This window comes from Phyllostomus discolor, chromosome 5 (assembly GCF_004126475.2).
Source record: "Phyllostomus discolor isolate MPI-MPIP mPhyDis1 chromosome 5, mPhyDis1.pri.v3, whole genome shotgun sequence".
Lineage (NCBI taxonomy): Eukaryota > Metazoa > Chordata > Mammalia > Chiroptera > Phyllostomidae > Phyllostomus > Phyllostomus discolor.
Window position 1 is genome coordinate 16,456,523 of NC_040907.2, and position 137,461 is coordinate 16,593,983.

Below are 137,461 nucleotides of genomic sequence, written 5' to 3' on the forward strand. Positions count from 1 at the left end.
CCTGGAGGAGAGAACCACGCGGTCTGGCAGAGTGGGGACCCCCACAGCTTTAGAAGGGGGAACCACCACCTGGTTTTAGCAGAGATCTCGGTGACTCAGCCGAGGGTGCCGGGAACCCAGGGAGGTCTCCCAGTCGAGATCGAGTTCTAACTGGGAAGAACCAGAGGACTACCTGAGCCATGGACTTCTATTTCCTTTCTTGAGATACGGTACTCTGGACTGGGCAAAGGGGGAAGGAAGGAAGGACTGTGTCTGTTTGTGGGTGTTTTAAGGGACTTTGGGATTTTGGTGAAGACATTAGGTCACTACTTTAAGTTTGTATAGCATTAAATAAACATTTCCATTTCTTTTCACGAATCTCTGGCATTGAGAGATGTCTTTCCTCTGGTGGCGGACATAACGGACCCGGGGCCTTCTTTCAATAATAGTATATCATCCCAGGCCCCCCTTGTTGTGTTCTGTAACATGTTGGCCCCTCGGGGTGGGGCATGGGTTCTGACATTTGCTAGCTGCCCTTAAGCCTCTGGGTTGAAGCCAGCCAGTAACCCCCATCCTCCAGGACACAGACCTTGGTCAGGGAAGGACCCACAACCCTAGACAAGCCAATCAGATCCAAAAAGACTCAATTCCAGGACTGTAGTTTGGGGAATGGAGAAGCTGGCTTTCTCATTCCTGTGGGATGTGGGAACAGATGAGGCTAAATCCCCAGGAGCACTGCCGACCACATGGGCCCGTGAGAGGAGCTGGCACAAAGATGAAGCCAGCATTGTGGAAGGCACAATGCAGGAAGCAGAGTCTTTGGCGATAACGTGAGCTGCTAAATCAACCTGTCCTGCAATCAGCCTTCCCATCTCCATTCTTCTCAGGCACATGTGCCAATCATTCCCTTTAAGTTAGTTTGAGTTGGGTTTCTGCCCTTGTAACAGGCATCATCCAGAAGGGTCAGAGGCAGCCAAGCTTCAATAGCTCAGTACCTTCTGGGGAGCTAAGTGATCCTCACTTTGTGATGCCCTTGGGACCCTGTAGTGCTGGCCTCAACTCCTCATCCACTGTGGCTCCCGGATACGGACACCCCCAGCAACGGCTTTTGGTGCCACAGGCAGGGGGTGTGGAGCTAGGTCTAAACTACCAACTGGTCCAACTATTCTCAATTCTCACCAAGGAGACAATTAGGACCCATACAAAGACAAAGCAAGAAGAGAAAGAAAGCAAAACAAGAAAGCAAGCAAAGAAAGAAGAGAAAATCAACAGAGGGATGGTCAGGCCAGGTCACCCTACCAGGAGTCAGTGACCTTATGCTTTGCAGGGGGATACCCAACCACCTGAGCCACACTGGTCAGGACTCCACCTTCCCTTGCTTGGTCACTTTCTTCTTGTTCATTACTCCCATTCCTACTTAGAAAACAATTAATCAATTTTCCAGGAAAAATTAATATACACATTCATGCTAAAGTGAGACAAGCAGTATGCAATAGTTACTAGAGGTTAAAACACAAGCATTATGTGAGTGCTTACTTCACCGTATGAAAACTATATCTCAAAATATTAATTGAAGAACATAGGCATCATAGTCAGACCTGGGTTCAAGTTCCAATTCAGATATTTTCTTGCTATGAAATGTTGGACAAATCTCCTCACCTCTTAAAACCTCCATTTCCTCAGTTGTAAAGGGTGTGTACCTCACAGAAAACTAGAGTAAATGAGATCATGCTTAAATAGCACTTGCGTAGTGCCTGACACGGTAGGTAATAGGAATATTACCTATTTTTATTTCTATTACTTTTTTACACTTATTTATCCATTGTTCATAATTGAAATTGCTCTCCGATGATCTGCTTCCTGGGGATCCATTCTAATTAGGGGCATCTCCACTTGGCTTTTTCCCATGTGATCCTTTGTTTACACAGGAAAAGGTCCAGAAGCACCAATCTATAGGGCTTAAAACATGGAATCTTGGCTCCACCATTGACTTATCAGAAACTTAAATTACTGGGTCCTCCTGAGTTTGTTTCCTCAGCTATAAAATGGTATACCAGTACTAACTACTCCGTGCATTTAGTGAGATTCCTTGATGGCATTACTCTTTTTAAAATATATTTTATTGATTATGCTATTACAGTTGTTCCATTTTCCCACTTCACTTCCCTCCATCCTGCCCACCCCCTCCCACCCACATTCCGCCCCTTTAGTTCATGTCCATGTGTCATAAGTTCTTTAGCTTCTACATTTCCCATACTATTCTTGCCCTCCCCCTGTCTATTTTCTACCTATTGTCTATGCTACTTATTCTCTGTACCTTGTCCCCCCTCTCTTCATCCCACTCCTGTTGCTAACCCTCCATGTGATCTCCATTTCTGTGGTTCTGTTCCTTTTCTATTTGTTTGCTTTTTTTTTTTTTTTTTTTTTTTAAAGATTTTATTTATTTATTTTTAGAGAGGAAGGGGAGAGAGAGAGAGAGAGAGAGAGAGAGAGAGAGAGAGAGAGAGAGAGAGAGAGAGAAACATCAGTGTGCGGTTGCTAGGGGTTATGGCCTGCAACCCAGGCATGTACCCTGGCTGGGAATCGAACCTGGGACACTTTGGTTCCCAGCCCGCGCTCAATCCACTGAGCTACGCCAGCCAGGGTTGTTTGCTTTTGTTTTAAGTGTTGGTTGTTATTAACTGTGAGTTTGATGTCTTTTTTTACTGTTTATATTTTTATCTTTTTTTTAACATCAAGGATTTTATTTATTTATTTTTAGAGAGGGAAGGGAGGGAGAGAGAGAGAGAAACATCAATGTGTGGTTGCTGGGGGCCGTGGCCTGCAACCCAGGTAGTGCCCTGACTGGGAATCGAACCTGAGATGCTTTGGTTCACAGCCTGCACTCAATCCACTGAGCTACACTAGCCAGGGTTCTATCTTCTTTTTCTTAGATAAACCCCTTTAACATTTCATATAATAAGGGTTTGGTGATGATGAACTCCTTTAACTTGGCCTTATCTGAGAAGCATTGCTCTTCTAGACAGGTCTGGGAATTCAGAGCTGAGTGGGCTGGGGCAGCAGCTGCACTAATAGAACACGCCACCAGAGGGCAGGCTTGCTACATCCAAGTTCCCACCTAGTTCAGACATTCATTTTTTGAGCATGGTTGTCTAACCTATTATGAAAACAATTCAAACATACACAAAAGTTGAGTAGTATAACAAGCCCCATGTTGCCAGCACCAGGTTTCAACAACTACCAATATTCTTCTCTCTTTTTGTTTGCTATGCTGCCTGTATTTTAAAAGCATATCCCAGAACTCTCACTTTTATTTTATCCATAATACATCACTGTGCAGTTCTCATTTTTTTTTATTGATTCTAGAGAGAAGGTAAGAGAGGGAGAAAGAAAGGGAGAGAGACATCAGTGTGAGAGAGAGATATCAATCAGTTGCCTCCTGCACATGCCCGGACTGGGGACTGAACCTGCAACCTAGATATGTGCCCTGACTAGGAATGGAACCAGCGATCTTTCGGTTTACAGGATGTCACCCAGTTGAGCCACACCAGCCAGTGCTCTAATTTTTTTTAAAGGTTTTTATGTCTATAAGCACTGTGTAATCATCACACCTAACAAAGAACTATAATTCCTTGGCTTAATCTATTGGTTCATGTTTTAAATGTCATGATTGTATCAAAGATGTCTTTTGACAGTTGGCTCACTTAAATCAGGATTCAAATGTTTTTGCATTTGCTACAGTTTTGACTTTCATGCTTTAATATTCCACCCTCCTTTTTATTTTCATGCCATTAGTTTGTTGCAGAAACCAGATTACTTGTCCTGTAGAATGTCCACATTTTAAGTTTGGCAGATTGTGGTGACAGTCTGTCCCCCATGTTTCTGGTAACCTATTAATTAGACTGTGGTTTGATTAGGTGTGGATTCTTTTTCTTTTTTTACATGCAAGAATTTTTCATGGAGAGCACTTAGTGATTTGAAGATTGGTTAGTGGATTCACTGTGTCAGCATAAGCTCTCTATCACCAAGTTCCCCAACAGTATTTCACCCAAATGTTTTAGCATCATTTCATGATCGTTGCCTACGATTTGCAAAATCGTGTTTTTCTAATGTTATCATCTCTTCTGAGTTTACTTGTGGGGAAGCTTTGTCCATCAGAGCTCTCCCGGCCATCGCAGATGAGAGTAAGTCTACCAAGGTATGACCTGCTTGGGGAGGAAAGGTGGCCAGTATCTCAGAGAACGGCCTTGAGCCTGTTCCTCAACGGGCTTTTATTGGGTTTAGTTGGCAGAGGAATACAGGGCATGTAAAGCTCACCAATCACTGTCAGGCAGTAATGATCAAACAATAGATAACATTCAAAGAACTAGGAGGGCTTATTCTGAGGCAGGGTTATTTGGGAAACAAACTCATCTTATGCCTGGACCCTTATCATTTAAATGGAGGGTATTCTTAGCAAAGTAGGTTTCACAGGATTTTATGCATTCTTAGGCCTGATTGCCCTAGGGAACTGTCCATTCCAGCACAGGGCCACACCTGCCTCTGGCATTGTTTTTTTTTTTTTTTTTAAAGACAGAGTTCTTTTTTTTTTTTTTTAAGATTTTATTTATTTATTTTAGAGAGGGAAGGGAGGGAGAAAGAGAGAGAGAGAGAGAGAAACATCAATGTGGGGTTGCTGGAGGCCGTGGCCTGCAACCCAGGCATGTGCCCTGACTGGGAATGGAACCTGCGACACTTTGATTCACAGTCCGCGCTCAATCCACTGAGCTACTCCTGCCTGGGCGCCTCTGGCATTGTTTTAGGCTTAAGTCAGGTGGGGGATGCAAGCAGCCAAGAGATTAGACTTTTTACAGATAAAATGAGGACTCAGGCTACGACAAAGCAGAAGAATGAGAGTCCATCACCCCTTTTCTATAATCCCCTAAGTCTTTCCCTGATACTCCCTTCAAGTCCATGCCTGCCTTAGGTCATCCCTGCCTTGAGGAATCTTACCTGTCATTGGCTAACCAGTCACCCGCCCGGGCCAAGCAGGGTGAAGTAAAGGGGGCAGAGGCTGCACTCCTGCTGGGAAGATAAGCTTTGTCTCCTTATTGGCTTGTGGTCCCAAGGTCTTTTTACTCAGCCTTAGCTGTGGGGTGTTATAGTTTGTGGAACCAGACAAGGTGGTTCCCAACATTTATTAGTTGGAATTCTTCTATAAAAATAACTTTTCTTGTGATGGATGTTAACTAGACTTATTGTGATTATTACTTGGTTACCTGGAATATAATCCATTAAGGAAAGACCAGGAAAATATTTAATTATTTCCCTTTATTTATCAATGCTCAGAGTAAACTAGTTGATTCCCTACAAAATTCCAATGGCAACAAATGTATTTTCTTTAAGCATCATTGTTAATGGATTTTTAGACTTTTTAATGTATTGTAATCTACTAGTCATTTTTCTTTTAACGTTCAAATTGGTCCATCTTTGGCCAGCAGGGTCCCCTACACAGTCCTCAATAGTCTGATAGTTTCCTGGCTTCCAGGCACAAGATGCCCAAGCTCATCTTTCCTGCTCCAGATCTGGAATGACCCATTTATCAAATTAGTCTTGAATTTAATTTTTAATTTGTTTAAATTAGGAAATGGTATTTAGAGACCAAATCTGTCCACTAGTGATGCTCATTACTACTAAGTTGGTCATTGCATCTAGGCAGAATTGAAAAATACATTTTTTTTTTGTCCAGGCCAGAGGTAGCTCAATTGGTTAGAACATCGCCCCAATGCAAGTGTTTCGGATTTGATCCCCAGTCAAAGCACATACAAGAATCAACCAATGAATGCATCAGTTAAGTGGAACAACAAATTGATGTTTCTCTCTCTCCTTTTCTAAAAATCAACTAGTTTTTTTAAAACAAAAATACAATTTTAAGAGAAAAATACATACTTCATTCTGCTTATTCAGATCTAAAATTATGTCTTTAATACTTGTAACTCTTTCTGATACATTGAAAATATTCCTAATGCCATTAATGTAATTATTTATTTGTTGTATACTAAAATATGCCTATCAGTTTCAAAATAGAAATGTTAATATTACTATTAACAATAAAACTCCTGGCTGGCATAGTTCAGTGGATTGAGCATGGGCTGCAAACCAAGGCATCACAGGTTCAATTTCCAGTCAGGGCACATGCCTGGGTTGCAGGCCACGGCCCCCAGCAACCACACATTGATGTTTCTCTCTCTCTCTTTCTCCCTCCCTTCCCTCTCTAAAAATAAATAAATAAAATTTTAAAAAATTAAAAAAAAAACAAAACCGCCCTGGCTGGCGTAGCTCAGTGGATTGAGCGCGGGCTGCGAACCAAAGTGTCGCAGGTTTGATTCCCAGTCAGGGCACATGCCTGGGTTGCAGGCCATGGCCCCCAGCAACCACACATTAAAGTTTCTCTCTCTCTCTTTCTCTCTCCCTCTCTCCCTTCCCTCTCTAAAAAAAATAATAAATAAAATCTTAAAAAAAAAAATTAAAAAAAAACAATGAAACTAATAAATGCAATTTAATATTTCTATGCAGTTCTAGTTACGGTAAGTCTATATCCCATTAGGGAGGTACAGTCAAAATACTTATAAAGCCAGTTGAAATTGTTTTCTCTGTGTAGTTATGCCACCAATATGACATATAAATGATTCATTTCCTTCCATTTGTTTTTAATTTTTATGGAATATTTTATTCTTTTTATTAAACTTTGTCATATAAATATGCAAAATATTTACAAAAGTCCAAAATAGGAACTATATAACAATGTACATTCAGAGAAGTCTCATTTCCATCCCCACCTGCTCCAACCCATATAGTAAACCATTTTTTGATTTGGGGTTGGTTTTTAAAAAGTTCTGAGCCCTGGCTGGCGTAGCTCAGTGGATTGAGCGCGGGCTGGGAACCAAAGTGTCCCAGGTTCGATTCCCAGCCAGGGTACATTCCTGGGTTGCAGGCCATAACCCCCAGCAACGGCACATTGATGTTTCTCTCTCTCTCTCTCTACCTCCCTCCCTTCCCTCTCTAAAAATAAATAAATAAAATATTTTAAAAAGTTCTGGTACATGTACCCAATGGAATATTACTTGGCCATAAAAAAGAACAAAATCTTAGCATTTGCAACAGCACGGATGGACCTAGAGGGTATTATGCTAAGTAAAATTAGTCAGAGGGAGACAAATACCATATGATTTCATTGATATGTGGAATCTAAAAAACAATATAAACAAACAAAACAGAAACAGACTCATATACAAAAAACAGACTGTTGGTTGCCAGAAGGGAGGGGGACTGGGTAAAAAAAGTGAAGGGGTTAAGAAGTACAGATGTATAGTTACAAATGTCATCGGGATATAAAGTACAGCATGGGAAATACAGTCGATAATATTGTAATAAACTTGTATAGTGCCAGTTGGTGCTGGAAATATCAGAGGAACACTTTGTAAAGTATGATTGTCTAATCACTATGTTGTACATCTGAAACTAATACAAAATAATAGTCAATGTGAAGTATAATTGAAAAAATTGTTTTAAAGACTGGGGTTTATTCTTCCATTGTTTAACTTTTAAGTATAAGCAATTAATGTATATTTACATATCCTGATTATGTACGCAGAAGAAATCATCCTATAAACACTATTATGCACTGTATTTCACTTAATACATATGGACATCACTTCATACTAGTACATTTATTAGTATATAAGAAACCTTCTATGTATCTTTTTATCTTTTATTAGAAATTAAACCTAATTTATTTTTAATATATTTTATTGATTATGCTATTACAGTTGTCCCATTGTCCCCCCTTTATTCCCCTTCACCCTGCACACCCCCTCCCACCTGCATCCCCACCTTTAGTTCATGTCCATGGGTCCTACATATAAGTTCTTTGGCTTCTACATCACCTATATTATTCTTACCCTCCCCCTGTCTATTTTCTACCTACCATTTATGCTACTTATTCTCTGTACCTTTTCCCCCTCTCCCCCTCCCACTCCCCTGTTGATAACCTCCATGTGATCTCCATTTAAACCTTATTTATTTTTTTAAAACCAGACCACTAGAATATATATCACAGTCCTGAAACAGAATAGTAAACAGACAGACTATATTATCATTTCAAGTAATACGTTGGTAGAAAGACAAAGTCCTTATCAAAACAGTAAGGTGCCAGAGCTGGGACAGGAACACTGCATGTTGCAAGAGCCGCATAGCACTCCATTCTATGTCCTACAATTTATCCAGCCAGTTATTGACATGTGAGTAGTTGGCAATCTTTTGTTATAAAAAAAATGCCACGGTGAACAGTCCTGTGATACAGCTTTTTGTATTTTTGCCAATATACCAAGAGGATAGATTCCTAGAAGTTAAGGATCTAACCTGGAATTTCTTACTGGGTGCAAGAGTGAAAACATGTAATATGGCTGCATATTGCCAAATTTCCTTAATTAGAGTTAGTCATTTTGCCTTCCCACTAATGACACATTACTACACCCAAGAATGCTATCCTCAGGTATATTTTGGTATCATATCAGATAGAAAAGGCTGCAGAGATGAATCACAGACAAGGTTCCTGTCTCAAGAGTCCCAGGAACTCTCACTCCAGTAGACCTAAGGGCAAACAAACAATGATATAATGTAATAATAGATTTACCCTGAAGCAAATGAAGCTTAAGCTTCAAAGTACCTCCCTTAGAAAGCCTTTCCAAGGCCCCAGCAATGTGTTTACAGAGCCATTTTGTAATCTTTTTCCTCAAGAGGACACCCTGAATTTTTTAAGTTCCAGGCTCTATAAGTCCTGAATCCACCTCACAGACTTCAGCTTCAGCCTATCTTTGGGGCTGGGGCTGGTGGATTCCAAGTCTCAGTTCTGCTGCCAGCTGGAAAGGAGGGACTCCTACATTTAATGAGTGAGGCAAGCAGAAGGAGAAGCCTCCTCTGGCCCAAAGTGATACCCCACCCGATTCTGACCATCACCCACACGGGTAGCTAGCTGTCTGCACAGAGCCTTCCATATTTCCCCTCTACTTTCAACAGCAGAAACCAAGCCTCGGCCGACCTCAGTAGTCCAAGTAGAAAGATGAAGACTGGTACACGGCACTCGGGACAAAAGTCTGGAACAGATTACAGAGCAGTTTTGGGTGGCAGAGAGGTAATACACCAGGGAAGTGAGTATTCAAAGCAGCCACCCTCCCGCCCCCCAAAACACCTTTAGGTCAAATAAGTCTGTTTCCTCACTTGTAAAAATAGGGTTAAATAATAAAGTCTGCCCGTGTGTGGTTTGGTTATGATTAGGTGACATAATTTAAAGACCTAACCCAGTTTCCAATTCTAGAGGGAAGGTCAATAAAGGGAGAATAGAAAACAAAATGGGTAATTGGTTGATCCTTGAAGGCAGTGATGGATTCTTTGCATTTCGCGTTATACAGCAATGGGAGGAGGAACCACCACCTTATTGACAAATAGTAGGTGCATTAATAAGTTAAGAGGGAATAGATTTTTCTGGCGGATGCTTACTGATCTGTGTAACTAACTGAAAGGCGGACTGGTCCTGGTCTGAGTAACTGACAGTCCTGGGCTGGCTTAGGAGAATGAACGCTGGGAACTGACTGACGGCTGCCGGGTGGCCCAAAGACTGGGACTGACCGTAGGGCCCCAAGAGAGTGGCAGTGTTCTCTGTCAATCCGAGCCCCTACGGGCTCAGACCGCAGCCTTTAGCCACGCACCAGCTGGACGCCGACTCTCCAGGAGCGGGCGGATGTGGCCTCAGGGCAGGATGTACGCCAGTGGCTACTCTCAGGTGCGGGCGTCGCCGCCCCTTCCTCCCAGCTCGGGGCAGGGAGGCCTCGGCCCAGGAACAATGAGATGCCGGCTTCTTTAAGGGAGATACCACCGCGCCGGCGGGGCAGGGGACAGCGTCTTCCCAGATGATCATACCCAGCCCCGCGCCACCGCCGTCTCGGCAACTGCACCGCCCGCAAACATGGCTCAGTGACTCCGACAAAAGGTGCAGCCTCCCTCCCGGCGGGGCGGACGCCAGGCCTCCCAGGTCCCGCCGCGTCTCCCAGCGTGCCTGCCAAAGCGTCCTGCATCCTGCACGCACTCCGGGTCCGCGCCAAAGAAGATGCACCAGGCATCCCACCCCAGCGACTCTCGCACACCTGGCCGCCCAACGGTAGGTCGGCAGGGGGGCGGAAGGGGAGCAGTCGCCGCGCAGATCGTGAGCACCACCCGGCCCGGATCTGCTGCTGAGGGCCAGCCCCGGGGCCGCACGCGCCTGCTGAGGCTGGAGTATGAGCGTGTCCCGAGCGTGCAGTGGCCTCCTGGCTCCCGGGCCTGGCCTCCCCTGTGTGGAGGGACCGGGGTGGTGCGTGCCGACGCGCGCACACCTTCCGCGACTCCAGGCTCTTGAAAGCCAGGGAAGAGGGGAGGTGGCCAGCGGAGCCTGGGGCGCGCGCCCAATAGGGACAGCGCGCGGTATCCCGGTTCACGCTACGGAAAGCCGGAGGGGGGCGGGGCCGCGAGGCGTAAGGGTGTGTGTCCGCGCACCACGGGGGCGCGCGCCGGCCTCTGACTGGAGGCCGCGGCGACGGAGGCGCGAGCTGCCCGATAATGGCGGCCTGCAGAGCCCGTGAGAGGGAGAAGCGGCAGTGGCTACCCTGAGGTAAATCCGGCCCTCCGGCCTGGCAGAGAGGCCCTGCTGCACAGCCGAGGGTCCTGCACGTGCCCCCCTCTGCGGGGGGCCTGTCACAGACCTGTCAGCGGAGTCAACCTGGAGAAGGCCTCGCGCTCCTCCGGCCTCCGACTGGCACGCCTCAGGCCACCGGCCCCATCTGCGGTCTCCTCTTATGACCCTGGCCTCGGCCTCCAGCCCCGAAAGGTGGGGGCAGCCGCAGGACTGGCCCCCCGCGGGTGAAGGGCCTCGGGAGGATCCCCTCCGGGTTCCGCCTGGACTCAGCTGAGGAGGGGGTGGGTCTGACACTTGGCCAATGAGCTGGGCCCTGCGCCGCCGCGCCGGGCCGCACCTCTGCCCAGGACTGGCCCTTCGCGGGCACCTGCAGGTGTGCGGCCCGGCGGCCCGCGCCCGAGCGCCGAACTAGCCCAGTGGGCGTGGGGGCCCGGGCAACGCCGGCCCCGGTGGCGGAGGTCCGCGCAGGATGCATCACCGTGCCGTGTTCTGATCCGGATCGCCAGGATTTCATAAACACCCTCCCTCCCCCATATGGGACAGCTTCAAAGACACGGCCACTTTGAGATGGACAATAACTGGAGATCCACGGAGAGCAGAAAAGAAAGTCCACTGTGTAATCGGGACACAAGATTCTGGGCCAGGAAATCAGACACTAGGAAATGCACTAGGAATGTGCAGGGTGGGTGTCCAATCAGAAGAAGTGGGACTGAGAAGCACTCTCGGACGCTTTTGTTTTCTTTATTAAATCGATACTTGGACTTAAAAGTAGCTGTTCCGAATTTTTCAGGCTCGAGGGTCAGGAGGTTTTTTGTTCCCCCAAAGAGAGCCCCTTGATTTGTAGGACAGTTTTTGTTGGCAAAAACGAAGTAGACCTAAATAACTATTGTTCAACCACAGAATGGTATCATTTGAAGTAGCTTCCTTTATTTTTAAAGGAACGTTATTCTCCACATTTATTTTCATTTAGTTTGCAAGAAATAAGGAAGTTACAATTAAAATGGAAGCATATATGTATTTTGACTTTTTACTTTCTAATAATAAAAACGACACATTTTCAGTTCTATAGGTGATCTGGTTCACTTTCGGTCCCTAAACATAAACCAGGTGTTTGTATTTCTAACTGACAGGTTTTTGCTTTTTGTTTTTATTTTTGCTATTTCATGACCTTTTTATGTGTGCATCAGCTTTAAGGAGACGTTGGAACTTCGTTTTTCGTGATCAATAAGTAAGAATGCTGATTTTTTTGGTTTATCTTTAACAGGGATATATTGAAGCAGTTCAGGTACAAAGCAATATAGTGCAGTGGTTAAAACTGCAGGTGTCAGAGCCAGGTGGCCCGGTTTCAGATCTCAGGTCCTGGGTGACCTTGGGCATGTTGCTTAAACTCTCCATGCTTTAATTTTCTCATCTATAAAATGACCATAATAGTATCTACTTCATAACATTATTATGAGTACTAAGTGGATTAATAGTATATCTGACAAAGGGTGGGTCAAAAGTAGGTTTACAGTATGGAAAAATACAATAATTAGTAAATAATACAGGAATAAACTTTTTGTGTACTCACAACTGTAAACCTACTTTTGCCCTACTCAATATTATAAAGTGCTTGGTTCCTGATACATGGTAAGTACTACATAAATGTTAGCTGCTTTACTATTATTAAAATATTTAGATTTGCCCAAGGTATAGCAGATACTTTTCCAGCAAAGTAAACAGTGAGGTAAATGAGAACTAACTCATACTTAAGAAATACAAGCCAGTATGCATGCTTAATTTCATTAGAGCACTTTGTTTATTTTTCCAGAAACCTTGACCTTGAAGATGGTGAGTAGCCAGCCAAAGTACGATCTAATACGGGAGGTAGGCCGAGGTAGTTACGGTGTTGTGTATGAAGCAGTTATCAGGAAGACCTCTGCACGGGTGGCAGTGAAGAAAATTCGATGCCATGCTCCTGAGAATGTTGAACTAGCCCTGCGTGAGTTCTGGGCACTAAGCAGTATCAAGAGCCAACATCCAAATGTGATTCACTTGGAGGAATGCATCCTGCAAAAAGATGGAATGGTGCAAAAGATGTCCCATGGCTCTAATTCTTCTCTTTATTTACAGGTATGTGTATTTGAATGGGAAATAGAAATGATTTGAACGTAGCATTGGTGAGCAAGAAGAGAAATGAAAGTCAGATGAACTACTTTTGAATGCAGGTGTTTATATAGCTAGGAGTAGATAGGGGTCTGCCAATAATTGAGTAGATGTTTGCTTTAAAACACAGTTTTATTTAAACCTGTGATGCAAATACCTAAAAATAACATAAGCCACCTGTTATGCCATGATACTTGCCAATTTGCATAGGAATAGGGCAACACAGGAGCTAGAGCAGTGATCAAGACTAGAATTTAATAAGTTGACTTATTTAAAATCAATTTTTTTAAAACTGAGGACTGAAGAAAAGGAAAAACTCCACAACCAATAGCAGCACCCATAGATAATCGGGCACTGGTTTGAACATAAGCCTCTGCTGTTTTACAAGGTTATGTGGTTTCTCAACCATTCCGTTCCACTTAATATTCATGAAGTATGTGGCTTAACACCTGAATGTTACTAACAATGATAAAGCTAACATTTGGGTTCCTACTTAGTTCCATGCTGTGTGCTAAGTGCTTTAAAGGCAGTTGTTCAGAACAGTACTATGAGGAAAATGCTATTATTATCTACATTACGAATGAAGAAACTGAGGCTTAGAATACATAATGAATTTATCCAAAGTCACACAGCTAACAGGTAACAGAATCGGGAGCTGAACATAGGACTATCTGTCAGCTAAAAACTTGTGCTCTTTTAACCTCCATATTACTCTTTCACCTCCAAGGTACTATTTTGTAGGCCTGGGAAAAGCATTAACATAGGAAAACAGAAAAGGTTAGGGGTTTGTTTTGTTTTTTAGGTTGGCTTCTACCATAGATTAAAATCTCTACTAGCTCTATACTAGTTAAAGAGAAAAGGTAATTAAGACATAGCTAGGAAAAGGCCAGGGCAAAATTTGTTAAGTCCACTCGTTCCTGGAAAAGGAAACAATTTTCCATGAGTGTGTCTAAATTCAGGATTTACAATCAGGATACAAAAGTCTGTTTTTAAAACAACAAAGGCTTGCTCTGCCGGTTTGGCTCAGTTGGAGTGTTGTCCCATAGACCAAAGGGTCGAGAGTTCAATTCCTTGTCAGGGCACATGCCTAGGTTTCAGGTTCAGTCCCCTGTCGGGCGCATTCAGTAGACAAATGATGGGTGTTTCTCTCTCTCTCTCTCCCCCTCCCTCTCTCCCTCTTCCTCCCTCCCCCACCCCGCCCCCGCCCCCTCCCTTACTGTAAGGAATCAATGGGTATACCCTTAGTTGAAGATTAAAAGTAATAATTTTAAAAAAGGCTTATAGGCTAGAGACAACACGAAAACAAACACAACGTGTGTGTAATTAGAAAGTCCCAAGTTTCATTTTATGGTGAACAAATATCAATCTTGAGAATCTAATTTATATTGCAGTTTAACATGCTATGCCCTGAAGTTTCCTCTCCTAAGACTGAATAAAAAACAAAACTATTTTGCTTCTGTTTTTTTAAAAGTACTTATTTTAGCCCTGGCTCAGTGGATTGAGTGCCCGCCTGCAAGCCAGAAGGTTGCTGGTTCAATTCCTAGTCAGGGCATTTGCCTGGGTGGTGTGCCAGGTCCCCGGTTGGGGGCTTGCAAGAGGCAACTGATCCATGTATCTCTCACACATCAATATTTCCCTCTCTTTCTTCCTTCCTTCCCCTCTTTCTAAAACTAAATAAAATCTTTAAAAAATAAAAATAAAAGTGCTTATTTTATAAGTTGCACTCAGAAGATATCAGAAGCATTCTTACCACCACATTTCCTCTAAAAGGTGTATAGAACCTTACTGAACTTTGCATTGAAGTTTGGAGATCAAGATGCATAATCTTTTTCCAAAAGACATGTAAAAATATGACTTAGTGCTAGCGGTATTCTTGAGTCCAGATCAAGCAATCTTTGTAGTAACTAGGGATTAGCTGACCTTTCAAGGCTTTAAAATGTTCGTACTTCCAGACTTCATTCAGTGATTTTTTTTCATCAAAAGCACCTTTTTGTTCAGTGATATCTTCCCTTTTTTAAAGTTTGATAGACCTCTGACTTGTGGCAGTTTTTGCTAGGTATACGACCTTGAATAAATAACCTAACTTTTTCCAGCATCTGTATCTTTGTATGTAAAATAGGAATAATAATTTCTACCTTCCATGGGAGTTGTCAAAATTAGAGGTGATACAGATACAATATTTGGCACATAGGAAGTATTCAGTGCTATGTAGCTTTATTAAAATTGTTATTTCTAGCCATGGCCTGTATGGCTCAGTTTTTTGGAATGTAGTCCTATAAACCAAAAGGTCTTGGGTTTAGGCAGCCGATTGATATTTCTCTCTCACATTGATGTTTCTCTCCCTCTCTCTCCCCCTCCATTCTCCTCTCTCTGAGATCAATGGGCATGTCCTCAGGTGAGGATGAAAAGAAAAATATATTTTAAAAAATTCCAAAAGTTGTGGAAGTTCAAAAGGAACATCTGAAGAGGCTATGGAAACTCTTTGGCTTCCTTACTAAGTTTTTATTAAACCCATGGTCCTGAAGAGGATGCCGTAGGACACATGCTTTCAGAGCAGTAAACGCTGCCTCTATTTTAGAATGGTAGTTTTTATTCAGTGAAGTAACTAGTATTCTTGAATCTCAAGTAATAGATCTATAATTAGATAATAACAAAACTGATTTATTCTAGATTTTAGCTTCACAGAAATATGCAAACTCAGATTTGAATTTTCATATCAAAATGCAGATGTGACTGTTAGAAATTGGTTTTCGAAGCCATCCAGTCAGAGATAGCCAACATGTTTGCATTATGCCTGTGGAAGTGTATGAAGTAGTGATGTCAGGCTTCCTTTATCAGTGACTACAGGGGCACTTTGTTGCTATAATAATTAGTTGTTCCTTGATTGTTTTTTCTCTTGATTTCTCAGATGATGTTGATAGTGTATGTGCAATAAGTAAGTAAAATATTTTAGGCAGTTTCATTTAATAGAATTTCCTAATTGGTGTTTATATCCCAGCTGGCAGTCTCCCAATATCTAGCTACTGAAACATGCATCTTTTCATGAAGCTATTAGCTAAATGAGTAGAGTTCAACTCCATTGACACATGCAGAAAGTGTACAGTCATTTGGACACTTTTCACAATAAAGCTATTTTTAAGTAAGTTTTTACCTCTTGACTTAGAGATTTGGTATGTACTCATTAGGGACGAAGTGACAGTTTGAAGTACTGAAGTTTAAAATAAAATGAACATATGAAAACACTGACCAAATTAAATATGTATGGAATATCCACGTAAAATTGGAGACTAACTTAACCAGCTACTTTTTTTATATACCATATTTTGCTGTTTATGATGCACACTTTTTTGCCCAAATTTTTGAGGAAAAAATAAGGATGAGCATTATACATGGGTCATACTAGTTCCTTATCTATATACATGTTTTTAATTCTTTTACTTATGCTTATGCGTTAAAAGTATAAGTCTAGAAAGCAATAACAGTATTTGTATGTTCAAAAATAAATGCTAAAATTCCTTTGTAATACAGAAAACAAGTAATAACATAAATAGATAAAAAATGGAATTATAAAATTAAAATGAAAAAAATTTTTTTCATGAAAGTTTCAGCCAAAAACATGGGTATGCATTATACACAGCAAAATACAGTAGCTGAATTGCATAAACTGTACAAATGATTGTATTCTGTCTTTTTTTTTCCTTCTTATAGCTTGTAGAGACTTCATTAAAAGGAGAAATTGCCTTTGATCCCAGAAGCGCCTATTACTTGTGGTTTGTGATGGATTTTTGTGACGGAGGAGATATGAACGAGTACCTGTTATCCAGGAAACCCAATCGCAAAACGAACACCAGCTTCATGCTTCAGCTGAGCAGTGCCCTGGCTTTCTTGCATAAAAACCAGATCATCCACCGAGATCTTAAACCTGATAACATCTTGATTTCTCAAAGCAGGTTGGATACCAATGACTTGGAACCCACACTGAAAGTGGCTGATTTTGGCCTAAGTAAAGTGTGTTCGGCCTCTGGACAGAACCCAGAAGAACCTGTCAGTGTAAACAAGTGTTTCCTCTCCACAGCCTGTGGAACAGATTTCTACATGGCTCCTGAAGTGTGGGAGGGACATTACACAGCAAAAGCTGACATCTTTGCTCTGGGGATTATCATCTGGGCAATGCTGGAAAGGATCACATTTATAGACACAGAGACAAAGAAGGAACTCTTGGGGAGTTACGTGAAACAAGGAACTGAGATTGTGCCTGTTGGGGAAGCACTTCTGGAAAATCCCAAAATGGAACTTCTCATTCCTGTGAAGAAAAAGTCTATGAATGGGCGAATGAAACAACTGATTAAGGAAATGCTGGCTGCAAATCCTCAGGATCGTCCAGACGCTTTTGAACTAGAACTCAGATTAGTACAAATTGCATTTAAAGATAGCAGCTGGGAAACGTGACACATATATTATTTGCAAATATATTGGATGATATGCTGCTTCTGTTTTTTAACAGTGATGCAACATAATATGGCTGAAAAAGGATATAAAAAGATGAACTCCACCTTCTATGGGGTTAGATTTTATTGTGGGGTGTTTTTTTCCTCATTTTTCTTAAGTCCAAGATGGCCATTTTGTTAGTATGTTTTAAATGTATTACCAATGTGGGTGTAAATTTTTTTTAGTGATCATTGGTAGAAGTTTGACAGGAAAATTCTCTAAGAGCCAAGAAGAAAAGAGAGTCCAGTTTTCTGGAAATATGTCTCTAAGTATTTTAGACATTCCTTGTCAGTATTAGGAATTTCCATGGAAGAAGAGGTTTGCATGCTGGTAATGCAACCTTTGAAGATTTGTAAAGGAAACATATATGTATATATTTATGTATATGTAAGTATGTGAATGTGTGCATTTTGCATTCCATATGAAGAAAATGCCACTTCTGTTTAAATTATTTGATGTAGGTTTGGGTTTTTTGAGATTTGCTGGTGAAATCAGTGATGAGAAATAAAAGAACCTTCCTTCATCATCCTACCCTGTCCCTCCCTCTAATGAAATCATACTAAGTTTTTTATTTTTGTAATATACAATTTTTAAGGGATCATTTTGGAGGGCCTAAAATAATCTAATTAAACCTAAACGAAATTAAGTGATCCAAAGCTGCTGAAGTATGTTTGAACTCTCCAGTGCCCTATAGCTGCAGGAATAGAATTAGCCACACAGTCACGTGGTAGCAGGTTGGCAAGGATATTTATGATTCAGTCTTACCTTCTTTAGGTAGCAAAGCATTCGATTAACCAGTTAAACCACTGCACTGGGACATGTCTGCACTTGAGCATCTGCAATCCGAATACAGGATTTTTCTGTTTCTGAAGACATTGCTATATATATGTACTACAGTACTTGATATATTAACTTTTATTTTAAGACTTTTTGTCTGAGCCTCAGCATAAAATTGAAGAAACCAAATGAGCTCTATCCTCACATTACCTGCCCTAATAGGGTCTCTTGTTTCATCACTGGAATTCCTTTCATTTTGGCACTAATGCTGTCTTCTCTTGTCTAATTTGACACAGTAATGGTAGTGATGTAGTTGTATTAAATGTTGATCACCTTTTGTTAATGTGGGAGATGATACCTTTATAGTTTGGCAAATGGATAATATATTGTGGCATCAACTATATCTTTCAAGTAGAAAAGTTAGAGACTTTATACAATCACTTGGTATGGTCTATGTCAAAACCAATGGACCATTATTCTTCTGGAAGTCAGTTTGACTTTTGCCTTCCATGGTTGTCTCCAGTTTGTTTTTCTGTAAATGCAGGTAGTTAATATCTAAGGAAAGAAGTTTTTCCTAAAACAGAACATTAGCCTTTAAGGTTAGAGAGAACTTAAAATCATGTATCTAGGTTAACCTTTATTAAAGCACTAGAATCTTTGGTCAAAAGTATTTTAAAAGATTAGAATATTGAAATCATTGATAGTTTGCATAGTCTCTTCAGATGTTCTTTTTGAATTCCACAACTTTTGGAATATTGCTATCATAAATTTTTCCTTATTTAAAATTTGTTCAGGGGACTATAGGAGGTGAAAAAGCACAAAGAAATTAGAGTACATAAAATTTCTGAACTATGTGTTACTTGATCCAGATGTTCAAAACTTGGGCTAAAAGGTTTTATTGAAATAAAGCCTTTTAAAATAAAAACAAAAGAAATCATTTTAACATCACTTTCAAGATAACAAGAGGTGGAAAACTGGCACTTCATGATAACTGACCCTCTGGGTCACCAAGTTAGTATAACAGATCTGGCCAAGGGGATCGAGTTATTGGAAATAAAAAGCACCGTTACAGTGTCTGTCAGTAATGTGGCAGAGGTTCACGATTCAGGTGATAGCATTCCAGCACTTCATTTGCTCTTCGAATATCTATGTGCTTGGAGCCATGGTTTCCTAAGTACATAGTTTTTGGTCCTGCTTTATTTAAAAGTTAATGATTATAATTTATTTTGAAAGATTTTACCTGTGAAGCAGAATTCTTCCATTGGTGGTAAGGGTGTGAGGTGATCAGGTAGTTTCTTCTGGAATTTTTTTAAGTCCTTGTATTCTAAAATAGACTATGACACCAAGCAAAATGATAGTAAATTCTTTGTCTTTATTCTTTCAGTCAGGAGGTATCTATTAAGTACCTACTGTGTGCTCAGCACTAAAGGTCAGTTGATAAAATGACAATTTAGCAACAGTTTATAGCCACAGGTCTTTTCCAACCAGGAGTAAAAAATACAAGATGATTAGTGGTACTTGAAAATTCCTGAATATTCGCTAGAGGAAAAATGAAAGCAAGAATTTGTATAGTGCCTTGCCCATAATAGGTACTCAGTAAACAATTATTCTTCATAGAGTCTCTTGCCATGGTTTATAGTGTTTTATGAAATTTGTCTTAATTGAAAAAAGACCAAATATTTCAAATAAGCTTATAGGCAGCTGTGGCCGGTTAAAATATGGGGTTGTACAGTTAGTTCCTAGAATGTTATTTTGCACTAGTTGTCACTTAGAACGATGGGGTTCCTGTAGATTTTTTGGTGCTAAGGGATACTTTGTCATTATGATAAAGTAAGTGTTAAGTGTCAGATAAATAGCACACTGAATTGTTTTTTCTGCTGGTCTGTTTTTTCCTCTTTGTTGGCGTTTTTAATTGTAAAATGTTTATCAAACTATTGTAGCAGCTACAAAATAATTCACCAGCATGACAAAATGGTCAAAAAATAAGTCATCAGCACTTCAAAAATGAAAGCAACTTTTGAAATTTTCTTTTAAAATTGTCGAATATATTTTATGAAGAATTTATAAAAGGGGGGAAATGATTGTAATTTATTGTTCATGACTTTTTTTTTAAATAAAGTGAGTTTCAACAAAAAAAAACCCACTGAGAATTCTACATTACTGCTGTGGTAGCTCTCTGAATAGCCCTGTAGTACTTCATGAATGTAATAGAGGATATAAAATTTGAAACAGTATCATTTTCAGCCTTATCTATTAAATTAAACTTTCTGTAATAGAAGCTAAGGAAAATACTTTTCCTTTACTAAGGAAAATGATTGAATTATAGGAGTTCCTTTCAGCATTTTAAGTTGTCTAAAATTTCAGTGCTTACTATCTTTCAGTATTTGTCAGAAGAACTTGTATTGCCTGATTTTTTTTTTAATCTTTCTATCTCATTAAGCTAGGGATACATTCCAGACCCAGAATGAAGAAGATGCAGTTTTTCAATCTGTAACTTGAGACTATGATTTCTTTTCCATAAAATCATCTGGCCCACTTTTTTCTTTGCTCCGTAGGTTCTGTTATGTATGCCTTGTCCAGAATAAACAAAGTACTGAGCATACAGTGCACCTGATGATCCAATGGAACAGCACAGGGAAAATGGGAGCCAGAAAACCTTTGCTAGAGGTAGTGATGAGTAGAAAAGGAGGCATCAGTAACTATGGCTGCTTCTGACTCTGCCATCCTTTCCTGGGATAGCCTTTGTAGACAGGCAAATTTTGCTTTGTATTTAAAGATTATTGTTTTAAATTACATCTTAAGCTATAAATATTTGTATTTACTAGCCTTTTGGTAACCTTTTGTAGTTTACAAAGTGCCTTCACATGCTTTTGCATATCTTTTCAATAGGTTTCACGTAAAATATGAGCTGATTTCTTGATGAGGAATTTTTAGTAATAACACCAGTTAGTGAGGTAATGGTTTTATCTTAACGCAGGGTTTTGGTGCCTAAATCTCTGACCCCAGTTTTCTCTAACAACAAAGCTCTATCTTTCTCACTGAAGTAATGGCCCTTCATTATTTTGGTCCTTTCTTTAAATTCAAATATCGCTCCCTGTCGCCCAATCACAGAGTCTGCCGAAGTGCAGGGTGATGACAGACGGTTGGTTTGTGGTTAGATAATAACTCCTGCTTGAGAAGCCTACCGACCACACCTCTCGAGGGCAAAGTGCGTCTTTTAAAGGCAGTACTTTCCCTTTTACAATGATTTTTCATTGGTTACGGGTTGTTGTTGTTTTTTTTTAAGAGATGCCCGGGCTTTTGTTTGACTTCACACTTTCATTTCCTGTTCAGCCCCAGTATTTCAGGCTTAGCTTTTCCTCAACAGAAGTTAGGCAATTTGCTGTTGCCAAAGGCATCGTGGCTTTGTAGCAGAAGTACATGCTTTGGTGTAGCAGATCTGTTGAATACTAGCTTTGCAAACACATAATTAATGTGCGGCATTGGGCAAGTCACTTCATTCTGAGCCTTAGTTCCTCTATCTGTAAAGTGGAGATGATATTTACATTTCAGAGGTTTTGTAAGGGTCAAAGATAATACACATATCAACATGAGAAATGTCCAAGCCTGTAAAGATTTTTTTTTTAAGAGAGAGAGAATGAAAGCAACATCAATTTGCTGTTCCACTTACTCATGCATTCATTGGTTGATTCTTGCATGTGTCCTGACTAGGGAGATCAAACCTACATCCTTGGTGTATCAGAGCAGTGTTCCAACCGACTGAGCTACCAGGTATCTCACTCTAGGGCAGGGCTTCTTCAGCCAGAATTCAACAAAGGAATCCAGGATCATCAGCAAACCCATAAGAATTATAAGCACAACTTTATGTGTATATGCATTTTTCCATGGAGAGAGTTCATAACTTTTCACAGATTCTTGAAAAGGCCCAAAAGATCCTTGAACCACTATTTCCACTATTATAAGAACCACTATTCTAGTCACAAAGAACCACTGCATGAAAACTCTGGGTATAGGGTAAGTCGGGTGGATGTTGAAAGGAAAAGAATGAACACCAAAATGGTTGGAAAGCTAAGTCACAAATTAGCCAAAGAAAGGCTGGAGTTGACTGGTTGTCAACTGGGTGGTACCCATTCTTATCTAGGTTTACATGTCAAAACACAACTATCTGCGACTGCAGGAGCTCTGGTCCTTCTCCAGCTGACTCGCAAACTAACCAGTCTGCTCCAGAGATTTTACTTGGCCCTGGGTCTTCCAGTTTAACAGGATTTCCTGAAGCTAGTGAGAGATCTAGTGGGCCCTCAACCCCTCTGATCATATCAGTACTGGCAGATGGAAGAAGACACTTGGTTCTTACAGTCTTCTCCAAAGGAATATCAGTACATGTGGGCTACAATGAGCTGTGGAGAACAAACGAATTCTTTGGGGTTACATTACATGTTTATCTTTGGCCCAGTCCTTAGAAGAGAAATTTCTTTTCATCTCCAGTTGGCCTGGTGGGGCTGGGGTCACAACCTGATCAAATAAGATCAATGTGTTGGTGGGAGGAGAACCACAGGGGGTACACACTTGTCTTGCACACCCCCTGCATGATCACCCCTCTTGTGTCCACTCACACACTCGGCTCACATGCACCATCCACGCGACACCCTGTCACAGTACACAACCATCCTGCCCCAGGCCATCCTCCCTGTGGGGAGAGGAGAAATTTCTGACTTCTGCATTTCTTTCAAGGACATAGTACTTAAATAGGGTGATATCTTGGGTCTTCATATAATTAATCTAGGTACAATTTCCAAGAGTCCTTCCAGCTCTAAAATTCAGTTATTCTACCCATCATGGAAAATTACTAATGAAAGAACTGCAAGAGTCACAAAGGAGTGTTATACAGCCCCTGCACTTGGTTGAGAAAACAAAGTACATAATGTAACATTAAAAATTTGCTCTAGACTTTTGGTCAAGATGGAGGCATAGGTAGACATGTTTGACCTCCTCGTGCAACCACAGAGAGAATTACAACTATTTCTCAAAACAAATAACAACTGGAACCATCAGAAAATCAAGCTGTATGGAAGTCTGACAACCAAGGACTTAAAGAAGCCACATTCATCCAGATGGATTCCTTTTATAGAGAGTCAAAGGAGTTCTACCTAGTTCACAGAAACAAACAGAGGGAGGCTGACAAATTGAGGAGACAAAGAAATATGGCCAAAATGAAAGAACAGAACACATCCCCAGAAACAACTAAACGAAATGGAGATAACCAACCTATCAGATGCAGAGTTCAAAACACTGGTGATGAGGATGCTCAAAGAACTCACTGAGTATGGTAAAAACATAAGCGAAGAAATGAAGGTTACACTAAGTGAAATAAAGAAAAATCTACATGGAACCAACAGTGGAGAGGATGAAGCCGAGAATCAAATCAACAATTTGGAACACAAGGCAGGAAGAAGCATTCAATCAGAACAGCAGGAAGAAAAAAAGAATTTTAAAAAATGAGGATAAGCTTAGGAACCTCTAAGACAACTTTAGACGTACGAACATCCGAATCATAGGAGTGCCAGAAGGAGAAGAGAAAGAGAAAGAAATCGAAAACTTATTTGAAAAAATGATAAATGAGATCCTAATTTGGTGAAGGAAATAGACATTCAAGTCCAGGAGGCACAGAGAGTCCCAAACAAGTTGGACCCAAAGAGAACCATACCAAGACACATCATAATTAAAATGCCAAAGGTTAAAGATAGAGAATCTTAAAAGCAGCAAGAGAAAAGCAGACACTGTGCCTCCTTGTGCAACCAAAAAAAAGGACAACAACAAATTTAAAAACAAAAAACAACCAGAACTGATAGAATAATAAACTGTATGGAAGTCCAACAATCAATGAGTTAAAGAAGAAACATTCAACCAGACCGGTAGGAGGGGCAGAGACCAGCAGCCAGGTGGAGGGAACTCACAGCAAGGTGGCAGCTAGAGGACCAGGATGGGTGAGGCAGTGTCTGGTGGAGCGGGCAGTCCCATATTTGCGTGTGGTTAAACTGGGAGGAACAACTGGGGAGTGAGTCAGACCACGCATCCCAGGTTTCCAGTGCAGGGATTAAAGCCTCAAAGCCTCTGACTGAAAACACCTGTGGGGGTTGAGTCAGTGGGAGAAACTCCCAGCCTCACAGGAGAGTCTGTTGGAGAGACCCATAGAGTCCTAGAATGTATACAAGCCCACCCACCCAGGAGTCAGCACTAGAAGGGCCCAGTTTGCTTGTGGGTAGTGGGGGAAGTGACTGAAATCTGGCAGAGAGCGGAGCAAGTGACATTGTTCCCTCTTGGACCCCTCCCCCACATACAGGCCACAACACAGCAACGTGGGTTGCCCTGCCCTGGTGAACACCTAAGGCTCCACCCCTCACTGCATAACAGGTGCACTGAGACCAAAAAAAATAAAATGACCCAAATGAAAGAACAAATTAAAGCTCCAGAAAAAATACAACTAAGTGACAAAGAGATAGCCAACCTACCAGATGCACAGTTGAAAACACTGGTAATCAGGTTGCTCACAGAATTGGTTGAATGTGGTTGCAAATTAGAGGAAAAAATGAAGGCTACGCTAAATGAAATAAAGAAAAATGTACAGGGAACCAATAGTGACAGGAAGGAAACCAGGATTCAAATTAACAGTTTGGAGCAGAAGGAAGAAAGAAACATTTGACTAGAACAGAATGAAGAAACAAGAATTCAAAAAAATGAGGAGAGGCTTAAGAACCTCCAGGACATCTTTAAACATTCCAACATGGAATCATAGGGGTGCCAGAAGGAGAAGCAACAAACTGAAAACTTATTTGAAAAAATAATGAAGGAGAACTTCCTCAATCTGGCAAAGGAAATAGAGTTTCAGTAAGTCCAGGAAGCTCAGAGAATCCTAAAAAAGTTGGACCCAAGGAGGAACACACCAAGGCACATCATAATTACATTAGCCCAGCTTAAATATAAAGAGAGAATCCTAAAAGAATCAAGAGAAAAGGAGACAGTTACCTACAGGGGAGTTCCCATAAGACTATCGGCTGATTTCTCAAAAGAAACCTTGAGGCAAGAAGGGGCTGGAAAGAAGTACTCAAAGTCATGAAAGGCAAGGACCTACATCCAAGATTACTTTATCCAGCAAAGCTGTCATTTAGAATGGAATGGCAGATAAAGTGCTTCCCAGACAAGGTAAAACTAAAGGAGTCCATCAACACCAAGCCATTATTACATGAAATGTTAAAGGAATTTATCTAAGAAAAAGAATATAAAAAATATGAACAGTAAAATGACAACAAACCCACAGCTATTAACAACTGAACCTAAAACAAAAACAAAAACAAACTAAGCAAACAACTAGAACAGGAACAAAATCACAGAAATGGAGATCTGTGATTATCTCCATTGGAGGGTTATCAGCGGAGGAGTGGGAGGGGGAAAGAGGAGTAAAAGTTACGGAGAATAAGTAGCACAAATAGTAGGTAGAAAATAGACAGAGGGAGGTTAAGAATAGTATAGGGAATGTAGAATCCAAATAACTTATATGTGTGTGATACAGACTCCGACCAGCGGTGTCCGTGGTGGTGTGGATGCAACAAACAAATTCACATGGACTGCAGAAGTCCTGAGGAGAAGAGGGACAGCATGAGTGAGAGAGCACCCCAATCCCTGCCTGGACAAGCTTTTATTGCTTTTCTGGGAGCATTACCTCAAGGAAAGTCCTCATTCATTATGCACAGGTTTGCTTTAGGTGATTACCTTTTACAGATAACAAAGAAAAGGATGTTGCAAATACAAGGGGAAAAGTGGTTGAACTGGTTACACTCCATTCTTGGGAGGTTTAGCACAGACTTTAGGAAGTAGCTTCAAAGATATGCATTAAACATCTGCTGCCTTAACTCAGGGTGAGGGAGTTTTAGCAAAAGCAAGCCTCAAAGCAGCCTGGATATAATGCAGGCCTGGTTTCCCATAAGAAAGCCGCTCTGTGGGCCTGGCTCCTGTGTGCCACCTCGAGCTCCCATTTGTTTTCCGAACCAGGGTAGAGCTACATTCACCATGGCCACGTGAACCAGCTCCCTATATGTACGACCCATGGACGTGAACTAAAGTGGGGGAATGCAGGTGGGAGGGTGTGTGCAGGGTGGAGGGGGATAAAAGCAGGGGGATGGGACAACTATAATAGCATAATCAATAAAATACATTTTTTAAAAAGGAGGAAAGCAGAGAGTCCCCTATAAAGGAGTTCCCATAAGACTATCAGCTGATTTCTCAAAAGAAATTTTGCAGGCAATAAGTATTTGAAGTGATGAAAAGCAGAGACCTACAACCTGGATTACTCTATCCAGCAAAACTATTATTTAGAATGGAAGGGCAGATAAAGTGCTTCCCAGACAAAGTATAGCTAAAGGAGTTCGTCAATACCAAGCCATTATCACATAAAATGTTAAAGGGACTTATTTAAGAAAAAGAAGAAGATCAAATCTACGAACATTAAAAGGGCAACAAATTATCAACTATCAAGAGCTGAATCTAAAAAAACAAACTAAGCGAACAAGCAGAACAGGAATAGAATCATGGATATGGAGACCATTTGGACGGTTAACAGCTGGGAGTGGGAAGGGGGAAAATGAGGGGAAAGGTACAGGGATTAAGAAGCATAATTGGTAGGTACAAAATAGAGGGAGGTTAAGAATAGTACAGGAAATGGAGAAGCCAAAGAACTTATATATACGACCCACGGACATGAACTAAGGGGGAGGATTACTGGAGGGAAGGGGATACTGGGAGGAAGGGGGAAGAATTGGGGCAACTATAATAGCATGATCAATAACATATATATATATAATTTTTTTTTAAGAAAGAATGAACCAGAATGAGCTGGGAAAAAAAAATTGCTCTAAGCCCTGGCCTGTGTGACTCAGTTGGTTGGAATGTCATCCAGTAACTGAAAAGTTGCATATTTGATTCCCACTCAGGGCACATACCTGGGCTGCAGGTCTGATCTGTGGTCTGGGCACATATGATCCTCAATCCAGGTGCATACAGGAGGCAACCAATCAATGCTTCTCCTTCACATCGATGTTTCTTTCACTTATTCTCTCTCTAAAAAGCAATGTCCTAGAGTCAGCATTTAAAAATAATTGCTCTAAGATATACAAAATGTCACATTTCTTTATTCCCAAACAGCCAAGATTACAAGGAATTTCTCCAGGATAAGACTTGGAAAAGGGCTTCAGTCTGTCCACTGACATGCTTATTGGCCAAGTCCAAATGGTCCAGCAACTCCTATTCATGGAGTTCTCTTCATGCCCTGTTCAAACACTGGGACTTCAGTCACATTCCTTCTCACCAGAAGCCTTGTTGCCAGGAGTTGCTGCTTCAGCTTAGTTCTCACAGAACCAGCCACCTGTGCATTTCCTCCAGTCTCAGGAGACCACCCTTGTTGAGGTGGTGGGGTTGCTCATTCCCCTGAATTTCAACTTTTTGAGCCATTTCATTGCCTTTGAGATTGAAAAGCAAAGTATTTGTTTCTCTACTGGGACAAGTGAAGCCATAGACTTCCAGTACAGAGAGCTCTATTTCCCCCTTAAAACAGCAAAAGAAAAATTGCTTCTTAAGAAAATGAGCCCTACTATGTGCCGGATACTTTGTTAGAGACTTTTTAGAACTATGTGCCAGATGCTTTGTTTAGAGACTTTATTGTATTTACGAGAGTCCTCTCCCAGCTTACAGATGAGATACAGGAAACTAATAATGACAAACTATACAGGAACGAGCAGTATTCACAACTAAGTGTCTCAAGCAGTTATTATGAGCCAGGCATTGCTTTAAGTGCTTCAAATGCACTGACTCATATCCTCCAGAACCGTGCAAGGTAAGTACTGTTCTTCGCCGTTTCACAGGTACAGAAACAGAGGCAAAGAGAGGGTAGATAACCTGCCCAGGCCCACAGCTAGTTGGGGATCTAAACCCAGGCTCTCTTGGCCTGAGAACCTATGATCTCAGTGACTACTCTACATCACACAAATAGAAGCCAGTACAGAATTGAGGAGAGATCCTGGAGATGCCTGGATGGACTATCGCTGAGAATGTGCGTCAGGAAAAAAACGGTGAGATGAATACAGTGAGATTAGATTATGAATGGTCTTTGAAGACAAGCAGAGAAATATGAACTTGAAATAAAAGCTAAAAATGGCCCTGGCTGGTGTGGCTCAGTGGACTGAGTCCTGGCCTGTGGGCCAAAAGGTCTCAGGTTCGATTCCCAGTCAGGGCACATACCGGGGTCAAAGACTGGATCCCTAATTGGGGGCACATGGGATGCAGCAGATTGATGTTTCTCGCCACCCTTTCTCCCTCCCTTCCCCTCTCTCTAAAAATAAGTAAATAAAATATTTAGAAAACAAAAAAGCTAAAAAAAGAGTGTGTCTTTTTGTTCCACCTCTCAGCACTATAACATTCATGGGTTCTTAACACAGGATCCATGAATGGACCTCAGAGAATCTTGAACCCCCTGAAATGTTAGTGGATCTGTAACAATATACATGTTTCTAGGAGAAGAAATCAATAAAAAAAAAAGTCAGCTCTGGCCAGGTAGTTCAGTTGGTTAGAGCATCTTCCCAATGCACCAAGGTTGCAGCTTCAAAACCTGGTCAGAGCACGTACAAGGATCAACTGATGAATGCATAAATAAGTGGAACAACAAATCGATGCTTGTCTCTTCCTCTCTCTCTCGCTTTCAAAAATCGGTAAATAAAAAAAGTATTTAAAACGGAGGATAGGAAAGCATGACTAACCATGCACATTATAAGATGACAGGAATAAAAACTATATTGATCTCAATTCAAAGATAAAGGACGTCAGAACAAATAAAAGAATAAAATCCAGTGATGTTTTGTTCACAAAAGATAAATCTAAAACATAAAAACACAGATTAACAAAGTTTGGAAAAAGAAACACTAGAGAGGAAAAAGGATGAAATTATGCTTAAGCAAAAAGCATCAATGAAGAGGGTCACTATATAATGGTAAGGTCAAATAACCAGAGAGAGAACATGTCTAAATTGGTATGCATCAAACAGCATAGCTTCAAAATGCTAGAAAGAAATGGACAAATCTGCCATTCCATTGTGGGGTATTTTAATACACCTCTCCTAGTAACTGATAGAACAAGTAAATAAAAATTCAGTGAGGACATGGGAGCTTTGAACCTTACAATTAATAAGCTCTGTAAGTTCAGTCATCTATATGTCTATCCCTATGTCAACACTTCATTGTCTTAATTACCATAGCATTAAATAAATTAACCCTTATCATCCTTGGCACATAGCAAGTGCTTGGTAAATGTCTGTGACAGCAGCGGTGGCAGCAGCAGCAGAGCTTACTCTGTGAATTTGGTGGAGCAACTTCACCTTTGTGAGCCTCAGTTACCTCTTCTAAAAAATGGCCATAATAATAAATTAATTGTCTAACTTCCTTTGCAAACCAAATGAAAATAGTATGAAGATATTTCATAAACTGCAGGAAAAAATATAAATAAAAGAGATTGCTGCTCTTATGAGTTAGGTTAACTGGTATTACCAAGCACCTAGTATCAAGGTAAATAACCAGCGGATTGGTCACCAGGTGGAAGAGCAGAGCTGGGGTGTGCACCCCTGGGCCACCGGGAGCTGGGAAAGACAGCCTGTAGGTGAAAACGAATCAAGAAGGCTTCTTGAAGGGTAAAGCCTGCCCTCTGGAGGATGGGCCTGGAACACCTTGCTCGAGCATGATCGGACTGGCGCTTTCTGGGTGTCCTTGGGTAAACCACTCCCTGATCTGAACCTCTGCCTCCCCTCAGTTCCATAGACTTACTTCCTGTAGATGTGATAGGATAGGGTGTGACCATTTGGGAAACAAAATTATCACTGTTGCCTGTGCCTCACAGTGCCAAGTTTGCCTAATCTCACAGTCTTGTTGGGGGCAGCCTCTGAAGGGAAAGTGATTACGGCAGATGCCCAGTGTGTCACTAAACAAGAGCTGGCCTAGCCTCCAACCTCCTGACAACCGATCTCTTGGAGATCCCTAGGGTTAGCAAGGATGGCCTCTCTGACTACAGCTGGAACCTCAGGAGGCCAAAGGGTGTGCACGACTCAGGGTCTTGGCCCTTTACGGCTCAAAGATTTATTCTCATCTCTTTCCTAAAGTTATTTAAAAATTATGAAGGCTCTGGAACTGGTGGGTGCTTAATACTTGTGTGTAGAGCGAATGTTGAAGGGAGGAAGTGGGAATGGGTGTCTGAATTCCAAATAGAGTAGAAACAGATGTGTTGGAGGAACTGCAAAGAAAGTCCCCCTTCAGGTGACCTTGGGATCTCTGAAGGGGATCTCAGGAGAAAAGCTGGAGAAGCCAAATTGTTTCTGGGGGCTGAGGATGCCGTCCAGACAAGAGACGGTGAAGGTCTGGACCAGGGTGGTGGGAGTGGAGTGGGACAGAAGCGATCTAAATCTGGATGTATTCTTTTCCCTAAAAAAATTGTAAGAGAAAGTTTGTTTAGAAAGTTACAGATGTGGTAGAAGTGAGCCAGCTGGGCTGTGGGGGCTCAGGAAACAAGTTACAGAGGCCGGGGAAGGGCCCTCGAGCTCAGGAGAGAGAAAGGCTGAGGTGGGCGTGCTCTGGGAGGGACAGCAGGCCAATCTGGACGTAGTCTGAAGCTAGAGCCAGAGGGTGTTGCTGACCGATTAGATGCGGAATGTGAAAGGAGATGCGTCCAGGATCACTCCACACTTTTGACCTGAGCAGTTGGAAAGGTGCTGAGATGAAGGATCAGCCGAGATGAGGAAAGTAGCGGTGGACGAGATTCGGAGGGACGGGAGATATAAAACATGGGACATGTTGAATCTTGGGCTCCCACACATTAGCATCAGTTCAAACTCGATGTCTCAAAATTCCTAAAATGTCTGCACCTTCCCCTCTCCCTTTCTTGGAGAAGACTTCCTTACTGCGCATAGTCATGGCAGTGCTGCAGGGTTCTCCTCTCAGGGACCTGGCCTCCTATTCAATCAGGATTTCGGGTCTGTGAACTGCCTGAGATCTGGAAATTAGCCCAGAAGGTTGAGATGCTCCATTGCGGCAACAATTCAAGTTAGGCTTCTGACCATAAGACACTAAGGTTTTTCTGTAATATACCTCAATAATATTTAATAAGCGGCTAATCTGTTTCATTCTTAGAGACACTCTGATGAAAGGTCCCTACAAGTGTTGCCCTGGCTGGTGTGGCTCAGTGGACTGAGCCCCAGCCTGGGACCAAAGAGTTGCCGGTTCGATTCCCAGTCAGGGCACATGCCTGGGTTGCAGGCCAGGTCCCCAGTAGGGGGCGCATGAGAGGCAACCACAGATTGATGTTTCTCTCCCTCTTTCCCTCTCAAAATATAGAAATAAAATCTTTTAAAAAATTCCTGCAAGTCAAAACATTTTGATAATCACTTCATCCTACTGCACATTCGCCACCTTGACTCTGGCAGTTCAGTTCAGCTCTGCCGCTTGGCCCCTGCTCCTCTGAGACTCCATCATCCCCAGGGATAGCAGGGAGCCCATCTCAGTGGCGCCTCTTCCAGTATGCCCCTGCTACGGAGGGCACCCACCATGAAATTTTTCAAAGATACCGATGCTGCTTTCACGAATACTTATCTCGGCACCTAGGTGAAGAACTGCCCTCTGAGCCCTCGTGGGGAATGTACTCAGTAGGATTACGGAGAGTATGCAATTTCACGCGATAAATCTTCTCCAACACTCCTGTATTCTTGGGCATCAGACAGATTATCCAAGGAAGTGCTGGCACCTCAATCTCATCAGCAATGCACAGGTCACGCTGAGCACTAGTTCCAGCTGACTGAATGAGCAAACTATTAGAGCTACTTTTGGCTGCAAGAGGTAACACATTAAATCTGGAATCTCTAGTAAGGGCACACTCATTAATAAAATCAGTACAATCTAGGGTTTTGTTTTCTCCTCGACTCCACCCCAGATACACTAAATTAGGTTCTCGGAGGGTGGAGTCCTGACGTCTGCCTTGTTAACAAACTCCCCAGGTAGATTTTATGTAGCCAGCTGGAATCCACCCAAGGAGTGGCATCTGGGAATCACCTGTCTAATAATCAGGGACTTGCTCCAGACCGAGAGTGAGATCCTAGTAAAGTCAGGACCAGAACTTGGGTCTCCTGACTTCATGGTAACTTCCACTGCTCTTCCAGGTCACTTTATAACAAACCTGGAGGGACCTGGGGAGCATCCCTGAGAAATTAGTGTGGAGATGGGATAGGATGGTGAGCAAACGAGGCTGCACAGGTTCAATGCTACAGGCACTGCGAGGAAGGTGACCCTAGTTTGGGAGAAAACAGTGTGTTTCCTTCTCATGTGCCTGAAAAACCAACCCAACACAGTTAAGCCAAGAGGAAATGTGTTTACCCAGCTGTGAGGACCACAGGCGGGCTTGCTTCAGGCATGACTAGGTGCGGAGGTTCCACTCAGCGAAGCTGGTTCTCACTGTCTCCACTCCTGGCTGACTCAGTCCTGGGGGCAGGCTGTCCTCTCAGGGCTCTGTCTGCCCAGGTTCTCACTCAGCGAGGATGACGGGAAAAGCTTTTTCTCGGAGGCTACAAGTCTCATTGGTTATGATTCCAGTTACAGGTCCATTTTTAAATGAAGTAGTGGGGCCAGAGAAATGAGATAGGCTTTTGACCCAGGTCTAGGTCAAGTGCCCCACCCTGCCTCAAGTTACCCCACTCTGGGAGCACAAGGACTGAGAGTGGGAGGGAGGCGGCCAAGGTCAGGGTAAGGCTGCCAGAAGACAATGAGTCACTGTGGAATGGCAAAACTGCAGGTGCTTGGTGTGGAACGATGAGGAAGCTGACAATGACTGAAGAAGGTGACAGTTAGAATGCAGGGGTAGGATTAAGGTGTTAGTTATAATGCTGTAATGATGATAGGAATGGTGATTATAATGCCACCATCGCCCCGCCCTCCACCTCCACATTCTGTGGGAACTGCCCTCCTCACCTAGAAAAGTGTACGTCTCCGTATTTGGGTACGTTCAGTGTGACGCAACACTTCCATGGCCATAGCTCAGTGCCACCCTGAGAATTCACTAGGAGGTCCCCTGCCTTTAAAGAAACCCTGATACAAAAAACACCACAGACGTCATTTATTGAAGAACACGTGGGCGTCTGTCCCTGGGGACCCAGGGTAAGCCGTGCCCCTCAACCTCGGTCTCAGCCAGACAAATGCTTCTCCACATCCCTTGTCCTGTCTCCTCAAAATAAAAGACTGCTACACGCCACAAAATTTTGCGCTGCTGCTGACACTGCAGACAGCCACTGCATGGGGCGCAGGGAAGGCTCCGTGGTGAAAGCACTTCGGTAAGAGAAATGACAAATTAATTAACTTGTCCCATCCTTCCTCTCGGAGAGCATGAATGCCATAGATTCATGCGCAAGAAACTACTGTTTCCCATTGAGTGTGGAGTGTCTGTTTTCTTGCTTCACTGTGTTCCAGCGCGCAGCACGGTATGTACGTGCGATGACGCCCGTGATGGCTGAGGAACATTCTGCAGTATTGAACAGTGTATTTTACTTTTAAATTGTAAATGAAGACTAGGCATGACATGCAGGAAGCCCGGTGCCAACTGCTCTAGGAGATGGTGAGAACTGTGATGTAAGAAGTAGGGGTGTACATGATGCCATTAAAATATGTTGTAATATTTTCTGTGTTCATAATTTATTACATATAACCATTTAAATGCTTGGCCATGTTATATAACATAGTTCATCTCTAAATGTAAATACTGCTTTAAGAATTTTTTCTTTAAATTTTTTATTTATTGGTTTTTAGAGAAACAGAGGAAGAGAGAAACTGCGATCTGTTGTTCTGCTTAGTTACGTATTCATTGGTTAATTCTTTTTCTTTTCTTTTTATTGAGTCTATAGAAAAGGGAAGGGAGAGAGAAAAAGAGGGAGAGAAACACCCATGTGAGAGAGAAACATCGATCGGTTGCCACTTGCCCCAACTGGGGACCGAACCTGCTACCCAGGCACGTGCCCTCGCAGGGAATCACACCAGCGACCTTTTGGTTTGCAGGACAAAGCCCAGCCAACTGAGCCACACCAGTCAAGACTCGTTGTTGATTCTCGTACAGGTCCTGACAGGGGAAGGAAACCACAACTGTGGCATAGGGGAACGACACTCTAACCCATTCCGGTACCCAGCCAGGGCAAGAACTTGATTTTCAACTCTAGTTGCTACTACCTCAGCAATCAAAAACTATTAAAAAAAAAGACTGAAGAGAGGTTATCTAATTACAGCCACATAATCAGTAATTTTGCTGAAATCAAGGGAAGAAAAGTAGGTTTTATGAACTAAAGATGTAATTATTTATAAATTAATCACATCTTTCTTTTCTTGCTCATTCAGCATTGCTGGCCCTTTAACACACACTCATACATGCTTAATAATAATTAAATTGAATCACCTCTAATATTTTGATGACTTTCTCTGTGTAAAAAGAAATCTAACATTTTAAAATTGATTTTAGAGAGAGAGGAAGGGAGAAAGAAAATTTAAAACATTGATTTGCTGTTCCACTTATTTATGTATTCATCGGTTGATTCTTGTATGTGCCTTTCCCGGGGATTGAACTGCAGCCTTGTTGTATTAGGACGACGCTCTAACCAGCTGACCTACCTGGCCGGGCTGAACATCTTTCCACACATCGTTATGAAGGCGTATTTGTCACAGAGATAGGAAGACAGAAGTCTTGTCCCTGCATTTCATGAGACATCCCTGTTTCTTTTCCATGTGTTCCCCTATCTGACGAAGTCTAGGTTGAGTGTTTTTTGTTCCTTGTCCTGAATGCGGAGGCATGTTGATGAAGACGGTGGCGGTGGAAAGCGGAGATGATGGAGACGCTGATGAGGATGTGGTGACAGAGATATAGGTGACAAGGACTGGAGCGAGGACTGCCATTAGGCTGCCCCCATTCCAGTCCTTGCTTCAGTCCCCCGTGCCCAGCCAACAGAGCAAGCAAAGCGGGAAGGCCGGGGGCAGTGAGAGTGGACTCGCTGCAGCCCTGCCTGTGCACGGTCAAGGCGGCGGGCTACCCAGGGGCTATGAGCCAGCCCTGGAGTCCCAGCTCTTCCATCTGCAAGCTGTGTGACCCTCGGTGGGTCACATCATCTCTCTCTGCCTGTCTCCTTGGGCTTTGTCAGAAGTAAATGAGGCCCTGAGCGGAAAGCACTTAGCGCAGTACCACGCATATAGTAAACAGAAGAGGTGGCTGGTTTTGTTGCTGGAACACTAGGTTGTAAGCTCTAAGAGAGCAGAAGTCCTATTTTATTTACTGTTCATTAGGTGCTTAGGGGGGAAAATGCTTAATGAATCCCTCGTCACCACCCACTGCCCCCTCCTCTCTCTGGCCACCTCTGTACCTCCCCCCGCCCACCGCCCCGTTACTACGGGACAGTGGGTGCTGGGCACCCCGCTCTGCCCAGAGGTCACTGTCTCAGAGGGAGGGCGGGAGCCAGACTATTGTTGTGGCAGAAATTCTTTCCGAAACGGAAAGCCCTGAATGGGAGGATGGCTGCTGTAATCCCTCTGGGGACTTACACACGGCCGAGAGGAGCTCCTCCTGTGGAGCCAGCACATTGCAGAAGCCCGGGGCCTCACCCTTCCCTCTCTCTGCATCCCATGGTCCCCTTTGAGCCCCCTCCTCGAATTCTAAGCCTGCCTCTTCTCAGGGTCCCCATTACCTCACTGAATCCATCTCCTCACAAAACCCCTCCCTTCTCTGCACCCTGTCTTCTCTCCAAGCCCTCCTGAGCCGCACCCCCCCACAAATCCCTTTCCTAGCCTTTTGCCGATGCAGGAGGTCTCCCCATCCCTCCCACAATTCCCCCACCCTGTGCACTCCAACCTCCCACATCCCCACCTCCCACCCCTTCCAGGCCCAGATACCCTCTCCTCTTTGAAAGCTTCCCACCTCCCCAGACAGAACAAACATGTCCTCTGCTTTGTTCCTCTCCGTCACAGCAGCACCGCCCTCACTTTGTGATGGGTCCTTCACACCTCTGCCCCGCCCCCACCTCCACCCCGCAGCAGGCTGAGCTTCCCTGGGAGCAAAAACCTTGTCTGCCGACCCATCTGCTGACCCCATGGCACAGAGCAGTGTTCAGAATGATTTGTTGACAGCAGCTGAGAGTGAGACTGTGGGAATAGGGGGAAAAAAAAGATGTAGGCCAGAGTTGTCAGGAAGGTGTTGGACAAGGGCAGAGCTAAGAGGCAGATTCACTGAACATTTTGGGCACCTTGAGGCACCAGGTGCTTTCCCTTCTCGCCCTCACTTCTCCGTGCCACACAGGAACTGGGTCTGGCCCTGGCTGGTGTGGCTCCATGGACTGGGCACCAGCCTGCGCGCTGGAAGGTTGCTGGTTCAGGGCACATGCCTGGGTTGGGGGCCAGGTCCCCAGTTGGGAGTGTGTGAGAGGCAACCCATCCACGTATCTATCACACATGGATGTTTCTCTCTCTCTCTTTCTCCCTCCCTTCCCTTCATTCTAAAAATAAATAAAATCTTTAAAAAGAGGAACTGTGTCTTATCATTTCCATTTTACACGGAAGGGAATTCAGAGAGGTTACGTTCTTGCTCAAGGCCACACAGCCAGTGAGTGGTTGGCCAGGATTAGACTCGAAGGTGCACAGAGGTGTGGGTGGCTATGGCAAGGGCAGCTGGATGGCGAGGGAGCTGACACATTTCTCCTCTGTGACAGTGTGGGTTGGAGTCTGAGCTTAGACCTGAAGGGCCTCTCTGGGCCGTCTCATTATTCCCAGCACGGATGAGAGTGGCTTCCCCATCGTCCCACCACCCTCTTCTAGAAGGAGCCAGTTCTGACTCAGACCCATTCCCATCGATCCTCAGGGCGAGTCGGGAATGAGCTCGGAAATAGGAAGGAAATTTCTCTCGGATTTGGCTTCCCCCCTTTGCCCACGGTCCTGGCTCTAGGGCTGGAAGGAACCACTTTAAGGATCTCTCCCTGGGGACCCATGACCAGAAAGACACATGATCCAGTTCACAGCAAGTATGGCCAAGAGATAGGCAGGGCAGGCCCCTGCAGCTCCACCCCATTGTCCCCCATCTTCCACTGACCCTTTTAGGGCTCTGTCTCGCAGGAAGCCGATCCAATTTGACCTCTCCCCCATGACCCTGCTCTACCAGTATGGTAGAGGGTCTGTGTCCCCTGGCATCTCGGACAGGGTCCTGTCACCCCTCAGAGTGGGAGCTCCTGGGAGCAAGGTTCCTTCACCACCTTCCTCCTCAGGCTCCTGAGGGCAGAGCCAAATCTACCCCCTCGGACTGGAGACTCTCAGGGTAGACTCAGTGTCTACCCTGCTCTGACAGAGGCTCTGGCAGGCAAGTGGGGTCACTTCCAATTGCCTCCTCAGACCTGAGGCTGCCTCCCCTCACCCCACAGCACCTGCATTTCCTCCTGAAGCCCCTTCCTGTAGCCCAGCATCTGTCTTTGGCCCCTGGAAAAAAGCCAAGAAAGGGGCCAACCCGGATACTCCTTTAAGGGGTGGGGGTGGTATCAGGAATCAGACACAACAGCCCCATCCTCCCCCTCCTCCACAGGCCAGGTTTCCTGCCATTGACAGCATCCCAGCTGGGCCCTGCCCAGCCTCCATGCTTAACCCCATAGTGACCAGCTCTCAGGGCTACCGGCCCACACCCCCCACCCTCATCTATAAAATTAGGAGAATGAAAGTGCCCATTTGGTTTGGTTGTTTTGGGGATTAAATGTGTTCATCATTTGGATGAGATACTCAGAACAGCACCTCACATACGGAAATCTCTCAGTAAATGTTAGCTGTGATTCCTAATCGCGTGAGCTGACATCAGCCATTTCGCCTCTCTGAGCCTCCCTCAGTCTCTTCTGCTGTCAAATGGGAAACATAATAAAACCCACCCCAAAGATTGTCCTGGGCATGAATTGTGATAATGCACGTGAACACATTTGTACAGTGGTGGAACAACACACCATGGAACTATCATGGACAAAATAATAATAACCCCAAATAGGTGATAAAAATCTCTCGCAGGAGATGGACTCGTTGCCTCACTTGATAGGCGGAGGATGCAGCGGAAAGAGTGGATTTAGGGTTGGGCTTGGGCAAGCCTCTCCGCTGTCTGATCCAGTTTCCTTCACCTGCTGGACCCCTGTCTAGGGTCCTTGGGCAGGACAGAGGTGATCAGAGAGCACAGGTGTGAATGTGCTTTGTCACTACCAAAGACTGCTAGAAGAGAGGAAGAGGGATTTGTGGAAAGTGGCCAGCTAGAGCGGGACAGGGACCCCTTGGCAGGACATTGGTCTTTGAGCTCTGGGCAACACAGAGTTTATTTGCTGGGAAGAGGAGAGGAGCCTCCTGTCACCAGCAGGGTAGGGACAGGACCCCTCTTGAGACATGAAGTGCCAGATAAAAAACTGTGCTGGCTCTAGAGGTCCCCAAGATGGGGCAGAGGAGGAAGGAGGCCAAAGGACCCAGGCTTGGCCCCAGAATAATCCCTTTATTATCCTCTTCCCAGCCAATCCCCTTTGCCATCATTGGACTTTGGGGAAGAACACCTCCAATGGGCTTGCAGGTGACCTTCAAGCCAAGACTTGCAGGGACAGGCTCACCCTGAACATCTGCAGCACCACTGTCCCCACCCTTAGGCTGCAGATTCCTGGCCTCACCCCTGTGGAGAGCAGGCTTGCCGTCACCCACACACCCAGACCAGGACAGGTCTAAGCCTGCTGCAGAGGGGAAAAGGCACAATCAGTTAGAACCCTGCTTTGTCTTCCCAATTCCAACCAAGAGGATTTGCCAAGGCCCAACAGAGGGGGCTGACCCCACGGGAATAGCACGTCTGGCCCCAAGACTCTGAAGGAAGCCTGGGAATCAGGAGACCTTGTTTGGGGTCCTAGCTGTGCCCCAAGCTCACTGTGCCTCTGTGCAAATCACTTAACCTGCCGGGGCCTGTGTGACCATCTATAAAATAAAGGAGCTGGACCTGGTCCATAAGTCCTCTCCAACACTAAGCCTGATCAGGAAGGAGTTAACAGGCCAGGCTCTGGGTCAGGAAGGCAAGAGTTAATCTGGGGGGGTGGAGGCTCTTTCAGCTTTTCCTGTGGAGAGTGAGGTTTGGCTGCCACCAAAGTTACTTCTAGTCCCTGCTGTCCCTCCAGCCCTCAGTCTGGCCCTGCCCCGGGTCCCCTGCATTCAGCCTCCCCACGCAGAGGTGAGTGTATCTAGAGCCCAGCGCTGGGGTGGGAGGGCACCCAGGGACCACAAGGCAGGGAGGCTGGCTTCCAGCCAATGAGCACAGTCCCCCAGCCCTCCTCTAGAGCAGGAGCCTTAAGCAAAGTTTGGACCACTAAGCACAGGACTGGGAGAAAGTGGGCGAAGGGATGGAGGGCACAGGGATGTCTGCCAGGCATCTAGGGTGGAACATGTGGTTGGGCATCAAGGCCAGCCCAGAAGGCAGGGAAGGGACAGTGGATGGCAGGCTATTTTGGTCCCTGTGTTTAGAGACTTTTTATAGCCTCTGCACTTGGGACTGGGAAGAGGAGGAGATGACAGGGGATGTGAGGGTGTCCATGAGGTCAGATAAGAACAGTGCCCTCCCGGGACCTTGGAAACTCATCCATTGCCTGGTGTAGCCCTTGGGAGCCAGGAAGGAGGACACTGTCCGGCTCTCCTCGCTGTCTGGGTTCCCAGTTACCGATGGGCTGATTTACTGGGCACTAGCTGGGTGTGTGTGAGTGAGTGTGTGTGTGCACACATGCACGCACAAATCTCAACAGGTTGTGCTGGAGGGGCGGTGGGGGGTGGGGAGTTGGCAGGGTCTCTGCCCTGTGGCCCCTCACCGGGGCTCCCCTCCCCCATCCCTGACAAGGTCTATTCCTTTGTTGCCTCCAGACTTGAGGTCTCCTGAGCACCCAGCACTGACGGACTCTCTCATCTGAATGGAGGGTGGGGGGAGTGAAAGGGCAGGGGTGGGGTGGGGTGTGCTGAGCCATGTGGGTGGCCCCTTCTGTTACTGCCAAGGAAACTGTCAGCTTTTGATTTACAACCCCTCCTGGCCCCCTTCCCCTGCAGAAGGGAGGTGGAGGGGAAGGGTCATAGGGTCTCAGGATGAGAAGAGGGCAGCAACCTCCAGGGCAGATTTCTGGGAGCACAGATTTCGGAGTTAGTGGAAGGAAAATTTTTAGTGAGGCAAGAGGTCCATCTCTAGCAGAACTTGCTTGCTTTTGCAGCAGCGGAGACACAAGAAAGGAAAAAGAGGGATGTTCTGACGGGCAAGTGTGAGATCCAATCTGAACCAGTGTGACCCAGGTTCTAGACTGGGCCTCTAACTCTCAGTAAGCCCCGAGCAAGCCCCCTCCTCTGGGCCAGGGTCATCTTCTATGAAATAGAAATGCAGAGGCAGATAAGGTGATGTTTACGATTAGACATTCTGGAATTCTCTTGACAGGGAGGGGCACGGAGCAGGTAGCTGGCTGACATAACCTGGTGACCGCTGCCTTCTCCTTCCCAACCACCCCGCTGGGCCTGGGCAGGGCAGTTGGCTGCAATTACTGGAGGCCTACCCTGTGGTTATATCCCTGACCTCCGGTGCTTGGGGGTGGGAAGGGTGGGCCCTGCTGGAGCCAGCCTCTGCTTGGGAAGCCTCCTTGTCTTGGACTCCAAGTTGCTGGGCTGGGAAGAGGTATTTTTTCCGGTTGAGGCCACTTTCGGGAATTGGGCCCGGACCAGCCCCATTTCCTCTTCCAAGTGTTGCCTGTTGATGCTTGCTTGGCATGGCCCTGTGACCAGACGGGGCAACACTCAAAGGGGCATATGTTTATGGGTGGCCGGGGAGCCCCTGCCCAATGTCTCTGAGGAATGGAGGTAAGGATTAGCCTGAGCCTCTGGGACCTGGGCACTGGCCGCTGACTTGGTTGGGGGAGGGGTGGCTGGCCTATCCTGTTCCCAGGAAGGCCTCCAGAAGAGGGGCAGGGATATCTACTCTCCCTCTGACCACTTCTCTTTCCCTGCAGGCCCAGGGAGCCCCCGCCAATTGCTCTCAGCAACTCAACTAGCTGCCTACTTCCAGCGGCTTATGGGGCACTGTCCTGCCCAGTCCTGCTAAGATGCTCCTGGCCTCTCCCTCCACCCCATCCAGAGCACGGACGCCCAGCGCGGTGGAGAGGCTGGAGGCTGACAAAGCCAAGTATGTCAAGACGCACCAGGTGATAGTGCGACGCCAGGAGCCAGCCCTGCGCGGGGGTCCAGGGCCGCTCACGCCACACCCCTGCAATGAGCTGGGGGCCCCTGCATCACCCAGGACTCCCAGGCCCGCCCGCAGGGGGAGCGGCAGGCGGCTGCCAAGGCCGGACTCCCTCATCTTCTACCGCCAGAAGCGGGACTGCAAGGCTTCCGTGAACAAAGAGAACGCCAAGGGTCAGGGGCTGGTGCGGCGCCTCTTTCTGGGCACCTCCCGAGATGCCGCTTCCAACAGCCTAGGCCCTACCGAGCGACCTACAGCTCCTGGGGGTTGGGCAGAGCCCCAAGGTGCCCCAGAAGAGGTGGGAAAGCCGGCGCTGTGCCCCACGTGCTCCTTGCCCTTGTCGGAAAAGGAGCGCTTCTTCAACTACTGCGGCCTGGAACGCGCGCTGGTGGAGGTGCTAGGCGCCGAGCGCTTCTCTCCGCAGAGCTGGGGCACTGACACCAGCCCCCAGCCCGGAACGCCACAGCCACCAGGCTCCAGGGATGCCAGCGACTGGACGTCCAGCGATGGGGGCGCTGAAAACTCGGATCGTGTAGGCGGAGGCCGAGGCGGCGAAGGCTCGGAGGCTGCAGGCTCAGCGCGGGACGAGCGCCCCCCGGTGTCCGTGGTGGAGCGCAACGCGCGCGTCATCCAGTGGTTGTACGGCTGCCAGCGCGCCCGTGGCCCGCCGCGCGAGTCTGAGGTGTGACCGCAGTCTCTCGGGAGCGGGCTCCCGGGGAGTCTGGGGTCCAGGGGTGATCAGGGGGTAAGCACGGGGCTGGACCCGGTCATGGGCAGGGACGCCCTGCCACTAACGCACAGGTTGCCTTTTGGCAAGCCCTCCCCCTCTGGACCTTGGCTTCCCCAGGTAAACATGGAGGCATGGGACAAAATGATTCCCAAGGCCCTTCCTAGGGCAGACAACAGAGGCGGAGGAGGCGGAGGGGCGGCCTCATGGCCCCTGTGGAGGCTGGGTCTGGGGAGTGAAGACCGGGCTGAGAATTTCAGAGAACCTGCTGAATAAAGTCAAAACGTTAAGCTAGCCGTGAGGTTGATGTTGAGGAAGCGGGGGTGGGGTTGCAAGTGTGTATCTCGTGGGTTTTGGAGTGTGGGTTCCAGGCTGTGTGACCGCTCCCCCACCCCCCCCACCCCCCGGCAAGCACTTAACATCTCTGGACTGTAGGTGTGCCTTTCACGTGATCAAAATATTTTTGAAATAGTTGTAAAGCTCCTGGCTACGAGCCAGCACATAGAAGGAGGCGCTCAGTTGACGACAGTTGTTATGGCCACTACCGACTCAGAATCTAGTTACAGTATTACGACGGTCTCCTGCGCCGACCTGCAGGGCGGCCCAAACTAGATCCGGGAACCAGAAAGTGCATGTTTAAACGGTGCTGGGAGGGGCCTTCCCTAGAAATCTGGGGTCCAGGGATGTCTACAAGGCCCTCATTCATGGAGTTTGCTGACACCTTTTGGTTACTAGATATGAAGGGCTGAACCAGAGTTGAGGACAATAAAGGAAGGGACCCTTCACACTAAGACTGTGCCACCCGAGCCTCACATCCGGCCACTGTCTTCTTTCCCTTCAAGACACACAAGGTTACCTGCCTTCCTCACACGTTTGCACCTCTAAGTCTTCGTTCACCGTCCTCCTTTTGCCTGGGTTATCTTCTCCTTTCTCTCAACTTGTCCTTCTAAGGTTACACATGTTCATTCTTCCTAAGGAACTCCTGAATTCCGCAGTCGGCCTCGTCTCTGAGTCCCCAAATACAGTCCTGTATTTTGAGTCTCAATTTGTCACCTTGTGTGGAACCCGCTGATAGTCTGATTCTCTTGTTAGTCTGTGACATCTTAGTACAAAAACGGTGCACATAGTAGGGTCACAGGCAACGTTTGCCAAATTAAGAGGCTGGACAGAGCCATGGAGTCTGTCCTGGGGGGGTTCCCCAGCTTCCTGGAAAGTTGTACCCTAATTCTAACACTATCTATCTGATACCCGGTCTTTCCCTGGTCATTTTCTCCCTGGATGTTTGTGAGATACGGAGGGAAGGATTCCTCTAGCTGGACCCCCACCCTGATGTTGCCCGCCCCAAAGCAGCTTTCCTGGCTGTCCTGACAAAAGCACGCGGTCACACGGGCTGTCGGCGCAGGGTTTTTTTATGTTGGTGGGGAGGAGTGGGCGCCCAGTTCAGCCGTCTGGCTAGTCACCTTTGGGCGCAACCTTCAACCTCATCTCGGCCAGTTTGTGAGTGAGGAAGCCCCACTTGAAGTCAGCAGCCGTGTCGGCCTCCTGTGGCTCCGCGCGCTGGGCGGCCTCCTCCGTGGCCTCTTCCCCGGCTTCGGGGACCCGCTCTGGGGTGGGTTCCGCGCTGCGCAGCACAGCCGCCGCGGCGGCCTGCTGCTGCTGCCACCTGCTGGCGAACGCATCCCAGAATCCTGGCCCGCGCGGCTCCGCCTCTGCCTCTGCCTCGGCCACCGCCACTTGCGCCGAGGGCCGTGCAGCTAGCGGGCTGCAGGAGACAGGTGGGGTGAGAGATAAGCGGAGAGGTCCGGGAGAGCACGAAGAAGAGGAGGCGGGGTCGAGGGACCAGTAATGGGGCCAAGGGACCCGGGACTGGGGGCGGGGCGGGAGACTGGGCGCAGCTTGGGACCTGGAGGTAGGGTGAGGGCTCAGAGGCACCCGAAAAGGGGGCTGGGGTGGGACAGGATCTGGGGATTAAGAAAGCGACTCCAAGCGAAGCCAGAGGAGCCAAGTCTCAGGGTGGACCCCTGAGAAAGGGGTGGGGCCCAATGATTCGCGAGAGTGGCTTGGGACCAGGAGGTGCGGGAGAGGGGCAGGCTCAGACTCTGGAGGCTGCGGTCAGGAAAGCTAAGGGTGGACCACGGGGAAAACAGGCGGGGCGGGGACTGGGGTCAGGTACTGCGATGGAGGGATAGGAGGACCAGGAAAATAGGTGGTCACCAGAGAAAGACGGATGGAGCGACCCCAAGGGAAGAAGAAAGGTCTAAATCAAAGGTTCAGGGGAAGGGAGAGGGGACTCAGGAGATAGCAAGGCGATGTGGGGGTATGCCTTGAGGTCTGAGGAAGAGCCCTTACAAAGCTGGGAAGGAGAGGAGACAGGTTCTGGGAGAGATGGCTGGGTCAGGGGGCCCAGGGCAGAAAGGAATAAGACAGTGTCAAAGGGTGTGTGTGACTGGGCTGGAGGAAGGGGCAGAGATGGAGCGCGTGCCAGAGATAGACTAGGAGGAAGACTGAGGCCCTGGGTCCTCCCCGCTAACCCTCCAGCATCAAAATCGTGCTAAGACTGGTCCCTGAAAATCTCGGTGCCGGGCCTCAGCCCACACCTGCTGAGCAGAATCTTTGGAGGGTCTGGGAATTTGTGTTTGTCACAAGCTCTCTGGGAGGATTGAGAGTTTAGACCAGTATTTGGGAACCACTGATCTGGACCACCTTCTGTTCCAAACACCTAAAGGTTCTCTGCATAGTCAGTTCCCTGATTAAAGAGAGATGACACCCCCTGCACCCGCCCAGCCAAATGGATGGATGGAGAGAGAGAAAGAGGGCACACGCGAGAGAGAGTGCCCAGTGCCCATAATACTTTCTAGCACCTCAGTCCTAAGAGCTGGTAAATTCCTCCTGAGACCTAACCTAATTTCCTAGATAGGCTCATTTGGCTTCTTACCTGCTAAGAGAAACAGATACAGGGGGGGCTGGCCCTCCCCACCCCTCAAACAGACCATATGTAAAGGCCATGGAGGAGACCTCAGGCCCATCCCAGAACCTACACCCTACCCACCCCCCGCCCCTGCACACACACACACATACTGGTCAGCACAGGGTTCCGGTGGCAGCAGCTTGTCCTCATCTTCTTTGTTAAACAGAGACGACATTGTTAGCCAGCCTTTCACCCCGACCCCCTGAACCTGGGAGGGAGGAGCTGGGAGTCAGTGAGGGGCCAAAGCACCCGGTCCCAGGGCCCCCCGGCAGCCTCTGCTGTGTTCCTCAGGGCTACACGGCAAGAAGGGAGAACTCACCCGGCGGGCCAGCTGTGACATGGGATTCAAGGCCTCTGGGGTCGGCTCTGCTGTCTCAGGCTCCACTAAGGCTGGGTTCTCCTTCTGGGACACAAGACTCCCACTCAGCATGAGAGAGGCCCCAAGGGAATAGGAACTCCCTCCCCCACTGCCGGCCTGATACACATACACCAGGCACCCCAAATTCCGCAGGACCAAATACAGACCTCGTCCCCTCACACCCTGCACAGGTACATACAGGTACTCCTCCAAGCAAAACGACCAGTCACATACATTAGCTGTATAGAAAAATCCCTCCAGAAGCCTTTGAGCACACATACATGCCCACCTACAGACACATGCATACACACCCAGAAACATGTGGACACTGGGCACGCACACTCATGTAGACACACCTGTGCGTGAGCATGCCTCTACATGGCTATAGCTCTTCACCTATGTGTGGCTGTGAGTACTGTGAGGCACTTATACAAGGACATGTACACAAGTATACCATTCACACTTGTGAACCCCTACAACTGCAGACAGCTGCACAGAGGCCCACCCACAGCACGCAAAACCCCTGCACCATCCGCAGACACCAAGACACAGATGTACACACAAACACCCACCCCATAGGAACAGAACACCCATCGACCATGCAGGCACGGGCTTCTGCCCAAATGTACACACCTGAAAAGACCTATACCTGGTTCACACCAGCACATACACCTTCACTGGGGATTCCACACGGACACCAATCCTAACACTGACCCACAGATACTGCTACACATGCCCAGCCCCGCACACCAACCTGTCTAGATATACACTAATTTGCACGCACACACACACAGCACAAAATGTGTCCCTGCCCCTGCCACATCTATTTGCACAGTTGCTACTTATCACGGCCTCTAGATATAAGACTGTTTCAGAGACTTTTCAGTTTTTAACATCAGGATAAACACGGTCCAAGCGTGGCTCTGATCTGATGCTGTGACAGTGACCCTCAGAATATAAGTGTCACTTTGCCTACCTCCGGTATCAAGGGGCTCACTTCCCCCTCAAGGCAAGCCATCCCACTCGGCTTAGCTGTGCCCATCAGAAAGTTGTGTCAAGCTAAGTATACCTTGTGTGGCCACTGCCAGGGGGCCTCTTCCCTGTGGCAGCCCTTGAGATCTCTGGAGATAGTGACCACCCCTCTGGTGTCCCCCAAGTCTTCTCTGATTGAATGTCCTGGCCTTCTGACACTGCACCATGCCATGTGTCATCCCTGAATGTGCTGATGACTTCCACACAAATGTGCCCCACCCCAAGCCTGTCCCTTACCCTTCTTTGTGCCTTTCACTCCCGATGCCCCCCGTTCCTGCCCCACACAGCAAGCAAGGATGGTACCCACCTCTTCTGTCAGGTCCTCCTCAGATTCCCCGCTCAGGGTCTGTAGCACTTTGGATTTGTAGGTTTTCCAGAAGGTCTGGTTCATAGTTGCAGGGGAAATGGGTCTGGCACCCAGGCACAGGAAGGCAGTGAGAGGCTCGGTGGGCACCCAATGGGTCTGGCTTTAGAAACTTGGTGAGACAGAGAGCCTGTCCCAGGGATCTGGTGACTTCATTAAAGATGCACCAGCCTCTCCAGCTGGCACAGTGCCCAGCAAGTGAACCGATCCAAAGTCGTCCAGGGTGGGGGTGACACAGAGCCGGCTCTGCCACCTCAGCCCCTTGTTGTGACCCATATTGGCTAAGAATAATGAAGACATCTCTCTCCACAGTGGCCTCCTTCGTGGGCCGAGAAGTTCTTGAATTTGATCTCTTGGAATGGCTCCGGAAAAATCCTCTTCCTTTCACTAAGTCCAATTCCAAAGTCCTTGGACCCAGGTCCCACACTGGAGCCCCTGTGACTACAGCCATACCTGCTGTGCCCTCCACAGGGCCCTGCCCCGTGTCCCCACTTAGCCTCTGTGAATTGCAGTGGGACGGTCTCAGGGCCCCCAGGCAGTTCCCCAGGCTTACATTTCACTGTTTTGTCTGGGCTGGAAACTGATTCCCCAGGGATGCACGTGCCTGTCTCCCTGTTTCCTGGCAACAGGTTCCAAAGAGCTGGAGCCCCTGAATTATTACTGAGCTCCTCTGGTCAGCCTGGAAGGCACCAGGCCCCGGTGAATGGGAAAAGGCTTCTCTGGCCCTCTCCCTACTCCGAGCACCCAACACCGAGGCTGTATCTTTCTCTCTGCCTTCGCTGCTAGCCCACACATGGGAGCCCAAGGCTCAGAGAAAGGAAGAAAAGATGGGAGGCCCTCCCAGGAACACCTCCCTTTCTTGTGGAAGGAGCTGATCCCTCTTAAGTCTGACAGAATGCCTGAGCACTGTGATCTCTGGGGAGGAACACCCCTTCCACCCTTCCCTCAGGGGTTTGGCTGGGGGCGGATGGGGATGGGCAACCGAGGGAATACTTGGGCAGCAAGTGAGAAGGGGCTAGGATTTGTCAGGGAATGGAGGTATCTCAGGCAGCCCTATGGGGACTGGAATCCCAAACTTATTCAGTCTCATTCATGTATTAATTTATTCCTGTAACACATTTTTCAGCGTCTCCCGGAGGGACTTAAAGCGTGTCCCTCCTCCACGGCGGAGGAACAGGGAGGAGTGATGAGGCCAGTGGATAACACTGAGATAGGTGGTGCGGTTCGGGGATGGCAGGGTAGCGGGACGCACAGGAATCCCCCAAGAGCAGGCACCACCCCCGCCCCCTTCCCCAGCGACGATCCGAAAGGCCTTCTCACGTCCACGGGTTAGGACATTTCGCTGGGTCCTCCCCCGGGCCCCGTCACTGACATTTATGACCGCCAGAGGTCGCTCAAGGCGCGGCCCGCGCGAGTGACGCCATCAGAGACGGTCTGCTCGAGCCTGCCCCGCCCCCGGGCGTCCATGACGTCATCGAACAGTCCGGAAGCGCCAGCACGTGAACTTCCCTGGGCTCTCCGGTTCCGCTGTCACCAGCCATGGGTCGCTCCCGCCGCACTGGTGCGCACCGAGCGCACTCCCTGGCCCGCCAGATGAAGGCGAAGCGACGGTTGCCGGATCTGGACGAGATTCACCGCGAGCTGCGGCCCCAGGTTCCCTCACGGCCCCGGCCAGACCCAGGTGCCCAACCCGACCCTGACTTGCCAGGGGGCGGCCTGCATCGCTGTCTGGCCTGTGCGTAAGTCCAGGCCCCGGGCGCGCGGAGTCTCCTCTCTCGGGATCCGTGGGTCTGTGGGCCTCCCATCCCTTGAGACCCGAAGCTTGGCGTCGGGGAATGAGATGTGGTCAGGGAGATAGACGTATCTGAGAGGCATCAGTCATCCCCTCACTCTCCTATTACTCCTCATCCCTACAGGAGGTACTTCATCGATTCCGCCAACCTGAAGACCCACTTCCGATCCAAAGACCACAAGAAAAGGTATGAAGAAATAAGGACAGGATTCACGGGTGGGTGCCTGAGTTACAGGGCTCTCATCTGGGCAGCTTCCAACTCCTCTTTTTTCTCCCAGGTTAAAGCAGCTGAGTGTGGAACCCTACACTCAGGAAGAAGCTGAGAGGGCAGCGGGCATGGGCTCTTATGTGCCCCCCCAGCGGCTGGCAGTGCCCACAGAAATATCCACTGAGGTCCCTGAGATGGACACGTCTACCTGACATGGCCTGAGAATGCAAAGCAGAGGAGCTGCCCATGGACAGTGACGCAGGGTTAGGCTGGGAAGGACTGTGCCAAGCTTTTTTGGCCTGGAGTTTATTGAGTGGATGGCTTCTTCTGGGTGCCGCCCTCCCAAATAAAGGAACTGGATAAAGAGTGCTTGCTTCTGACTCCCTGACCTGCAGGGCACTTGCCTAACTCCTGCCCTGTGATGGCTTCTCTACTACTCTTGTGGGCAGGACTTGGGGTGTCTGTTCCCTATTTGGTCTATCTTTGGAACCTGTATCTTCGCCTTCCTCCAGGGGTCCTGGCCTCCAGGCTGGAGCCCCCAGGCAGAGCCCAGATGCAGTAGGGAGAGGTGGGGAGTAGGGTCAGGTTTATACTGCACTGCTTCCAATGAGAGCAGGAAAGAAGTGGAATCCCAAGATTGTAGTCCCTGGTGAGTTACCTACCCCCCAGGGCACAGGTGAGAAGCTTCCCACTTCTTCATGGGGCCTGTGGTGGTGGCTGTTGTCCCACCATCTTCCAGACAGCGTAGCAGGAGCCACCCAGTCCAAGGACAGCCAGCAGTGTAGCAACAACCCCAACCAGTGGACTCCGGGGCTCTGCCTTCAGCTCCCCTGCCACCTGCATCTAGGGATGTACAGAGGGGCCACCTGAGGGGTCAACTGAGACTTCTAGTAAGGGAAGGTGCTGAGAAAGTACAGCCGGGTGAAGGAGATATGGCCGCCATTGCTGCCCCAGGGCGATTCCACCCCAGTCCCTCTCGCTTCAGTGCCCATCTAGGCCCCGGCTGCTCAGGCAGCAGGGAACGTGACAATGTTCCCTGGCTGTTGGAGCTGACAGCCCAGCCATGATAGGGGGAGGAAGGGGTCCGTGCCAAAAACTGTAAATTAGGGGTACTTACCTGTAGAATCCGGAAGTAGCCAGGAGTCAGGCGTCGAAATTGCATGGTGGGCGCCACTAGTCTCCCTGGCAGCCTGTGGGGTGGAAGCAGGAGTGAGGACCCGTGGTGTTCATGGTACCAAGAAGTAGAAATATCAGGGGAGAGGGTTCCTGACCTCTCATATGCATAAGAACACCCTTGGCGGATGCTTACCAGAATCTGCCCTCCTAGGTCTATCAAGGGGCGGGGCTGCTGCACCTTTAAATCTGGTCCCTTCCCCCGCCTGGCCTGTCCGCCTGCCTGCCCTGCTAGCCTTAGGAGCAGCTGTCAGGAGAGATCAGCATCAGGCCTGAGCAGCACCTCCCCCACCCTCCAGGGAGGCCATGCTGGGTAGTCAGGAGAGGCCTTGCCTGACAGCACTCTGGAGTCTCAGGCCTGTATCAGGTCCTGGAGGGCTTCCGAAGCCCTGGTCCTGGCCCCGTCCCTATCTCAGATGATTGGATGTCACCAATCAGCTCTCAGCAAAGGAGGGAAGGAGTACCTTAACTGCCCCCCCTCCCCCCCAAAAATGTAGTGCTTTTTTATTCCATTGGTCTTGGCTGGATCAACCACCCCTGCTTTTGGAGAGAGCACATATCACCCCTTTCCCCAACATGGAGTTCCTGCAGGGACTTTCCTACCCTCAGCTTGGGAACAATAATAAAAGATTTGCATACATTGATTAACAAGGCTTATTATATTTTTTAGTACATCATAGGCAGCAGTATTCTAAGTACATGTATTATTTCATTTGGCATTGATTATCTCATAAAATGAAAAAGCCATATTTGCGGAACAGTATGTAGAATATCTACATACTTAACGGTGGTCCCCACTGGGGAATGAGCTAAGGATATGCTAGGAAGGTCCTCCTTTTATTTAATGACCTACAGTTATGTAATGACCTTTGAAATTTTTACAGCAAATATGTAAAAAGGACTTTTGTGAACTCATAAAACTACCTTAAAATAGAAGCTACTATTTATTGTGCCCCTAACTGCCTTGCCCTGCCCGGTGCCGGGTGCCAGGGGCACCTAGAATAGACACTGTCGTGGTTGTTAGGCCCCAGTCCTCCTAGGGGAGTACGTGAGTACAGCTGGTGAGTTCTTGTCTGTTGCTCCTCTACAGGATCGGGAGTTTGGGAGGGCAGAGGCTGGGTGGCTTCTCACTTCTGTATCTTGTGCCAGCTCAGGGTAAGTGTTTGATGACATCAAGATAGTGCAGATGCGTCTGCCATAGGGAGGCTGTTGTAGGAAGAAAGAAGCAAAAAGAAAAAATGAGGACGCAGCATGGGAGAGGATTGGAGGGGCCATGCAGTGCAGGGTGTGAGAATGTGAGGCGAAGGACAAAGCCAGAGAGGTGAGGGCCGTGCTGCAAATCTGGAGCCTACTGGTTCGCAAATGAGGGAGCTACACCTGCTGGGCCCAGGTGAGCCGGGCATAGAGGGCTGTCACCAAACCCACTTTCAGAAGCAGAAACATGCACTGAGCCAGGAAGGGAGTCCCCTTTGAAGGAAGCGCTGACGATCTGCACTCATGTTTGGTGCCATGAGTGCAGGTGAGATGGGGTCAGCAGAGCTGGCCAGGTTCCAGAGACTCAGTTTGCGAAATTATTAAATGATGACAACACACACCCATAACACACACACACGACATGGGCATCTGTGGGCCAAATTCAGACTTTAGGTCTTGGTTACAGGCAGAGTAGTGATAGGCTTTGAAAACCAGGTCTTGGGGCACTGGTAGGGATTTCAAATTAGGTGACACAGTCATAAGGGTGGGCTCTAGGAAGGCCTCCCCACAAAATTAAAGCAATAACTCAATTCTTCCTCGTGTTATGGATTTCAAAATACTTAAATGGCCTCCTCACAGCACTAAGGTCTAGGTGCTGCCCCCGCCCCCTTTAGAGAAGAAAAAACAAGTTCGGAGAGGGGTAGAGTTTGGGCTTAGTCTTAGAGCAAATGGAACTGATTCTGATTCCAAATCTTGGGAGTCTCATGGCCTGGGCTGGCCTTTGCTAATAATGAAACTGCAAACATTTAGTGTGTTTCAGATGGTCTAAGAGGAAGACTTTTTTTAAAAAAAGACTATTATTTTTAGACAGAGGGGAAGGGAGGGAGAAAGAGGGACAGAAACATTAATGGGTGGTTGCCTCTCGTGTGCCCCCTACTGGGGACCTGGTCTGCACCCCAGGCATGTGCTCTGACTGGGAATTGAACCAGCGACCGTTCGAATCAACGAGTTCACAGGCCAGCACTCAATCCACTGAGCCAAGGGGAAGACTCTTAACCTGGGCTTCAGAATTCAGCGGCCCATAAACTTGGATAGAATATATATATATATATATATATATATATATATATATAAAATATTGTCTTCTCTCTAAGCTCTAACCAAAATTTGTCATTTCCTTCCATATGGATTAAAGTGTTAGCAGTATCTGTGGCTTTGTCTCCAATAGAAACCACAGATTTTCATATCAAATTGTGATTATTGCAAGTACCTCAAAATATTTATGCTCCTAACTATTTCAAAATCCTGATACTTTTTAAGCCCCTGTTAAATCACACCAGTTTCAGACATTCCTGAAGTAGAGCTGGGCACCGCTGTGAGGGTCCGTGACCTAATGGCGAATCCTCCTGTTTTCCTATCAGTAACTCAGGCTTCTCTGTTACTTCCTTGTGTTCTCTATCCTTAGTTGATTGCTGGTCAGTTTGTTTCAGGTACGTCAATGACCACCCCTCAGTTTAATGTTCTTACTCAAGCTGAGCAACAACACACTGATGTTGTTAGAAAAGGAAATATAACTTTGATAACCTGCCAGTCTTGTTATTTAATGATAATAAAAAACATTACCATATTATAAATTTGTGGGTTTTACATTTTTATACTAATTGTCCTCCATGTAATCTTCAGCATTTTGTTTTACACTTTTAAAATTATTATTCTGAGTAAGGGTCCAGAGATTTTACCAGATTGCCAATAGGGTTCTTGGTACAAAAAGATAGGGGCTAAGACCCCTGCTCTAAAAGATTTAGAGCTGTTAATTTGGGGATTCTGCATAGCAGCCCATTTTGCAGGCAGGAAAACTGATGCAAGGTGGGTAAATTATCCCCTGGTTCCGCAGCTAACAAGCTGCAGAGCTGTGCTTTGCGGCTTCGCTCACTGTTAACACTTTTCAGCCCCTTTTTGAAAAGCCCCTTATTTCAAGGTCGGGTCTTGTGAGGCCAGTTTGGGGCGGGGCCCCAGGCCAGCTCTGAGGTCTCATGGGTCAAATACCAACGGCAGCCCAGGGCTGTCCGAAGGGCGTGTACAAGGCGGAGAGGCGGTGGGCCAATGGCTGACTCAGTGCCTCACCTGGCCAGCCACGTGGGCCCAGGTATGCCGGTGGCTCCGCCCAGTACCCAGCCCGGCCCCTCCCCAGCCCTGGGCTCCGGGAGCGGAAATTCCTGCGCTCGCGGGACAGAGCGAGTGCCCATCCCATCCGGCGGACTCTGCCATGGAGCCAGTAGAGACCTGGACCCCCGGGAAGGTGGCAGCCTGGCTAAGAGGTGGGTGGGGTCGGGGCAGAGTTGGTCTTGAGGAGCATTAGGACGGGGAGAGGTAAAGGAAAAAGGGCCTGCTGAGACTGTCAGTAGGTTAGTGTGTGAACAAGTATTTATAAGCGGCTACCGTGTATGCGACACTCTGCCAGGCAGAGATGAGCCCGGGAGGCCCGAGGAACCAAAACACGTCTCCCATTGCCTCGAGCATCCCAAGAGACCCCCGGGCTGGCGAAGGGAAGGCGGTGGGTGTAATGAAAACAGAGGGGGACGGCCCCGGCGCTGCCCACACCCACTATTCTGAGCGTTAATCTGAGCGTTAACACCCACTATGTGTTCATTTTCCCTCCGACCCAGGGCGTAGAGAGCTGTTATTAAACCCATTTTTCAGAAGCGGAAACTGACGCATTGAGCCAGGAAGTGATTTGCGCAGGCTTTGGCACAGGGCCGACCCTTTTCCCTTCTCCCCACCGATGCTCCCAGGGTGTGAAGCTGAAGCCCCAGCCAGATGAAAGTGTTGGCACAGCCCCTTCCACCCCAGGGCCCTCCGAGGGGGATGCCCCCCAGGCTCAGTGAGCTCAGGTGGGTGGGAAAGGGCCCAGACGCTGGAGACTCAGAGAAGTGAAGACCTCTGACATGCTGGTGGGAGGGGGAGGGGGAGAGGAAGGGCAGGAGTATACTAGGGGCAGGTTCAGGGTAACCAGCCCTCATAAAAGCAGGGATTCAGGGTTGAATTCAGACTCCCAGACTGGGTTTTAGGCCCAGCCCCTGCACTTGCCACTTCTGTGACCATAGGTCTCAGTTTTCCTCTCCATTAAATGAGAATGGCAACTCAGGCGTCATGAAGTGCATAGCGACACAATCATGCCAGGTGCCTGGGCTGTGTAGCTCAGTGCCAGCGTCTGTGGGAGACAACACAGCCCACTCACTGTACACCGGCAAGAAGTCGCTCAAGCGCCTACAGCCATGGAGTGCCAGGTTTATGAACCCTGTCCAGGGCTCCAACGTCACGCAGGGAACGAGGGAGAGCTGTCGGTCACACACAGCTTCTCCGAGAGGGCGTTTGACTTGCTTGGAATGGCAGGAATTCCTTCAAAGAGTGAGCAGACTGTTAACCTTTATCTGTATCAGTTTTCTCATCTGTAAAATGGGAATAGCAGTAGTCTCTAGCTTCTAGATTTGGTGAGGATCAAATGTCTGAATATGTTTAAAGCCCTTAAAATGTTGCTCCACTCGTAGTAAACATTCAATAGAGATTTTTCTTATTTTTGAGGGTCTACCTTGTGCCAGGCAGGGCTGGAATTAGAGAAGAATGGTTATTTAAGGCCTGGTCCTTGAAGAGCTCTTGATAAAGTGGAAGAGGCTGTGCTCAATTGCAGGGCTTTCTGGAGGCACAGGGGCAGTGGGGGCAGCCTGGGGAGGTGAGGAATGCTCCCTGGAGGGCGTTAGATGAAAAGGGAGTGAGGGAGCTGGAAGAGCAGTCCAGGCAGAAGGAGTAGCATCTGCAAGGTCCCTGAGACACAAGGACATTCCAGGAGCTGCAGGGAGTTGGTGCTCTGGATCTGAAGTGTTGAGTCTGAGGGGCTGTGACAAATGATGAGACCGGAGAGGCAGGGGGCAGCCTGTCATACCAGGCCTTAAAGACCATGACAAAAAGCCTGGTGATAATAGTGCAGTGGCTGTTACTGTCAACCACAAACCAAGAAATGGGCCAAGTGTTTGGCATGCATCATGTCATTTACACATGATTAGAAGGTAGGTGCTTTATTATCACCATTTACAAATGAGGAAACACCGAAAGGCTGTGGGTTCGATATCTGGTCAGGGCACATATCTAGGTTATGGTTCCATTCCTGGTTGGAATTCATCTGGGAAACAACTGATCAATGTTCCTCTCTCTGCCCCGCACCCCCTGCTCCCACCCCCCTCTAAAATCAATAAATATATATTCTTGGGTGAGGACTGAAAAAAATCACTTGCTCAAGCGCTGGCACTCAGGTCTCCCTGACTCCAGAGCCCCATCCACGTCCTTAATCCTGATCCAGGAGACAAGCGAGACAAGCGAGCGTCAGAACACCTGGAGGATTTGTTAAAATGTGAACTGCTGGACCCTACCCCTGGGTTATCTCGCAGGTGTGGGAGGGGGCCAAAACTTTGCATTTGTAACAGGCTTTCCAGTGAGGCTGCTGCTGCTGGTCTGGGGACCACAAGCCACTGCCCTAAGCTACCCTACTTCTCAACTTAGTAGCCTCATCTGTGAAGTGTGCAGAACACAGCCTAGGTCTTGGGGTTGTTATTAGGAGCAGATGGGAGGGACTAGGGCTTTATGGACGTGAAGAAGCGGCCAGAAAATTCATGACCCCTGCTGTCCCTCCAGGCCTCGATGATTCCCTGCAGGACTATTGCTTTGAGGACTGGCAGCTGCCTGGCAAGTATCTGCTCCAGCTCTGCCCCCGTAGTCTGGAGGCTCTGACCGTGTGGCCTCTGGGCCACCAGGAGCTCATCCTGGAAGGGGTGGAACAGCTCCGAGCCCTGGTGAGTGAGTGGTAGCCACACTGGCTGCAGTTCCCACCCGCCTGGGGGTGTCTGGAGGGCTGGCCACCGCCAGGGAGGTGACCTGCTTCCTCCTTGGCACAGAGCTCTGGGCTCCAGACAGAGAACCTGCAGAGCCTGACCGAGGGGCTGCTGGAGGGGACCCGTGTCTTCCAGAGCTTAGTAAAAGGCCGCTTGGAGGGCTGTGACGAACCCCCCACTGATGTCCTCAGTGCGGCTGTGGATCTGGTGCGTGAGGCCCGTGCCCTTCTCTTCTGGCTCAACAGGTACCCCAGGCTCCTCCTAGGGCACAGGTTGGGGTGACTGGTGAGGGGACCCTCCTCGTCCTTGGCCTCCTCGAGGCCTGGGAAAGAAAAACAGAGATGGGTTCTTGCTCAGATACGGCAGAAGAGGGCAAGGAGGTTAGCTGACTGTGCAGGGGCACTGGGATGCCTGGGTTCCCCCCCCCCCCCAGCCTGTAATCACAGCAGTCACGTCAGCGACGTTGCACAGAGGGCTTCTCCTCCGCTTCACTGGTTGCTGCTTGTCCGCAGGTCCCAGCACAGTATCACCTCCTCAGGGAAGCCTTCCCTGTTATATACTGTTAGAGCTCCCTACACTTCAGAGCAGCTGAAGTTAACTCATTGTTGATGGAATTATGAGTTTAGCTTCTGTCTCCCCAGTGCCTAAACAGAGCCTCGCGCCATTAGGTGCTGGACCAACGAGCCCTGTGCTAAGCTCTTGAGTGGTATCAATCGTCCCTTACTCTAAACCATAACCCGGCAGAGTAGGTATTATCCCCGTGTCTCAGATGAGTGGTCAGCTCTGAGTGCTTCTGGGACCTGGCTGTTAAACACAGTCTGCTAACCACTGTTCCATCCTTCCTGCCAGGTACCTCTTCTCCCACTTAAATGACTTCTCGACCTGCCAAGAGATTGGGGAGTTGTGCAGGAAGCTGGGCCAGGCCTTGCAGGAGGTAGGATAACCAGGGGCCAGGCTTGGCCCAGGCTATAGAGACCAAGTCGGGCGAGAGCTTTTTATAACCTGTGAATCAGCACAAGATCAGGTTGAGGGCAGGAAGAGGCAAGGGCAGGAAGAGAGGTAGCCAGGCACCGGGTAGGGGCAATGGGAGCACGGGGTCTCCTACCTGGCAGGGGCAGCCCTGGAACTTTGACTCTCAGGAGAGGGAGGGAAGAGGGCATGTGTGGTGACTTCTGGGGGCGTGGTGCCGCTGTGGGGGAGACCTTGGGGCTGAACTCTGAGGCCATGTACTTCCGGGAAGGGGGCCAGGGTTCAGGAGGCAGGGAGGAAGTGCAGGGAGCCCACCCTGCCCTCCGGAGAGGGCAGTGCCCCCACTTAGGGAAGGCCCCTGCTCTCACTGCTTCCAGGACTGTCCAGCAGCTGAGAAGGAGAGCCAAGTCCTGAGGATTGTAAGTGGGCATGGGGGGGTGGGGGGGTGAGTGGAGATGAGGTGCAGTGGATAGGGCTCCGGCTGGACATTCTGTTCCCCATCCCCCAGTGCAGCCACGTGACTGGGATCTGCCACAACATCCTGAGCTGCAGCCCCCAGGAACTGCTGGAGCAGAAGGCCGTGCTAGAGCGTGTACAGCTGGACAATCCTTCGGTGAGCTCTGACCTCTTACCTCTCACCTCTCACCTCTTGGCAGCTTGGTTTAGGCCCTGAAACATCATTCCAGGATTCCACAGAATTCTGTACTGTTACAGCTATAAGGCCTTTTTTGTTTAGATGTTAAAGGCACAGGGGACTTTCTGGGATCTCACTGCTATTCAGCACCTTCCCCAGTCCTGAGGGGCAACAGGGGACACATTGTAGCCCTGAGACATGGTCTCAGGGGACACATTGTAGCCCTGAGACATAGACCTGGAAGGTTAGGGGAGAGGACATGAACTTTTCCGCTTTAATGTTTGCAGTTGGGAGAACCGGAGCCCCAGCCCTGCCCCTGCCCTGCCATCCCTGCTTACCCCTTTAGGAGAGCTGCTAACAACCTCACACCTCAGAAGGCAGCCACCCCAGCTTCCCTCTGACCCTTCTGAGGAGGAGGCAGAGGCCCACAGAGGAGTGGCAGGCACAGAGTCACGCAGCAAGTCGGGCGGTGCCAGCTTGGGGCCAGCTCTTTCCCCGGTTCTGCTCACCCGAGAATTTTGTTGCCCAGCTGGGGTCCTGCCCTGCTGTCCCCACACCCATGGTAACTGTAACCTCTGCCTTCCCAGGGCCTGGAAATCCACACCACCGGCAACTGCCTGCACTTCGTGTCCCGAGTGGGCACCCAGGTGAGTGCCCCACACCCTTTTCAGCCATCGCCCCCCAAGACCCTTTTATCCGCCAGCCAAGCCAGCTGCAGGCCCAGGAGGGCACACCCTCTGAGCCCCCACTTTCCATACCAGGTCCGCTCCAACTTCCGGCTGCAGATCCTGCCTGGAGATGAGATTGTCCAGGTCAACGAGCAGGTGGTGGTGAGTGAGAAGGAGAGCGACCTGGTGGGAACGAAGGGGTTACTGAGTAGGACCCAGGGCTGGTGGGTGAGGAGGGACTCAAGGGGAAACCGGGGTTGTGGGAGGTACCTTACCGGACGTGAGCCAGCTCACACGGACCTGGGCGGCCTCAGCAGAGCCAAGGTGAAGGGGATCATGGAGGCTTCCTGGAGGAGGAGGCCGTGAGGCAAAGCAGGAGGATGAGAGAGTGCTCTAAGGGAGGGGACCATTGGGTTGCTTCAGAGCCTCCTGCGCAGCTTGATCCAGCCCAGTGTTCCTGTCCTCGCCCCCAGGTGGGCTGGCCCCATAAGAACGTGGTGAGGGAGCTGTTCCGGGAGCCAGCCGGGGTCAGCCTGGTGCTGAAGAAGGTCCCAGTGCCCGAGACACCCCCAAAGGTACCTGCTGCCCAACCCTGCCCTCGGCCCGCTCTCAGGTTCCTGTTGCCATTCCGTCACCCTGTTTCTGGTTGTTCCCCAGACTCCTCCTCAGACCCCGGGCTCCCCAGAGCTGAGGGTCCCATCACCGGCTCTGGGCCCACTGTCTCCCGGGTAAGAGGCTCTGCCCCGGGCGTGTCTTAGTGGGGGAGCCTTGGGTTCATCTCATCTCCCCTTGCTCTCCTCTCCGCAGGGCCCCATCCGAAGACGTCTTTGACTTCAACCTGGCTTCAAACCTGAGTCCTGGGCTCAGCCCTGCCTCAATAGGTAGTTTTAAAGCCCCACACGGTGGCAGATGCCCCAGGAAGGACATGTGGGAACCTGGCTCCGAGCCCTGGACTCTGATACCCCCACCCTACTGCCAGGGCTGGGGCTCGGCTCACGGACCCTCCTCTTTTCCCCTTCCCTGACAGACTCTGTCTCCCTTGACCCTGAGCCCCTGCTCAGTGCCCCTGCACCCCCAGCCACAGTCCCAGCAGGGGTAGCAGAGGCTCGTGGACCCCCAGAAAACAAGGTAAGCTGAGGGCTCAGCAGGGAGGGGCGTGACTCTGGACCGAGACCTGGCTCTAACCCTCTATGGTCCTTTCAGAGTCCTGACCCTGGTCGCAAGAAATCAAAAGGTATGAGATGCACCCGGCTGGGTGGGGGTCCCCTGACATGAGGAGCTCTTAGAAGTCTTTATGGTGCTGGACAAGACCTCCCCCCTCCACACACACACACACACACACACACACACACTTCACACACAGCCTCCTCTGGAAAGAGCTCTGTTTCTGGGGTCAGACAGACCTGTGTTCCCAGCCTGGGCCTGTCGTGAGCTCTGTGACTTCGAGCTAACAGCTCGTCCTCTGGTCTTCGATTTCCTCACCTCTAAAGTGGGAGCCATTCCTCCGAGCTGAACCGGTGTAACATTCCAAGCACAGAGTATGGGTTCAGAAATATCAGCTGGGGATGCTCGTGGTGGGCAAGGGAGCAGGCTCGGGGGTCCAGGGTGCCTTGCCAGCCCCTCACTGAACGCCCGTGCTGTGCTGCTGCAGGCGTGGCGACGCGGCTGAGCCGCCGGCGGGTGTCATGCCGGGAGCTGGGCCTGCCCGACTGTGACGGCTGGCTCCTGCTGCGCAAGGTGCCCAGTGGCTTCATGGGTCCTCGCTGGCGCCGCTGCTGGTTCGTGCTCAAGAGACACACACTCTACTGGTACCGCCAGCCCCAGGTGAGGCCCCACACACACCTGAGTCGCCTCCAGGCCGCAGCTCTTGCTCCTACTCCACCATCTTCTCCCGTCTGTGGTCACACAGGTGGGCCACAATCCCTCATGCGCCCCAGTGTTCCTGTCTCTAAAATGGGGACACTCTTCAGAGAGAAATGGGCTCCTACGTGTGTAAAAGCACCTTTCCTTCCTCTTCTATTCTGTCCATCCTAGTGGTAGGCTATTTCCTCAATTGTTTACTCATTCAACACACATTTGGGTGCCTACTGTGTGCTCAGCTCTGGGCTGGGCACTGCAGGCACAGGGAAGACTTGGGCAGTTCTTGCCACTCCATGCTGGTGGCAGAGAGGGAGCACCAAGGACAGTGCGGGGAATACATACTGTGGCGAAGGAAAAGCCTAGGGGATGGGTGGGAGCCCGCAGAGGCGGCCAGTCCAGCCCGAGGAGCGGCAAGGGCTCCCTGAGACATCGTGTCCGAGGGTCGGTCAGACGGAGGGCAGAGGAAAGCCAGAAGTGGGGAGAACTGCCTCTGCGGAGCTCGGGGCGTGAAGCAGCTTCGGCTGCGCCCACTGGCAGAACAAACTCAGGAGCGGGCTCTTGCTGTGGCCGTTTCTCTGCATCTGTTTGGCTCCCCACTCCTGGCTCCAAGGCCCCCCTTGGTCACACCCCTTGCCCCCACCCCAGATTCCTGCCCTGAGCTCCTGGCGCAGAGGTCTGTGGTTAGACAGCCCAGGAGGTGGCCTCGGAGTCTGAACCTGGAGGGTGTTGGGGCTCCATGCTGACCCTCCCTGTGGTCCCCCCAGGACGAGAAGGCTGAGGGCCTCATCAATGTCTCCAACTACAGTCTGGAAAGTGGGCATGACCAGAAGAAAAAATAGTTAAGTCCTGGGTGTGACGGGGCAGGGTGGTGGGGAGAGAAAGGAAGGTAAACGCTAACAGTGGGGGTGGGGTGGGGGCCATGGGGAGCCCGGGTTGCCAGTGCAGCCTCTCTGGGTTCCAGATGGGCACACCCAGGCTGAGTGTGGCCCCTCTGCTCCCTGGCAGTGTGTTCCAGCTCACTCATGATGTGTACAAACCCTTCATCTTCGCTGCTGATACCCTGACAGATCTGAGCATGTGAGTGCCACCCCCGCTCACCCCCAAACTCCCACATGAGTGCTTGGCACCTGGATTCGAATCTCAGCTCTCTGATGGTGGTTGATCCAGGCACTCCTCTGTCTCAGTTTCACCATCTATAATATGGGCTAGTAAGAGTTCCTACCTCTCAGAGCTGCTCTGAGGATTGAATCAGAAGATGCTTTAGGGGAAAGGCCCTCGGTACACAGTAAATGAAACTTTCCTGAACCCATTTGCCCCTCTGCAGGTGGGTGCGCCATCTCATAACCTGCATTTCCAAGTACCAGTCTCCGGGCCGGGCCTCCCTACCCCGAGAGGAAGGTAGGTATCTCGCAGGGATGGGTCTCACCGGGTCTCACCTGAGCCTTTGCCTTTCCTGGGATAGGGGCTGGGAACTCAGATGCCCTAACCCACTTCCTGGCCTCCAAAACCCCCATGAAGCTTAGTGGGTTCCCCAACTGCTCCTGTCCACCCCAGACTGCTACAGTGAGACGGAAGCAGAAGACCCCGATGATGAGGTTGGGTCCCTCTCATCCTCGGTGAGTAGGGGCCTGGTGGGGGTGAGTAGCGGGACGTAGGGCTCAGACTGATACCTTCCTCTCTCCTCCACCCGGCCTACAGCCCGGCGCTGCCCAAGCTGCGGGTCCACTCCATGGAGACATGTCACCTGCAGCCTCCCCTGCACAGGGCAGCCCGCAGACCTCCTTTGGCCTTCCGGCAGGTGCTGTGCTGGGGTTGGGCGCTGAGATGGAGGGCTGGGTTGGGCACACCCTCATCCTGCTCCCCCTCCCACAGACAACAGTGACAGGGCATTGGAAGGAATGGTACGGGGACTGAGGCAGGGTGGTCTGTCCCTCCTGGGCCAGCCACAGCCCTTCACTCATGAACAATGGCGGAGCTCTTTCATGCGGCGCAACCGCGACCCCCAGCTCAATGAGCGAGTGCACCGTGTGAGGACACTACAGAGCACCCTCAAGGTCAGCTGGGGGGCACTGGGCATGGCCACGGGCTGGGCTCTAGGCTTTTGGCTCTGGTTCCTGGCCCACAGCTCTGGGCTCAGCCGTGTGCTGGGCCCAGTTCTAGGCTCCCGATTTGAGGACCTGGACTAGACTGGGCCAGGTGCTGGGTTTTAAGTACTCAGCTGGCTCTGGGCTCAGGCTCCGTCACCCTCCGTGGTGATCACAGCCCCTTAGCCCCTGCTGTCTTCACAGGCAAAGCTGCAAGAACTGCAGGCCCTGGAGGAAGTGCTAGGCGACCCCGAGCTGACTGGAGAGAAGTTCCGACGGTGGAAAGAGCAGAACCAGGAGCTCTACTCAGAGAGTCTGGGGGCCTGGGGAGCAGTGCAGGCTGAGAGCAGCTCCCAAGTCCTGACCTCTGACTCCAGAGAACAGTCTTCTCACCCCCTGACCTCTGACCCTGAAGAGCACTCCCATCTCAGCGCCCTGACCTCAGAGAGCAACCTCCAACCTCCTGATCTCTGACCCTGGCCAGCACCTAACTCCTGACCTCTGGCTCTGAGGACCACCTCCACCCCGGCCTCAACATGCCTAGCACAGAGCAGCCTTGGGTTTTGTTCAGGGTTGGAGGTAAAACAGGTCCATGGTGTCACCCCAAGCTGACCCCTCAGCCTGAGCATCCACCATTTCTGCTCCCCTCTGCCCTGGAGCCAGATAAGATGATGTGAGCTGTGTACCACCCTCTGCCCTGTTGCCAATGAAGGAATGGGAGGCTGGGCTGGAAGAAACTCTCCTATCCGTCCTCTGACCTGTGGGGCCACGAACCTGCCTCCCTCAGGCCCTTGGCACTTCTCCCCTCCCCAAACCTGTACAGGCATTCTTCACTCCACACAGAGACACTTTTCAACCAAATAAAGTCAATTTTGCTAACATGAATTTTTGTGTGCCTTTAACTTCCGCATTAGAATCAGGAATCTGCTCCCCAGGGGACTGGGATAAAAGGCTGTCAGATGGGTGAATGCTCCTGGTAACTAGCCCACTGGGCAGCCTGGGCCTGGCTCAGCAGGAAGCTCCTGTCTACCGTGATGAAGATTGCTAATCTGTGGCTCATGAGGGCTTTGACTTGGGCTCATCTGGCCCCGGCCCTCTGGAGACCAGAGGGTGTTTCCCTGCCTCGTCTCAGAGTGAGAAATAGAGACCGGCCTTTCACCCTCTAGATGGAGAACATACCTGGCGTGGAAGGGCAGGGTGGGCTCCTGGGGACCGGGGTGGTGGGATGGAGTAGCCCGTGGGGAGGGGTGCAGGTTGTGGTCTACCAGGAGGAGAACCTTGAGGTGAGACATTTTCTCCTCTCCTCAGCCCAGTGTCTTCTCCAGCTCCTGGATCCAGAGTAGGGACACACCCCTGTCTCTCCATCCAGGTCGTGGAGACCTGACCTGCTCCCACCAACCTCTTGGCTTCTGACAGCCGCAGCCCTTAACATCTCTGGCTTCCTCTGTATGGTACCAGGGGGTTCAGTGGGAGGAGCTTCTCTCAAGATTGGAATTCCTAGGTGGAATGCAAATAGCTAGAGGTCACAGAGGCCTCTATGATATCACCACAAGGGGGAGCAAGACCACTTGGAATAAAATTTCTTTGAGGTGTGGGAGGAAACTGAGCAGCTGTGATGGAAACCTGGTGGCAGCAATGGATCGACAGCACCAATATCAAATCTTTGAATGTCATGGTAGGTGGCCCCTGCCTGGCTCCACCACTCACTCAATCTGGGCATCCCAGGGTTGGCAGGAGCACAGGAGGACTGTACTAGGTCCGGCGGGGCAGGGGCCGCACTGATAGGCCCTCTCCTCACCCTTGCAGAGATCCCCTCAAGAGCACTACATCCGGCCAGAGGAGCAAGTGCTCATCGACCGCCGAGAAATCACCAGCAAACAGGTAAGGACAGGGCTGGGCTGCATCCGTCCTCACCCCCACGGTGGCCCTTTTGCAGCTGCGCCCACGGGGCAACAGGCCTCATAATACCTCTGCCCCTTTTGCCTTCGAAGCATCCTTCTAGAGGACACTCCCTAGCAGTAATCCCTGCAGTCACACCGCCTGATTTGTCAGTAACTGCCTGTCAGTGCAACCGCAGGAACCCCTATATAATGATGGTCACCTGCTGCCAGATACCCTAAAAGAGCCTCTCTTGCAATGACCCTCACAAAGATCCCCCAGCAGTGAGCCATTTGGGTAGGGACCTCAACACTGATCTCCCATTCCCTGATTCCCTCTTAGGCCCCTTCCCCTGAGAGGGGCCTCCCCAGGGAGCCCCACTCACTGAGAACAAACAGCCAGGCAGAGGCCTCCTTCGGTGACACCTGCCTGAAGAAAGGTCTCCTGCCCTCTCCCAGGATGCCTGGGATGTGCAGGAGTTCATCACTAGAATGTATGTCAAGCAGCTGCTCCGACACTGGGCCTTTCAGCTGCTGCTGGCGATGCTGCTGGTGACCAACGCCATCACCATTGCGCTCCGCACCAACTCCGTCCTTCACCAGGTGGGACTCTAGCCTGACCTCCGCACCCACTGATCTAATGGGGAAGGGCCTGGGGAAGGCGCTTCCCTCTCTGAGCCTCAGGCTCCTCATCTGTCCATGATGATTGGATTGGCTGCTCTTCAAGGATCGGTTAGCTCTGACCTTCCAGTAGTCGAGTCAAGAAAGACATAGTGGTGGAGGGGGCCCAGCTTTGAGGAACACATTGCTTTTGTATAAAGAAGGACAGGAAAAAGTGGTGTGAGGAGAGGCAGGCGAATGGGTGCCTGGTAGGGAAGCATATCCTGTTTTAATCAATAGTCGCTGAGAGAGAATCTCTCCATGCCGGGCACTGCACTGAGAGCCAGGGGTCCAGGTATGAGCACAACAGACCCAGCTCCGTCTCAGGCAGACACAAACATGCCGTTATATAAATGCCTGAGTGTCAGAGACTAGACTTTCAGGGACCATTTCTGTAGTTCGTTAAATGCCTGAGAATCAGACCACATGGGAGCTCAGAGAAGGCATCAAGCCTGAGGGGTTGAAGAAAGTTTTGTGGAGAAAGAGACCCTTAAGCTGAGAATAAAGAAAGCGTGGAAGCTGGCCAGGCAGAGAGGGAGAAGGCAGAAACAGCATGTGTTCTCCGTGTCCAGCATGGAATCCAGTGAGGCTTGATTGTTTTACCCTTACAAGGAGGATGTCACATGCATGAGTTGTGATATTTAACATCAATATTTTTCAGATGTTCAGTGTGGTGGCTGGTGAGCTCAGAGAGATGGTCACAGCAGTGTCTTTACGTTCTGTTAAGGAGGGTGGCCTTTATCCTACGTCACCGGAAAGCCAGGGAAGGGTTTAAAGCATGGAAGCGACATGACCAGGCATGCGTTTAGAAACCTTACACTGGCTGCCGGGCCATGGGAGGGAGAGGATCAAGAACTTAAAAAGGTGAAGCCTGCAGGACCGTGTTGTAGAATTTCAGGCAAAAGACGGTGGGCGTGGAGCAGGACAACAGCAGTGGGGAAAAGGGACTGCGGGCCTCTGAAGCTCCCTAGCGGCTGGATCCATGGGCCTTCCAAATCAATTTTCTTCCTAGCAACACTTAGTGAGCACTTACATGTGCTGCCTCGGTTAACATCCGTCATCACCACACACATGGACAGAGGAAGGGAGAGCAAGGAGTTATGTTTCTGGCCTGAGCGGCTATGTGGGGATGGTACTGTTTGTCGGGAGATGGGGACAGAGAAGGATGAGTCGGTTTGGGAAGGACACTGAGTTCAGTTTGAGTCGCCTGAGTATCTGAGGTGCCCGTGCAATATCCACAGAAAAATGTCTAGTAAGGGGTGAGAGGTCAACTCCGAAAGGCCTCAGAGAGCACTGGGATGGGGGTGGTGCCAGGAGAGTTGCCAGCCTCTGGGTTTGCTGACACTAAAGGGAGGGATGAGGTTGCCTGGGGAGAGAGAATTGAGTGAGGGGAGAAGGGGCCAACGCACGCCCCGGCTCCGAGGAGAGCCTGTAGGTGAAGGGCGGAAAGTGGAGGAGGAGGTGCAAAGGGAGACTGAGGTGAAGGAGAGCTGGAGAAGCGGGAGGAACCCCGGGAGCTGTGCTCCCAGCGGGGCATGTGCAGTGGCAGTGAGGACTAGGGGGCTTCCCCTGGACTTAGCTCTTATGCCCTTGAGGAGAGGCGCCTCCGATGGGGTGCAGGCAGATCCCAATGGCCAGAAGGTGGAGAACGAGTAGCCTGGAGGGCAGATGGCATGCACTGATGGATCAGGAAATCAGTTCAGAGTGTAGATGCTAACGTTTGGGTATAGGATGAAATACCAGGATGAAAAAGAATGAAATAGGAATTGTCTGTGTATGTGGGGGTGATGGTGGGGGGGGTTTGGGGAGAGAAATGAGAGAGTCGTGTTATAAGATATAAAATATATTTCTCTTACTATGGGTCCCAATCAAACATGGTGTAGGGTATGTGTCCACAGAGGGCAAATCCTAGAGGCCTGCGGATGCCAAACTGGTTTGAACCTTGCCCTGCAGGCCATAGGGAACCATGGAAGGCTTGTGGGTAGAGAAGGCAACTCTGATTTAGCCACAGATGGCCACGACTTGGAGAAGGCAGAAGGACTATTTAGAAAGTTCTTTCTGTAATGAGGAGAGCGTATTGCCTTCAGTGGCCAGTGGGATGGCACTGAGGGGACAGAAAGCTCTTCCTTGTTGTAGGCTGCCATCCCTGGCCCATGAAGCCCTTTGGGAATTTGGGACAGGCAGGGAGCCCATAAACCTTAACTTCCCGTATGGGTTGAAGAAGCTCAGCCCATCCGGTGGATGGGGGTACAGTGGTGGCAAGGAGTGGATAGCAGGTGGTCTCCATGTGTGGCAGCGAGCCTTGGAGCAGAGTTTGTTGGCCACGGGAGTGAAAAAGTGAGGAGTCCTGGTGACTCTAGTAACTGCCAGGGTAGAGTCAGGGGGCTGGGAGGTGTTAATAGGGTCACAGAATATAGTGGTGTCACAGCTTAATGGGCACTAAGGGATCGAGGTTGGGGAAAAGCGTGTTGGGGTTTAAACAGAATTCAACACCACATGATCACCCGACCACAACGCACCCACCCAGGGAGTGCGGTCAGGCTGGCGGGGGGATCTGGGAGCTGGGCCAGCAGGAGTGGCCAGGACAGCCAGGGGAGGGAGATGGAGCTTGCCGTCCTCCACCTCGGGGGCCAGGGCTTCTCCTCCCAACTCTGGAGCCAGTTCTGCCTCTCCCCTGCCCCCCTTCTACAAGTGTCCTCACCCCAAAGGAGCAGATTCAATAGTCTTTATTGCTAACTGTCTGACCTTGGGCACCTCTCATTTCTCATCTGTAAGATGAGAATACAACCTGCTTTGTAGGACGATCGTGATGGTAACGTGAAATGGTGCAAGGGCGGTCGTGGCGTGGGGCCTGGCCTATCCATGCAAAGCATGCCCTAAAGGAGCAACGACGGTGCTGAGGATGAAGAGCAGCAGCAATATAAGCCTTCCCTCCCCCCAGGACATTCTCGCTCCCCGGCCAGGCCCAGTCTTCCACTCCACTGACCTTTCTGTCCCTCTCTTTTTCTCTGTCTTCCATGCAGAAACACTATGAGTTGTTCTCTACCATAGATGACATTGTGCTGACCATCCTTATCTGTGAGGTTCTCCTTGGCTGGTTAAATGGCTTCTGGATTTTCTGGAAGGTGAGATCCTGGGCCCTCCCTGTCATTGCCCCTATGCCTTCTTAGGAACCTCACCCCACCCTGTCCCCATCCCTGTGCTCCTGGCCCTGCAGACTGAGGAGTGTGTGTGTGTGTGTGTGTGTGCGTGTGTGTGTGTGTAGAGACAGAGAGAAATGAGAGAGACAGACAGAGAAATGAGAGGGGGTGGAATGAGAGAAATAAGAGAGAGAGAAAGACAGAGGCTGATTACTTCTGAGATGTCTGATGCAGTAACTTGTACTAGAAGTGCAGCCTCCCTGGGTTCCATCCCTTTTCCAACCTTCCACCATTCTGTGATCCTGGGAAAATCTTCATGTTCTTATATAAAAAATGAGATTGAGCCCTGGCTGGCATAGTTCAGTGGATTGAGTGCAGGCTGCGAACCAAAGTGTCGCAGGTTCGATTTGCAGTCAGGGCACATGCCTGGGTTGCAGGCCACAGCCCCCAGCAACCTCACATTGATGTTTCTCTCTCTCTCTCTTTCTCCTTCCCTTCCCTCTCTAAAAATAAATAAATAAAATCTAAAAAAAAAAAAAGAAATGAGATTAAAAGCATTCACCTTAATTTACAGGGTTCAAGAGTAGGACTCAACAAAATTTTTCTCTAAAGGGCCAGATAAGTATTTTAAGCTCTGTGGGCCATCCAGTCTCAGTTGCAAACACTCACCTGTGCGGTGTGTGATCACCTCTGCAGGGGTCACCTCACTCGAGGACACCGCAATTTGAACTTCATATTATTTGCATGTGTCACCAAATATTATTCTTTTGATTTTTTTCCCTACCAACCATTAAAAAAATATATGAAAACCGTTCTTAGCCTGAGGGTTTTACAAAAACAGAGCTGCTGGCCAGATTGGCCCCTGGCCTAGAGTCTGCGAACCCCTGTTCTGGAGGGCATCAAACAGCTGTCTGGGTGGGAGTGGGCCTGCAAGTTACATTAAAATGACTTTTTAAAGAAGATTTTATTTTATTTTTAGCAAGGGGAAGGGAGGGAGGAAGAGAGGGAGAGAAACATAAATGTGTGTTTGACTCTCACACGCCCCCTACTGGGAACCTGGCCTGCAACCCAGGCATGTGCCCAGACTGGAATCAAACCAGCCACCACCCTTCAGTTGCAGGCGATGCTCAAACCACTGAACTACACCAGCCAGGGCTGCAAGTTACATTAAGTGAGACAAAGACTCAAACTCTTTGTTTGAATAGGACTTCTGGAATCAAGGGATTCCTGGAGCCAAGACATTTATTTTGCCTTTGGGAATGTTCCAGAAGAGGTTTTAAAGGGAAAAAAAACTATCAAAAAAACACCTCTCATAAAAAGGAAGTACCATTTAAATTTAGTTACTAGAACAACCAGTTAGAATTAAAAGCTTTCCATGCTTTAGAGCACAGGTGGCAAGCACAAGGCCCTCGCCCTGACTCCGGCCTTCCACATTGTTTTATCGGCCCGGCACCTTGTTTCTACCCGGTGGCAGCGCCGAGCTCTCCCTTAACTGTTAAGGAGTAGTTACACTTATCCATCCTAAAATTACATTCGGCCCTTTGAAGGCAACCGCAAGGCTGATATGTGGCCCCCAGTGAAAATGAGTTTGACGCCCCTGGTTTAGAGGTTTCACTTTATAGGACACAGAATGTAAAGCCTGGAACAAAAAATGCTGAAGTCTGAATGTCTTAGAGACTGCTTTGGGCAAACAACACTTGCAAGGATACTCATTAGCAGAGAAAAGGATAGGATGGTTCGTATTTACATATCTCCACACGAGAGAGGAGAGCAGGGGCCACGGTGCTTTATCAGAACTAGCTCTAGGATGCAGGCAGACATCCGTTCCCTAAGAGGGGACATTCCTCCTCCAATTCTGCCTGAGATTTCTTTCAGTAGCAGTTAGAGGCCTGCACTTTCAAGGATAAGCCCCAGAGTTTCTTAGCACCAGAGACTTGAAGCAAGCACGAGGGTCTTGTGCTCCTCCAAGGTACTCTACTCATACCCTAAGCCATGGCTTCTCAACCTCAGCATCACTGTACTGATATTTTAGCCCAGATAATTCTCTGTGGTGGGCACTGTCCTAGGCATTGTAGGGTGTTTAGCTGTATTCCTGGCATCTACTCATTCCTGCCATGAGTACCATCCTAGTTGTGACAACCAAAATGTCCCCAGATATTGCCAAATGTCCCCTGGAGGGCAAAATCACCCCCAGCTGAGATGATGTTCCAAACTCTAACCTTCCATCTGGGGCCAGGCTACGAGTGCCAAAAGCCAGGGCTTGTTAGAAGCTGTTTTTGCCTCCTTTCCCACCCTCAGCCTTTCCCCTGGGCCCTAGTACACAAAGCCTGCTTGCTCCCTGTTGCATGGGTGTGGTGGATGGATTGGTGAGAGGAGGGAAAGGGAAAAATACAGGGAGGGGAGGAAAGTCTGGAAATTAACATCTCCAGTGTTACCCAGCCACATAGGGATCCCCAGTTTTGTTCCCAGCTCTCATGTTTTTTGTTTTTTTTTTTACTATCCTCGCGTGACTCCTTCTGCTTCCTCACCTCCACAGCCCATTTATCACTATGCTCCTGTCTGTTTGTTTTGTTTTTTCTTAATCCTCACCTGAGGACATCTCATTGCTTTTAGAGAGAGGAAGGGAGGGAGGGAGAGAGAAAGAGAGAAACATCTACGTGAAAGAGAAACATCAAGCTGTTGCCTCCCATACATGCCCTAACCTGGGACTGAACCCACAACCTAGGTTATGTGCCCTGACTGAGAATTGAACCCACAACCTTTCAATGTCTGGGACAATGCTCCAACCAACTGAGCATCACTGGCCAGCGTTGCTACCCCTGTTTTAGCTTGTCTGTTCTCACCAGGATGTTGCTATGTCTTCCTGTGTCCCCACCTTCCATCAAAGTGATCTTCCCAAGGCACAAGCCAAAGTATCCTTGCTTATTTTTGCAGCTTCATCACTCCTGGCCTCACCCTTGGTGTTCCAGCTGCACCAAAATGCATGTAGTTATATCCCCCAGTGCGCGCACACGCACACACACACACACACACACACATTGCTGCTTCTCACCTCCTTGTCCTTGTCCATGCTGACCCCTGTCTAGGCAAGCTCTCTGCCACTTAATTCACATGGTTTACACCCACTTACAGTTTAAGATTCATTAAAATTTCTTCTCTTCCAGGAAGTCTTCCTGTTTTTCCCAGACTAGGTTCGGTGTTGCTCTGTGTCTCTCTAACACTATGTGCTTATCTCTCTTACCTGGAGTTAAAAATTTACTGCCTGTCCACCTCCCTCAACATAAAATAACCTGTGAGTGCAGCAGGGCAAAACTCCTGTATCTTTAGAATGTGGTTCAAGGCCTGGTGTAGAGTATGGACTTCATACTGGATGGACAGAGGGATGGGTCTGTAGACAAGCTGGCTTGGGTCTCCTTGTGTGTGTGTGACATTCTGTGCAGACATTCTGAACGTGGGACACCAGGAGACCCTGCATTTATTGGACTGCCCAAGACATTTAAGAACATTTTTTTCCATTAAAAAAACAGTTTTCTTTTTGAATATTTGGTGCAGATACATACTGGTCAAAACTATATTGAAAAGCACACATAGCCCTGGTTGGTGCAACTCAATGGACTGAGTGCCAGCCTGGGAACCAAAGGGTCACCAGTTCAATTCCCAGTCGGTTCACATGCTTGGGTTGTGGGTTGGGTCCCCAGATGGGGGTGAATGAGAGGCAACCGATGGATGTATCTCTCATACATCGATGATTCCCTCCCTCTCTTTCTCTCTCCCTTCCCCTCTCTATAAAAATAAATAAAATCTAAAAAAAGAAAAAAGAAAAATACACACAGAATTCTTGCTTTCAGTCCTTTCCTTTCATCCCTTGCTCCATACCCACACCCTCTCTAGGTGATCTTTGTGTATTTATAGTCCCTCGTTTATCCTCTTAGTGTTTGTTTTGCAAACATGTATATATTTTTAGTTCTCCCTTCTCTAACAGTGACATACTATAAACAGTGTTCTGCACTTTGCTTTTGTCACTTAATAAATCCTGGCAAACTTTTTTAAAGTTTTTGTTTATTTATTTTTAGAGAGAAGGGAAGGGAAGCAGAAAGAGAGGGAGAAAAACATCAATGTGCGGTTGCCTCTCACTTGGCTCCCACTGAGGACCTGGGTCACAACCCAGCCATGTGCCCTGACCAGGAATTGAACCAGTGACCCTTTGGTTCGCAGCCCATGCTCTGGCAAACTTTCTATGTCAGTACATGGAGAGCTTTCTTATTTTTCTTCTTACACAGAATCCATTGAACGAATGTGTAATAGTTTATTCATCCAGGGTTCAATTCCTGGACACTTTGGTTGTTTTCAACCTCAAACAAATGTCATTTTGTACTTGTACCAGAGTTTGTGTAGGTCAGCTGTCTAGAAGTGAGATCACTGGTCAAAGGTAAATGTATCGTTTGCTTATTAGATAGAGCAACTTCCCCTCTTTAGTAGCTGTGCTTGAATTTTTCAGCCATGTGAGCTTCCTTCCCCATCCCCACTCCTAGATGAGTTTGTGCCTTATTGGACAAAGGGCTTGGAAAAATTTCCTCTCTCTTATACAGTGAGAGCTAGTTTGCCTCTGAACTGGCTATGGAAGCAGTGGTCCTTAATGTTTTTATTAGCATTTGTTTTCATTTTATTATTAATTGGAGTGTGTGTCACACAAAGCCTGGAGTATCCACTTTCCTGTCACTTAACTGTAGGGCAAGGCCACTTGCAGCAGTACGCTCACCGAGGTGGTGCTCAGCTTAGGGACCAGCTGTATGTATGCGAGTCTCCACTGCGTGTCCCTGAGACAGCACTTGGCTGTTGACACATGCATGGGACAGCGAGCGCATGCCTGTTGGGTGGCATGTTTTGGGGGCAACAGAATGAGTAACAGCAGTGGATGGCAAATGGCTGGCCCTGATGTGAGAGAAACATTGAGCCCCCCACCCTTGGGGTGTGGGGAGGGCAGACCCAGGCTGTCCCCAGGGGAAGGGCCTGACAGACCCCACTGGGGCTGGTCCATCCCACCCCCAGGACGGCTGGAACATCCTCAACTTCCTTATCATATTTACCTTGTTCCTGGGGTTCTTCATTAGTGAACTCAATGTCATCTCCATCACCTACACCCTCAGGTGAGCTGGGCCCTCTGGAGAAACGAGGGGGGCCTGTCTGGACTCTGGGGAAGAGATGGGGGTTGTTGCCAGCTGGGGATTAGTTCTGCCTGTCTGAACAGGTAGGGTGGCAGTGAGGAGGAGGGGTCTGGGAAGGGCGGAGGGACAGCCCTGAGAGGCTCTGCCGCAGGGTACTTCGTCTGCTGCACGTGTGCATGGCGGTGGAGCCGCTGGCCCGGATCATCCGAGTCATCCTGCAGTCGGTGCCTGACATGGCCAACATCATGGCCCTCATCCTCTTCTTCATGCTGGTCAGTGCCCTCCCCCAGCCCCAGCCACTCCCTTTCCCTGAACAGGCCCTGGGTTATTGGGGTTACAGGGGTGTCTGGGGGAGAGGAGAGGCCTAAGGGTTTGAACCCCTGTGATTCCCTTGGTAGTGTTCATTTGCATGTCCTACCTCTAAGGCTCTCGGGTGAAGTCAGGGCGTGTCTTCGGTCTCTCTGGCAGGTGTTCTCCGTGTTTGGGGTCACTCTCTTTGGTGCCTCCGTGCCCAAGCATTTCGAGAACATGCCGGTTGCCCTGTACACCCTCTTCATCTGCATCACCCAGGATGGCTGGGTGGTCATCTACGAGGACTTTCAGTGAGTCCCAGGGGGTTTTGGTCCCCCAGCCCAGCCAGGCAAAGCAGGGCCTGGGCTCCCATGAAGCAAACTACTGAGTGCGGAGGGAAAGGGGCTCTGGATGGGAGTGGAGCTCCCAGGGCTGGGGGTGAGGGTGGCCCAACAGGAAGAGTGTGTCAGAACTTTAAACTGGAGGAAAGGAGAGCCCTGGGGCTGGGGCCTCTGGGTGTGTGCACCACTTGAAGACTTGTCCACCATCCATTCAAAGTCCCACCACAGACCTATTGACGGATATCCCTCCCATCACACTAAACACCTGGGTAGCTTGGCCTTGGGCAGCGGAGCTGTCTGTGGTTGCACTAGGGCTTCAGGGTGGCCTCCCAGCCCACACTGGAGCCCACCAAACTGCCTGGACCCCTGGGAACTTAGGGTCTCATTTCATTTATTCTTAGACATGCTGCCTAAGGTCATGTTTGGCCATAGATGGTTGTCTGGGTTCTGTTTCTTACCCCTTTGCCATTAAGTCTAGACCCTATTTGTTTCTAGCCCATTCCAGGGAGTTGGGTCCCCTGACTGATTTCCTCTCATTCCCTTCATATGAAAGTCAAGTTCAGTTGGTACAGGGCTTCTGCTGTCATTACCCATTATGACTTAGGTAGCAGAGAAACCAGAGAGTGTCCTGTAAAGGTGGGCTGGGCTTTTGAGTCTTTGTTCCACCACACTAGCTGTGCAACGTTAGGAAAATTATTTTATCTCTTTTCTGAGCCTTAGTTTCCTCGTCTGTCAGTTGGGGATTATAATACAATATTAACTATGTCATGGATTGCTGTGAGGATCAACAGAAAATCTATATGAATCTCTTAGCATAGAGCTTGGCATAGTACACACACACACACACAGAAGAGAGAGGACACTAATATCTGGGGAAAATATATATATATATATTTTTTATCCTCACCTGAGGACATGCTTATTGATTTTAGAGAGAGGAGAAGGGAGGGAGACAGAGAGGAAGAGAAATATCAGTTGGTTGCTTCTTCTACAAGCCCAACTGGGAACCAAACCCACAACGTAGGCTTGTGCCCTGACCTTGAATTGAACCCATGACCTTTCAGTTTATGGGACAATGCTCCAACCAACTGAGCCACATCAGCTAGGGCTGAGAAAATACTTTATGGGAGATTTAAAACAGATGTTAATAGTGGATGGAATTTTTCCTGTACATTTTCCTTCTGAACTTTCTACAGTGAGTTTGAATTACTTTTCATAATAAGAAAGAATATAGCCAATAGATTAAACTTGATAATGCTGATGTACAAATCTCCACCCTGCAGGGCTGGGTTGGAGACCCCACCGTCTGGCGGTGTGGCAGGTGCTCAGCAAAGAGCAGCTGCTGCCCTGACTGGTGTGGCTCAGTGGGCTGGGCATTGTCCTGCAAACCTAAAGGCAGCCAGTTCGGTTCCCAGTCAGGGCACATGCCTGAGCTGTAGGCCAGGTCCTCATTTGGGGGGTGTGCAAGAGGCAACTGATTGATGTTTCTCCCTTCCCTCTCCTCTCCCTGAAAATAAAAAAATAAAATCTTTTTTTTTTGTGACAATTAGAAGTAGGCAATAGATCTGCACAATAGCAGTGAGGCAACAGAAGTCCTAGCAGGTCTTGAGATTATATCCCCATTTCATAGATAAGGAGACTGAGCTCAAAGGGCCAAGGTGGTGACAGGGTCTCTGTCTGTCATCTCCAGGCTGGAGATCAGGGACTACGCAATGGAGATTGGGGGTGCCCTCTACTTTGCCACCTTCATCACCATTGGTGCCTTCATTGGCATCAACCTGTTGGTTGTCGTGGTGACCACCAACCTGGAGCTAATGGTGAAGGCAGGAGAACAGGGGCAACAGAATCAACTAAACTTCACAGAGGTGAGTGGGATGGGCAGGGCAGAGGGAGGAGAGGGAGGGTGTGTGAGAGTGCAGACTTGCACATATGTAGATGAATGTATGTGCTGGCAGAAAGCCAAGCCTGAGACCCCCAAGGCAGCATTCCCCACCCTAGTGACAACTCACCAACTGTGCTTTTGAGGGGTGTGGATTTTCTAGCCGTCTTCTTTCTATGGCAACTCAAAACTGAGCAGCTGGATGATCTTAGGGCATTTAACCCATCTAAACCTCAGTTTCTTCTATAAAATGGGAATGATGATAGTACTTCCCTCCTAGGGCTATTATGAGAACCACATGAGTAAATGACACATACTAAGAACTCAATAAACGTTAGCTACAGTATTATTTATTCAGAGGTAGAACTTCCAAAAGGTTGGGGAGGTGGAGGGTGTGATACTTCTCAAAGTGTTGAGGGCCCCGGTGTGACTTGAGAGCAGATAGGGCTTTCGAAGTTTGCTGGGTTGGATTCACTAGCAGTGAAATGGGGGTGGGAGGCTAAGTTTTAAAGAGGGATAAGAATTTCCGAAGAAGTAGGGGAAGGGCTTGTGTATTTATTTGAAGCTGAGCTCCCATAGCAAGGTAGGGAGACTGAGTGTGGTTGGAGGCTGAAATGAGGTACATCGGAATCCTGGTGTCCTGAGACTCATCCTTCCCGAAGCCAAGCAGGCATGGGCTGGGGAAGGTGGTGCCAGCTGAGCTGTCTGTCCTCTCTCCGTTTCCCCTTCCCTAGACAGTCAACATGGCAGAGTATGAGAATTACGACCTCCCACTGGTGCACTGTGTGGTGGCCCGTATGGACATGTCCGGCCTTCCCCAGGAGCCACTTATGGGAGGCCCCATGTCAAACCTCTCAGAAAACACCTGTGACAACTTTTGCTTGGTGCTGGAGGCAATACAGGAGAACTTGATGCAGTACAAAGAGATCCGAGATGAGCTCAACACGTAGGGCGGGTACTGGGGCTGCCCCTGAGTCCTGTGAGTTAGAGCTGAGTGGAACCTCAGATTTCTCTGGCCTTACGTCCTCACCATTTTATTATGCAGACCCAGGGGCCCAGAGAGGTTAAGTGATTTGCTCATGGTCCCCCAGCCTTTTGGAGGAGCTGGAATCCAGACTTCTCGGTTCCTCTCATCTCACGCAAGCAAGCGATTGCACCACTTGGCCTGGGTCTCTAACAGAGTGGAGGGAGGATGAAGCGGGTGGACACCAGGGAAGTGGTGGGAGGGCTACCCCCTTTTCCCCCACTCTGGAATACACTCACTCCTTCGACCCCAGGATAGTGGAGGAGGTACGCTCCATCCGCTTCAACCAGGAGCAGGAGGAAGCGCTGTTGCACAGACATGTCTCGAAGAGCCTGTTGATGGAGAGCAGGTCTTCCATGGACATCCGTGAGATGACCAGCCAGCAAGACTTGCTCACTGCGCTCGTCACCAGAGAAAAGGTGTGGCTTCCCTCTGTCCCCCAGTCTGTGCTCACTTGGCCACCCCACACAGCCCACGCCAGCCTAGTCTAGCCTCTGCTGCAGTAGTCAAGGTTTCTGTCTATTCCAGGTCTGCCCCTGCCCCCCTGCTGCTAGACTCCCACACCCCAGCAGTCACTGCCAGTCCGCCATCAGGGTTAGGTTCCACCTTTCCTTCTCTAAGAGATCCTGCCACACCCACCAGGTTCTGCCCACAGAGCCGCTTCTGACTCTAGTGCCTTCAAATCTACCCTTTCTTAGTGAGGCCTGAGCCAGCCTAGTTCTTGCTTAGTGGCAGATACTTAGGCCCACTGATGACAAAGGACCCCTGGGTCCTGTTGAGGGTGCATAAGAGTAGCCTCCTTCTGAGGGAGGAAGCTTCTAGGGAGAAAAAGGCACACACCCACATTAGTTTCTGCTTCCCATACCCCCTGACTGCTGTAAAATGACGTGGAGCTTTGTGAATGTTCACAGCCTGGCCTCCCAAGCTCAGAGAGGATGCTAGGCAGGCTAGAGTTAGACAGATGAAGGACTTCCCTGGGAGACCTGAAGGGGGCACCCTTGAAGCTGGAGGAAGGGAGGAAGGGAGCGTCTGCCGTGCCAGGGTAGGGCGCTGACAAGACCTCTCGGTTTGCAGGTCCAGGAGTCTGCCACAAGTATACTCAACAAGCAAAAGAGTAGCCGCTGAGAGGGCAGAAGGGGAGCCAAGGGGCCTGTGTGCACACACCCAGCTGCTGCATCTTCCTGCATCCTTAGTGTGACTTGGCTAAGCCTGGCCTGAGCCCGTCCTCTCCCTTATACCTGGGCAGATGCCTGGGGCTATGGAGGGGACAGCTTCTCTGGGCCAGTGCCTGTGAGCCCCAGGTTCAGAGGAGCCGGGATGAAGAAGGTCGTGGGATAAGAGTGGGAGCCCTACAGCAAAGGGCTGCCGGCTAAGGCAGCCAGGATTTGGACTAAGGAGGGGCATCCCTGGCATCCTGCTTTAGGCCAGAGCTAGGTGGGGCCTGAGTGGGCCCGAGAACTAAGAGGAGAAAGGTGAGGCCAGTAAGGCCAAGCATTTGTGTATTGACAATAAAGTTTTGTGTTGGGATCAATGTGTCTGGCTGGTGGATCTCCAACCCCTTGGGGCAATCTTGCCCCTCAAAAGCCTGACTTTCTGATGGGAGAGTCACTAACTACTCTCCAGAGCTTCAGGTCTAATGGGAGAGAGAATCCATACCCTAAACATTTCTGACTTAATGATGGGGATATAACCCTTGCCCTTAGGGTCCTAAATTTTAGGGATGAAAGTCTGGTCCTCTGCCTGAGGCAGGAGACAGCCCTACCCTCTCTGTCTGAAGGCAGAAGAGACTGGACCTCACTCTGGGGGACCCTAGTCTAATGAGGTCACCTTTGACCAAGGCATGTAAGCACAGGAAGCTGCATCTTTGGGCAGCGGAGAATGACTGGGCCAAGTGTGGTCCTGGCAGGCTTGCTGGAGGGGAGGGACACTGAAGCTTACTGGAAGACAGCAGAAAGCATTTGTGGGCCAGGCTGATGAAGTCTGGTGGGGATCTGGCGGCCTGTAAGGCCTCTTTGGGACCTTCGCACCAAAAACCATCGAGAGACAAAGCAGGTTCCAGAGCTAGGCAATGCAGAGTCTGAGGAAGCTCTGGCAGCCGTGGGCATAGGAAAAGTTGCATTGGAGGGCAGGATTCTGGTCCTCAGACAAATCACTGGGCCTCATTTTCCCCATCTGTGCAGGGGGGAGAGGATAAGATTGATCTCCAGCTCTAAAATCAAATGGCCAGCTCTCAGCTCAGGAGTTGGGAGAGCGAGGAGATCTGCCACATTGCTGAGGCTCAGCTTCCCTGGTGTTGGGTGGAGTGGGAGGCTGAAAGGCCCAGAGCTCTGCTCAGCTGTTAGGCAAGGACTGACAATTAGGGGCCTTGGGGATATTCACCAATTTGAATGGGCATCCCCAGAGGCCCATTGATTGCAGCTGCTGGGAAACTCCACCTTCCTTCCCCACCCCACCCCACAACAATCAGCATTGGTTTCACTCTGGAGAAGCCCACTGGGGCCTACTGGGAAAAAGTCTGGACACCTGGGGATGGGGTGGTATACTCAGCAGGCAGGTGGGAGGTGGCACCAGTGCCAGCAGTGCTTCACTCTCTTAGATACACTGTCATTCCCGTTTGGGCAAGGACTGCTTCCCAGTGTCCTCCAGGATCATCAACCAGCAGAGCTATGGGCAACCAGTGGCTTTTGCTGCTGCTGCTGCTATTTATTGGGGATGGAACCCTCAATCTGACTGGTGAGTGTCCACATACACCCTTTCCATTTATCCTTCTCTGAGGACTCTCACAGCCCCTCTTCTCGCTGGCCAGAAAGGGGAAGAAGGTGGTGTAAGATCAGGTAGTATCCCCAGGAAGATCCTAAAATGTGACCACAGCCATCCTCCATCCCACCTCTTAACTGTCTAAAAGGCTTGGGTACCAATGAGTTTGGAGGCAGGAGCATGATGGGATGACCTTCAAGGGGCTCCTGGATTTGCTCATCCACCCTCTTCCAGGATGCTGTCTTTGTCCACATCTTCTATTTTGTCCATCATCTCAGCTGTCTCCCCCTTTTTGTCTGTTCTATGGGCTGGGCCAGTAGCTTGGGGTTTCAGCAGGCTAGTTTTCTCCACACTGGCCTATAACTGGGAGCCCAGGGGCTTGGACACCTGTTGCCCTCACCTGCCCTACTCCAGCAAAGAGCTTCACCGAGCCTGAGGTTGGACTGCAGCCCTAGATCCTGAGCCCTAGAACAGTATGGCGGGAGATATTGGAAGGTGGCTGGAAATTGCATGTTTCATCACTCCCATGAGTCCATGACTTTTTCCAGGAACAGTAGTATCCTTGACAAACCACCAAGGAAGTAGATAGCAATTTTTTGTGAGAGGAACAGAAAGGGATAGCTATTACAAAATAGCATGCTGAGTACCTAGTATATACTAAGCACTGTGCTAGGTGCTTGACATGCATTACCTTATTTAATCCTTATGACCATCAGTGAGGTGGATACTGTTGTCATCCCTATTTTACTGTTGAGGAAACCGAGGCTCAGAGACATGGAGTGATTTATCCCCTATCACAGAAGTTGGATTCTATCACAAGCCACAATCCATTTTCTCTCGAAGGAGCTGCTGTGGGTGGGAAACCTCAGGATCATAAAGGCTGTCAATCTCACCAAATCTATACCTGTGGCAAACTTCCAATCAACATCATAACTGAATATGCAGATAGTAATATACAGAAGGAAAATGAAAGGCCAACATTGCCAAGATAATTCTGAAGAACAAGACAGGAGACTCACTCTACCAGATACTGAGATTTACATTAAAGTAACAGCAACATAGCATGGTGTTGGTGCCGGGATAGACAAGAGTGAACCAATGAAATGCAAAAGAAGGCATGGGAATCAGTCTAGATACATAATGAGAGGTAGCACGGCAAGTCAGTGGGGAAAGGATGTCCCTGCCTCCCTAGGGAGGCAGCTAGGGAGGCAGGGACAACTGGTTAACCACATGGAAAAAAACCCATAAAATTAAGTCCAATGGAAACATCTCTCCCTGCAAATAAAAACTTAACACCCCTGTAGTAAAACATCTGCTCATTTTAGCCTGGACTTTTGTAGCAAATAGACCCTTGGGGCACCAGAGTTTAGAGGGCTCCTCCAATATTGAGCCCAAGTCCCTCACTGCACTGAAGGGGACATGGAGGCACTGAGCAAAGTGGGATCTTTCCCAAGATCATAGAACAAGTTGCTAATAGAACCAGGTCTAAAGCATAGATCCCCCTACTCTTCCTACGTGTCCTGGCTAGCTCCCCTGCCCTATTGTGACCTCTTAGGTGTGCACAGGGCTGGAAGAAAGTTGGGTGTGGAAGGAGCAGGTGCCAGACATGGGCAAAGTTGGAGACAAGGGTCAGTGCCTTCTCAAAGCTAGGTTGTGGGAATGATGAGCCTGTCACCTGGGTTGGGTCACCTCCAGTTTTCTGCATTAGACCTTTGACAACTGCCAAGAATGCAATGACAGGGCCTATTTCTGCCCATTGCCCAGGTAAAAGAGGAAGGTTTCCAGGGGTCCGAGCTGGGCACTTCTCTCTAGAGAGAGTGAATGAAGCTGTGTTTTTGTGAAGCAGTGAAGCATAGTAGGGAAGACACAGGGCTCTAGGGTCTGACGAACCTGGTTTCAAATACAGCGCCACCATTCCTGTCTGTGTGACCTGTTTGGGCCCAGTTTCTCCATCTGATTAGTAGAAATAATTGTCCTAACCTCAGGTTGGTTGTGAGGACTCAATGAACCAATGCTCATCGGAGCAACACCTTACTCAGACAAGGTGGAAATTGAACGATGTCAAAACTATCCTTGACTATTTTTGCACTCAATAAAGCTGATGGCTTGCAATTAGGGGTCAGGTAGTATAAAAAATTGTATGTCTTTTAATATTAGACTCAGTCAATGCAGTAGGAAACACATCAAAAGGCATCAAGAAATCGAAGACCAAATGTGATAACAGATTTTTGTCTTTTCTGATTCTGAGTCTCGAACAGTCATTGAGTGGAAGGAGACGGTTGCCCACTTTAGTTAAATCTGACCTCCTTGGCATGTATCATCTGAGATCTATTTCACAGAGCTGGCACATAAATAAATGAACACATCGAATGTGGTTGGCATTAATGTTATTTTTATTGAATCTTCCAGCAAGGATAGTGAGAACATCTGAGAAGAACTCTGAATTGGTGGAGGGAACAGGTGTGTCGGTTTCTTTTTGTTGGTTTTACAGGCATTATTGCCACCTGGGGGTGTGAGTCAGCTGTAACAAGTTCCACACCTAAGGAAATCACAATGTGTTCAGATGCATCCTCAGCTCTCCCCAACAGCCAGAGAGACAACACCCCTACAGTTCCACTTAATGCCTCAGTCAGAAGCAGGAGGGCAGCAACAGCTGAGGCCCAGACGCATACAACACCAGCTACAATTTCAACTTCACTGCCAGCCTACAACTCTGCTGGGTCCACTGGGTGGGCAACCGCAATGTATAACCCTCAGGAGGAGATATTACATACAGCTAACATCACAGCCTCCAAGGGCACAACACTGTCAAATTCCATGGTGACTTCTACATTGAAGGAACAGGGAGGGACAGCCTCATCCACTACGGCCACTTCAGATGAGACCTCAGAGCAGAATCAGAGAGCTTCAGCTGCAGCCGCGTTAGCACCAAGTCCCACAGTCAATATATTGGAAACATCGGTGTCCACTGACTCTCAGAAGTCATCCACTCTCAGAGTTCCAACAGCTTTAAGCACACCAGGCAATGACATTACATCACCAGTGTCCATGGCAACCACTGTCTCCAAGAAGTCAATATCCCCAACAACACTGAACAAAATCACTGATGTGAAAGGATCTCCACCCGTGACAACCAGCACAGTTATCCACACCATTTCACTAACACTGACCAGCCTGGGAGCAACTGTTCTCGGGACAACCATGTCTGGGACTCAGGAAGGGGAAACTGCAGCTGCACAACCCCCAGCCCCAACAATAGCCCCCACAATGGACACGCTGTCTGAAACACGTCACAGCATCACCACACAGACACCCTCCGGTGCGGTGCAATCAGCCCCCAGTGCTGGCCCTGCAACAGCCCAGCCACCTGAGATAACGGCTATTCACTCGACAGCCCTTGTCCCCAGCTCCTCAGGGACAATAACCCCCCCTGCCATGACTGGGGCCAGTCAAGCTTCCCCGAAGCCCACCCAGACCAGTAGTTCCGGAGCAGGCACCTGTGATTCAGACGAGTACCTAGACAGCAAGGGAGTCTGTATGTGCAATGACAGCTACTACGCTCACTCAGGTAAGTCTGAAGAACTCACATCAGGACAGCAAAGAAAGGTGGGGGCCAGAGTGGACCCCATACACTGTGAAGGCCCAGAGGGAATGGGAGGGTGGGTGAGGTTCCGTCAGACATTGGCATCTAAGGATTCCATCCGGGTGAAGGTGATCTCCAGTCAGAGGACAGAGAGCTGGGCCTCAGGACTTAGTAAGTCGGGGTTGCCACAACACAGTGCATACACTGGTTGGCTTATAAACAAAAGAAATGTAGTCCTCACAGTCCCGGAGGCTGGAAGTCTAAGATCAAGGCACCAGCAGATCTGGTGTCCGGCGAGAGCCTGTGTCCTGGTTCATAGACAGCTGCCTTCTTCAGTGTGGGAGGGGCAAATAAGAGCTGGGGGGGGGCATCCCTTTTATAAGGACACTAATCCCATTTATGAAGGCTCCACCCTCATGACCTAATTACCTTCTAAAGGCCTCACCTCTTAATACCATAGTTTTGGATATTAGGGTTTCACCCATGGGCTCGGGGGACACAAGGGTCAGTCTGTAGCAGAGGTGGCAAGAGTTTGTCCACCCTTGCCCCTAATACTCTCACTACTGGCCCAAGAGGAAACCGTCCTGGGGGAAGGAGCTGATGACCTACCAGAGACAAAGGCTGTAGCCACAGCAGAGTCCTGGAGGGCTGAGCCTGGAAAGGGAGGCCAGAATCTTGCTGTTGCGGCAAGACCAGCGTGGCAGATAACATAGAAAGGCTGGCCTCACAGGGCCTCCCCCAGGTGGTGCAACTAACGCCCAGGCCCACCCTCTGGGAGGGTAGAAAGCGGGCCCTGGGAACCAAAGAGATGACAGTGTGCCCCGAACATGTGTCTGCCACAGTTGAAATCATTCTAACCCCCAAAACATCCAAATTTAACATAATTCTGATTTTCCTAAAATAACTACTCTGCTTTTCTAAATATCAAATTCCTTCAAAAAATGTCTCTTTGCACTCCTGCTCTGGTCTACTGGATAATCCAGCCTTGGGATGAAGTTTTTATTACCTTCAAAAATGAGCAGTGCTTAGTCTATAGGCCAGTATTTTCCAAAATATATTTTGTGGGACACCAGCGCTATGGGATTTCAATAGACATTAGATGAACAAAAAGGGTGCTGTTGTCAAATATACTTGGGAAATACTGGATTACACAAAACTATTTCTTGACTGCAAGACTTTTCAGAGCCTTGAAATTGTAACATTCCACTGTTCACTGTGACTCCCTAAAAAGTCAGATTTTTAAAGCAGATTTTAGCATGCATGTTCCAAGGGTGTCTGTCCCCAGAATCATGTCTGTCCCCTGTTCCTTGTGTTGAGGAACATTTGCACAGCACCTTGGAGTATCCTCTGTGGCAGAGGACCGGGAATTCAGACAAGAGTTGAATAGTGCTGGGCAGGTAGAAGTGACCAGGATGACAAGTTCAACCCAGGAAGGATTTAGGAGATTTAGTCAAACTCTGAGTATGAGGTGGCTCAGTGGAGGGTTTTCTTTTTATTTTAGATTTTATTTATTTATTTTTTAGAGAGATGGAAAGGGAGGAAGGAACAGAGGGAGGGAAACATCGATGTGCTAGAGATACATTGATCGGTTGCCTCTCACACACCCCCAACTGGGGACCTGGCCCACAACCCAGGCATGTGCCCTGACCAGTAATCAAACCAGCAACCCTTTGGTTCACAGGGCACTGCTCAATCCACTGAGCCACACCAGTCAGGGCAGTAGAGAGTTTTCAAATGTCATCGTAGTCTCTTGGTAAGACTGAGGTTTCTGTGCTCACTCTCAGCATGCTGCACATGTCCATCCACAGAAAGTATAAAGTATATCATTGTTCTCATGCATTAAGAATGACACAGCTCTTAAAATTTTTTTTATTTCTTTATTTTTAGATAGAGGAAGCAGGGGAGAGAGAGAGAGAGAGAAAGAAATGTCGATTTGTTGTTCCACTTATTCATGCATTCCTTGGTTGCTTCTTGTTTGTGCTCTGACTGGGGATCAAATCCGAAACCTTAGTATATTGGGATGATGCTTCAACCAACTGAACTACCTGGCCAGTGCCCAAGACAGCTTCTTCTTCTTTTTAAGATTTTCTTTGTTTTTAGAGAAGGGCAGGAGGGAGAAAGAAAGGAAGAGAAACATCAATGTGAGGTTGCCTCTCAAGCATCCCCTACTGGGGACCTGGCCTGCAACCCAGGCATGTGCCCTGACTGGGAATTGCACCAACGACCCTTTGGTTTGCAGGCCAGTGCTCAACCCACTGAGCTACAGCAGCCAAGGACCAAGACGGCTTCTTTATGTTAATTTTTCCCTGTGAGTAAGAACATGGACTCTGCAAGATAGATTACCTGGGTTTGAATTATCCCTCATTTTCTTCTTATGGGAACAGTAAGAGCACATTTATTTCATAGTGTTAGAGCTTGAGCATTAGCCCTTATTAATATTATTATTTGGCACTCCGTATCACATTGTATTAATTGCAATAGCAGAAATGTATGTGATTGGCTTAAACTCTGCCACACCCACCAACACACACTGGTACGAAGTACCTGCTCTTAAATTGCTGCCCGTCTCTCTGACCAAACATGCTACCAAGATAAACACAGTGAGCTTTTTTAAAAAGAAAAAGGGAAAAAAAACTTAAATTCAAAATGATGGAGCAAGTCCAGACATGTTTTACAATAGGATTTCCATTATTTTTAGTGACTAACCATTAAGCAGTCATCCCAAATACAACAGGAAGCATAAGACAGCAGGCACAGAAAGAAGGGCAGGGTTAAGTGTTAGTTTCTCGTTCCTCACCCACAAAGCACTGGTGTTTGACACCTGTCAGGACACCTTGTGGTGCCAATGGTAGAAGACCAACTCGAACTGGCTTGAGCAAAGTAAGTAAGTACATTTCAAAAACTGGAAAACATGAAACGAAATAAAACAAAATCCACTGGCTCACAAAACTAAAAAGTCCTGAAGAGGGCTTGAAGACTCTGACCCCTCCCCGTCGTGGCTCTTAAAGGAGCTCCCTCCACCTCCTCCCTCAGCTCTGTCTCTTTGCGGGGTTTAGGCTTTTATAAGACAGGAAGAGCCATTAACTTCAAACAGTTTAGGTCTCTTAAAAAACCCCATGACCCAGGCTACCTTTTGGAATGGGAGGAAAATCAAAGACAAAACAAATTAATATCGTCAAAAATAATCTTGCCAGATAAGTATCAGAAACAACGGAAAACAGGAGAATTTATTATAAGGGTGTCTGATGGAGGCCAAGGCTCCAACCAAGTTCTCCGGGGACTAGGACTTGGAATTGTGAAAGTGGCAGGAACCTGGAGGTCGCCTCACTCCCTTCTCAATCTTGCTTCTCCCACTGGGCACCTGCACCTGTTTAGTTTCTCTCTCCACACACAGGCTTTTTCTGCCTTTCAGCCAACAAGGCAGCCTCATGACTCAGGCTTGATACCTTTTTTAGGTCCAGTTCCTGGGAAGGAAACTGCAAATTGATCATCTAAGGCTGTGTCCCCCAGTGCAATCATGGTACAGGGATCTCACCTCCTGTGAGGGAGAGTCTTTGTTTAAAGGAGTCATTGTGGGTTGGGTTAATAGCCCCACAGTGTCTCTTCCACCCACATTAGAACCAGTATCCCTTCCCATGGCATCATCCCAGCAGCCTCAGAGGGCCCTTGCCCTGGTTCTTGTCTTCCCGCAGAACTGTCTGGAGTATTGGTGGCCCTGCACTGCAGGCCACAGAAAATTGAGGTGGTCCTGAGAAGCTGCTTCCTGAAGGCTCGTCATTGGATCCTGAGGGAAGGTGCCTTCTCAGGATGCTCCAGTGTCAGTGAGGTAGAGGAAGGTCTCGGTGCCCAAGTCTTCAGGATGGAGAAGAAGGAGGGTACTTGTGGACTCCGCCTCTCTGTAAGCAAGCTGGGAGGGGCCACCTGATAGGAAGGTGGGGCAGGTGTGTGTGGTGGGGTGGGGCTAGGAAAGCAATGACTGGGCGCCAGTTGTGACTATTTTCATCTAGCTGAGGAATGATTCTCCATAACTAAGTCAAGTCTTAGCTTTGAGGCCAGCCTTTTTTGGGGGAAAGACCAATCCCCCATCATACTGGGAATGTCCTTATACTTGGGTACTGTGTTTGATGAATAGGGATATTGGTTTCCAAACTTCTCTGTCGTGAAAGCTTTTATATTTACTTACAAAAACTATTTAATTTATAAAATTTTTAAAATAACAACTACAATCAATATTTATTAATTTCTTATCACGTGCATGCTGTGTGCTGTGGGTCAGTCTTTTTTTACATGCATTATCTCATTAAGTCTCCACAATAATCCTGTGAAGTTCCCATTTTACAGACGAGCAATCTAAGATCAGCAATCTTAGTTGAGGGACGTTCCTAACTCTCACGGTTAGTTATTAACAGAGCTTGTTTGTACTCTTCACCAGGGCTGCTGCCTCCCTTCTTTGGAAGAAATATTACATAAATGCCGAATGTAAAAATAAATTATGTGGAAGCAGTTTGGCTCTGACTGAATGAAGGAGGAGGAAGAGTGTTCTGCTGGGTCAACTTCCCCCTCACATACAGGTGGACTTTCATGCCTCTTTGGGATGCCCTCTGGGGCTCCTCTGACTCGGTTTGAAAATCAAATTGTCACACGGGGGTGATTTAGTTCCGCCAGTGTCTACCATCATCCCTAGTTCTGCCACCCCTCAGAGATCCATGCGATTCCTTGCTTAGGTCATGGAGCAAAGTTGGCAGTTTCAACACAGAATAGCTGAGTCCATGGCTATGCCTCTAAAACTCTTAGTGTTCTTTGTAATAACTGCTTTATTTTATAGCAACAAAACAAGTTATTTTGATTCTTTTTTAAAAACCTTGTGGAAACAATAAAATATTGGTAGGGGAACTCAAGAATTAAATATTTTAGCCTTGTAGTTGATAGGCTTAAGTGACTCATACACGTGAAAAGCTGTTATTCCAGGAACTGGAATGCCTGACTCCAGGAGGCCCATGAGCAGGTCCACCTATGTGCCCCAGCGGTCGAGATGGTATCTGAGCCATTGTGTTTCAGGGAAGGAATATCCATGATGCAGATAAAAAATTGCTGATCATCAGATAAAGAAATACTAGGAAAATCTCCACAGGCTGTGACTCTTCTCCGATTAAACTTTTTCCCAAGCTCTTTACCTATCTTTTTCTTCTCCTCATAAAAAGGTTGGCTTGAAATAAGATGTTAAGGTTATTTTTAGGGTACATAACCCACCATCTTCTCAGATCAACAGCATCTGAATAACATGCCCATAAATATTCAATCCTTATCTCTACTTATTGGTTCTGGTAGGGACAAGCAGAACAAATGCCGACTTTTCTGGTTTCAATATAAAAAAAATATATGAATATTGGAATAGAGACCAGGACTTGGCAATTTCCCAAACACCCTAGCAATTCTTTTATTTATTTTTTTTCTGAGGGATTCTAAAATACACACTGATATTTGAGAACCACTGGCACCTAGGTTAAGAACATGGGCTCTGGAATCAGGGAGATGTTAAATTCTGGCTCTGTTACTTGCTTTCAGCAAGCCTTTTAACTCTCTAAGCCTCAGTTTGCTCTTCTGTAAAATGGGACTGATAACAGAGCCCTCCTTGGAGAGTCACGGTCAAGCCATGGTGCCTGGCATACAGCCACATGCTCAGTAAAGTTGGGTCACTACTTTTATTTAAATAAACAACTTACAGCCAATCAAGATGGGAAGTTTCCTCAGGAGACCCGAGAGTAACAGCAGCCTCCCTGTCTTTTCTAGACCGATAGCAGCCATGCCCTTTATTTGCTAGAGGAGCATCTTCTGCAGGAGCTCCCTGGTATTACCACTTCCAATGCCACAATGCTTAGCCTCAGTTGTGTGTACCCTCTGGTGGTGAACGTCAGCCAAACCCACCCCTATCCGGTGACCTCCTTCCCGTGAGTTCTGCTCTGTCAGCTGCCTCTCAGGCTGGGCCCTGTGGGGGTTCCTGAGTTCCCATTGCTATGTCTAATCCAGACAAAAGCAGTCAGCACCTTCAGGATGATAGTTTTCCATGACCACCCACCAACCATGGAAACCTGTTAGAGCAAGACTCAAAGCATTCGTGGAAGGAAAAAAAAGATGCTTTTATGAAGTAATGTGTTATGGGTTGTTTATGTAAATTACCATGTAATAGGATGGCTTGGATAGCTTCAAGGGTCCTAGGTCTGGGGATCTATGAGGAGGGCCCTCACTTTTTAGGAGGCCCAGGAGGAAGCTTAGCAGGTTTGCTCCTCCCCCTGCCTTATTCTCTCTAGCTACAAGTGCTCAGTGACCTTGGGTGCAAGGCAGAAATGAAGTGGGTGTCCCTTCCTATGGGGTCCCCCTCTGGGGTCTCATTCCAGTCCCTCTCCAGATATAACACCATCTATGTCCCGGGGATTGGGGACACCATTGTCATCCTGGGCATCTTCACAGACCCTGAGCTCTCATCTCCACTTGAGAACAGACCATCTCCCCTTGGCAAGCTTCTCTACGTGGTCCTCAGAGCCACAAGCAGTGATCCAGACAGATTTGCCCTGGTGGCCAGTGAGGTCTTTGCCAGCACCAGCATCTTCATGACAGGTGCTGCTAAGGCCACCCATCACTTTGTGAAGGAAAGGTGTCTGTTAGACCTGATAACCTCCTGCCAGTGCCAGACTAGCCCGTGGACTATGGTTTGTGCTGGGTTCTTTTGTACCCACGAGCACAGATCCTGTCACTCTCCCCTGTACCCCTGGTACATAAACACTGGGAGGAAGTAACTGTTGAGTGAATGTTTGTTGAATGAATGCAAGTATTATTATTATTCCCATTTTGTAGATTATTAAATTAAGGCATAGGGAAATTCAGGTCTGTCCAAGATTACAGCCAGTAAATGACATTCATTCCTTTTAATCTTTGCTCAAACAATTATTGGGGGCTTACAGTGATAAAAGTAAAAAAAAAACAACCCTAACATTCAGAGTGCTGTACACTGTTAGACATTTGACATGCATTACATTTAATAGCTAATAATAGCTAATACTGACATAGCATTTACTCCCTGACGAGTCACTGTTCAAGTCACTGCACATATATTAACTCATTTAAGGCTTACAACACATTGTATGAAGTAGTATTTTTGTTATGTTATAGATGGTGAGACAGGCTCAGGTCACACAGTTGGTAAGTGGCCGATCTTACTAAGTGTTGGGGACACAGAGATAGGTAAGGCGAAGTCCTTACCCTTAACAACTGATGGTCTAAAGAAGGAGCTGAATCTCCTGACTTCTAGATTGTATTTAATTAATATTAACCAGTCTTTACAGAGTACAGTGAATCATTCATGACCTCATTTATTCCTGAAAACAGCCTTGTGAAATATTATTTCCCTCACTTTAGATAGAGATGAAGGGATTGGAGAAGTTTCAGAGAGTTTAAACGACTTGACCAAGGACACACTTTTGTTCTATTCATGCTCCATTGTCCAGGTTCTGAAACACTAAGTCTGTCCTGGCGTGTAGATCCTCCTTTTTCAGGAGGAAATAGAACTTAGTCATTAGGGTACAGGTGGGCACTAGAGCCAGGCTGCCACCTGAAGAAATTTGGGGAACCTACTCAACCTCTCTGAGCCTCAGTTTCCCCATCTTTAAAAAAGAAAGGGTTCATCTAGGGGGAAACTGGAATGGATTTATTGATGGTGAGCTTGAGCTCTAAAATAAAAGTCCCAGGTCACAAAGACTAACTAAGCTTTGGGTAGAGACCAGAGGGGTGACTCCCCAGTGCCCACAGGAGGTAGCATCTGAATGCACAGGTAACTCAGTGGGAAAGTAGGTTGCTGTCCTTTAGGCTTTTTCTTTCTTTTTTCTTGCCTTTTTTTTTTCAGGTTTTTTGCATAGACCAGTTTCTCTTCCTAGAGCGCTCAACTCACTGGTACCCACATGGAAAACTCTCATCTCCTTTAAGTCTGCTAAAATGCCACTGTTGCTACCTGCCCATGCTTTTTAAAACTGAAGACTACCCTGCACTCATCCACTCTAGATCCCTATTTGTTTCTTCTATCTACTCATCACCTCCAAACTATATACTGTATTACATGAGATCATTTACTTTTTTAATTAAGTTCTTTATTGTTTGTCTCCTCTCGCCCACAAGAGAATAGGAGGTGTTGGTCTGTTTTGTTCACTCGTGTTCCCTAATTCTTCCAAGCATCTACAACAGAGCTATGTAAGAATGCATTTCTATCCATGGCCTCTACACCACAGGTCTATCCAACTATTACCAGTTACAGCGAAGCAGTTACATTTAGGTCATTGTCACCTCAGAAAAAGTCACCATGCTAATATTGTGGACAATTCAGTTCACGATCTCTGAATTCCTTAGTTCAGAATTTAATGTCTGTCAAGACTGTCACTAATCCCTACAATTGCCACCAGTAACTGAGGTTTCCTTTTCAATTTGTAGCAGATGTTGGTAATAAGGGGTCACTGATGAACTTGCTCTTCAGGAAACAAACTTTATTGAAAGGACAGAGCCTTAGTGGGGGGAAATGATAATGAAGAAAAATAAAGGGTCACCTCACCATGAATTACCACCACCACACTATCAAAATAATAACAGTAAGGAGGAAGTGGAAGGGAAGAAAGGAAAAGATGGGGGGGGGGAGAAGTTTGTTTTTGCTTTTGTTTTAAAGCAAGAAAAAGAAAAGAAAGGGGAAGGAGGCAAACTATTGTCTTGCTCCTAGGATTGATATGAGGATGAAATGAAATAATGCACATAAAGTTCTTAGCAAGAGACCCAGCACCTACAAACACACAGGACAAACACAAAAGGGAGACCTCGGTGTTTGTCCATCCACACCGCGGGGCTCCTATAAATGAGTGACGCTGCTTCTCCCCACAGCTGTCCAGTCAGCCACCAGTTGCTCTGGGGATTGCAGGACAAAGGGGCCTCTCTGGAGGTGACATTGGTCTTCAAACTGTTCCGCTTGAACAGCGATATGCTCTACCTGCATAGCCGAGTGACCCTGTGTGACAAGCAGGTGGGACGCCCATGCCAGCCGGTGAGTGGACAGCGTGGGTGGGGGTAGGCAGTGGGGGCTCCTGGCCGTCCCTGCAGCCTCGCCTGGTCTCAGCTCCCGGCCAGCTGGCCGGGAGCTGGACGCCTAGCAATGCGATCATCCTGGGGGAAGGACTCAGGAGGGACGTGGAAGACGGGGCGGGACAGTGGCCTAACTTGCCAAGGGCGGGGCTGAGGGCCAGCTTGGGGAGGTGATTGACTTAAACCGCTAATGGAGCCCAGGGTCTAGCGGATTGGTGAACTCATGGGGGCTGTCTGGAGCCTCCCTCAGAGGCCGGATCTGCTTGGGGTGGGAAGGGGCCTCGCTACCCTCACGCTGGTGTCCCGACAGACCTGTAGTCTGAACAATCCGCCTGCGAAGAATGGAGCCTGGGCACGCACGCGCTCGGAGAGCGGCGTCCAACTTCCATTCCAGAGCCTCTCACTGACTTGTTCTGACACCCCGACCCTGCACTAGGGTCCCTCCTACCTTCATGCCCTCTCACTTCTTCCTAAATCCAAGTCTCCTCCCCAGGTCCATATCCTCCTGGCCTGCCCCTGTGGCTCTGGAAAGGTCCTTCTGCTACTCATTCAACTCCTAGTCTGAGTCGTCTCCGCTTCCGTTCTCCATTTCCCACCTTTCCTGCTGCCACAGCGGAGCACTTCTCTCCTAATCCGTTAGTCCCTTGTGCCAGCGAGATTTCGTAAATCCTCCTTGCTGGTCTCCAGCCCTCTCAAGATCCCACCCTCAAGGGAAAGCCTGTCTCCTTAGTAAATCTATTCTTATTAGAGGCAGAAGGTTCATCATTACACTCTTGTGAGCCCCAGCTTCAAAAAGGGGTCAGCTTTTTGCCCAATATTGACGGGAGCATGTTGCCCATATCCTGTCTGGATGGCTCCTCAAGCTTAATTTTTCTTTCTGTGTGGTTTTAGCGTCCAGTGCTTCCAGCAGCAGGAGTTCGGCAGGTTGGCACACAAGGATGGCACCAGGGCCTGGGGCTGCGCACCGGGTTCTGGCAGGTGCTGTTCCTGGATCCTGTTTCTGCTCAACTCTGTGACTTGGGAGAAGTCAGTTACCATCTTGGAGCCTCAACCTCCTTAGCAGTACATGAGTTATTGTGAGATAGTCATAGTGTCAATGTAAGAACGTCTAAACCTGTAGAGAATTTTTATGTTTTTTTTAAAGTATATTTTATTGATTATGCTATTACAGTTGTCCCACTGTTTTCCTCCCCTTTTTCCCTTCTACCTTGCACTCTGTCTCACCAGCATTGCTTCCCCTTAGTTCATGTCCATGGGTCGTACATATAAGTTCTTTGGCTTCTCCATTTCCCATACTATTCTTAACCTTCCCCTGTCTACTTTGTACCTATCATTTATGCTTCTTATTCCCTGTACCTTTCCCTCCATTCTCTCTCCTCCCCCTCCCCACTGATAACCTTCCATGTCATCTCCATTTTGGTAATTCTGTTCCTGTTCTAGGTGTTTGCTTAGTTTGCTTTTGGTTTTTTTAGGTTTGGTTGTTGATAGTTGTGAGTCTGTTGTCATTTTACTGTTCATAGTTTCAATCTTCTTTTTCTTAGATAAGTCCCTTTAACATTTCATTTAAGGGCTTGGTGATGGTGAACTCCTTTAACTTGACCTTATCTGGGAAGTACTTTATCTGCCCTTCATTCTAAATGATTGCTTTGCTGGATAGAGTAATCTTGGATGTAGGTCCTTGCCTTTCATGACTTTGAATACTTTCCAACCCCTTCTGGCCTGTAAGGTTTCTTTTGAGAAATCAGCTGATAGTCTTACGGGCACCCCTCTGTAGGTAACTCTCTTCTCTTGCTGTTTTTAAGATTCTCTCCTTATCTTTAATCTTAGGTAATTTAATTGTGATGTGTCTCAGTATGTTCCTCCTTGGGTCCAATTTCTTTGGGACTCTCTGAGCTGCCTGGACTTACTGGAAGTCTATTTCCTTCTTTTTGTGGGGTTTTGTTTGTTGTTGTTTTTGGTTTTTAGTTTATTTATTTTTTTGCCACAACTAGTGGCAATTGCTGAGAAACAAGATCTCAAATACAGAGAAATACAGTTTTGTAGTTTCTCTTATGCATTTAAGATTGAGAAGGGAACAGGTGGTGACTGGACTATAAGGCAGTTAACAAGATATTGTGCTCTCTTGAGGTGGTTATGCTTATTTCAAAGGTGCAGTAAACTAAATGCACACACAAAAAACAATGGATGGGGCTTGCTTAAGGCAAAGATAAAGCTTTTACTGAGGAGTCATATGCCTGGGGCTGCCTACCCAGCAAGACCTGCCCAATTAGGAATTTATGGTCAGATCACCCTGTTAGGTTAACTTAGAACTCCTTTTTTGTCCACAGTAGAGTTTTATACCTCATCAGAACCTGAGATTCTCCAGAAATGACTTAGAATAGGGGTTGAAATTTTAAGATACAGGGCTAGGCATGTGACCACAGTGGGGTGGAGGCTGAGTGAAGTCCTCATTGAATTAGCAAATTTCATCTCTCATCTCCATCTGCCTCACCCCCAACCTAATGGAGGCACTGGCATGAAGTCAGTCCCAGGAAAGTTTTGTTTAAAGAATGAATGAATGGCCCTGGCTGGTGGCTCAACCTGAGCATTGTCCCATACACCAAAAAGGTTGCGGGCTTGCTCTCTCTGGTCAGGGCACATACCTAGATTGTGGATTCCACCCCCAGGAGGCAACTGATCAATATTTCTCACATCAGTGTTTATCTCTCTGCCCCCTCCTCTATAAAATCAATAAATGTGTCCTTGAGGAGGATTAAAAAAAAAAGAGTGAATGAATAGGTTACTAAGTAATCCCCAAAGTGGAATGTCTAAACCTAAAGTTTTCTAGGTTCTCAAATTTCATAATTATTTCTTTCTTTCCTACAGGAGCCTGGATGGCTATTTTTCTTCTGATGGTGATGGGGTGGATACAAGGATAAAATCCTGCCCAGGATATATGCTCCAACACTAGCCCTCGGCCTTTAGCTTAGTTGCTTGAAGGAAAGGTGAGGTGGAGGAAGATTTAGGGAGAGGAAATTACTGTTTGGTAAGGAATGTGGCTGCTGAGCTCAAGCCATGTTTCTTCACCCAATTTTCCCCTTCCCATCTCTGATACTTTTCAAGGGCAAGATCGAGCCACTCCATTTGGCAGGGGGCAGAGCAGAACGTATGCCCAATAAACAGCAGGGAATTATACTTTGTCTGACGCTTTTTTTGTTTAAGGTTTTACTTATTTATTTTTAGAGAGAGGGGAAAGGAGGAAGAGAGAGAGAAACATCAATGTAGGAGAGAAACATCAGTCGGTAGCCTCTCACAGGCCCCCAGCCAGGCAGGGACCTGGACTGCAGCCCAGGCATGTGCCCTGACTGGGAATCAAACCAGCAGCCTTTTGGTCTGCAGGCTGGTGCTCAATTCACTGAGCCATAGCAGCCAGGGCTGTCTGACTCCTTTTCTATATAATCTAACAACAAAGTTTATATAAGGAATGGTGTGTGTATGTGTGTTTGTAGTCACTTATTCCTCTATGGGTCTCTCTTCCCCCATATGTAAAATGAAAGAGTTTGACTAGATGATCTTTGCTTCAACATGGGGACTCTGACTTTTGTTCCAGGGTAAGTTCCTAGGTCTTGGCCACCTGGTCCCATATCTTTTTCCTGCAGAACAGGCAAGAGCTATTCAATTTCATAATTACGATTAAGTGTATCCATGTAATATAGTATCCTGACCACTAATTATTTATAATCTCATACACTTCCTCTTTGTAGGAGAAGGTGGATACATGCAGCACTGTTATTGCTATCATTTATTCATTCAAAAACAGGTTGGAATATTATACTAAGTACCAGTTCCTGTGTTAGGCCCTGAGGATTCATCAGTACACAAGATAGTCTTTGACCTTACAGAAAGACAGCTGAGTGCAGGAAGCAGGTGTATGGACCAGGAAGCAGGACAGGCTTTATAAGTTGGTAGAGGTGGCACTGTCACAAAATCCTAAGAAGACCCTGTGCCTCTTTTTGCTTGTTTTACTTTTAAAAAAATTATTTTTAGAGAGGGGGGAAGGGAGGGAAAAGACAGGGAAAGAAATGTCAATGTGAGAAACATCGATTGGTTGCCTCTCGTATTCACCCCAACCAGGGACCAAACCTGCAACCCAGGCATGTGCCCTGATGGGAATTGAACCAGTGACCTTTTGCTTTGAGGTGCAATTCCCAACTAACTGAGCCACACAGGGTGTTGTTTGTTTTACTTTTGAAATACTACTTTTTATTGATACCTATAATCATTTTGAAGTTTCTTGGGAAAATGTTGGTGCAAGCAATAAAATAAAAGTTAAGTTTAACTAACAGTCTTAATGTTTTAGTTTAAAAAAACTTTTGTGTCTTCCGGCAAGATGGAGGAATAGGTGATCACACCGTACCTCCTCGTACAACCAAGATTAGAAAACCAATAATTTACAACAATAATTTACTATCAGAATAACACCCAGATCCGGCAGAGGATTTATCTGAATGGAAGTCGGGCAGCCAAGAAGTTGAAGTAGACGCGTTCATCCGGACTGGTAGGAGAAGACGAGCCGGCGGGCACGGGGCTGGCTCGGGTCAGCGGCGCGCAGAGGTCGGGGGAAGGTTTGGCGTGAAATCGGCGCAAAAGCCATCCGGCGCGTAAGAAGGCAGCGGTGATCCCTGAGTACGCAAGCTGCGGCTGGCAGACCCAGAGGGGTAGCGATTGTGGACCAGGGCAGAACTCGAGGCCCAGAAGCCCAGACAAGGGTCTGAGTCCAGGGGAACGGAACTACTGCCATTGTTTTCTCCCGCCCCGCTCCCGCTCCCGCCCTGCCCCCACATATAACGTCACAATCTAGCGACTGGGGTGCCCAGCCCTCCCACCGTAACAAGAGCAACCAGACCGGAAAAAAAAAAAAAAAAGGAGAGACAGGGGGAAAAAAAAACCATGTTTTCAACAGAGCAAATCAGTCCCCCAGGACTCATCCTTTTGAGCGACCAAGAATTAGCCAATCTATCAGATGCGCAGTTCAAAACACTGGTGATCAGAAAGCTCACGGAACTGGTGGATTTTGGACGAAATTTAGATGAAAGAATGCAGAGTACCATAAAACAGATGCAGGAAGACACGCGGAGGAGAGCCAATAGTGAAAGGAAGGAATATGAGTCTCAAAACAATACAGTGGACCAGAAGGAAGATAGAATCAACCAAGCAGGAAAGCATGATGAAATAAGAATTCAAAAAATTGAGGAAAAGATTAAGAGCATCCAAGACACCTTTAAACGTTCCAATATCCGAATTATAGGGGTACCAGAATCGGAAGGGGAAAAGCAACAGATTGAGCACGTATTTGAACAAATAATAAAGGAGAACTTCCCCAATCTGGCAAAGGGAACAGTCTTCCAAGAAATCCAAGAAGCTCAGAGAGCCCCGAAGAAGTTGGACCCAAGAAGAAACACACCAAGGCACATCATAATTACATTAGCTCTCTCCAAGGTAAAAACGAAGGAGAGAATCCTAGAAGCAGCAAGAGGTAAGGGGACAGTAACCTACAAAGGAGTTCCCATCAGACTGTCAGCTGATTTCTCCAAAGAGACCTTACAGGCAAGAAGGGGCTGGAAAGAAATATTCCAAGTCATGAAAGACAAGGACCTACATCCCAGATTGCTCTATCCAGCAAAGCTCTCATTTAGAATGGAAGGGCAGATAAAGTGCTTCTCAGATAAGGTCAAGTTAAAGGAGTTCATCATCACCAAGCCCTTATTTTATGAAATGCTAAAGGGACTTATCTAAGAAAAGAAGATAAAGAAAAGACATGTATAGTAAAAGGACAGCAAACTCACAAATATCAACAACCACACCTAAAGCAAAACCAAAAGAAACTAAGTAAACAATTAGAACAGGAACAGAACCACAGAAATGGAGGGCACATGGAGGGTTAGCAGCAGGAGGGTGGGAGGAGGAGAGAGGGGGAAAAGGTATAGAGAATAAGTAGCATAGAATGTAGGTTGAAAATAGATAGGGGGAGGGCAAGAATAGTACGGGAAATGTAGAAACTAAAGAACTCATAAATATGACACATAGACATGAACTAAAGGGGGAAATGTGGGTGGGAGGGGGTACAGGGTGGAGGGGAGAGAAGGGGGGAAATGGGACAACTGTAATAGCATAATCAATAAAATATATTAAAAAAAAACTTTTGTCATTTAATGCTTTAACAGCTCCTAAAAAAAGTCAAATGATCAATCCATATTATTTTTCCCTATATATCAAAGTTACACATTTATTAAAGCAGGACAAATTAATTATGTTTCATTGGAAATTTATATTGACTTTACAGGTTTGGAGTAGACTGTTTAAATAGCCCTACTGTGGCCCTGGCAAGGTAGTTCAGTTGGTTAGAGCATTGTCCCAATACGCCAAGACTGCAGGTCAGTCAGGGCACATACAACAGTCAACCCAGAAATGCATAAATAAGAGGAACTACAAATTGATGTTTTTCTCTCTAGAAATCAATTTTAAAAAATTAAACTTCTAAAAAAAAACCCTGTTGACAAAAGCATTAACTCCTGCTCTTATTTAAAATAAATCCTGGAAGATAAGGGCAAAATATTATTGACTGTATCATGCTTAAATATCTCAAGAAGAAAATAGAATGAAACAAAATTAAGTGAACAAGGAAGCTATTGAGATTCAGCTGTACTTAGTTAGCCATGTTAAAAACAAACAAGCCCTGGCTGGCGTAGCTCAGTGGATTGAGGGCGGGCTTCCAACCAAAGCATCGCAGTCTCGGTTCCCAGTCAGGGCACATGCCTGGGGTGCAGGCCACGTCCCCATTGGGGGCCATGTGAGAGGCAACCACACATTGATTCTCTCTCTCTCTTTCTCCCTCCCTTCCCCTCTCTAAAAATAAATAATAAAAAATAAAATCTTTAAACAAACAACAAAATCAAACCTCTGTTCTGTGTAACAATAGATACAGTGATACCTTGGTACTTATTGTCAATTTGTTCCAGAACTTGTGATGAGTGCCGAAACTGATGAGTACCAAACAATGAAGCATTTTCTCTTGTGGGGCATCATCGTGATTCATACAAGCTCTAGCAAGGGCGATGACATCCGAGCAAGCACTGAGTGCTGAAACATTTTTTTTCTCGTCAAAATGCAATGAGCACAGGATTTGACGAGTAACGAGGTATGACTGTACTTATAAACTGCCAGACAACACTTAATGCTTGTGGAAGCAGTAGCTCTTATTACAACTAAGGTGCAGTTCATTTTCTCTGGTTAAGTTGGGGTGGGGCATATATGGCCAACTTGAGTCCTTTTTTAGTCATTGCAGGTAATAATTCCATCGATATATTCTATTAAAATAAGTAGCAAGTCTTTTAAAAGTAATAAGATACCTGAAAATTTAAGAATACCTCATACTGCCCTGAATTGGTATGGCTCAGCTTGTTGGGCGTCATCCCACACGGTGAAAGGTCACCAGTGTGATCCCCAGTCAGGACACATGCCTGGGTTGTGGATTTGACCCCTAGTTGCAGTGCATATGAGAGACAACTGATCAATGTTTTTCTCCCTTTTTTTCTTCCTCCCTTCCCCACTCTCTAAAAATAAATAAGTAAAATCTTAAAGAGAATATATCATACCTAAAAATTGATTGTGAATATTCTCTGAAATTAACACCAAAAGTCTTTGTTAAAATATAAATGAGGAGTTATTAACATTTTAAAACTGGTAGTGCAAGTTTCTTTTTAAAATAAAGATATACATTGGAGAAAAACTGTACAAATGTACTGTTTGCCGTTTGTACATTTGTTTTTTCTTTTTTACAATTTTATTTTTCAATTACAGTTGACATTCAGTATTATTTTATTGCCATTTGTAAATTTAAATCTCAGCCTCTCACTGTTTCCAGTCAGGTTTCTCTTCCATTCTCTGCATCAGCTCTTCAAATCCTCCTGATTATTCAAAGTCCTCTACATGTTCCTGTTCCCTTCCTCCTCATAGATGCTTTTCACAAAAGAAATGGAAGCCATGGAGTGGACGTTTCTGCCACCTACCAGTCTATTTCCTATCCACCAGTCCACAGATGCATTCATTTAGACACCTATCCTTATCATTAGTATTTTAACAATTTCTAATTTCAAAGGATACTCCCTATATTCATCTATCATCATACCCAGATTCATTATCCATGAAATCTATTTTATGCCTTTTATATTCTTAAAATATGAGGGCAGAGCTAGAACCCTGGAGCACGCCCCCCAGAGTCCTTCCTCTAGTTAATTTGATCCAGTAATTAAAGCTCTTTAGTCTGGTTCTTCAAAGTTAAAAAAAAATCATACAACTTTTGAATGTCTCTCTTTCCAAAGTCAGCTTTTCAGAAACCCTGGAATTTCACTATCCTTTGACTGATAGCTTTGTTCCTCCTTTAAACAATTTCCCAGTATGATTCTTAAGTATATATTAATGCAAATAAAGTTAGTTCCTTTTCCTGGGAATTGAATTTGGGTAAGAAGGCAAGACTAACCCTTCAAACTGAACCCTGGTCATAAAATGATCGCTAACCCAGCACAAGCCCTAACCCCGACGCGGCAGCGACCCACACCGCAACCACTGGTCACAACCTGACTGACCCCCAGCTTCAGGTGGGAGTACTGATAAGAGGTGGAAAATGGAAGGAGAGTGGGGCAGGTTTCCGAGTGGGATTCCGGAATGATTTGCCCTGCCCTCCAGTTTCTCCATTTGCACATGCCCCGCAAGTTACTCCGTGCCTGGGTAAGCAGCTATCTTTGCCTCTTGGCGGAGACGCGACTCCGGCTGGGGACCTACTAGATGGCTCTCGGGGGAGGCGGGGTCATGCGCAGAGGAGCCGACCGCTCGAAGAGCCCAGGGCAGCGTGCACGGGCGGAACGCCGGCGCGGTCCCACTCCTGATTGGTCGCAGGAGGGCAGAAAGGGGTGGGGCCGGGGCGGCGCGCGCGGTGAGGCGCGCGGCCTGGCGGGCGTGTAACGGCCGTTGGAGAGCTGAGGGACGGAGTCACCGCCCTTGGTCGACGTGGTGACTGCAGTTGGTATCCCTGAGTGAGGCATTTCGCCGCCCGTTTTCAGGCCCACGTAAGTCCTCCCTCCCTTGGGTGCACCCCGCTGGACTAACAAACCGTACTATACCTTGGAGAGGTCTGGAGGAGCCTCAGACACGCACGAGCCTTCTCTGTGGGCGGGGGAAGGGGGGCTGGCGCGGGTGAGCGAAGGCGCATGCGCAGAACGACAACTCCTTCCTCCTAGGTTCCTCACTGCTAGGGCTTCCTAAAATCATGCTGCACACACGCCCCCTCGTGTTTATCGCGTTGCTTTCTATTCCGTCGTCATTCACGCCACAGCAGTTGCTGTACCGTGGTAGGGGACGAGCCCTTCGCCGGTTGGACGGCGGGAAGCGGGGTCCTTGCCTTCCTGCAGCGTACAGTCCAGGGAGAGGAGAGACGTTAAGGAGGTGGTTTACTCGCTTAGCACTCAGCGCAGGGTGGAGTCCGATGAGTACGGTGTGGAAGGCGCGCGGCCGGAGTCTGAGAGGGCAGGGAGCCCTCCCTGAGGAAGTGAAAAGTGTGAGCTGAGATTTGAAGAATGAATAGAGAGTTAAGGTTGGAGGACCGAGAGCACTTGTGAAGGCCCCGGGCCAGAGTTTTTGAGCCAGGGAGATTTTGCTCCCCATGGGATACTTGACAACATCTGGAGATTTTTTGATGGTCACAGCTCCGGGATTCTCCCTGGCATCTAGTGGGTAGAAGTCAGGGGTGCTGCTGGTAAACACTTTACAGTATATACAGCACAGCCCTCATAACAAACACTTATCCGACCTAAAATGTCAGTATCTTAGTATGGAGATTAAGGAACCGTGCTCCAGGCAAGGAGGAGCTGGTGCATTTGTTGTTAGAATGTAGTTGGTCAACAGAGGGTATTTAGTGCTTGCTTCATCACAGTAAACTGGGAGGATCGGAGTCCTGTTTGTCTTTTACACCAGTGTATTTCCGCCACCTGACAGAGAGTAAGGCAGATAGTAGGCACTCCGTCAACTTTGGTTGATGAATGTTAGGTAGGAAGGAGTGGTGCTACCAGGGTGAGAAAGATAACCACGCCTCATTACTTGCCCTTAGGCCTTGTCTGTTTTATAATCGTCTGTTGGTATAGTATGTTTCAGGACTTATTCTTTGTCAAGGAAACTTCTTGGCAATGATTTGGCTTCTCTTTAGGTCTGGTTTAATGAATGATCAAGGCCATGAAAATAGTGTGATGTTGGTTTGGGATTCTTAATGTGCCTGTGTATGCATCCATGCCTTCAGATCCTCTCCTGTCTTGATGGGATTCACTCAACAGCTGCTTACTGTGACTTTCCACACTAAGATTATAATTCTTGAAGGGGAGAAATGCTTATAACAGTCAAAACTTAATTTCTGGGTAGCAGCTTGGGAAATAGACCCTGGGTGGTGACCAAGAACAAAGTGAAGAAATTATATGAGCTGTCTCTGCTCCTGACTGCTCTGGGGCTTGCAGGTCTGGCTGTGTCTGAGGCAGAAACTTACAATTTGTGGTGCCTTAGGACTTCCTGTATTTCCCTCTTTGTTACACACAGAAAGAATGCTGATTAGACTTCCACAGCATTAGAGCACAGTCCTGGCTGTGAAGCTTCTTCTAACTATATGACCTTCACCTCTCTAAATTTTTATTTTTTCATCCAGAAAATGAGGATATTGATGGTAACTGCCTCTTAGGTTTGATGTGAGCATTAAACATAAGACATGATTAGCTCAGTGTTTGATGGGTAAGTACTGAATACATGTCAAATTTATTGAATGGATGAATATTACTGTAGTTTAAAGGGCTTTGAAGATAAAAGCCATCAACACTGGGTGGTTTTTTTCTTTCTGCCTCCATTCAGTCCTACCTTTCTTGGCTGTTTTGGTTCTCATACCTTCATTTCTCTCACTTTTATTTCAGGAAATCTCTTATCTTCAGATAGTCCTAAAAATTTCCACCAGTAGCCCATCTGCTTCTGAACTTAGTAGGAGAAAGTCAGTAGTTATTTTACTGTTTTACTCCTCGTGGGAGTTCTTCCCATCCAAGTACTAACCAGGCCCAGCCCTGCTTAGCTTCCGAGATCAGACGAGATCGGGCGCGGTCAGATGGTATGGCCTTAGATCCTTGTGGGAGTTCTTAATTGAGATGCAATTCACATATCATTAAATTTTAATTTTATGTGCATACAGTTCAGTGGTTTTAGTATATTCACAAGGTTGTGCGCTATCACCACTACCTAATCTCAGAACATTTTGATCACCCTGGAAAGAAACTCCATATCCATTAGCATTTACTCCCCATTCCCCTATGGCCCCCCCGTTAGTCCCTGGCAACCTATAATCTACTGTCTCTATGGATTTGCCAATTCTGGACATTCCATATAAATGGAATCACATAAAATTTGGCCTTTAGTTTTTGGCTTCTTTCATTTACTATCATGTTTTCAATGTCTGTCTATGTTGTAGCATGTACTGGTACTTCATTGCTTTTTATTGCTATACTTATCCATTAACAGTTGAACATTTGAGTTCTTCTACTTTTTGGCTATTATAAATAATATTGCTATGAGTATTCATGTACTCAATACAAGATTTTGTGTGGGCCTATATTTTTATTTCTCTTGAATATAGGTATAGAATATAGGTATTATATACCTAGGTGTGGAACTGCTAAGTCATAAGGTAACTCTTTGTTTCATTGAAAGTTCTTTTGTCATCCTGTTTTCAATTTATCTAAATTTGGAAAGGTGTTAGAATCCAGTGGGCCTATCATTTTGTTGTATTTTAAAGAAAGGGGTGAAAAAAGGATTTTGATATTGATTGTTTGATATCACTAGTAGGTAGGTAATCTTATCCTTCTATTTCACAATTAGCACACTGAATGATACTGGCCATAAATTGAAACTTTTATTACTGAACAAAACTTCTGTTACCCAGTGTGTGAAGACTTGGGATTTCTGTTGTAAGTACAGTGAATTAGTAAGGATTTGGGTTGTTGTTACTAAGAGAAAACTATAGAGGTCAGTAAAGTACATTAGAGAAATAGTACCATATAATTTTTTTTCCCTCCAATGTTTTAATTTAACCTCTAAGAGTTCTTCTGTTAGCAGAGTTTGTTCTAAACTCTTTGGGGGCTCTTCTTAGTTAAAAGTTTCTAAATTTATGTTTTATCTTCCAGGAACTATACTATGTCACTTTTTATTAATATAAGCTGCCAAGTATAATTTTTTAAAAAATTAATAAAGCACTTAATATTTGTCAGACACTATTGTAATTTCATTCTAAATGAATTAGCATGAATTGGGTCCTATCTCTACCCTCTTTTTTTATAAGGAACTGAGGCACAGAGATATATTTTTTTAAGAGTTTATTTTACTTCTAGAGAGAAGGGAAGAGAGGGAGAAAGAGGAGGAGAGAAACAGCAATATGCAAGGGATACCTCAGTCCATTGCCTCTCACATGCTCCTAACTGGGGACCTGGCCCACAATCCAGGCATGTGCTGTGACTGGGAATCAAACCAGTGACCTTTCAGTTCAAAGGCGGGCACTGAATCCACTGAGCCACACCAGCCAGGGCTTAATTTATTGATTTTAGAGAGAGGAAGGGTGAGAGAAAAACATCGCTTTGTTCCACTTATTTATGTATTCATTGGTTGACTATTGTATGTGCCTTGACCCGGGATCAAACCCACATTGTTGGCATATAGGGATGGCACTCTGACCAACAGAGCTACCTGGCCGGGGCTGGCATAGAGATATTAAGTTTTTCCCTGTTATACAGTAAATAAACTGCTAAGTCAAGCTTCAGACCCAAGCTGTCTGATCGAGAGTCCATACTGTGAACCGCTTCTCTGTACTGCCTGTCAAGTATTGTGCAAAGATATTATATGCTATTATTGTTATTTTTTTAAATCCTTACCTGAGAATATGTTTATTGATTTTAGAGAGAAAGTAAAGGAGAGAAACATCAATCAGTTGCCTCCTGTATGCACCCCAACCAGGGATTGAACCTGCAACCTTTTGGTGGGATGATCCTCCAACCAATTTAACCACTTGACCAGTGCTATTTGCTGTTATTGGTTATAGTTAATTAAACCTTTTGCTTATACAGCCCTGCCTGGTGTGGTTCAGTGGATTTATTGCCTGCCTGTGATCCAAAAGGTTGCCAATCCAAATCCCAGTCAGGGCACATGCCTGGGTTGGTGGCAGGTCCCCAGTTGAGGGTATGCGAGAGGCAGCAAATTGATGTGTCTCTTGCACAGTGATGGTTCTCTCCCTACTTTCCCCTCTCTCTAAAAAATAAATAATTTTTAAAAAAGATTTGTTTATTTTTAGACAGAGGGGAAAGGAGGGAGAAGAGAGAGAGAAACATCAATCTGTGGTTGCCTCTTGTGTGCCCCGCACTGGGGACCTGGCCTGCAACCCAAGCATGTGCCCTGACTGGGAATTGAACCAGCGACCCTTTGGTTTATAGGCGGTGCTCAGTCCACTGAGCCACGCCAGCCAGGGCAAATAAAATCTTAAAAAAAAAACCCAAAAACTTTTACTTACACAGATAGTAATCAGCTTCTGCTGAATTCTCAGAACCTACATTAGAGTAAATACAAAGATTTTAAAGAATGGAGAGATGAGAAAAAAACTTCATGTTCCCATCTGAGGACTGGGGTTCTGCTAATGACCAAGAACTTGTTCAACTTTGTTCATCATGTGACTAACTTTCATTACTGGATTGATCAGGGAATTTGTTTTATGTTAATCATAATTGAAGCCATAATACTTAATTGTTGGTTTGGTTATTTAGTTCTTTCTCCACCCCATCCTCCCATTCTGTCCCATGGCTAAGAAGATCCGCGGCAGTTTGTTAATTTTAAAGTAACATTAAGCCCTGGTCGGGCAGCTTAGTTGGCTAGAGCATTGTCCCAATATGCCAAGGTTGCAGGTTTGATGCCTGGTCAGGGCCCTATAAGAAGCAGCCAATGAATACATAAATTAGTGGAATAACAGATGTTTCTCCCCCACCTTTTCTCTCTCTCAAATCAATAAATTAAAAAAATTTTCAGTAATATTATTTTTAATTTTTGCAACAATTGGAGGGGGTTCTAGGACCATATAGGATCAATGTTGAGAATCTGTTTGGTTCTAGGTTTTCTCTCCTTGCTTTGGGAAGAAAAGTAGGTTGGAGTTTGGGGAATAGCTTTGCCTTAAAAAGTAATCCATAGGAGTAAAACATGTGGATGACTACTTGAATGCTGTATGTGATTTTGATAGTTTCAGTTGAATGGAAATGAGTTACGGGTAATTGAAAGATAGTGGAGAGATCTGACTGGTTACTCCTTCATTCTACAGTTGGCTCAGATAACTGTTGATGGCCATGCAGGAAAAATATCCAAGTGAGAGGAACTCGCATGCTACTTCACCAGGTGAGTAGTCAAAGTTTTCTGGGTAAATTCTGACCTTTGCCCTGGTATTTCATAATAGAAATTTCTTTTAAAGAACATACTGAGCAAGCAAGCATTCCCTGAGCTGTTGGTATTAAAGGAATAAAAATAAAATGGGGCCATATTGAATAGAAAAAGAGGTCTCTCCAAGAGAACAACTATCTATCTCTGGTCCTGCATGGCTTGCAACAAGACCATGTGATTGATTGAGAGGGGAGGACACATAAAGGATTGGAACAGAATGACTTTGGAACATAGTTCCATTTGAAATCAGAAAAACACAGCATAAATTACTGTGTTCTATGTTGTCTTTGTAGTCCTGTGGGTGGGTCAGACATCTGCTGGCCCACAAAGATTGGAATTCTTCTTGAATGCCAACAGTCTCAGTTGTATTGGCACTAGAGATTCAGGAATTTATCTCTAGAATGGATTTACAAGATTTTGAAAGCTCACTAGATATACTAAAAGGATATATTAAGGATATAAAACATATATAAATGTATATACACATTCAATACACATTAAATAGATATCATACATTTAAATAGCATTTTAGAAAGTAGCATTTTAGAAATAACTCTTGAGCTCTGTGGTATTTATGAAGAAAAGGATGTATATATATATATATTTTTTTTTTATTTTATGTATTTATTTTTAGAGAGGGAAGGGAGGGAGAAAGAGAGAGAGAGAGAGAAACATCATTGTGTGGTTGCTGGGGGCTGTGGCCTGCAACCCAGGCATGTGCCCTGACTGGGAATCGAACCTGTGATGCTTTGGTTCGAAGCCTGCGCTCGATCCACTGAGCTACACCAGCCAGGGCGAAAAGGATATATTTTATACAACTAAAGAGGGTATTTTTTATTTAACTTTAAAACCCCACAGTGCCACTCTGGCTGGTGTAGCTCAGTGGATTAAGCGCTGGCCTGAGAACCAAAGAGTCTCTGGTTTGATTCCTGGTCAGGGTGCATGCCTGGGTTGTGAGCCAGGTCCCCAGTGGGGGCCACATGAGAGGCAACAACACATTGATCTTTCTCTCCCTTTCTTTGTCCTCCCTTCCCCTCTCTAAAAACAAATAAAATCTTAAACAAAAAATATCCCACAGTGACTTAAACAGACATTTGGTAGATATTTGTTCTATTCTTCTAGACGTGCTACCTTGCATATAGTAGGTACTTTGAAAAGTGTTTGCTGAATCAATTCAAGATTCACTCAACAAATATTTATCGAACATCTGTTATGTGCCATGCACTGTCTTAGGGCATTGTCATTATACAGAAAATTGTCACAATTTCTTATGACAATTTTGTGTATAATGCAAGTTTTTGGAATGTGGCAATTCCTAGCAAAGCTTAACTGTTTTTCTCATAGTTTTGTGTTCAGTAGTCTCTCATTTGATTCATAATGATTTAATGTTTGATAAGGATGCTACTGCTAGGCCATGTGGCATAATACAAGAAAATTTCAGCTTTTAAACTTGAATTTTGAAATAATCATAAGCCTCCATACACCAAAACATACTTTTATTTTAGCAAATATATCTTTAGAATTGGTGTATGGAATGGGTGCATGGAAAAGTGGTAGGGGTGAAGAATGGAAAATTAGTAGTAGTAACAGGGACTGGTTCCCAGTAGGAGGCCAGGAACATAGTAATACAGGTCCTCAAGCATCAATTTTCAGTATTTCAAAAAGTTTGGCAAATGGTACACTGACTAGACACATAACACCATATAGACACACCAAGAAGTCAAATTCTTTGCTTCTGGCTAAAATTACACTAATTTAGCATAGTTAACACTGGTTAATCTTATGCTGATCAGCAACTCTGATTGTTGGCTATGTCTTTTGTTAACGATTATTACAAAAAGAAGAGCCTTGGCTGGTGTAGCTCAGTGGATTGAGCGCAGGCTGTGAACCAAAGGGTCGCAGGTTTGATTCCCAGTCAGGGCACATGTCTGGGTTGCAGGCCAGGTCCCCAGTGGAGGCCACATGAGATGCAGCCACACATTGATGTTTCTCTTTCTCTTTCTCCCTCCCTTCCCTTCTCTAAAAATAAATAAAATAAAATCTAAAAAAAAAAGATTATTACAGATTACTGCAGGTAAATAGATTCTTTCAAATCAGGTAGTCCACTGTGACTAAAAGGATAAAAGGAGTCTTTGGGTAAAATTAGGTTTCCTTCAGTCCAAGGCAGAAGGATAGCAAAAAGGTAGCGTAAGGAGAAAGAATTAGGTAGCTTGGAAGAAGGGAATAAGATGATTTCTGTTCAAATATCATTGGCTTTCCACTGGATCAGGGAGTCTGTAAGGACCATATGTTCTGATTTCAGCTTAAACTCTGACACTTTAAATGAATAAGTAGCTGCCATTACCTTTTTGCTTGTTTGTTTACATGGATAATCAGGTATAATTTACGAAAATTATAGTAGTTTTAAAAAATAATTTGAATTTAAGTCTTTGCTAGTACATTACTAAATCAGGTATTTATTGAACACTTCCTACTTACCGGCCCTTAAACAGCAAGATAATAAAGTCAAATAAATTTCATCAGTTTTATATCTTAACCTCTCAGGAATTTTAGTGGTTGGCCTTCCTCCCTCCCTTCCTTCCTTCTTTCTTTTTGCATTACTTTCAAAAGCTCTTCAGATTGATTTTGATCTAGATTCAACCCTGTCCATGAGAGTGCTGTGGTTCAGTCAAGCAGTGGTTTTCAACAGGGACTCTACTGCCTGTTACCCTAAGGAGCATTTGGCAACATACAGGGTATTTTCAGGTTTCACAGTGATGGCAGGAAGGGGTGAGGGTGCTCCTGGCATTTAGTGGATGGGGACCAGGAATGCTAAACCATCCTGCGATGTATAGACTATAAATGGAAGAATTGTCTTCCCAAGAACATGAAAAGCACCTGTTGGGAAACCTTGTAAGAGGAAATAATGTGGGTATTGGGATTAGAACAACCTGGATCCAAACCTCAGCTCTATCCTCTGTAAAATAGGGGTGTCAGTGAGGTAATACTTCTCTGCAAGTAGGTAGATATCATGTTTATGAAGTGTTATGGCTTCTGGGTTTCAGGAAATGGTAGCTGTATTAAATGTTATTTTGTTTTCTGTCTCAGTACACCTGGATTCTTGGTAGGTTTTAGTTCTGTCTTTAAATGTTCTCACCTCTCATGCTATTTCCATTCAAAATTAACAAAATCAGCCCTGGCTGGTGTGACTCAGTGGATTTAGCACTGGCCTGCAGACTGCAGAGTTACCAGTTCAGTTCCTGGTCAGAGCACATCTCTGGGTTGTGGGCCAGGTTCCTGGTTGGGGGTGTGCGAGAGGCAACTGATTGGTGTTTCTCTTACATGTTGCTGTCTCTGTTACTCTCTCTCTCCCTCCTTTCCCCTTTCTCTAAAAATAAATCTTTTTTTTAAAAGGGTGGGCAGGGCAGGAGAGAGTAAGGGGGAAAAAGGGAGACAACTGTAATTGAACAACAATAACAAAATTAAAAAGAAAAATAAAATTAATAAAATGAGAGTTGCTGAAATAGGCACAGGAGAGAGAAAGGGGTAGGGTGCTGCTCTTCCTTCATAGGTTTAAGTGATTTTTTTAAAAACAGCATTGTGAGGTTATTATCAGCTGGTTAACACTAAAGGTGGAAATCCCACTTGTTTCAGCTTCCAGTGTGATTCAGAAAGGCAGTTCTCTGGGTTGTGAATGGCAGACCCCAGTTATCTCGGAGGCCTTTCGGAGCCGCTTCAGTCGCTGTTCAAGTGCTACTGACAGTGGAGACACAGCCATTGGCACATCGTGCTCAGACATGGCAGAGGGTAAGTTTGTATTAATGATTTGATTACCAGTGTGTGTTATTATTTTCAGATTGTGTTTCAGGTGTATTGTCATTTCCAGAATATTCATAAATCAGTCCACGCAGAAAGGAGTCTGCTTGATTCTTCTTACCCCGTTGCTTCTCAAAGCCTCTCCCTTCTTCTCAATTTCTACTGTTTGTCCTATCTCAAACAACTTTTTAATCTTTCCCTCTATTGCCAGATTAATCCTTCTGAAAGCTTGATTTCATAGTTTTCCCTTTTTGTAGTTGTCAATTGTTTTCATTATTTGCAGGATAAAATTCAGAGGCCTCAGTTCTTCTCCCGCCTATTTCAATGTATCTTACTGCTACCAGATCTCTTGTCTTACTGTGCTATGAAAGAGAATTTTTTTTTTAATATCTGGGCTTCTTTAATCTGGTCCCATTTATGGTATTCCCACCTCCTCTTGTCCCTCCCAGCTATGCTGGCCTTATTTTTCAAGATTAGTGAAGTGCCTGACAAGACTTTTCCCATCCTTTCCACCCATTACTGATCCTCCTTTTTACAACCTTATATGTTTATTGTTTCTGTCACTTGTTTTGGCACTTAAATTAATAAATGCCAGCAGTACTTTTTGTTTCTTGTTTAGATGATATTTTGTTTTTGATTTAGATGGTGAATTCCTAGAAGGCAGAGGACCTAATGATAATTATTAATGACAACTTATTAAATACTTTGTGATGGATACTGTACTAAATTTTAAAAATATTTTTTCTTTAATGACTTTAAGAACCTTATGAAATATTTTATTTTCATTTTACAGATAAGATCACTGAATATCAAAGGTTTTTTTTTAAAGATTTTATTCATTTATTTTCAGAGACAAAAGGGAGGGAGAAAGAAAGGGAGAGAAACATTGATGTGAGAGAGAAACATTAATAGGTTGCCTCTCACCTCCCCACAGCTGGGTACCTGGCCTGCAACCCAGGCATGTGCCCTCAACTGGGAATTGGGCTAGTGACCTTTTGGTTCAGAGGCTAGTACTCAGTCTACTGAGTCACACCAACCAGGACTCAAAATGTTTTTTTAAAAATTATTTGTTTATTTTAAGATTTTATTTCTTTTTAGAGAGAAGGGGAAGGAGGGAGAGAAACACTGATAGGTTGCTTCTCATATACACCCCAAATGGGGACTGAACCCACAACCCAGGCATATGCCCTGACCAGGAATCAAACTGGCAACCTTTCGCCTTGTGGAATGACAGCCAGCCAGCTGAGCCACACCAGTCAGGGCTCAAAAGTGTTTTAAATTAATTGATTAAAATCACAAAACTAATTACTTTGGTGCTTTGACATATGTGACACCCACTAGATATCTGGCTGTGATCAAAAAGGTAATAAGTGCTGGTGAAAATGTAGAGAACTTGGGACTTTTTTACATTGCTGGTGTGAATGTAAAATGTTACAGCAGCTTTGGAAAGCAATTTGGCAGTTTCTGAAAAGGTTAAACATGAAGTTAGTTACCTTGTAACTCAACAGTTCTACTCTTAGGCATAGACACACAAATGCTTATAGTAGCATTATTTATAGTAGCCAAAAAATGGAAACAACCCAAATCTCTATTAAATGATAAATGGGCCCTTGCTGGTGTGACTCAGTGGATTAAGCACTGGCCTGCGAACCAAAAGGTTGCCAGTTTGATTCCCAGCTAGGGCACATGCCTGGATTGTGGGCCAGGTCCCCAGTAGGGGGCCTGGGAGAGGCAACCTCACAGTGATGTTTCTTTTCCTCTTTTTCTCCCTCCCTTCCCCTCTAAAAATAAATAAAATTAAAAAAAAATAATGATGAATGGTAGTAAAATGTAAATAGTGTATTTATAGAATAGGATATTATTCAGCAATAATATTTCATAAACAGAAATGAAGTATTGATACATGCTACAAAATGAGTGAACTTTGAAAACATTTATGCCAAGTAAAAAAAGCCAAACACATACTTAACCTGAGGGGAGATACCATGATCAGGAAGGTGTTTTTTTTCTGGGTGAGGCTTATTCATTGCATTCCAGATGTGCTGACCCTTGTGATTTCCCCAAATGTAGGAAACTCAGCTGCACAATTTTTTTTAAAGATTTTATTTATTTATTTTTCGGGAGAGGGGACGGAGGAGGAGAGAAACATCAACGTGTGAAAGATACATCGATAGGTTGCCTTTTGATTTGCAGGCTGGCATGCAATCCACTGAGCTGTAATGCATTCTTTTTAAATTGTAGTAGTCTTGATGTAGTGGTCAAAGCCATTAGTCTAGAAGTTTTTTTAAAGAACGTAAGATGTTTTTTCTACCAGGTTTGTTATATACTGTGATCCTTAATTTTAATTTTTGCTCATTTCATTCATGAATCTAGCTTGGTTTATTTGGAGCACAGCTGACAAGAACCCTTATGACTGGTATAAAATACAGTTCATTGTTGCATCTATAAATTGAACAAGCTTGCTTTTGATTCCATTCCACTAAGGTGTTTTACCTTGAAGATTCATTCGCAAGGGACAGGGCAGAGGTAGATACTGGAGAGCTCAGAAAGCTTTCAGCTCTTTGCTAAAGACTGACATAATCACTGGCTTAGTTCAGACTTCATATTTTATAAACCAGTAAGTGATGTAGGCAGAGTGATCAAGGTTTAACAATAGCTGAATCTACTACCCCTTACTAGGGAAGGAGGGTTGCTAAAAAGAATTTGTTGTGGGTTTTTTTTGGAGGGGTGTGGGGGAGGATGTGGTTGAGGAGAAGAGAGATTTAGAAATATATCTTTAAAGTGGTAAAAACCTAATGATTTGAGGGACTGCAGACTTGTCTAAATAAAAATGACATATCCCATACACTAAATTCTGAAAGCCTTTGAAAATTGTGCAAAATAGTGACCCCTTGGAAAATAAGTGTTGCTATTTTGTTTTAGAATGTTCTGAACCGCAAACCAGACTTAAGGTGTAACTTTACTTTTATAGCAATTTGTCAGAATCAGGCAGTTTCCTTAATATAATTAAACCAAATAGACAAGTGACAAATGCTGACAAAGATTTCACTTTCTTCTATCATCCGTAGGGAGACCTCACTCACTAGGAAATCAGAAAAGCAACATTCTCCTGGGTCAGTTGGTACATTTTTGGCTTTGGTTTTGGCATTACTACTTTGGATGTTATGAAATCAAAATTGAATTTGATGAGTCTTGAGAAAGAGTGATACTGTGGACAGAGAATGGAAGGTGTTACTAATATCAACATAGTAGCAATCCCTTGTATGCCTAATCTCACTGTCTTCTGTTCCAAAACTATGTTTTGGCAGCAGGGCCCATTGGTGAGAGTGGATACTATGGTGCCATTATAGAGGATTTTCAATTGAGAGTTTGCTAGTATTAGAAGTATTCGTCACCATCAGTCTACCTGTTGACTAGTCCTATATTTAAATTGTGGGACATCAAAAACATTCTTTGACTTTGAAATGTCCTTCTTTCTTGGTCCTGAGAGGCTGATGCATGCTATCAGGAATTACTGGGTTTTTGTTTTCTTTGCTTGTTTTTAGTATGGCCTTTTAGCCCCAAGATATCTTGAGTGTAGGAAATTAGATACTCTGAATACATTACAAGGGATAATTTGGCTCACATTTGTTTTTAAAGAGCTGCTTATAAACCCATATGAAAAGATGGTAGCTCATCTATACTGATTTAATTCTAGGAAAGGTTATAGCATCTGTCCTCATTAGCTGAGTGTGTTCTGTGTTGTTTGATGGAAAGAAAAAAGTGAGCCCTGGCTGGTGTGTCTCAGTGGATTGAGTGCCAGACTGTGAAGCAAAGGGTCACCAGTTCGATACCCAGTCAGAGCACATGCCTGGGTTGTGGGCCAGGTCCCTGGTAGGGGTCACACGAGAGGCAACCACACATTGATGTTTCTGTGTCTTTCTTTCTCCCTCCCTCCCTTACCCTCTCTCTAAAAGTAAATAAATAAAATCTTTTAAAAAAACATGAAAAAGTGAAACAGGTTGATAGTCCACTCTTTTCATGGTAGATGTGCTTGGTTTGGAAAAGAGTACTGGCCATACTTGAAAAGGGAAGACATTTATATTGCTTATCCCCTTACTCAGGTTTCTGCACGTTGAAGGTAACAGGTATGTTTTCTTGTTTGCTTGTAGTCCACTGCCCTGACATATCAGTTCTGTGACCTTGTAGTCTTCTCCAGAGTAGCACTTTATTTTTTATTTATTTTTAGAGAGAGGAGAAGAAAGGGAAAGAAACATCAATTGGCTGCCTCTCACATGCCCCTAACTAGGGACTTGGCCCACAACCCAGTCATGTGTCCTGACCAGGAATCGAACCAGCAACCTTGCTGTTCACAGGCCAGCATTCAGTCCACTGATCCACACTGGCTAGGGCTTCTTCGGTGTAGCACTTTAAAGTTGGAAATGTGTAGAAATGTGAGACTTCTGTGGCAGGGCTAGTGAGAGTTGTCTCCCAAGATTAGAAGGCACTAAAGGAAATGTAAGTCCAGTATGAAGGGAAAAGGGAAAAATCGCAGTTGGAGACAGACAAAGGGGTAAGTGAAAGGCAAAATATAAAATAGAGGATTTCAGTGTGTACCCACTTGAGAGTGCTGTCTGTGCTAGAGTGAAACCTGAGAGTTACTAAGAATAACTTCACATATCCAGGCAGTCACTTCTGGAGTGTGGGAGAGAGAACAGAATCCTGATTCAGATGCTGTACTCCCTGCCCTGGATACAGAGCAGCACTATCCAGTTCGCCTTATTCTTCAGATAGTTTTGATTCATTGCTCACCTTCACTGTGGAGCTTTCGGAGGTCACAGGAGATTCTTGCAGCCTTTGGAAAGGATATTTTTATTAGATTGGATTGTAACTTAGAGGTACCCAGCTCCCAGAAGAGTAGGACCGAATCCATTTCCCTTAAGTAAGTGATTTTCTTTTTTAAGTTCAGTTTTCAGCTTTGTTTGTTGACTGGCAGGATTTTTTTTTATTCAAATGCAAGGAACAGGGTGTAAGTTAAAAATGAAGCCAGTGTTGCCTTTTGTTGGTTTACCTTGTGAATGGCATTTGAGACCTTAGGACACACATCTCCCAGTTAGGCTGTCGTGTCTTTCTTCCTGATATTTGTGATGATAGTGCCCTCTCTCCCTTGTCTCAGGGTAGGCAGAGGGCATCTGACATAGCAGCTAAACGGAAGAAAGCTTGCTGCTTCAATTTTGACTTATGGAAGACTGTTTTCTCCACAGATTTTTGCAGCTCGAGTAGCAGCCCATCTTTCCAGCCCATCAAAAGCCACGTAACCATTCCAACAGCCCATGTGATGCCTTCTACTTTGGGGACTTCTCCTGCTAAGCCAAATTCTACATCTGACAGACCCTCTTCCTCTAAAATCCCTTTATCAGGATTGGCTGAAAGTGTGGGGATGACAAGAAATGGAGACCTTGGTGCAATGAGACGTTCTCCAGGCCTGTCTAGAGACTCCATGTATCTTTGTGGTGCCGTTGGAGAAACTGGAACTGAGCAGTCTTGGTTTCCAGCAGTGGGCCATGAACGGGAAGAAGAGATGAGGAAGTTTGATATTCCCAATATGGAGTCTACCTTCAATCAGTCGGCAATGATGGAGACGCTTTATTCAGATCCTCGCTACAAAGCCCACTTCCACAACCTAAGAACTGACCCAAACAAGGAGTTATACAAAGTGTTGCCTGAGACCAAGAAGGCACCAGGCAGTGGGGTGGTATGTGAGCGGAATGGACTACACCCTAGCAGCAGTGGGTTGCTCCCTTTGGGTCTTCAGCCTGCTCCTGGGCTCTCCAAGCCTCTACCCTCTCAGGTGTGGCAGCCAAACTCTGACCCTTGGCATCCCCGTGAGCAGTCTTGTGAGCTCAGCACTTGTCGGCAGCATCTGGAGTTGATTCGTTTACAAATGGAGCAAATGCAGGTAGAGGCCCTTCTTTCCTTGGATTTTGCAGGTCCTGTGCAGATCGTTGCACTGTATAAGTTTTGCCTTGTTTTGACTCTAAAGAAAACATTCATAAGAAAGAGGGAAGATGTTTGTAGATAGAAAGTTAAGGCTTATAAATCCCATTGAATCTGTTGGTGGTCTAATTAAACACCAAATGGGTTCTCCAAAGTAGAGGGTTATAAGGGAAGACCCAAAAAAGTCACCAGGCTAGAACTTTTACATACAAAATCTTATTTAATCCTTATAGCATCCTGGTGAGATATATGTAGAAGTTTACCAGGTTGTTAGAATAAGTAATTGTCCAGGGTCACAAAGCTGGTTAAGTGACAGAGCTAGGGTTTAAAAACTATCTCTGAACTGCTATACTTTTCCCACTATACCACTTTTGTGTTTTAAAAAAGAGTCCTGCTGCTTAAGAGCGGGAAGGAAAGAAGCTGGACATACTCTCTTTTCCTGGTTGTTGAGGACATCTTAGCTCTTGGTTTGCCTCTGCTGCCAGATAATGAAAGATAACTGACCTTTTCTTAGAAACTAGAGCCTTTCTGAGCAGTGTCCAGTTGGCAGAAGTCTCCCTGGCAGGTTCTTTCCAGTCATGCATCAGAGCTAAAATTATTTCATAAACACTGGGCCCTCTTAGGCTGAGCCAGAGTGAGCCTTGACTACAGAGACAGCCAGGTACTACTCAGGTGTTTTCAGGTGCCTGTGGTTTAAGATTAAGCCCCTTTGGACCTGCTTGTCTTTCAGCTTCAGAATGGAATCACTTGCCACCATCCCACTGCTTTTGCTCCTTCACTGCCCACATTAGAACCAGCACAGTGGGTCAGCATCTTGAACAGTAATGAACACCTTCTGAAGGAAAAGGAGCTCCTCATTGACAAGTAAGAGAGCAAAGGGTACCATAGGACCAGCTTCTGTTCTTCCAGCCCCTACTTGGGAGACCTAATGAGGTCTCCTCAAAAGTAGTACATCCTCCTCTGTTTAGGCCCACTCCTTGCTTTATGGTAGAGCTAGGTCGATGAGCAGCCTAGTCCTGTACCTGACTAATGTGTTAGATCAGTTGTGTATCTGCATGGGCCCTGGGGGTGCATTTAAAGGGAGCATCTGGTTTTTTGCAGCCCATCTTCCTCATTTCCCCTCAGTCAGCTATCTCATTTGTTCTTCCTCCAGCAAAAAAGTACTGCCCAGAATCCAAGGTTCTTGCTTGTATAGTATGGATTGTACCCATCTAAGGAAAGTGGAGGCTCATAATTGCAAGTGGGTTAGTGTCAGGCCCTGGACCTCATTCTACTGACTTTTGCAGGCAGAGGAAACACATCTCTCAGCTGGAGCAGAAAGTGCGAGAGAGTGAACTGCAAGTCCACAGTGCCCTTTTGGGCCGCCCTGCCCCCTTTGGGGATTTCTGCTTGCTAAGGCTACAGGTAAGCATTGGCAGCTATGTTGGCATTGTGCTTGTCATAATTCAGTGTCTTTGCTATGCTTGGCACTGCTAGCATAGATAAAAGATAGATTATCTCCAGGAGATAAAAAAGAAACCAAGTGATTTAAGGTGTTTCTGCCCTCGAAGAGTAAGCATCCTAATTGTAAAGCGTCCCTCTCCTGCCCTTGAGGGCAGAAAAAACTTGAGGGTAGAATGAAGTGGCTGTCCAGATGCTTTGGTGTCAGGACATACTTGGGAGAAAAGGAAGGCAGAGGAAGGTACACGGTAAGGTCCCAGAGTTGAGTGATGTTCTGAGAAGTCTTAATGTACTAGCCCTGGCCAATGGAAGGAGAGGCAGGTGTAATGGGATATTTAGAGCCATTTTTTAATTTTTATCTTCCATGTCTAGGAGCAGCTGAAGGAAATCATTTTCTCACTAAGGTCAGTGGCTATAGAAGAAGCCTGCTTTATTGACCAAGCTCTGCAATTTGGGCTTTTGAGTGGTGGATATAGACAGATTATAGTACTGGCTTTGCCACCTAGTGGGCCTGTTAAGACTGTTCCATCTGATAGAATCAGATTGTTACAGTGAGAAGGGCCCTTAGATAAACTGTAGTTCAGTTTTCTAAAAATGAAACTGAGGCCAAGGAAGGAGAAAGAACTTCCCTAAGATCATATAGAGAAAGAGTGGAGGAGAACCAGGCCTTCAGCCTAGGTCTTCTGATGTCTTGCCCTGTGTTCCTTCCTTTATACTACAACTCCTCATGTATTGCTTTAAGGCAGTGGTTCTGAAATGTGAGCATGCATCAGAATCACCTGGAGGGCTTTTTAAAACACAGATTGTTGAACTCTGGCCTGGTAGCTCGGTTGGTTGGAACATCGTCCTGATAGGCCAAGGTTGAAGGTTCGATCCCTGGCAGGACACATACAAGGATCAACTAATGAATGCATAAATAAATGAAACAACAAATTGATGTTTCTCTCTCTCTCTCTTCCTTCTACTCTCTTTAAAATCAATAAATAAAATTTAAAAATATATATTGTTGAGACCCAACCTCAGAATTTTGGATTCAGTGGGCCTGAGAACTAGGTTCAAGAATTTGCAATTCTAACAAATTCCCAGGTGATACTGATGCTGTTAGTCTTAAGACCATCTTTTGAGAAGCACTACTTGAAGAAATGTTTAGAGAAAGATGATATTTGACCTCAACGTCTTCTGGGATAAGTAAAGTAGATGGGGACTGTAAGATTAAGGAATAGATACATTGAGAATCTTTCTGCAGGAATTGCAGCGAGAGAACACTTTCTTACGTGCACAATTTGCACAGAAGACAGAAGCCTTGAATAAAGAAAAGATCGAGCTTGAAAGGAAACTCTCTGCCTCAGAAGTTGAAGTCCAGCTCATCAGAGAGTCGCTCAAAGTGGCGTTGCAGAAGCATTCAGAGGAGGGGAAGAAACAGGAAGAAAGGGTGAGCTAAGGAGCGAATAGCTCTCTTATTCCCAAAAGAGTCAATAGCCCTCTCCGCCAAGCTCTAAGCTGTTTCTGGCTCCCATTCTTGGAACCAGGAGGAGCCCGTTGAGTCAGGCCCTGCATTGACTTCTCATGCAGGACTGGTCTTCCAGAAATGGAACTCCTCCTTTCTGTTTCATCTTCACAAAAATATTGTATCACAGAAAGAACCCTCACTGCCCCAGGATGCGATGGGCCCCCAACCAGCTGGCTTGGATGGAAAACCCACCTGAGCAGTGACACCAGATGGTATTGTTGCATGATGTATAAATCCCGTGGTAAATTCACACCATTCAGCCTGGTTTTTCCTCACTCTGCTTAAAACGAAGGGAAGAATTCCACATGTGCAGCCAGCTTGGGAGTTCTGACATTTTTGCCATTGCACTTAGATTTGCCTTTGGATGAGCTTGGTCATGATAGGAGGAGTTGATTTAAAACCTTTTGATTCTGTTCACAGCTGGCTCTAATGCAGATGTTCTTTGGGGACCAGTTTAGTAATTTTAGCTCTGGACCACTTGCATCAAAATCCGCTAGAGCAGTGCTTCTTAAATGTTAAACTTTAATGTGCTTAAGAATCACTTGGAACCTGGCTGGTGTGGTTCAGTGGATTGAGTGCTGGCCTGCGTACCAAGAGGTCACCAGTTCGATTCCCAGTCAGAGCACAGGCCTGGGTTGTGGGCCAGGTCCCCAAGTTGGAGGTGAGCAAGAGACAATGTATTTCTCATATATTGATGTTTCTTTTCCTCTCTTCCCTTCTGAAATCTTCTCTTAAAAAAGAAGAAGAATCACTTGGATTTAGAATAGGTGTAGAGTTGCATCAGGTATAGGGTTAGTTTTAGGGTAAGTTTAGATTAAGTATAGGTTTAGGTTTCACCTTAGGTTTTGGGTTGAAAATAGATATAGAGCTAGTGTTAGCTTGGGCTATGGTTGAGGTTAAGTATAGGTTGAAGTTATAGTTAGGGTTAGAGTAAGGTTTAGGGTGAAGGTTAGGTGTAGGGTTGAGGTTAGTAATAGAGTTAGGGTTAAGGTTGGGTTTTGGTTTCAGTTTAGGTGTAAGGCTAGTGTTAGGATTAGATTTAGGATTGAGGTTAGGTATATTGGTAGGGTTAGTGTTAGAGTTAGGTTAAGGATAAGGTTAGATATAGGTTTAGGGTTAGGATTTGGGCTAGGGTTAGAGAGGATTAAGTATAATGTTATTGTTAGAGTTAAAGTTAGGGTGAAAGTAGGATTAGAGTTACATTTTGAGTTAGAATGAGGGTAGGTTTTGGTATATGGTTAGGGTCGAAGGAGGGTTAGATGTAGTATTAGGGTTGAGGATAGTATAGGGTTATGTTTCTGGTTAGAGTTAGTAATAGAGAGTTGAGTTAGGTCTATGGTTAGTGTTAGGGTTAGTGTTGAGGATAGGTATAGGTTTGGATTAGGATATGGGTTAGGGTTAGTATTAGGGTTATCAAGACGGTTAGGTATAATTTAATGTTAGAGTTAGGGTTAGGTTTAGGTTGAACATAGGTATATGGTTAGGGTTAAGGTTAAGATTAAAGTTAGATTTTAGGTCAAGGATAGGAAAAATAAAAAAAGAATTACTGGCCCCAGCTGGTGTGGCTTAATGGTTGAGTGCCACCTGCCAATCAGAGGGTCGCTAGTTCAACTCCCAGTCTAGGGCACAAGCCTGGGTTGCAGGCCCGGTTCCCCAGTAGGGGGCGCTCGAAAGGCAACCACACATTGATGTTTCTCTTTCTCCCTTCCCCTCTATCTAAAAATAAATAAATAAAATCTTTTTTTTTTTTTAAGAATTATTTGGAGATCTTGTTAAAAATGCAGATCTAGCTTCAGTGTTTCTGGGAGGAGACGGGACCTGAGAGCCTGCATTTCTGGCAAGCTCCCAAGTGATGTTGGCACCATTGGTACAGCAAGGACTTTTTAAAAAGAAACTTTTCATAAAAAATAATACATGTATCTAAGTTAAATAACCAAATATCAATATGTTTATAATAAAAGTAGTTCTGTTTTCAGATCATTCCACAAAGGTATTATTCATTGTCAATTATTCTCTTCCTCCTGATATATATCTCTATATTTCTCTTTTTAAAAAAGGTTTTATTTATTTATTTTTAGAGAGGGAGTGAAATATCACTGTGTGTTTGCCTCCTGCACACCCCCCGACTGGGGACCTGACCCACAACCCAGCCTTGTGCTCCCACTGGGAATCCAACCAGTGACCTTTCAGTTTGCGGGATGATGTTCAATCCACTGAACCACACTAGTCAGGGCGAGTTAATAATTTATTTTCTTCCTGTCATTTTAGAGATGTCTTGGGAGGGAGAAAAGATAAACAGCTGTAGTCTGTCCATCATTTTTTAAAGTTCAAAGTTGGTCATCAGCATTTTTAACAAGCTTCCCAGGTGATTCTGATACAAATTAGAATGTGAGAATCATTGGTTCTGAACTTGAAGAATATAGATTGTATCTCAGGTAAAGTTTTACACTGATTTTTAGGGATCTCTCTTAGTACTGTCTTATCTCTGGATTAAATTAGATCTTTGCCTCTCCTCTTTGCCATCAGTATATCTGTCTTTCCTCTGCTTTCTCTTGCTTCCTCCAGCTTCCTTTTTCATAAGTCAAAGAAAAAGCCATAATAGTGGAGAAAAAAGTCTCCATTTAACAAACCTTGATTGAGTGCCTGCTTTGTGTTGACCACTGTGCTATGTGTTGGGGGTAGGATGATGAGAAAAATGGGCACAGCCCTTCCTGTCAAGAAGTTTACAGTCTCATTAACCCTTTCCATTGATTGCTTAGCTTTGTGTCATGTGTGGTATTTAGAAAAGAATGCACTGCCTATTAACCAGAATACACCAGGCTAGTTGAATGTCTACAAGGAAGTTGTATATAATTCTGCAATTCATTTCTGATGCAGAACACCCAGAGTTAGCATCAGATTCCACAGGTTTAAGGGCATGGTCCCCAACAAGACTGCACTTATTTCAGATGCCAGCTGCAAGTTCTGGATTCCCCAGAACAACTGAGAACTTAGGAAAGTGCTATACTTAGGATTACAGTGTTTGGGAAGTTTTTTTATGCTTTTTTTTTTTAATTGTATTTTTTTCCATTACCATTTAGTCCCCTTATAGCCACCTTCCCCCCACGCCCACACACAATCACCACACTGTTATCCATGTCCATGAGTCCTCTTTCCTAGGATTACAGTTTTATTATAAAGGATACAAATCAGGACCAGCTGAATGAAGACACACAAAGGGCAAGGTCTGGGAAGGTCTTGAAAGCAGGGCTTCTGTGCTTTCTCCCCGTGGAATCAGTGTATGCCACCTTACTAGCACATCCTTTTGTTCGCCAAACAGGAAGCTCACTGAGCTTCAGTGTCCAGAGTTTTTATTGGAGTTTTGTTGGGTGGGCACTATGCACTTAGTTCCTTTGGTCTTTCTAATGACTATCATGCTGAGTTATCTCATTAGCATAAATGCATTCATGGTGGGCTTTGGCCCACTGTGAAGAACAAAGACACTCCTATTATTTGGCCAATTCCAAGAGTTTAGAAATTACCTCCAAGGAACCTGGGACAAAGACCAGACAAATTTTTTATTACGCAGAAGTGCTTTGGGGAATTTTAGAAAAATGCCTAGGGAGCCCTTCTTCCTTGCCTTTGATTGAAAAGTTCAGGTGTGTTAACTTGGCAGTTTATGTTCTAATCTCAAGTGGAAAAATTTGATCAGCTTTTGATAAAAAATTTGATCAGCCTGGTGCAGTAAAACAACATTTAGAGCCATAAGGACAGAGACAATGGTCAGTTCGAAAAAAGTTGATGGTCCTAGAGGAGTCAATGGAGACAGGTTCTTGACATTTCTTTCCATAGGTCAAAGGTCGTGATAAGCATATCAATAATTTGAAAAAGAAATGTCAGAAGGAATCAGAGCAGAATCGGGAGAAGCAGCAGCGTATTGAGACTTTGGAGCGCTACCTGGCTGACCTGCCCACCTTGGAAGACCATCAGAAGCAGAGTCAGCAGGTAGTAGCAATGTCTGGGCATATCTGGGGCCACAGGGAGCGGCCAAGCCAGGTGGGCTTTCTCAGCCTCTGCTCTGTGCAGTTACTCTGTGGTTTCCTGAAAGGAAAACCCCTCAAACCCCTAGATGTTGAGACTGACATCTTTCAAATTTACAACTAGACTCTAAACTCTTTAGATACCCAGACAGTCTTTTTGGTTTGTTGACCTAAGTATGAGGTCTTGTCTCTCAGCTTAAGGATTCTGAGTTGAAGAACACAGAGCTACAAGAGAGAGTGACTGAGCTGGAGAGTTTGCTGGAGGAGACCCAGGCAGCCTGCAGAGAAAAGGAGGTTCAGCTGGAAGGTCTGAGACAGCGAGAAGCTGACTTCTCCACTAGACATAGGTAAATATCCCTGTGGGTTGCAGGAAGAAGTGAAGAACAGGGTCTGGTCCAGGTTGTCTCACTCACTACCTGCGTGACTGCTCAAATAGCTTTTCTTCTCCAGGCTTCCTTTTCTTTGGATTGTGATTTACAGGAAAGCTGCCTGTGGATAAGGGATGTCTTTTAGGTGGAGTGTAAGGCACGTAATGGTGCAGCGGGAGCTTGTCATTGTAGCCCTTGAAAGGATCCAACTCAATGCCCACCATAATATTGCTGGATAATAATCCTTGAGTATTTGTGTTCAATGAATAAAAGTACTTTATAAACTGGGAGATGAGTTGTCTGTATATTTGCAAAAGTAGGTCCTGGTGCTAAAAACTGGGAGTTATCCACATTTTGAACCTTGTAAGTTAAAGGCTACCAGCAGCATCTGTTTCTCCTTAGCCCTCAGGATTGCTCTCAATTGTTACAGCAGGTTCTGAGAGCAAAACAAGATGCCATAATGTGCTCTCAGGGTGTCTTGGGAGCCTCCTCCATATTAATAGCGGTTTTCTGAAAATGTGATGGCTGTGTTCAACAGCCTCTTGGACCAAATCCAGTTTCTAATGGATGGATTGGATTTCTCATCCCATATTCAACCCCGTTGTTTATCTCAGCTGCGATGAAAGTGAGTATAGGGGTCCACTGGAGGAGACCACTGGCTGGAGTCGGAAGTGAGGTTAGGGGATAAAGTTGCCTCTGCCCCAAACTATGTTTGCCAAGAAAAAGAGATTTTTTTGTATTTTCCAAAATTCTAAAGTATACATGTATGACTTTTATAATCCAAATACATGTCATAAATGTTTGTTTTTATATATTAAAGCAAAGAATAAAAAAAGCCTTGGGCAGGTGGCCATCATATAGATGTTGGCTTCTGAGGAAGGGAACTAATACAGACCGAGCAGCTTTTGTGTGGCCGACCCTACATTACAACAGACTTAAGATTATCCTCAGCTGTGGCTCAGAAGGGCCTAAGTGTTTTGCCCCAAAACATACAGTAAATAGATCAGGAGTCAGAGCCACTTCTGCCTGACTTCAGACTTCTTAAAGAGGCCACTGTCTTTCAGCCTGCAAGACAAGCAGTGCGTTGAGGCCAGTGGAGAAAGTCCAGCCCAACAGCAAGAGTGCCCGAAGGTGGAAATGGAGTCCTGCCAAAAGGAGTGTGCTTCCCTGCGGAAGGTGACTGAGGGTATCACGGCTGTCACGAGGGGCAAGGCTGAGAGGAAAGAGAAAAGTCGTGTGTTGGGAAGGAACCTGAATTTTGGGCCCCGGGCCACCTAGGGTCTGTTACCCAGGGCTTTTCCTCTTTTCCAAGAAGCCATTCCTACATAATAAGTTTGCATTTTAGATATTTATTCTTATGACAGGCAGGCAAAGTAAGGGAAGGACATGCCTCTAAACATTCAGACTAGATCCTTCAAAATGGTGCCCTGAAGCTTGGTGCACTTCACTCACGGCTCAGGCCCCATACAGAACCTCTTGCGCTGGGCGGGGATCTAACCATTGAGGTGGCCCTAATTCAGCAAGGAAGAAGGAGACCAGGGCCTGCCGGTGAGACCGATCACAGATCAGCAAAAAGAAAACCCAGAAGTAATTCAGAGAATACCTGAGGTCTTAAAGGGCAGGAAACGGCCTGTTCAGTTTCTCTCCTTGAACATCAGTGTAACAAAGGCTGTAAGTAACAACTGTCACATCCATGGAGAGGGCAGGCTTTATTAAACTGGACTTGTAGTCGTGCATGCCCTTTGCCAACGGATCAGAATTACACGGACTGTGTATAAAATTAATGGCAGCAGCCTACAGTCATCAGGTGAGTCATCTCCCCCACCCACTTCAACCCCCAGCAGTGGGCATGAGTCCACACTATTTTTTTTTTCTTCCTGGTAAATGAAGCACAGGAGGGTGAAACTGGTTATCCAGGACAGGGAATCTGACTTACACATATTTCTGTGGATAGAGCTAACTTGTCTTCACCCTGGTCTTACCAGTAGGACTAACAGACAAACCACAGGTCCTAGTATAGCCTCTTCCCCTCTTGCCTTTTACTGCAACATCAGCCTGTGCTTACAGCCTTCCTTGATAATTCTGCCTTTCAGATTGTGGAAAACCAACAGCAGAAGATGGACCGCTTGCGTTCAAAAGTACAGGTGAAGTAGAGTCCTTGGGACATTGTAGGCAGGACTTAATGATGGAATCTCTAGAATTTAGCCAGCCGTCTATACTGTTCTCTGCTATGCAATTTGCTCAGTGTTAGGAATACAACGAGAATGAGACCCAGTCAGTGCTTTTAGCCTACAGTCTTGTTGGGAAGGGTTTCAGCACAGGGCTGTGAGAGCAATGTCCATGTTACACTAGGGGAGCGTAGAAGAGTCAGTGGGAGAGGCGGAGGTCGAGAGTTGCTGGAGGTCATGACCCTTGAGGGAAGAGGTGGAATTAGGCAAAGAAATGGAACTGGAAAGGATGGAGCTGGAACTCCAGATAGAAGGAACGGCATGGGTAGAAACATGAAGGCACGAAACTGCAGTTTTGCAAATGGAGCTGCAAGCACTTTGATACTGTTGAAGTAAGATGGCAAATGGAGAAGTAGGCTGTGGGAGGGCTCTGTCTCCCATTTAGTTAGCTTTTATTCTTTAGGTAGGTGGTGGGAATCGACTACAGCATTTAATTGGGGTGTGATGTGGTCAGGTTTGCAACTCAGGCTTCGGTATGGAAGAAGATTGGCACTCGGAGAGAGGCAAGGCTGGAGGCCAGTGGACTTGTGCAAACCCTCGTGGGAGATGAAGAAGGAGCCTGGCGTCAGGCAGCACAGCAAGGAGATGTGAGGGGATGGGTTTGAGTGAGTTTTAGTGGGTGAAATGGAGAGGAATCAGTGACTGACAGAATTAGGGGGCTGAAGAATAAGGGAAGAATCAAGGAGGACTCCTGGTTTCTGTTTTGAGCCAGAGTGGGAGTGTCCTTTATACTTTATTTAAATCAGCTATAAAATCGGGGGGATATTGGGATGAATAGAATGAGAGATGGAAGATAAATATAAATAAATACCTCCTTCCCCAAACTACCCCTGCCCCCCCCCACACACACACACATTGACTAGATTTGGTGCCTGTAGGAATGTTCTACTCCTCCTCATCTCTGTCAAAAGCATTTGAAACAGTATTGTCAAGGACTTGGGCTGTGAGCACCCTGAAGACTGGTATTATTTTCAGTAGCCTCTGTAGCCCATCATAGTAAGCGCTCAATAAATATTGAACTCAACTGAATGGATTCCGTTGCCTGCCCTCAAGAGAGTTACTGCGTAGTGGAGGGAGGCATTGTGTGCACCGCCAGCGGATGCACTCGTGAGCTCCGATGGGGGTATGAGTAGCAGGGTGAGGTTAGGATTAATTGACTCCGATTTGCAGATTAAGGAACATTCAGGTGGGCCTTGGAGGTTTCCTAGGTGACAGAGCAGAAGAGGAGTCTAGGCGAAGGGGAAGAGAAGTGAGCAACAATCCTGGAGCCGGAGCCTTTGGGGATGAAGGCCACCTAGTCATTCCATGTGGCTGGAGTGTAAATTGTGTGGAGGGTCAAAAGAGAGATGGAACTGAAAAGTAGGTAAGGGCCAGACTGGCCTGGAATGTCCTCCTGAGGAACTGGCCTCTTACTTTGTACAAGGTCACTGGCTGTAGGAGGGTTCCAGTCAGGGCGTTCCAAAATAAACACTTAGCAGCAGTGTATGGGCAGGGCAGGGCTTTGCTATATAGTCCAGGCCATGGTGATAGCCTCTGAACCAGACTAGTTACCTGGTGTGTTCTCCCACCACTCCTTGCCATGGAACTTAGAGCCTACAGCAGCAAGTGGCTCAAGAAGAAGGAACAAGCCAAGCCCTGAAAGAGGAGGCCCAGCGGAGGGAGACAGCCCTGCAGCAGCTCCGCACAGCTGTGAAAGAGGTGAGCAGCGACAGCCGGGCATCTTGGTACTGTTTCTCTGTGCGTGCTCACTCCCCAGCCCTACTCCCACGTGAGCCCCCATGTTTGAAAGGTGCCTGCTGAGGTTTTTTTGGTGGAGGAATAGGAAGGGACATTGCATCATCCTTTGTACTAAAGGTCCTAAGCCTGGCTTAGGGTGGTCATGATTACCCAGGAATGCTTTTTGTATGTGGGAAGTCATTCTCTCTCCCTTTGTCTTCCTGCAGCCACAGATTTGTAGGGTTGGGAAGGGAAGGGTTCAGGAATACTGAGGGCTTGGTGGTCTTCATGGAGTAAACTGCTATCATCAGGGGCAACCAAGTTCACTGGCCAAGTGCCTCTGGGGAGTCTCCCAGAGCAAGGATCATCACATGGCCCAGCATGGGTAAAGGGCTGGCACTGGAGGAGGAAGTCTTTTCAGTGTCTTTAAAATAGGATGGAGGGAGGGAGGGGAGGAGAGTGGGTTAAGCTGTGCAGGGTGAGGGGGAAGAGACACACGTGTATGTGAGTAACTGGTCTGCATAGCGAAGCCCAACTCCACTGAGCTAAGGTTCAGAAAGGAAGGCTGTATTCCAGCACTGTCTGCTCCAGGTCCCCAGCTTCTCCCACCGCCCACTAGCTGTCACGTTGTCATTGTTGCTCTCTTTATTCCTCTGACACACACTGATCAGACTGGCTGGTGGCCACTTTTGTCAGGGTGGCAGGGAGAGATTGAAACCAGTGTCTCCTCAGATTTCACGGTTCACGTTAAGCCTTCTCTAATAGCCTGGCTAACAGAGTTGGCTGAGGGACTGGCTTCAGATAGAGTTCCGAGGGGTGGGAGTATCTTCTCTGGTTCCTGAACAGAAACCTGGAGGCTGATGATTCAGAGTCTGCTGGGGAGTGGTTTCCCCGCCATTGCGGGAGCCCTGTGGACTCAGCCTACCTACAGGAGGAACTAGGCCCCGATACCGGAAGGGGGGTATAAGGGGGGACATCACCTGACTCATAGCCTCCTCTCACATACAGATATACATATATTCACACTCAGGTACAGATACACTGTCTTTTCCTGGGCCTGGGTTAATGTTCTTGCCCATCTCTCCTCTCAGCTTTCAGCACAGAACCAGGACCTGATTGAAAAGAATCTGACGCTTCAGGAATACCTGCACCAAGCTCAACCAGGGTCCCCATCTTCACCAGACACAGCCCAGCTGGCATTTGAGCTGCACCAGGAGTTGGCCAGTTGTCTTCAAGATCTGCAGGCTGTCTGTAGCATTGTGACCCAGAGGGCCCAGGGCCATGACCCCAATCTCTCCCTGCTCCTAGGCATTCACTGTGAGTCCTCAGGCCAGTCTGGGACCCAGGAGAGTTCATTCTCCTCTCACCCTCATCCGACTTCCCCATCCTTACGGCAATGTGTGAACAAGGTTCTGGGGGCCTGATTACTATCCTCTGAGAGTTTGTGTGTTTGCAAAGTAGATGTTCTGTAAATCTATTTTGAGAACCAGGCATGTTTTGGGGGTACCTAGGTGCAGGAAAAGCAAAAAGTGGCCCTTGGGTTGCCCACTATCCCCAGCTGTTTTGCTATTTTAAAAATGCTGTGTCTCAAGACTATGGGCCTCCAGGTACAGCCTGTGCATACTGCCCCTCACCTAAAAGTGTCCTTTGACTAACATTCTCTCAAAATGCTCTCCTCCCCAGCTGCACAGCACCCAGGGACTCCACTCGATTTACAGGAGCCGGATGTAATCAGGAGGAAACTAGAAGAGGTTCAACAGCTGCGCCATGACATCGAGGATTTAAGGACCACCATGTCAGATAGATACGCCCAGGACATGGGAGAAAACTGTGTCACGCAGTGAGGAATGCTGGGCGTGGGACAGGTTGTATTCCCCAAGGGAGGATCTGGTCTGCTGAGAGCACAGTCCAGCAGGCCCTGCCCTGACAGTCTCTTGCCTCCTGTGTGCTGCTATTCCCAGAGAAAGTGTGGAAGGGAGGTAAGAGCCTCCATCTGGGGCCAAGGGCTACCCAGGGAACTGTGACGGCTCTGTCACTTTTGCCTTGTTGGATTGCATTTGTCCTATCATCCTGATTCACCCTTTGAAGGTGAGTTATGATTAACTTTTGCAGGTCACCTGATAAGTCCTCACAAACTATTTCAAGCCTCAGACTGACCTCAAAGACAAACAGTCTTCTCACCTCCCTTCTGCATCCTTTGGGGTGGATCCACATTCATCCCGGATCCATACCTTGGTCCGGCTGATGCACAGATTTTGTTAGAGGGCCTTGAAAGGCTAAGTACCAGTAACAGTGGTCATCTGAGAATTCTCAAGCCTCGTGTGTCAGCTTTCCTGGGGGCTGGGCTAGCTCCTGGGTTTGCTTAGGCCCAGTCCCACTGCTTCTTCCTCAGGGCTCTTGTCCTCACAGACACCTCAGGGTGATCTGTTCATTAGCAAAGTACCTACTAGAATTGGGGGCCTAAGGATAATAGGCTCCTTCATCTGTGCCATTTTGCAGGAGACCCCGCTCTCCAGCTGCCCTGAGGCCTTGGGGCCCTGGCCACATGTTTAGCACAGCCCCTTTCTCCTGTATTCTCAGGCTGTCCAGGTAGCCCCCTTCTTGGACTTTGAGTGCAAACTCTTTTGTGGTTCTGGGTTTAGGCAGGATTTCCCCCCAGGATGCCCCAGGTCAACTGTCAAGCTGCTCACCCCCTCACCCTGGGGCGGGGGCCCATGCCCAGACCTGATTTGTGCCTTTTGTGTTGGGTGCGTGGGGTTCCCTTTCCCGCTCTGGGCTCCTTGAGAGTTCAGAGTGCCCAGTACAGGTTTTAAGGTACACTTCAGTGTTTTCTGGGGTGGTGGTGGTGTTTCTCTAGGGCCTCTGGACCCTCTGCTTTCTGTTTTTTGTTGCCTCCTGTCGAGGGGGCATCTCACAGATGTTTTTATCTGGTTGCCGGGCTGGCCCCAGGCCGCCTCTAGAGCCAGAGCCAGGCCGGGCAGAGGCCGTGTGTAGGAATGGGGAGCACTGAGCAGTTCAGGAGCCACCGTGGAGTTCTTGCTGAGCTTTGGGCTGTCAGGGAAACATCCTGGACCTCACTGCTGGGCCTGAATGAGACCCGTTAAGTGTTTTTACAAATTGTGTTTTATTTATGCAGTGACTTGTCCCTTCCATTCAGAGCAGTCCCACCCAGCCATCCCTCAGCCTCTGGGCTCCTGCCTCCCGAAAGCAGAACTGCCTGGTTGGTCTCCACCCTGTGCTGGGAGCTCAGCCACCATGCTCACGGGTATTTTTCCTCATAAAGTTTATAAGCAGTTATTTATATGAACTCTTGTTATGTCAACTGGTTTGTATTGCCTATTTTGATTACAAAATAAAAATTTAACAGACTCCTCAGTTTCCTATTGCCTTCCATCACTGCTATCCCCTACTCCACCCCTTATTTTGGCTTGTTGAAGCCAAAGCCTGGGAGTTTAGCCAAGCTCCCCAGACAGCAGCAAGGAGGGACCTTTGGCAGGACCAGCCTCGTGTCTGTGTCTCTACTTCTCTGTTGTTCTGCGAGGAAAATCAGGTCTCTTCCTGTACCGCTTTCTGTTGGGCAGAGCTGCCCTGAGTCACAGAACGAAGTCGCGGTTGGAGCTGCAGTGATGTGTGCAAGAGGAAGTCAGCTGCCTCTGGGTGAGGAAGTGGCTTCCCCTGGAGCAAAGCAGGGCGCTGTTTGCCTCAAACAGCTAGGGTCATCTTGCTGGGGTACTCTTTGAGCCCTGGACCTGGGGGGCTTCTGGAGGGGTGTCATGTCCAACCCCAGACAGACAGCAATCTCTAAGACTGGGCTGGTTGCTACACTCTGCTCCCTGTGAACACCCTGCATTTGTGCTGATGTCGGGAGTGCCATCTGTGACCTGGAGTTGAGGCTGGGCTGGGGACACCCCACCCAAGGACCAGCTGCGGATCTTGAACAAGGAGTCTGACACCAACCTCTGCCTCCGCCCATTGCAGACCCAGCAGCCTCTTCTTACCTTGGCCTCCATCTGGCTCCTTGAGGGTGTGGCCCTGTACCACCCTTGCTTGTCTGTTTGCACGAGTGGCGAGGACATTGGGGAAAAGTTCTCAAGCAGGGGTTGTCCCTGCCTTGGTGTGCCTATCCCAGCGGGTTAGCCATTTGTGGGTGTGCCCTGGGGGGCTGTAGAGAAGGGTTCCTTGGAGCTAGATTGTTTGAAAACAGCCTTCAGAATTCAAAGCCGGGAGCTGAGCTCCGTGGCGCTGTCGTGGCACCAAGGGTGGGTGGTTGGGCACAACAAATCCGAGCGAAGCTGCGGTGGTGGCCGCTGCCAAACTCTGCCCTCCTGGCCTTTCCAGCCCTCGGGTCCCTCCCCAGTCTCACACAGAACCCAGAAGAGAGAAGGGCGAAAGCCCGGGCCCGGGCGGGGATGGAGGGGACCTGCGGTGAGAGGGGCGGGTAGCACAGGCCCTGCCCCAGCCCCGCCCCTGCCCGCGCCGCCCATTGGTCCCGAGAGCGGTGACTCGCGGGCTGAGCAGGAAGGAAACCGCTCCCCAAGCGAGCGGCGGCGGCGTCGTCTCCAGGCCGTGCAGCTACAGCTACCGCCGCTCATCCGCCAGTCCTTTCACCGGCAGCATGAGCGGCCTGCGCGTCTACAGCACATCGGTCACCGGGTCCCGCGAAGTGAGTGCGTGCCTGGGGCCCACGCTGGGGGAAAGCGTGGGCACCGGGATCCGCCCCCAGGGTGAGGGCGGGGCGGGGGCTGCGAGGCTCGGCCTCCGGGCTTGGGTCCCATCCCGAACACCTTCATTGGGCATCCTGGGGCCTCTGCAGCCCCAGCAGGAACTGCCCACACCCATCCAGTGTCACTCGGACACTCATTCTGTGCACCCCCACTACCAGGACGACCCACACTGTTTCCTTATCCTGCCCCTCCTCTCCTCTGTCGCGTGTACCTGGACGGGATGGCCCCTTACCAGCCTGTACTCAGGCCTGCCCTGCCTTGCCACGGATGAGCTTGTGGCTCTACCTACCCTGAACCTCACCCCACCTCCCTTTGACTTACCTCCCCTTGGTCGGTGGCCCCTCTCTCCCACACCACTGCAAGCCTGACTCATCCTCAAAAGTCCTAGTAGCAAGAACCCTCCCCCAGAGCGTGGAGGGGGAAGTGGGGGAACAAAAGCTCCTGGCCACAGTCCCTGTGTGCCCGGGGTTTCCCCTCTAAGCCTTCCAGCCTGCTCATCGAACCCTGCCTTCCTCGTGCCCCCAGATCAAATCCCAGCAGAGCGAGGTGACCCGCATCCTAGATGGGAAGCGCATCCAGTACCAGCTAGTGGACATCTCCCAGGACAACGCCCTGCGGGATGAGATGCGAGCCTTGGCGGGCAATCCCAAGGCCACCCCACCTCAGATTGTCAACGGAGATCAATACTGTGGGGTATGAGCCCGGGAGTTGGGGAGGGGGGTATGATAGGACTCGGGCCCAAGTCAGACCTGAGACAGAGCACCAGCACTCAGGTGAGCCCCTCTCTCGTCCCCTCCCCCAGGACTATGAGCTCTTTGTGGAGGCTGTGGAACAAAACACGCTGCAGGAGTTCCTGAAACTGGCCTGAGCCAAGCCCCAGCCGGCCAACTGCACCCCGTCACCACATTCCCCCAGCCCCCAGCCATTGTGGGCCATGAAGGACCGTGTGACCAACTCCTTTATTCCTAACCTTCTGACCTTGGACCCCTGCCCTCCAACCAAAGCCTATCCTCCTCTTCCCTCTCCTCCATTCAGAGGCAACATTCCTTGCCCAGTAGTCTCAGAAATTGTCTTAACAGCCCAAGTGCTGGCTGTCTCAGCCTGGCCCTGGGGCTACCACCCTGCCTGGCACTGGCTGATGGGCACCTTTGTTGGTTCCATTAGTCAGGGCTCTGCCAAAGGCCCCGCAGACCCCAACCTGAGAGCACCCTACAGATGATTAAATGTCCCATTCCATTGGCGCCTTGTCTGTTTGGTGTTGCCTAGACATCCTGAGTTCCTGCTCTGAGCAAGGCTGGTAGATGTAAGTCTGCTGAAGCTGTGCTCCTGTGGGCAGGTCGGTTGAGCTGTCCCCTGTGTGGCACTTGCGTTGAGATAGTGCATGTGTTTGGATATATGTCCGGCACACATCTGTGTGGACCAGTGGTTTCTGCAAACAGTGTGGGTGGGTCCCCTTCCAGTTCACATGCATGTGATGATACATCTGTGCCTTGGCGTGTACTACACATTTGCATGTCTGTCAGTAATGTGGCTGGGCCATGTGGCTGCCTGCCTGTGTTCCAGCAGATTGGCTAAGTGTGGGTGTGTCATGGGAATTGGTGCACAGCTGCAGTTCTGCCAGTTTGGGGACAGTGGCTTTGTGCACAGTGTCAAGGAAGCTTCCCACATGTTTGTGGTTCTGTGCATATCTATGCACGGGGATCTGCTGGCTACACACTTGCCCATGAGGCTCTGCCGCCCCAGCTGAGCCAGTGCTGGAGCCAGCCTCCCCTTCACTGGAACTGCTTAACCCTTCTGGGGAGAAAGAGGAACCTGGGAGACAAAGACCCAGCGCCTAGGCCTGCCAGCTGGGGCTCGAGTTACAGAGAGGGCGGGTCAGCACCGCCCCCTCCCCGGCCCAGCTGGGCCCCAGCCTTCCCTGGAGCCCAGCTGGGCTGCCCCACAGAGGAGCCTCTCTGAGCAGCAGCTGGTTAGGGGCGGGCGCTTTATTGGGATTGGTGGCCGGGCTGGGTCAGGGGGCAGGTGGCAGAGCCCCACGGCGCGCACGCAGTAGCAGAACTGCGTTGGGCACCAGTCCTGCGGCCTGCAGCGTGAGCGCGTCGTCCTCATACACTGTGGGCGGGAACGGACGGAAGATCTCGAAGGTGTTTGCGTCCACGGCCCTGAGGACCCGGCAGAATGGATCAGGCTGGGTCCTGGGACCAGATCCCCGCTGCAGCTGCCAGCCTGGCCTCACACCCACCTGGCCTGTGCGAGCAGGTCACGCACATCACCGACAGTGTCCTCGGACCGCATCAGCAGCAGAAAGGCCTGCTCACCATCCTCAGACTTGACGCGAAGCATGGAGAGCCGGGGAGCAGGTGACTCTGGTGACTCCTGGATCCTGTGGGCCCAGAGGCGGTCGGTGCCCCCAAGGTCCAACCCCCAGGTCCTACCTCTCCACTCTGCCCTCACCTCTTACGCTCTGCAGTCAGGGCAGGTGTCTCCACCACAATCTCCTGGACCGGGACAGGCCACGGGCAGCAGCTCTAAAAGGCATCAATGGACCGTGGACAGAGCCCCAAACCCTGCCAGAGTCACGCCCCAACCCCAGCCCTTAGTGAGAGATTGTTCATGACCAGGGACTGCTGAAACCAATGAGTCTAAGGGGGAGGTGGGGGTGTTCTGTGTGAAGGAATTTCAAGGAGAAGGCATGGAAGGGAAGCTTTGAGGTTCCAAAGTCTAGTGGGGGAGAGAGGACCCCATACTGATGAGCAGGCGGGATGCCTGTCCCCACAGGGGTCGGGGAAGACCTCCCCAGGGAAATGACACCTGAGCGGTGACTGGAGGAAGAGGGGGAGTCCTTGAAAACAGAATGGGGGCAGGGATACTGCAGGCAGCATGTGCAAAGGTCCCCAGGTCAGGGAGGAGGTGATACATTTGGGAAAGTGTCAGCAGTTTGCGGGACAAGTTGGGAATCAAGTGGGACTGGAAGAAAGAAAAGGTGGGGTGGGGGGCTGGGGTCAAGAGCTTAGCTTTACCAAGAACCTCTACTAGAGGGTTTCAACCAGAAAGAGCCAAGATCCAATTTACATCTTTAAAAGTGGAGGCCGGCCTCCTGGGGCTCCCCACAGGCCGTGTTCTCACGCTGACTACAGAAAGAAGAGGCAGAGTAAAGGCACCTAGTGAGCACCTCAGCTCAGGTCCTTCGCCTGGTCTGTATTGTGAATGGGGGGACATGGAAAACAATTAAACAAAAACAAGAGCAGAGGCTGCTTAGGGGAGGGTGGCTGGCAGGGCCGGAGTGGACGTGGGAGGCCAGCGAGACCGCTGCAGTTGTCTGGGAGAGACCTTCTGGAGCCTAGACTCGGATGGTGGGCATGGGGAGAAGGGATGGATTCAGACGCTCTGGAGGTGGACGGGTCAGACAGGACTTGGCAGTGTGGGGCAGAGGGGGCAGAGTGCTGGGAAGGTGAGGCTTGGTACCTTTCACGAGTACAGACATGGGAGGAGTGAGGAGAGGGCGATGAGTTCTGTGAGGGCCAGGAAGTGATCTCCAGAGCCGAACTGGATTTTTGGTCTGGACTTTGAGGGGGTGGCCCAAGGCCCACTTCTGGCCTAAAAAGACTCTGACTTCCCCCTCTTACAGCCACGCCCTTGCCAACTCAGCCGCTCTCTGGGTTCCAGCCCAGAGCCCTCAACAGCTCCAGGTTCCAGGAGACAGTGAGACAACTCCAGGACACCCATCTGTCATCCAGGCCCTCCGCAGACACCCCTAAGTCAGCCCCCACACAAACCACCACTCTGGTAGGCTGGGCCAAGGTTCATAGTAAAGCCCCCAAGAAGACTGGGGGAGCCAGGACTGGCCTCACCTTCAGGGTGTCCCGGATAGGGCCCCGGATGTCAATCACCTCGCCTTGACGGATCACATACTTGGGGAGCCTGCTCAGAAACTTCTCTGCAGTCATCTTGGAGCCTGCAGGGAGGGCATCGAGAGGCTTGGGGCGGGGAGGGTGGGTATCTGTGAGTGATGGTGGAGGAGGCCACCTGGAGCATGTCCTGTACAGCATCCCCGCCACCTGGCTCAGCCTCATGGCCGAGCTCACCTGGGTGCTCCATTGTGACTGAGGGCTTTCGAATCCTCTGCCAGCCCACCACGCGGCCCTCGCCTGGAAATGGGTCCAGCCTATTCTCTGGGTAGACCTGGTTGCGCAGGTCACTCACCTGGCAAGAAGGGAGACAGCGGTGGGCCCAGCTCTTCAGCCCTGGCTCCACCCCGACCCCTGCTTGCCCAAGCCCCAGGAATGGACCCATGGGATGGTCTGACGCAATCCCCTTTACAGGTGATGAAACTGAGGCCCTGAGACAGAGCAGGAAGAGAGCCGTAGTTCACACTGTTGCATCAGCTGGGCCCAGCTCATCCTGCACACCTGGGCCCTGCTCATCCTGCAGGCAGCCCTCACTGAGCCACAATCCTGACATCCTTCTCCGAGAACCCCTTTCAGGAGCCCACAGGGAAGACAGGGATGAGGGTACCCAGAGAGGACAAATCCCTTATGTAGGCTGCCGTGCGGACCCCATCATTCTGCATGTCACCACCTCACTTGTCCCCATCAAGACACACCTCCTGGGCCCCTGTCTCCGCATGGGCCCCCAATCATGACTATTTTTCAAGCCGTGGTGGCACACGCCTTCACTGTGGAACTAACACTCACCCACCCCCGATCTCGGGACACTGCCTCCTGTGCTCCCATCACAGCACCCTCCATCCTACACACCTGCAGAGGACCAGCCCCCTCTCCTGTCCTCTAGTCCCAACATTTCCTGCCCCCCCCCCCCCCCCAACTATGGCACTACCTCCCATCCCAACCAGATGGCTCCAGGAGCCTTTAGGGGAAGCCAGGTCACCTTTGTAGACTCTTCAGGCACCCCAGGCAGTCAAGTTGTCTCAAATGCTGGAGGAGGGGCAGTGGTCCCACAGCTGAGGGCTGTGCTTTCAGGGTG

General features: G+C 47.5%; 10 protein-coding genes, 1 long non-coding RNA gene and 3 other non-coding genes across 31 annotated transcripts in view; 10 read left to right on the forward strand and 4 right to left on the reverse strand.

The window, feature by feature from the left end:
• The first annotated feature begins 10,038 nt into the window (after positions 1–10,038).
• PDIK1L (PDLIM1 interacting kinase 1 like) lies at positions 10,039–20,080 on the forward strand. 6 transcript variants are annotated; one of them, XM_036025546.1, is made up of 3 exons: positions 10,039–10,174; positions 12,498–12,799; positions 16,541–20,064. In XM_036025546.1, the coding sequence occupies exons 2-3, from the start codon at positions 12,515–12,517 to the stop codon at positions 17,279–17,281; spliced, it is 1,026 nt and encodes a 341-aa protein (XP_035881439.1). In that variant the 5' UTR covers positions 10,039–10,174; positions 12,498–12,514; the 3' UTR covers positions 17,282–20,064. The 6 variants fall into 6 exon arrangements, with proteins under 6 accessions (XP_035881439.1, XP_028367303.1, XP_035881438.1 ...); XM_028511502.2 differs by lacking the exon at positions 10,039–10,174 and adding an exon at positions 10,527–10,663; XM_036025545.1 differs by lacking the exon at positions 10,039–10,174 and adding an exon at positions 10,570–11,591.
• A 2,470-nt stretch (positions 20,081–22,550) lies between these two features.
• On the reverse strand, positions 22,551–22,795 carry LOC114498354. The gene has a single exon (XR_003684778.1).
• A 16,491-nt stretch (positions 22,796–39,286) lies between these two features.
• FAM110D (family with sequence similarity 110 member D) lies at positions 39,287–42,456 on the forward strand. Of its 2 annotated transcripts, none has more exons than XM_028513405.2 (2): positions 39,287–39,406; positions 41,208–42,456. In XM_028513405.2, the coding sequence occupies exon 2, from the start codon at positions 41,301–41,303 to the stop codon at positions 42,123–42,125; it is 825 nt and encodes a 274-aa protein (XP_028369206.1). In that variant the 5' UTR covers positions 39,287–39,406; positions 41,208–41,300; the 3' UTR covers positions 42,126–42,456. The 2 variants fall into 2 exon arrangements, with proteins under 2 accessions (XP_028369206.1, XP_035881441.1); XM_036025548.1 differs by lacking the exon at positions 39,287–39,406 and adding an exon at positions 40,841–41,058.
• A 1,099-nt stretch (positions 42,457–43,555) lies between these two features.
• C5H1orf232 (chromosome 5 C1orf232 homolog) lies at positions 43,556–48,197 on the reverse strand. Its single transcript, XM_028511137.2, has 4 exons — positions 46,830–48,197; positions 45,452–45,535; positions 45,243–45,340; positions 43,556–43,926 (listed from the first exon to the last, which is right to left on the reverse strand). Exons 1-4 carry the CDS (start codon positions 46,911–46,913, stop codon positions 43,617–43,619), a joined length of 576 nt encoding a protein of 191 aa, XP_028366938.1. The 5' UTR covers positions 46,914–48,197; the 3' UTR covers positions 43,556–43,616.
• Positions 48,198–48,335: 138 nt separating this feature from the next.
• Positions 48,336–49,253, forward strand: ZNF593 (zinc finger protein 593). Its single transcript, XM_028513188.2, has 3 exons — positions 48,336–48,625; positions 48,803–48,865; positions 48,957–49,253. The coding sequence occupies exons 1-3, from the start codon at positions 48,426–48,428 to the stop codon at positions 49,096–49,098; spliced, it is 405 nt and encodes a 134-aa protein (XP_028368989.1). The 5' UTR covers positions 48,336–48,425; the 3' UTR covers positions 49,099–49,253.
• A 409-nt stretch (positions 49,254–49,662) lies between these two features.
• On the reverse strand, positions 49,663–50,263 carry LOC118500540. 2 transcript variants are annotated; one of them, XR_004903107.1, is made up of 3 exons: positions 50,196–50,263; positions 50,004–50,076; positions 49,663–49,729 (listed from the first exon to the last, which is right to left on the reverse strand). It is a non-coding gene; the product is annotated as an uncharacterized LOC118500540 (long non-coding RNA). The 2 variants fall into 2 exon arrangements; XR_004903106.1 differs by having other exon boundaries at positions 50,158–50,217.
• A 3,078-nt stretch (positions 50,264–53,341) lies between these two features.
• Positions 53,342–63,236, forward strand: CNKSR1 (connector enhancer of kinase suppressor of Ras 1). Of its 3 annotated transcripts, XM_028514170.2 has the most exons (21): positions 53,447–53,571; positions 55,940–56,097; positions 56,200–56,381; positions 56,986–57,070; positions 57,483–57,524; positions 57,614–57,718; positions 58,327–58,386; positions 58,501–58,569; positions 58,881–58,982; positions 59,065–59,135; positions 59,215–59,288; positions 59,435–59,535; positions 59,611–59,641; positions 60,059–60,231; positions 61,032–61,105; positions 61,273–61,344; positions 61,592–61,665; positions 61,822–61,883; positions 61,966–62,065; positions 62,140–62,321; positions 62,556–63,236. In XM_028514170.2, exons 1-21 carry the CDS (start codon positions 53,520–53,522, stop codon positions 62,823–62,825), a joined length of 2,139 nt encoding a protein of 712 aa, XP_028369971.1. In that variant the 5' UTR covers positions 53,447–53,519; the 3' UTR covers positions 62,826–63,236. The 3 variants fall into 3 exon arrangements, with proteins under 3 accessions (XP_035881444.1, XP_028369971.1, XP_035881443.1); XM_036025550.1 differs by lacking the exon at positions 58,501–58,569; XM_036025551.1 differs by lacking the exons at positions 55,940–56,097; positions 56,200–56,381 and having other exon boundaries at positions 53,342–53,571.
• A 750-nt stretch (positions 63,237–63,986) lies between these two features.
• On the forward strand, positions 63,987–78,259 carry CATSPER4 (cation channel sperm associated 4). The gene is given in 12 exon segments (XM_028512608.2): positions 63,987–64,026; positions 64,077–64,138; positions 64,140–64,232; positions 64,688–64,831; positions 67,912–68,013; positions 73,078–73,175; positions 73,345–73,465; positions 73,662–73,795; positions 75,516–75,690; positions 76,439–76,650; positions 76,982–77,147; positions 77,803–78,259. Coding segments are annotated over 12 exon segments (1,398 nt in total). The 3' UTR covers positions 77,854–78,259.
• A 1,118-nt stretch (positions 78,260–79,377) lies between these two features.
• On the forward strand, positions 79,378–95,353 carry LOC118500541 (mucin-21-like). Its single transcript, XM_036025552.1, has 7 exons — positions 79,378–79,461; positions 81,977–83,053; positions 86,761–86,966; positions 88,859–89,016; positions 89,475–89,720; positions 91,982–92,141; positions 95,045–95,353. Exons 1-7 carry the CDS (start codon positions 79,395–79,397, stop codon positions 95,069–95,071), a joined length of 1,941 nt encoding a protein of 646 aa, XP_035881445.1. The 5' UTR covers positions 79,378–79,394; the 3' UTR covers positions 95,072–95,353.
• Positions 95,354–101,152: 5,799 nt separating this feature from the next.
• On the forward strand, positions 101,153–131,129 carry CEP85 (centrosomal protein 85). Of its 2 annotated transcripts, XM_028512778.2 has the most exons (14): positions 101,153–101,283; positions 106,587–106,660; positions 110,336–110,488; positions 115,741–116,435; positions 117,204–117,337; positions 117,760–117,877; positions 119,160–119,345; positions 123,255–123,407; positions 123,638–123,789; positions 124,875–124,986; positions 125,904–125,954; positions 127,629–127,736; positions 128,846–129,071; positions 129,438–131,129. In XM_028512778.2, exons 2-14 carry the CDS (start codon positions 106,606–106,608, stop codon positions 129,596–129,598), a joined length of 2,304 nt encoding a protein of 767 aa, XP_028368579.1. In that variant the 5' UTR covers positions 101,153–101,283; positions 106,587–106,605; the 3' UTR covers positions 129,599–131,129. The 2 variants fall into 2 exon arrangements, with proteins under 2 accessions (XP_028368579.1, XP_035881446.1); XM_036025553.1 differs by lacking the exons at positions 101,153–101,283; positions 106,587–106,660; positions 110,336–110,488 and adding an exon at positions 115,214–115,418.
• LOC114498369 lies at positions 112,459–112,617 on the forward strand. The gene has a single exon (XR_003684788.1). It is a non-coding gene; the product is annotated as a U1 spliceosomal RNA (small nuclear RNA).
• Positions 131,130–132,257: 1,128 nt separating the features above from the next.
• Positions 132,258–133,719, forward strand: SH3BGRL3 (SH3 domain binding glutamate rich protein like 3). Its single transcript, XM_028513482.2, has 3 exons — positions 132,258–132,417; positions 133,004–133,171; positions 133,281–133,719. Exons 1-3 carry the CDS (start codon positions 132,370–132,372, stop codon positions 133,344–133,346), a joined length of 282 nt encoding a protein of 93 aa, XP_028369283.1. The 5' UTR covers positions 132,258–132,369; the 3' UTR covers positions 133,347–133,719.
• A 723-nt stretch (positions 133,720–134,442) lies between these two features.
• Positions 134,443–137,461, reverse strand: part of UBXN11 (UBX domain protein 11) — a 21,309-nt gene continuing 18,290 nt past the window's right edge. For 6 of the 8 annotated variants that reach the window (XM_036025554.1, XM_036025558.1, XM_036025559.1 and 3 more), the window contains 5 exons: positions 136,564–136,681; positions 136,330–136,433; positions 134,933–135,006; positions 134,721–134,861; positions 134,443–134,640 (listed from right to left, as the gene is read on the reverse strand). In XM_036025554.1, the coding sequence (XP_035881447.1) occupies positions 134,490–134,640; positions 134,721–134,861; positions 134,933–135,006; positions 136,330–136,433; positions 136,564–136,681 (588 nt within the window). In that variant the 3' untranslated portion in view covers positions 134,443–134,489. Of the gene's footprint in view, positions 134,641–134,720; positions 134,862–134,932; positions 135,007–136,329; positions 136,456–136,563; positions 136,682–137,461 lie in introns of all 8 variants that reach the window. The other 2 variants (XM_036025560.1, XM_036025557.1) reach the window with 2 other exon arrangements.
• Positions 135,570–135,699, forward strand: LOC114498324. The gene has a single exon (XR_003684753.1). It is a non-coding gene; the product is annotated as a small nucleolar RNA SNORA51 (small nucleolar RNA).

Bases quoted from the DNA above. Each gene is read 5' to 3' on its own strand.
- C5H1orf232 (XM_028511137.2), bottom strand. From the start codon at position 46,913: ATGAACCAGACCTTCTGGAAAACCTACAAATCCAAAGTGCTACAGACC. The intron at 45,536-46,829 runs GTGGGTACCATC...CTTGTGTCCCAG, and splicing joins AGGAGGACCTGACAGAAGAG to AAGGAGAACCCAGCCTTAGT. The intron at 43,927-45,242 runs GTATGTGTGTGT...TGTCTCCTGCAG, and splicing joins CCGGAACCCTGTGCTGACCA to CCCGCTAGCTGCACGGCCCT.
- ZNF593 (XM_028513188.2), top strand. From the start codon at position 48,426: ATGGGTCGCTCCCGCCGCACTGGTGCGCACCGAGCGCACTCCCTGGCC. The intron at 48,626-48,802 runs GTAAGTCCAGGC...TCATCCCTACAG, and splicing joins CATCGCTGTCTGGCCTGTGC to GAGGTACTTCATCGATTCCG. The intron at 48,866-48,956 runs GTATGAAGAAAT...TTTTTCTCCCAG, and splicing joins TCCAAAGACCACAAGAAAAG to GTTAAAGCAGCTGAGTGTGG.
- FAM110D (XM_028513405.2), top strand. From the start codon at position 41,301: ATGCTCCTGGCCTCTCCCTCCACCCCATCCAGAGCACGGACGCCCAGC.
- CEP85 (XM_028512778.2), top strand. From the start codon at position 106,606: ATGGCCATGCAGGAAAAATATCCAAGTGAGAGGAACTCGCATGCTACT. The intron at 106,661-110,335 runs GTGAGTAGTCAA...CACTTGTTTCAG, and splicing joins CTCGCATGCTACTTCACCAG to CTTCCAGTGTGATTCAGAAA. The intron at 110,489-115,740 runs GTAAGTTTGTAT...TTTTCTCCACAG, and splicing joins GTGCTCAGACATGGCAGAGG to ATTTTTGCAGCTCGAGTAGC.
- SH3BGRL3 (XM_028513482.2), top strand. From the start codon at position 132,370: ATGAGCGGCCTGCGCGTCTACAGCACATCGGTCACCGGGTCCCGCGAA. The intron at 132,418-133,003 runs GTGAGTGCGTGC...TCGTGCCCCCAG, and splicing joins CGGTCACCGGGTCCCGCGAA to ATCAAATCCCAGCAGAGCGA. The intron at 133,172-133,280 runs GTATGAGCCCGG...CCCCTCCCCCAG, and splicing joins ACGGAGATCAATACTGTGGG to GACTATGAGCTCTTTGTGGA.
- LOC118500541 (XM_036025552.1), top strand. From the start codon at position 79,395: ATGGGCAACCAGTGGCTTTTGCTGCTGCTGCTGCTATTTATTGGGGAT. The intron at 86,967-88,858 runs GTAAGCAAGCTG...TGTCTTTTCTAG, and splicing joins CTTGTGGACTCCGCCTCTCT to ACCGATAGCAGCCATGCCCT. The intron at 89,721-91,981 runs GTGTCTGTTAGA...TTCTCCCCACAG, and splicing joins CATCACTTTGTGAAGGAAAG to CTGTCCAGTCAGCCACCAGT.
- CNKSR1 (XM_028514170.2), top strand. From the start codon at position 53,520: ATGGAGCCAGTAGAGACCTGGACCCCCGGGAAGGTGGCAGCCTGGCTA. The intron at 58,387-58,500 runs GTGAGTGCCCCA...TTTCCATACCAG, and splicing joins TGTCCCGAGTGGGCACCCAG to GTCCGCTCCAACTTCCGGCT. The intron at 62,066-62,139 runs GTGCTGTGCTGG...CCCCTCCCACAG, and splicing joins CTCCTTTGGCCTTCCGGCAG to ACAACAGTGACAGGGCATTG.
- PDIK1L (XM_028511500.2), top strand. From the start codon at position 11,222: ATGGGACAGCTTCAAAGACACGGCCACTTTGAGATGGACAATAACTGG. The intron at 11,370-12,497 runs GTGGGTGTCCAA...TTATTTTTCCAG, and splicing joins ATGCACTAGGAATGTGCAGG to AAACCTTGACCTTGAAGATG. The intron at 12,800-16,540 runs GTATGTGTATTT...TCCTTCTTATAG, and splicing joins ATTCTTCTCTTTATTTACAG to CTTGTAGAGACTTCATTAAA.